Genomic DNA, 144,179 nt, shown 5'->3' with positions numbered 1-144,179 from the left:
CTCATTTCTTTTCCTTTTTCTCCGGTTTTAGTCCTTCTGTTCTTCCCAAATTTTCCACTTATTCCCCTTTTCTCCTGACTTTTGAGTGTGTGTATGTGTGTGTGTGTGTGTGTGTGTGTTGGATTGTTTGTTTGTGTGTTGCTTAGTTTTCTTTTAGGTGTATTATTATTTTTTTGCATTATTCTTACTCCTTTTTTTATTTTAAGAATATCCCACCAATTTCTATACAGGTTTTTTAGTCCTGGCTGGGTATACTGTACTACCTGACAGGTTGCCACTGCTCTTTCCTCCACAGTGTTTTGCTGATTTTCTATACTTCATGTGCTTTCCATTGTTATACTACCCAAGCTCTACAACCCCCATTTAGACAGATCACATAGACCCTATCACGTGAGTGTTGCTCTAATATTAGTGTAAATAAGAGCTGTTCTGTACAACAGTAATACTTCATAACACATCTCTCGGACCTTATAACAGCTTACAGGTGCCTGAATTCTATTACTCTATTTACTGATGCACTACAACCAGTTACTAACCTGTACTGTCACCTTACCTCAAATCTGACCACCCGCAACCACACTGCTTTCTAGATACAACTCACAAGCCCCCCTTCTTAACAAGACACTTAACTTATGCCCACCCTTTCCTAAAAGTGGTAAGCTGGGTCGAAGAGCACGGTTAGCTCTATACATAGCCTGGAGATTGTCTATTTCTTCTCTGCCCACTGTGTCTGTAGATAACATAAAATAATCTTCTCTATCATAAACCATTTTGCCTCCCCCCGCAACTGATCACACATGCACAATAAAGAAAGGAGTAGGTGGAAGTGGAGAACACCAAGATACCTGCAGGAGACTGCACCACTGAATCTCACAGGCATCTTACCACAGAAGTTCACACCATAAACCCAGGGAACCAGAGCAGATCAATTAAAGAAGCGGAGGACAACAAGAAGAGTATCACAAACAATGGGAAGACAAACAAACAATCCCCAAATGAAAGAAAAGGAGGAAGTCTCAGAAAGAATGTGAGATGAAATAGAGGCAAGTCAAATATCAGATGTGGAATTCAAAGCACTGGTTATTAGGAAATTCAAAGAGCTTACAACGAGCTACCAGAAACTACAGGGGAGCTACAATGAAATCTCTGTAAACTATACCAACATGAAAAAGGAAATAGAAACCACTAGTAAAGGCCAAGAGGAAATGAAGAATGCAATTTCTGAACTGAAGAACACAGTAGAAGGCATGAAGAATAGAATCAATATGGTGGAAGATCGCATAAGTGAAATTCAAGATAGGATAGAAAAAATCTCCCAGATGGAACAAGTAAGGGAAAAGAGAATCAGAAAAAATGAAGAGAATTTAAGAGAAACGCAAGACAACATGAAATGTAATAATATTCGAATAATAGAAATACCAGGAGGAGAGGAGGAAGAACAAGGGTTAGAAAACCTACTTGAAAGAGTAATAACGGAAAATTTTCCCGACTTAAGGAGATATAAAGTCGCATGGATCCAGGAATCGCAGAGAGTCCCTAGCAGGTGGAACCCAAAGAGGCCTACTGCAAGACACATCATCATTAAAATGGCAAACTTCCAAGACAAAGAGAGAATCCTAAACGCAGCAAGGGAGAAAAAGGAAATGACAGACAAGGGGGTCCCATTAAGGCTGACTACTGACTTCTCAATGGAAACATTCCAAGCAAGAAGAGAAGGGCAAGAAATATTCCAAGTAATGAGAAACAGAGGCCTACAACCAAGGCTACTTTACCCAGCAAGGCTCTCAATCAAGATAGAAGGACAAATAAAGAGCTTCCAAGACAAAAGAAGTCTAAAAGAGTATGCTTCACCAAACCAGCTCTACAAGAATTAATAAAAGGGCTGCTTTAAGGAAAGGAAAGAAAAGAGAGAGGCAGAGAGGAACACAGGTAGTAAATGGTAATGAGTAAATACCTTTCAATAATAACCTTAAATGTAAATGGATTAAATGCACCAATTAAAAGACACAGAATAGCTGAATGGATAAGAAAGCATGACCCACACATATGATGCCTACAAGAGACCCACCTCAGGTCAAAAGACCATCACAGATTAAAAGTGAAAGGATGGAAACAAATTTTCCAAGCAAATGGAAAAGGAAAAAAAAGCCAGGGTAACAATTCTCATATCAGACAAAATAGACTACAAAATTAGGGCCATACAGGGAGACCCAGAAGGTCACTTCATATTGCTCAAGGGAAAAATCCACCAAGAAGACATTAACATCATAAATATATATGCACCCAACATAGGAGCACCCAAATATATAAAGAAAATCCTAGAGGACCTCAAAAATGATATTGACAGCAACACAATTATAGTAGGGGATTTTAACACCCCACTGTCAAAAATGGACAGATCTTCCAAACAAAATATCAACAAAGATATTGCAGTATTAAATGACACTCTAGAAGAAAAGGACCTCATTGATGTATATTGAGCCCTTCATCCTAAAGAAGCTAAATACACATTCTTTTCAAATGCACATGGAACATTTTCAAAGATAGACCACATGATAGGACACAAAATGAGCCTCAACAAATTCAAGAAAATTGAAATCATACCAAGCATTTTCTCTGATCACAGGGTACTGAAATTGGAAACTAACCCCACAGGAAAAAACCAAAAACACCCAAAATCTTGGAGACTGAATAGGATGCTATGAAACAACGAATGGGTCAGGATAGAAATCAGGATGGAAATAAAAAAGTTTCTGGAAACAAATGAAAATGAACTCACAACAATCCAAAACGTATGGGACACTGTGAAGGCAGTCCTGAGAGGGAAGTTCATAGCAATACAGGCTTACTTAAAGAAAATAGAAACATTTCAAACAAACAACCTAACCCGATGCCTCCAAGAACTCGAGGAACAACAACAGAGACAGCCCAGAGAAAGTAGAAGGAAGGAAATAACCCAGATCAGAGCAGAATTAAATGACATAGAGACTAAAGGCACAATTCTAAGGATCAATGAATCCAGGAGTTGGTTTTTTGTAAAAATAACGAAAATAGACAAACCTTTAAGTAGCCTCATCAAGAAAAAAAGAGAGAGGACCCAAATAAAAAGAATCAGAAATGAAAGAGGAGAGATTACAACTGATGCCACAGAAATAGAAGGGATTGTAAGGAATTACTATGCAGAGCTGTATGCCAAGGAATTTGAAAACCTAGATGAAATGGATAAATTTCTAGAAAAATATAATCTTCCAAAACTCAATGAAAAAGAAGGAGAAAACCTGAACAGGCCAATAACAGTAGATGAAATTGAAGAAATAATAAAAAAAAAACTCCTGTCGCACAAAAGCCCTGGACCAGATGGTTTCACAGGAGAATTCTACAAAGCTTTTAAGGAAGAGCTAACACCGATTCTTCACAGACTATTTCAAAAAATCCAAAAGGAGGGACAACTCCCCAACTCTCTTTATGAAGCCAGCATCCTGCTAATTCCAAAACCAGATAGAGACACAACAAAGAAAGAAAACTTCAGGCCAATATTGCTGATGAACATAGACGCTAAAATCCTCAATAAAATATTGGCAAATCGCATCCAACACGCCAAAAAGCTCATACACCATGACCAAGTGGGATTCATCCCAGGGATGCAAGGATGGTTCAATATTCATAAATCAGTAAATGTAAACATCACATAAACAATAGCAAACACAAAAACCACATGATCATATCAATAGATGGGGGAAAAGCTTTTGATAAGGTACAAACCCATTTATGATAAAAGTACTCAGCAAAGTGGGAATAGAGGGAGCATTCCTCAATATAATAAAGGCCATTTATGAAAGACCTACAGCCAACATCATAATCAATGGGCAAAAACTAAACGCTTTTCCACGAAGATCGGGAACAAGACAAGGTTTTCCACTTTCACCACTTCTATTCAATATAGTATTGGAAGTTCTAGCCACAGCAATCAGACAAGAAAAGGAAATAAAAGGCATCCAAATCCGAAAGGAGGAAACAAAACTGGCATTGTTTGCAGATGACATGATAGTGTACATGGAAAATCCTATAGACTCTACCAAAAAACTGCTCGAACTAATAAATGAATTTTGCAAAACAGCAGGTTACAAAGTCAATACTCAGAAATCAAAGGCATTTTTTGGTATACTAACAATGAAACAGCAGAGGCAGAAATCAAGAAAAAAATCCCATTCGATATAGCAAAAAGAAAAAAAAATATCTGGGAATAAACCTAACCAAGGAGGTTAAAGACCTGTACGTAGAAAATTATACAACACTGAAGAAAGAAATCAAGGAAGACACAAATAAATGGAAACATATACCATGTTCCTGGATTGGAAGAATTAACATCATCAAAATGTCCATAGTACCCAAAGCAATTTACAGATTCAAAGCAATACATATTAAAGTGCCAATGGCATCTTTCACAGACATAGAACAGACACTTCAAAAATTTATATGGAACCACAAAAGACCACGAATAGCAGCTGCAGTTTTGAGAAAGAAGAACAAAGTAGGAGGGATTACAATACTTGATATCAAACTGTATTACAAGGCTACTGTAATCAAAACAGCCTGGTACTGGCATAAAAACATTGGTCTATGTAGACCAATGGAATAGAACAGAGAGTCCAGAAATAAACCGAAATTTCTACAGTCAATTAATATTAGACAAAGGGGTCAGTAACATAAAATGGGATAAAGATAGCCTCTTCAACAAATGGTGTTGGGAGAACTGGACAGCTACATGCAAAAAAATGAAACTTGAGCACCAACTTACACCATATGCCAAAATAAATTCAAGGTGGATAAAAGACTTAAATATAAGCCAGGAAACCATTAAAGCCCTAGAGGAGAGCATTGGCAGGAAAATCTCAGATATTCCACGCAGGAATATTTTTACTGACACGTCCCCTTAGAGCAAGGGACATAAAGGAAAGAATAAACAAATGGGATCTCATCAAAATTAAAAGCTTCTGCATGGCCAAGGAAAACAGTAACAAGATAGAAAGAGAAGCAACAGTTTGGGAAAACATATTTTCCAATGACACATCAGACAAAGGTTTAATCTCCAAAATATACAAAGAACTCACATGACTCTACTCAGAGAAGACAAGCAAACCAATTAAAAAATGGGCAAAGGACTTGAACAGACAATTCTCCAAGGAGGACATACAGAGGATCCAGAGACACATGAAAAGATGCTCGATATCAGTAGCTATCACAGAGATGCAAATCAAAACCACAATGAGATACCACTTAACACCAGTCAGAATGGCTACCATAAACAAAGAAACAAACAACAAGTGTTTGAGAGGTTGTGGGGAAAAGGGGACTCTAGTTCACTGTTGGTGGGATTGGAGACTGGTACAACCACTATGGAAAGCAGTATGGAATTTTCTAAGAAAACTAAAAATGGACGTGCCTTTTTACCCAGCAATTCCACTGTTAGGTGTATACGCTAAGAACCCTGAAGCACCAATCCAAAAGAACCTATGCACCCCGATGTTCATAGCAACAGAATTTAGAATAGCCAAATGTTGGAAGCAACCTAAATTCCTATCGGTTGATGACTGGATCAAAAAACTATGGTACATTTACACAATGGAATTCTATGCTGCAGAAAGGAAGAAGGAGCTCCTACCCTTTGCAACATCATGGATGGAACTGGAAAGCATTATGCTGAGCAAAATAAGCCAGGCAGTGAAAGACAAATACCATATGATATCACCGTTAACAGGAATCTAAACAACGAAACAAAGAAGCAAGCAAAATGTAACCAAAGACACTGAAATACAGAACGTGCTGACAGGGTCTAGAGGGGAGAGGGGAGAGGGGAGAGAATCACAGGGGAAAAGTGGAAGGACTCACATGAACAAGTATAAAGGACACATGGACAATAACTAAGGTGGGGGGCAGAGATGGGAGGGAGGTGGGGAGCACTGGGGAGGGGGCAGGGCTGGGAATACAAGAAATAAAACTGTACTTGAACAAGAGTTAAATTTAAAAAAGTATTCATTATAGATGTTTTTCTATGTTTTCAAAATTTATGGCCACCCGGACCATCTTTAATTTAAAAGACTGAATAATTATTACTCATTTTCATCCTGTGAAAAAAGTCAACATTAAAAGAACATATCAGTTTTTGCAAAGGATTTTTAGCATAAATTTTTTCTAACTTGGTCTAATTTTGTTCTGATCATTAAACTTATCTTCATAAGCTACATTACAAAAGAAATGTAATTCAATATGAACATCCATATATATTCCAACATTTTGCAATTCAATCACATTGTAAGGTGCTAAAGTAGAAAAATAGTTATAAATCTGTAAATTATGAAACAGAGAAGGAAATTTCATGTTGAAGTAAATAATATTGAAGGCTCTGAAGAGCCTTCATGTTGAAGGCTCTGAAAGAGCCTTTTGTCAGCTCTGCTGCTCTAAGACAAAGGACTGTGAGACTTTTATTCTTATGGGTAAGCTGTGAGATTTAACTGGTGACACAAGCTTGGCAGCTCTCATCAAACAGATTTTAACAAGGCAAGGACAATGAGTTCCTTTGAGCAACAAGAAATATGTGTTCTCACTAGGGTGCATCATTCAGGAAGTGAGAATTTTGATGATTAGCATACACTTCATTTCAATTCAAATATTATGATGGCCCTTCTAGCATTTTGTTATGCCATGTGTGTTTATCAAGATAGATTTAGTGATAGATTTTGTAAGAGTCTTAAGTATTTGAAGTAATGTGTCTATTTTAGCCCTACAATGAATATGCTATCCAGCCTGACTGTCTGAGTCTGGGAAAATGTGCATGTTTAAATAATTATTTGAGAGATAAATCCTCCAAAATAGTCCATTACCTTAAGCTGTTAGCTTAACATTAGAACTTTTTCATATACTGGAAATGTGTGCAATATCGCTTGAGGACATTATCATATTTTAAGAAAAAATAATTAAGAAGTATAATTTTGCCAAATAATAAAATAGGGATATTACCAGATATTGTACTCATTTATAAAAGTCTTCACAAAGTGTTAGCCTGCTTCATTTAAGAGTAAAACAAAACCCACACACCTGACACAAACTGTTATATGCAAAATAATGTATTAGCTGCTTAGCACTGGAAGGTGAGGGAGAATCCAGAGATTGTTTTGCTGATTATTTTTTTCTAGAGCCCATTTGTTTCAGGCCTTTACCATATTTCCAAAGTAAAGAAGTCAATCCTATGTTAATTGCAGCATTATTTACAATAGACAAGATTTGGAAGCCACCCAAGTGTCCACCTACAGATGAGTAGATGAAACAGTCATGGTACATGTATATGATGGAATACTACTAAGCTGTAAATAAAAGAGGAAAAGTTTACCTTTTGCATGGATAAACACTATGATAAGTGAAATAAGCCAGTCAGAGAAAGACAGGTACCATGCCATTTTACTAATATGTGGGATCTAATGAACAATCTGAACTACACAAAATACAGACAGACTCATAGAGAACAGATGACAGGTCTGGGGAGTCTTGTGAGATGAAGGGATTGAGCAAAAATGAAAAAAAGAGAAGGAACTCAGATATGGACAGTACTGTGGTAACTGTTGGGGGGAGGGGTGGATTGAAGTAGAAAAGGGTATGGGGGATAAATGGTGATGGAAAAAATAAATAAAAAGAAAATAAACAAACAAATAAATTACAACAACAACAAAAAATTCAGACTTTGTACCAATGATATAAAATATGTGACACAGAGGGACTTCTGGCCAAGATGGAGACATAGGTAGACACACTATGCTTCCTCGCACAACCGAAAGAAGGACAACAAAAAATTAAAAAATGAAAACCAACCAGAACTGACAGAAAGTTGAACTGCATGGAAGTCCAACAACAAAGAAGTTAAAGAAGAAACATTCATCTAGACTGGTAGGAGGGATGGAGACTGGCAGCCTGGTGGAGAGGACTCACAGCAAGGTAGCAGCTGGTGGTCCAGATGAAGTGGTGGCTTTTGGACCAGGTGGTCCCACATTCCCACACAGATAAACCAGGAGGAAGAACTGGAGAGTGAGATAGACTACACAACCCAGGGTTCCAGTACCAGGAACTAAAGCCTCAAAGCCTCTGACTGAAAACTCCTGTGGGAGTTGAGGTGGCAGTGGAAGAAATGCCCAGCCTCACAGGAGAGTTCATTGGAGAGACCCACAGGGTCCTAGAATGTACATGAACCCACCCACCTGGGAATAAACCCCTGAAGGGCCCAATTTGCTTGTGGGTAGCTGGGGAAGTTACTGAAAACCAGTAGAGAGAAGAGCAAGCAGCATTGTTCCTTCTCAGACTCCTCTCCCACATACAGTGTCACAACACATCCATGTGGGTTGCCCCACCCTGGTGAACACCTAAGGCTCCACTGCTTACTATGTAACAGGCCCCAGTGAAAGAACAGTTCAAAGTTCCAGAAAAAATACAACTAAGTGACAAAGATATAGCCAACCTATCAGATGCACAGTTCAAAACACTGGCTATCAAGATGCTCCAGAAACTCACTGGGTACTTCAATATCATAAAAAGACCCTGGTAACAATGAAGGTTGCATGATGTGAAATAAAGAAAAATCTACAGGAAAGCAACAGTTACAGGAAGAAAACCAGGACTCAAATCAATGGTTTGGAGCAGAAGAAAGAAATAAACATTCAACCAGAAAAGAATGAAAAAACAAGAATTCAGAAAAATGAGGAGAGGCTTAGGAACTTCCAGGACATCTTTAAATTTTCCAACATCTGAATCATAGAGGTGCCAGAATGAGAAGAGGAAGAGCAAAAAATTTAAAACTTACTTGAACAAATAATGAAGGAGAACTTTCCCAATCTGGCAAAGAAAATTGACTTTCAGGAAGTCCAGGAAGCTCAGAGAGTCCCAAAGATGTTGGACCCAAGGAGGAACTTGCCAAGGCACATCATAACCACATTAGTCAAGATTAAAGCTAAGGAGACCATCTTAAAAGCAGCAAGAGATAAGGAGAGAGTTACCTACAAAAGAGTCCCCATTAGACTCTCAGCTGATTTTTCAAAAGAAACCTTACAGTCAAGAAGGAGCTGGAAAGAAGTATTCAAAGTCATGAAAGGCAAGGACCTACATCCAAGATTACTCTATCCTGCAAAGCTATTATTTAGAACGGAAGGGTAGATGAAGTGCTTCCCAGATAAGGTCAGATTAAAGGAGTTTGTCATCACCAAGCCCATAGTATATGAAATGTTAAAGGGACTTATCTAAGAAAAAGAAGATCTAAAATATGAACAGTAAAATAACAACAAATTCACAGCTTTTAACAACTAAACCTAAACAAAAACAAAAACAAACTAAGCAAACTAGAACAGGAACAGAGTCACAGAACTGGAGATCACATGAAGGGTTATCAGTGGGAGGGGGAGGGGGAAAGATACAGGGAATAAGAAGCATAAATAGTAGGTAGAAAATAGACAGGGGGAGGTCAAGAATAGTGTAGGAAATGTAGAAGCCAAAGAACTTATATGTGCAATTTATGGACATGAACTAAAGGGGAGGAATGTGGGTAGGGGTGGGGGTGCAGGGTGGAAGGAAATAAAGAGGAGAGATAAATGGGACAACTGTAATAGCATAAGCAATAAAATATATTTTAAAAAATATGTGACACTGATACCTGAATAACTAAATATCAACAACTAAAAATGGCCAAATAACATATTATTCTTCATTGGGAGATGGCAGAATTTTATTTTTAAAATTTGTAATTATCTAAAAGGGTTCAAACCTTTGGATGAAAGAGTCTTGGAGGTCTACCTACAACTGTAATTTTTCCGTTCAGAGGCAATGAATTCACAAAAGGACAAAAATTCACCAACATTTCTCCAAGTAGAGAGCCCCATTTGCCCATGCTGGCAATTTCTGAGTATCTCAGGATTCTCAGTGGGGCAGTCATTGATTCTCCTCTTATGCTTTCAGTTTGATAAGTGTCTTTGTTGCCAGTGGAAATATGGTTCTTCCATGAAGTCATAAAAAGGCATTTTGGGACCCACACACTGGAGGATGAGATGTAGTAGTAAGATTTTTTGGAGTGAAAGTGAAGGACTGTCCACAGGTGCTCAATGTCTCATTCGTAAACAGGTGGCTTAGCTTCATCTGGCCAAGTTCTTGGCCTGGTAAGCATAAGTGCCCAGCAGGAGGATCAGGATCCAGAATTGAAATGCCATCACCTTGGGCTCCAGTAGCCCAGCATACAAGGGAGGAACAAAAGAACCCCGGAATTATCTTTTAAAGGGCAGGATCTCTTGTAGTACAGGTTTTCCCTACTAGGTGAGTGTTCTAGGAAGACTGTATAAAACTGTGTTTATACGCTGTCTCTGTATAAAACAGCTTTCAATGACCCCGCTCCATGTGTCCCATTCCCCAGCTCAGACTTGTCCAGGTGAAGACATCCTATATGTTTTTTCTAATATTTCTGGACACGTTGAATTCTGGACCTCATTACACATTCCTATTCGTGGCCCCCCTCTTGGCTGTACCTTGTTACAGTCTATATCATTGTGTGAGGTCCCTCTGTGAGGTCTCTTAGTGGGGAGTCTCTGTGCATCCTCTCTGTCACAGGTCCCTGTGAGCAGTATCTCTGTGTCATCTCTGTGTCATCTCTGTGTAGGGCTCTCAGTGTGGGGCTCTCCATGGCTAGCTCTACTTCACTTTATGGCAGGGGAGGGGCAAAGTAACTTGCTCCTTCCTGTTTCTTGATGTTCCATCAGCATACCCATCTGTCTTTGGCATTTGTCCTGACAAGATCATGGAGTTCACTCAGTTCTGCCCACTCCCAGAACTCACTTCACTATCCCCTATGAGGACGAAGCATCAGCCAGGCTCAGGGTCCCCACCCTGTGCCACACCCTCCTGAGCTCCTGAGAGCCCACAGCACTCTCTGCTCTGGTTTCCACTTCTCCCACAAGTCCTGGCTGCATTGTCACTGATGTGTCCACCTTGGAGGCAGCTCTGGATCAGGGCCCAAAGGCAGAACCTGGCTCTGGAGAGAACTCAAAGTATGAGGAGTCCTGTGCCCACTCTGTCCCTTCACCCCAGTGCGGGTCCCCCAAGGGCCATACCTGTAAGTTAAGGTCACAAATTGTGTCCCATGGTCCCCAGTCCTATACAAGCTGGTGAAATATATTGTGGAGAGGCCAACCTTCCTTGCTTGAATAATCTGCTACCTCTGTGAGCCTGGCCTTCTGAGTGGCAACCATAGGTGGTTTCTCTCACCTTGACTCTGGGAGGTCAAAGGGGGTGGACACCTGAGTCAATAGACCCCTGAGTTCTTCTCCCCTCTGGGTTTGTAGATGACAGTGGGATGCCAAGGGCTCCTTGGTCACTGAATAGTTTATGGACATGCTATGGCACTTTACTTCCTTCCCCCTAATATCATATCCTGGGTGCACAGAGTTCCATTGTCACATGGTGACTGCATATACAATCACACCCTGCTCCCCTCCCTAAAAGGGAACTATGGGTGCCCTTGGGCAGGCCATCCTTTCTCCCTGGTGGGCAGGTGTGGGGCCCTTAGCAGCCTCTGTGCCCCCCACCTGCATACCCTCAGAGCTTAGAGTGTTGCCCTAGCCCTTGTTGCTGCTCCTGAGAGTGAGAAAGGCAGAGGGAGGGGACACTGAGCACAGAGTTTACAGGGGTTGGCTGGTCCATGTCCATCTCAGCTTCATGAGGGAGAGAAGGGCTCTCAGGGCAGGTGCCAGCCATTCCCACAAAAAGATCCAGGGCAAGATCTCTCCTACCTCTGGATTCTGGGCCAGTACAGCTGCCAAGGTCCCCTCCCCGCTCTGTGAAACTTCCTATAAACTGAGGGATTCAGCCTCTGCAAACACCTCCACTACAGCCCACAAATTCGAGGTAGGGAGAAAGCAGGAGAGGACAGGCCAGATCTTACAGTTTTGCTCATGTTGAAATTTCCTAAATGCTTTTGTCTGAGTAATTATGAATTATGAAAAAAGGTACATTGAGAAGATGGCAGTGAAGGTGGGTGTGCCTCACTGTGGTAAACCTACCTTCATGGCACCATTTCTTCTGGAAGTCAAAGAAGGCTCTTGGGACTTTGAACCCAAATCCCTTCTTTTCTACCTGGAGGGCACAGAGAGAGGCCACCAACTCTCATGAGAAAAAAATTGTATATTTTGTGAAACAATAAACTTTGTAATAGGAAGAACCTTGGGGATGCTGGTTTTCTGGGTGGAAAGGCCCATTTCCACCTCCGTCAAAGGCCCATTGCCATCCCTGTCTCTGGTCTATCTGCTCTTATTAGAGCAGATGTGGCCCTTGGGGGTAGCTTGGTGACTGTAGGCCATATCTTCCTTTTCTCACTCTCTGTTTTGAAGAGGAGAGAGCCTTGAGGTAGCAGGAACACTCACCTACTGGGGCCTGAGATTGTTGTTTGTGTTGATTTAACTCCTTGGCATGAAGTCCTTGGTAAAGTCCTAGTTTCTCCAGCAGGATTTGTCCAACTGCTCTCATGATCACCCAAGCTTCAACAAATGCGTTGTCCAGAACTGATCTACTTTTAACTGGTTCTTGATTCTGGGTGATGGTTGAGACAGGTTTGCCTTTTTGAAGAGATTCTTTTGGTCCTTTGCTTTTTTCATTCTTTTGGTCCTTAACCTTGGGGTTAAGATACTTTGAAGAGTACCTTTTTCTGAAGTGGCTTTCCAGAAAAACCTGTGTCTTCTCTGGCAGGAGTTGGAGGTATTTGCCCCCAAGGGTGTCTCCTGCCCCCCTGACCTGGGGAAGGTTCCTCATCCCACTGACTTGTGAGTTCCTCAGTTCTTCCAACCCTCAATTTTGCTCTCCTTGGTTGGGTCTCCTATCATTCTCCCTCCCATCAGTGGGGACAAACATTTTGCTTTGGCTTAGAAATGGGTCCTTAAGTTTTGGTATCCTGGGCCCTTCCTGCCCCTGGCTGCTCTGTTCACTCAATATGAGGTCATATGGCACCTGTGCAACCAGCATGTCCCCACTAGTATTTTTCCTCAGTGACCTGTGAGAAGCCACAATGTCTGCAGCTAGGAGTACATCATTGTGAGGGTCTTGGAGGAGCACATTGGTGGCATTATCTTGCAGGCACACATCAATTGCATTGTCTTGAAAGATGGCATCAGTGTGACAGTCTTGAAGGAGTAAGCTGGTGGCAAGGACTTGAAGCTGGTTCTCTGACTCTACCTTTCCTTGAGGATCAAACTTACTAGCAATGTTTTTTTTAAGGCTTGGCTCTTCTAGATCTTCAGCCACTGACTTTGTAGGTAGTGATGAACTTTTATCAGGCATTAGAGACTCTAATCTCCTCATACCCATATTAATGGTTTGGGAATTGGCCAGCACACTGGATCCCACAATGACTTCCCAAGCAGGGGTCTCCTCAGCCTCCACTGCTTCCCTGGCCTCTTCAGCCCTTGAAGATTGGGACCCTAAGTTCATCTCCAGTATTGCCCTTCTCACCTCTCTTGGCTCATTCCTGGCTACTGCTGAACTTGGATTTGGTATCAGGCTTCTTTTTTCAATGCCCATGACAGTGCCAATTTGCTAGATTTTTCCCATGAGGCTGAATGTGAGGGAGTGAGGAGGTGGCCTGCTTTCCTGGCTATTCAGAGGGGCCTCTGACAGCCCATGGCCATAACCAGAGGGCATTTCTTCCAGGGTCTTCTGAATTTCCTCAGACACAAGTGAAGTGGTGGAAAGGGGACCTACTGGGGTGAGCAATGACTTTTTTGTTATCACCTTTTCTCCTAAAAAGGGCTGAGGAGGTTTTCCCAAGACCTTGGTGTATTTGTCTTCCGAGTGGACCCCAAATGCATAGACAGCTGAAGTGGGGGAGCAGGCTTGTGGAAGGGGTAAATATTGTGTCTCATGTAGCTTTAGATTTATGAATTCAAATCCCTGGTGCGGCTTGTCCCACCTATGTCTTTCCTGAAACCTTATCATATGTGCTTCCAGCACCTGTCAAGTGAGTAGACTGAGGAAGGAAAGCTCACAAGAGGTGTTTAGGTAATGTTCCTGACCCTTCAAGGATACTTGATTTCTGGTTTCCATGTGAGTGTGGCACTTGGGAAAAACATGGTTGGCAGCAAGCCATGATTGACCCACACTTACAGGCATCAAACCTTTGATGATCTGTTCTAACTTCCTTTCCAAACGTGCTTTTAAGATGTTTTCTACATGTGTTTTTTCTGGGCCTGAGTATAAGCAAGTTCCTAAGTCACTCTTTTGTGGCTTCAAGTTCCCTTCTGATTTCTTCTTAGAATTTACCTTCAGAACCTTCACTGTGATGGTGTTTGAGTCTCTGGAGAGAACTTCTGGGATCCTCATCATACATTGCCATAGATCCCTGCGAAAGTCCTTCCCAAGTTGGTCCTTCCTATGGGACCGACTATGGTACCTAAACTTTATCTTCTGTGAGTCCTCCAAGGGCCCCTTTTTGTCTTGCACATGACACATCCCTGGGAATTGGCTCTGAGCCTGCATCATTTCCAGAGACACCTGGACCCGGAAGTGTAGGCCACTCTGCTGTTTTTTTTGTGTGTGTGTGGTGAGCCTCTTTTGAAGATACTGCTTCTGGAGACTTTTGCTGATAAAGTCCCTGTGAGGAATGAAAACTCTCCTGTGGCCATAGGAGGCCCTACTATTCTGGGGAAGGTTGGGCCTAGATTTAGCCCTAGATTGGCTAAAGACTTCCTGAGATCTTTTGGTCAGAGAGAGTAAAGTTCTCTCCCTTTTCAATTCCAGATATTGAATGTCAGGTGGGATGAAATATTGTACCTTATTCTGGGCTGTAGGGCAAGATACCCCAGAAGTGCTCATCTGGATCAGAGAAGAAGGTGATCTGGTTGAGAGGGAGGGCATGAGATGGGACTGTATTTGAGCCAGAGGTGGGGTTTGAGACTGGGGCAAGTTTCTAGTCAAACGTTGCAGTTGGGCCCCAGAGAGAGGCACAAGTACAGCCTGTGAAAGCCCTGAAGATGTTGTAGGCTGAATTGGAGCTGGATAGTGGTTACACATGCCATTGAATAAAAATGAAAAAGTCTGTGGGTAAGAAGAGCTTCTCGCAACCCAAGCAGTAGCCACCAGGGACTCGCTATGCAGGGAGGGGAGACCCCAGAAGAGCTGGCTGCATTTCTGCTGTTGATGGTCCTACAAGAGCTGGTGATGTGAGAATCGCTGAGGACTGGGCACCTGCTCTTTTATATCTTCCATGCTCCAGAAGTGTTGGGGGGTTGTGGAGTCCTGCTTTGCACCCAATGATGTCCATATATTCCCCAAAGACTTTAGGTGGTAGGCTAAGCCCTTTCGTTTTGACAATGACACATCCCTTTCCCTCTCCTTTAACACCTTCAGTTTTACCTTCTTGGTGATCACTATTTCCAGCAGCTTCTGGACATCAGGGTTGATAAATGAGGGGCTACCACTCTCTACATGTTTGTCTGTGTGGTCTCCCCAGAACAAGGCCTCAGGTGGGTGGTGGAACAGGTGTTCTTGCTGAGACTCATCCTGTGATGAGGTGGGAAAGAACAAGGCCTTGGTAGTTACCCACCATCAGGACAATAACTTCATGGGATAGCTTGAGCAGCCAAGGCCTGAAGTGGCTGAGATGGAAGATGCTATAAAAGGGTTACTTGTAGGTGAGCTCTTTACAATGATACTCAGAGGGATTTTCATCAAGTCAGGTTGACCTTGACGTTCTGCTTACAAGGGGGAGGCCAGAGGTAGAGTACATATGGTCAGGAGAGATGGGGAAGTTGACATGGCAGGAGCAGCATTTTCCACAGGCACACAGTAGGGTTGGTGGGCTCCAGTGGGTGCTGCTTTGCACACCTCTCCAGGAGGGTTTTGACAAGAATACTGATTGTCTGAAAGCTTCCCCAGGAGGCTGTAGAATATGAAGGCACAAGCTGCAGCCAGGAGCTGATGGGTAGGCCGAAGATGGGGGGTTAGGCACCTAAGTTTAAGGTTCTCCATGACCCTTATGCTGACCTCCCAGTGCTCTTGCTGTCCCTCATTTCAGGGCTATAGCTACACCCTGACTCCCCATCAGCAATACCCAGGCCAGTCCAAGGTGGCCTGCAGCTCTGGGGTCACATCATAGGTTTGGGAAGGAAGAGTGCCAGGAAAAAAGGGGAAGATTGTCTACCTTTGCAGGAGAGAAATCATATGCCGAGCCTCTTCTATTACTTGCAGGCAATCTCTGCAGGCTGGAAATCAGGAGATGGGGTCACATGATGAAGCAGTATCTGGGGGCCTTACAGTAGGTTGAATGCAATGGCTCTGTAGGGGAGATGCCTGGGAGAGTGGACTCTGGAGTCCAAGCACCAAAGTCAAGATCACATGATCCCTGACAATAATGGCAAAACTGGTGACAGGCAGCACTCTGTCATTTACAACGTGCTTCTACGTCCACTACCTACTGTGGCCCTCACAACTTCCCTGTCAGGGGGAAAGGAAAGGGGGCACTTCACAGAGGAATCTGAGAGAAGGTAAACAATGTGCCCACAGTTGGACATGTAGGTCTCACTCCCCAGTCAGGCACTATCGGTTGAGGACAGCCAAAATCCTCCTTCTGGGACACCCCCCCCCGCCCCCCACCAGGGAAAAACCCATTTCCAGAACTCAGAGGCTTCATCCCAAGCATATTCTAAGACGTATCCTTAGAATCTTCCCAAGAGCCTCCTGAGAGCTCTGTTTCCTGACAGATAGGCTCTGAGCTGGCATCCTTGGGAAATAGGCCCTGAGCTCTCAGAAACAAGACTGATGGAGGCAAACTCTCAGGTGCAGGACTGTGGGGCAGAAGCTTACCTTTCAAAGCTCCACTTTTCTTCCTGCTCCTCTGCCTTGGCTCCACTGGATGCTGAGAGATAAGACAAAACTCTCCTTAAACAAGCTGCAGATGCACAGTATTTGTACACAGTATGACTCTACATTTAACTAATGGGGCTCTCTGGTTCTTCCCCTTTTATTTTTGCAGTTGATAAAAATTATTTCTATTTTTTCTTCTTTGGAAAATGTAAAAACAGTTTTTCTATGACACTGACCTTGGATTTCTTGTCACATTTTATCTGCTCTAGACAGACACAGATTCTTTTTCTTTTTTTTTAGGGTGATATTTTTTAATTTAATGGTACTTTCTTACATATGAATTAAATGGAATAATCACAATTTGAAATATTTATTTCTATTAAATATCCAATTACTAGAAGGTAATTTTAGATTTCTACTAAGTGATTCAAACAAATTTTATTTTTTTATTTATATTAATTTTTATTTTTATTTAATTCTTTTTTAAAATTTTTATTTATAGATTTATTTAAATCATTTTTTAATTTAATTCTTGTTAAAGTACAGTTTTCTGTCTTATATTATCAGTCCTGCCCACCCCCTGCCCAGTGCTCCCGACCTCCCTCCCATTTCCGCCCCCCACCCTTAGTTATTGTCCATTTGTCCTTTATACTTGTTCATGTGAGTCCATCCATTTTCCCCTATGATTCTCTCCCCTGTGGACCCTGCCAGTCTGTTCCGTATTTGAGTTTTCACTGGTCATATTTTGCTTGCTTGTTTGCTTTGTTCTTTAGGTTCCTGTTCACGGTGACATCAATTGGTATTTGTCTTTCCCCCCACCTGGCTTATTTCGCTCGGCATAATGCTTTCCAGTTCCATCCATGATATTGCAAAAGGTAGGAGCTCCTTCCTCCTTTCTGCAGCACAAAATTCCATTGTGTAAATATACCATAGTTTTTTGATCCAGTCATTTACCGATGGGCATCTAGGTTGCTTCCAACTCTTGGCTATCGTAAATTGTGCTGCTCTTAACATTGGGGTGCATAGGTTCTTTTGGATTGGTGCTTCACGGTTCTCAGGATATACTCCTAATAGTGGAATTGCTGGGTCAAAAGGCACATTCATTTTTAGTTTTCTTAGAAAGTTCCATACTGTTGTCCATAGTGGTTGTACCAGTCTGCAATCCCACCAACCGGGAACTAGGGTCCCCTTTCCCCACAACCTCTCCAACACTTATTGTTTGTTTCTTTGTTTATCATAGCCATTCTGGCTGGTGTTAAGTGGTATCTCATTGTGGTTTTGATTTGCATCTCTCTGATAGTGATATTGAGCATCGTTTCATGTGTCTCTGTATCCTCTGTATGTCCTCCTTGGAGAAGCGTCTGTTCAAGTCCTTTGCCCATTTTTTAATTGGGTTGCTCGTCTTCTCTGAGTGGAGTCATGTGAGTTCTTTGTATATTTTGGAGATTAAACCTTTGTCTGAGGTGTCATTGGAAAATATGTTTTCCCAAACTATTGCTTCTCTTTTTATCTTGATACTGTTTTCCTTGGCCATGCAGAAGCTTTTAAGTTTGATGAGATCCCATTTGTTTATTCTTTCCTTTATGTCCCTTGTTCTGGGGGATGTATCAGGAAAAATATTACTGGGTGGAATATCTGAGATTTTCCTGCCAATGCTCTCCTCTAGTGCTTTAATGGTTTCCCTGCTTATATTTAAGTCTTTTATCCACCTTGAATTTATTTTGGTGTGTGGTGTAAGTTGGTGCTTGAGTTTCATTTTTTTCTTTTTTGCATGTAGCTGTCCAGTTCTCCCAACACCATTTGTTGAAGAGGCTATCTTTATCCCATTTTATGTTACTGCCCCCTTCGTCGAATATTAATTGACTGTAGAGACTTGGGTTTATTTCTGGACTCTCTGTTCTATTCCATTGGTCTATGTGCCTGTTTTTATGCCAGTAACAGGCTGTTTTGATTACAGTTGCCTTGTAATACAGTTTGATATCAGGTATTGTGATCCCTTCTACTTTGTTCTTCTTTCTCAAAATTGTGGCTGCTATTCGGTGTCTTTTATGGTTCCATATAAATTTTTGAAGTGTTTGTTCTATGTCTGTGAAATATGCCATTGGTACTTTAATAGGTATTGCATTGAATCTATAAATTGCTTTGGGTAGTATGGATATTTTGATGATGTTAATTCTTCCAATCCATGAGCATGGTATATGTTTGCATTTGTTCGTGTTTTCCTTGATTTCTTTCTTCAGTGTTGTGTAGTTTTCTGCATACAGGTCTTTTACCTCCTTGGTCAGGTTTATTCCCAGATATTTTATTTTTGTTTTTGCTATATGAAATGGGATTTTTTTCTTCATTTCTGCTTCTGCTGTTTCATTGTTGGCATACAAAAATGCCTTTGATTTCTGGATATTGACTTTGTATCCCGCTGTTTTGCCAAATTCATTTATTAGTTTGAGCAGTTTTTTGGTAGAGGCTATAGGCTTCTCCATGTACACTATCATGTCATCTGCAAACAATGCCAGTTTTGTTTCCTCCTGTCCGATTTGGATGCCTTTTATTTCCTTTTCTTGCCTGATCGCTGTGGCTAGAACTTCTAATACTATATTGAATAGAGGTGTTGAAAGTGGGCAACCTTGTCTTGTTCCTGATCTTAGTGGGAAAGCTTTTAGTTTTTGCCCATTGAGTATGATGTTGGCTGTAGGTCTTTCATATATGGCCTTTATTATATTGGGGAATGTTCCCTCTATTCCCACTTTGCTGAGTACCTTTATCATAAATGGGTGTTGTACCTTATCAAAAGCTTTTTCCGCATCTATTGATATGATCATGTGGTTTTTGTCTTTGCTTTTGTTTATATGGTGTATTACATTTACTGATTTATGAATATTGAACCATCCTTGCATCCCTGGGATGAATCCCACTTGGTCGTGGTGTATGAGCTTTTTGATGTATTGTTGGATGCGATTTGCCAATATTTTGTTGAGGATTTTAGCGTCTGTGTTCATCAGTGATATTGGCCTGAAGTTTTCTTTCTTTGTTGTGTATGTACCTGGCTTTGGAATTAGGATGATGCTGGTTTCATAAAAAGAGTTGGGAAGTTGTCCTTCCTTTTGGATTTTTTGGAATAGTCTGTAAAGAATAGGTGTTAGCTCTTCCTTAAAAGCTTTGTAGAATTCTCCTGTGAAACCATCAAGCCCAGGGCTTTTGTGGGATGGGAGTTTTTTGATTACTTCTTCAATTTCATCTGCTTTTATTGGCCTATTCAAGTTTTCTGATTCTTCTTCATTGAGTTTTGGAAGATTATATTTTTCTAGAAATGTGTCCATTTCACCTAGGATTTCAAATTTCTTGACATACAGTTCTTCATAGTAATTTCTTACAACCTCTTCTGTTTCTGTGGCATCAGTTGTAATCTCCCCTCTTTCATTTTTGGTTGTATTTATTTGGGTCCTCTCTCTTCTTTTCTTGATGAGCCTACTTAGAGGTTTGTCTATTTTGTTTATCTACTCAAAAAAACAGCTCCTAGATTCAATGATCCTTAGAATTGTGCTTTTAGTCTCTATGTCATTTAGTTCTGCTCTGATCTTCGTTATTTCCTTCGTTCTACTTTCTCTGGGCTGTCTTTGTTGTTGTTCTTCAAGTTCTTGGAGGCATTGGGTTGGGTTATTTTTTTGAAATGTTTCTATCTTCTTAGGTGAGCCTGTATTGCTATGAACTTCCCTCTCAGGACTACGTTGGCCGTGTCCCATAAGTTTTGAATTGTTGTGATTTCATTTTCATTAGTTTCAAGAAGTGTTTTGGTTTCTTCCCTAATTTCAATCTTGACCCATTCGTTGTTTAATAGCATACGATTCAGTCTCCATGATTTTGGGTGTTTTGGGTTTTTCCTGTGGGGTTGGTTTCAAATTTCAGTCCCTTGTGATCAGAGAATATGCTTGGTATGATTTCTATTTTCCTGAAGTTGTTGAGACTTGTATTGTGTCCTATCATGTGGTCTATACTTGAAAATGTTCCATGTGCACTTGAAAAGAATGTGTATTTAGCTTCTTTGGGATGGAGGGCTCTATATATATCAATTAGATCCATTTCTTCTAGAGTGTTGTAATGCTGCTATATCTTTGTTGATATTTTGTTTGGAAGATGTGTCCATTTTTGACAGTGGATTGTTAAAATCCCCTACCATAATTGTGTTGCTGTCAATGTCTTTCTTGAGTTCCTCTAGGATTTTCTTTGTATATTTGGGTGCTCCTATGTTGGGTGCATATATGTTTACGATGTTGATGTCTTCTTGGTGGATTCTTCCCTTGAGTATTATGAAATGACCTTCTGGGTCTCTCTTTATGGCCCGTTTTTTGAAGTCTCTTTTGTCTGATATGAGAATTGGTACCCTGGCTTTTTTTTTCTTGTCCATTTGCTTGGAGCATTTGTTTCCATTCTTTCACTTTTAGTCTGTGATGGTCTTTTGACCTCAGGTGGGTCTCTTGTAGGCAGCATATGTGTGGGTCATGCTTTCTTAACCATTCAGCTATTCTATGTCTTTTGATTGGTGAATTTAATCCATTTACGTTTAAGGTTATTATTGAAAGGTACTTTTTCATTGCCATTTGTGTACCTGTGTTCCTCTCCATCTCACTCTTTTCCTTCCTTTCCTTAAAGCAGCCCTTTTAGTAATTCTTGTAGAACTGGCTTGGTGGAGGTGTAATCTTTTAGACTTCTTTTGTCTTGGAAGCTCTTTATTTGGCCTTCTATCTTGATTGAGAGCCTTGATGGATAAAGTAGCCTTGGTTGTAGGCCTCTGTTTCTCATTACTTGGAATATTTCCTGCCCTGCTCTTCCTGCTTGGAATGTTTCCATTGAGAAGTCAGTAGCCAGCCTTATTGGGACCCCCTTGTATGTCACTTCCTTTTTCTCTCTTGCTGCCTTTAGGATTCTCTCTTTGTCTTGGAGTTTTGCCATTTTAATGATGATGTGTCTTGCAGTAGGCCTCTTTGGGTCCCACCTACCTGGGACTATGTGATTCCTGCATTCATATGACTTTATCTCTCCTCAACTTAGGAAAATTTTCCATTGTTACTCTTTCAAGTAGGTTTTCTATCCCTTGTTCTTCTTCTTCTCCTTCTGGTATTCCTATTATTTGGATGTTATTACCTTTCATATTGTCTTGGATTTCTCTTAAACCCTCCTCATTCTTTCTGATTCTCTTTTTTATTACTTGGTCCATCTGGAAGATTCTGCTCTTTCCTCTAGCTCACTTATGCAGTCTTCCGCCTCATCGATCCTACTTTTCATATCTTCTACTGTGTTCTTCAGTTCAGAAATTGTATTTTTCATTTCCTCTTGGCCTTTGCTGATGGTTTCTATTTCCTTTTTCATGTTGATATTGTTTGCGGAGAGTTCATTTTAGCTCCTCTCTAGTTTCTGGTAGCTTGTTGTAAGCTCCTTGAATTTCCTGATAACCAGTGCTTTGAATTCAATATCTGATAGCTAACTTACCTCTATTTCGTCTTACATTATTTCTGAGACTTCTGCCTTTTCTTTCATTTGGGGATTGTTTTTTTGTCTTCCCATTGTTTGTGGTGCTCTTCTTGTTGGTCTCAGCTTCTTAAATTGATCTGTTCTGTTACCCTGAGATTATAGTGTGAACTTCTGTAGTAGTATACCTGTGAAATTCAGTATTGCAGTCTCCTGTAGGTATCTTGGTGTTCTCCACTTCCACTACTCCTCTGGTTTTTTTCCAGCTAGTCAAACCTTTTCTTCTGGTCTCACTAGCTGCAGCAGCCTGAGGGGCTGTTAAGTGTGGCTTTTCTCACTTCTCGGTAAGCTCAACTGGTCTTGCCAGTACCCCCCAAGATCCAGACTGGCACTGGTCTCCCGCACCCTACTGAGAGCGGATTTTCTCCCAGGCTTTCCAGTCCTGGTCTGGCATGAGAGCACGCGCTCCCAGCCAGACTTTCCTGCTCTCGTAGACTTGGGTGCAGATCTTTCCCTCTGTTGTGGCTGAACAAACACATAGGGCAATGCACAATTCTCCCAAGCCAACAGCAACAGCCTGACTCTCTGTGTTTCCCTGTCTGCGCCGGCTGAGTAGGGATGGAGCTGGTGACTGGCTCTCTTCCAGGGGCCCAGCCAGCACCCCGAGACTCCCAAGACTGTTCAAGAGACGGTGCAGGTCCCGTGCCACAGAGATCGCCCAGGCAACTCTCAATTCCCCAAGCCAAGAGCCGGTGCAGACCCCGTGCCACCAGGAAAGCAAGGCGAGTGGTGGTTGGTCAAGCGGAAGGCTGGCGCGGGCCCTGCGAGGGCCGGGAAGGCACAGGCGCCCGGCGGTTGTTCAGGTGGAGGGCCAGCGTGGGCCTGCCAGGCCCAGGAGGCACGGGTGAGCAGCAGCCATCCAAGCCAAAGGCCACGGCTGGACTTCCGGTGCCTCCCAGTCTGTGCCAGCAGAGCAGGGATGGAGCTGGTCTGTGCCGGGTGAGTAGGGATGGAGCTCACAACTGACTCACTTCTAGAAGTCCTGCTAGCAGCCAGAGACGCCCTGAGACTGTTCGAGGGTCAGCACAGGCCCTGTGAATCAAGGAATGCTTGGGCAAGGGAGTGCTCTGGCAACTCTCAGGTCTCCCAAGCGGGCAACCTGTCTCCATGGGTTATCAGAGCTCTCTAGTTTGCTTCCGAATGCTCACTCCTCTCTCTCCCACTACTGGCAGACCGATCTCTTATGGTGGTTTCCAATCTCCTCTCTGCCAGATGGGGGTGGGGGCACCAGTGACCAGTTGTCTCCCAGAGTCGGTGTTGCCCACCCTCGAATCTCAGAGACCGAGGCGGCCAGCCAGGGCCCTGGCGAGGCCTGGCAGAGGGCCTGCCGCTGCCTCTGCACTGCTCTCTCATACCTTGTCGATCCGCAGTCATCTCCTCTCCTCAACCTCTGGTCATTCAGTGTCCGCTACACTCTCTGGAGTCCTGCCTTCTTATATGCTAGGTCCCCATTGGGCATCTGCTGCGCTCCTCTGCAGATCAGCCAGATCCTTCTCTGGTGTGTGGAGAGAAGCGAAATCCTTTGTCCTACTCCGCTGCCATCTTCCTCATAGATTCTTTTGGGTTGGTGTTTCAGGGTTCTTAGGATATACTCCTAATAGTGGAATTGCTGGATCAAAAGGCATGTCCATTTTTAGTTTTCTTAGAAAATTCCATACTGTTTTCCATAGTGGTTGTGGGATTCCCAGTCTGCAATCCCACCAACAGTGAACTAGGGTCCCATTTTCCCCACACCCTCTCCAGCACTTGTTGTTTGTTTCTTTGTTTATGATAGCCATTTTGACTGGTGTAAAGTGGTATCTCATTGTGGTTTTAATTTGCATCTCTCTGATAGCTAGTGATATTGAGCATCTTTTCATGTGTCTCTGGATCCTCTGTATGTCCTCCTTGGAGAAATGTAGACAGACACACTTTCTTAGACCTACAGACCCATCTGAGCTCCGTCAAGTAGGAGTCTGCTTTCCTGAGGCCATAGCTCCACCTCAGCTCAGAGGCTCTCAGGGTCTCCTCACTGCCCTGGATAAGTCTCAAAAGAGGAGAGGCTCACCTGAGACACCTCCCATGGGAAGGTGGCTGATGAACCAGGGTTCTGGGCTTGTTCCCACACAGAAATCCAGCTCTTAGTGTCCAGTGCTTGGCCACTGCTCACTGAATTTGGGGCTACGACCTAGAGCCCCCACCACAACCAGCAAATTGGAGATCTTTATATGGAAATCCTCCTGTCTGCTCTAACACTTGCCCAGCTTGGCTTGTTCCTGAAAGGGTAATGTTCTATTCTTCCATGAGAATCGTTGTCCTACTGTTTCCCATCTCAGGAGTCTCTCTAGATGATTCAGAAAAGTGGAAATAAGAATATAAGACAGATCATCTTTTTTGGGTCTGAGCCTAGGCTTCCTTACCTTCCTGATGTTTATGTGTTTCCTAGGTGGTGGTAAGGGTGGATCACTCTCCAAGCAGGTGAGTAATAGGAGAAAGAGCAACAGTCCACACAAGGTATTGAAGATGATATTGATCACCAAGGAAGGGCTGGAGCTCTGCCATGTAGCAAGAATGCTTTTCAGAGAAAAGAAAGGTTTCTCCATCACATGAATCACACAGCTGCCTTCAGGCAACTGAGCACTGGGCATGGCTTGTAGACCAGAGGCCCAGAACAACATCACAGATTGTTGTTTTGTCACAAGGGGCTTCTGAGGGCAGAGAGGGGCAATAGAGGATGAAAGACTACCCCCTCACACCCAGCCTAGTAGTCTCTACCCCCCCCCCCACTCTCTTTGGACCTTGTGTACCTTCATTAATTTTCTGTTTATTCTACTTGGAAGCCAGGTATTACCTGATTCCTGTATCTTTCAGAGATCATTGCTCGGATCCACCAACTTCCAATTGTGTAGCTTTCAATAGTGTAGTTCTCTCAGGAATATTAGCCATTTCACAAGGATTGGTACTCTCAGAATACCTTCTGTCTTCAACTGCATTTTTTAACCTCACATTATTGACTTTCATTTATTTTTGTGAGAATATTTAAGTTCTACTCTCAGAAAATTTCACATACCATAAGTCACCATGATATACATTAGATCCGCAGGGCTTTATCTTGTAACTGAAGATTGTACCCTGTTACCAGTTTCTCTCCACTACTTCCACCAATCTCAGCCCCTGGAAGCCACTTTTAACTCTATTAGTTCACTTTTATTTTAGATTTCCCATATAAGTGAAAATATGCAGTATTTGTCTTTTTCTGTCTGGTTTATTTACCTTAGTATAATGCCCTCCAGATTCATCCATGTTGTTGCAAATCTCAACTTACTTTTCCCCACATACTAAGTTTTTTATTTTCATCAATGAAGAGATAGAACTTTGTTTTATACTTACTAAATTTTGACTCTTTAACTTGTACTGTTTTCACTAACCTTTGCCATCTTCATTCAGAATGACTGACACAAAAGTTTAAATTAATGATTTATTATTTAAAATTCCCCCAAATATGTATAATAAAAGATATATTATAAAATATGTATAATAAAAATATACAAACAAAACCTCTGAATGATGTTTTATGTTATTAGCACTTACTTTTCTGAGGTTAGAAAAAGCTTCATGAAAACTTATGGGACATGCTCTACATGCACACACACGCACACACATGGTCATATGCACATTCTGACAGACCATATTTTCAAATCCAAGAATTAAGCATTTCATCGCTTTCTTTAAATCTTTTGTTTTTTCTTGATCCTATCTTTTCTTACTCTGCCCCTAACAGACATTCTCCATTCTTCAGAGATTAGAAACCTGTGTGCTACTTCCAGAAGCCAGGAATGTGTTAGTGGAGCTAAGGTTCTGATCTTTGGAGTGGCCATTGGGACTGGGCCACTAGGGCTTGGGTTTGAGTCTAGTCAAGCAGTCTTTTTTGTTATTCCTAGTGCACTCTGCCTATTCACTTTTTCAAAGTACACTGTGCTTTCCCTCTCCTGCCCAAGGCAAACCTGGAACCTCCAGTCTTGCCTGTACCTTACACAGAGAGATTTTTAAGTTCTATAGGTAATTCCCTTGTGGCATCACTGAATATCCCTTTGGACAGCAGGAACAGGAGTTTACTTAGGAATTGTACTTTTTAATCACTACATGGTTAATTTTCCTTAATAATTAGAATATAGGCTTGAAAGTAATATATATTCTCTGTTGGTCATAAATGTTTATACAACTTTAAGGAGAAAGAGAGAATTTATTTGGCTGACTATTGTGAATGTGCAGTTCAAGAGCACATCTTCAGCATCAATTGCTGTTTTTATCTGTCTGGAGTCTCTTCACCTTTTATGAAATTGTCAATGAGGCAATGACAACCCCTATTCAGGACAATATAGGTACCTAGGGAACATGGAGGGTCCCAATCTGGCCAACTAGGATCAATAGGGAGCAGGGCAGGCCCTGATTTCTGCTTCATTTTCAGACCGCCTTATGACTGGAATGTGGGTCTCATCTTTACCTAGAAAATCAAGCTTGGGTATGTAAGGAATTACCTTCCAATATGATCTGTGAGATAAATAAAATATATATGTCCTTGGTTCTTGGCACAGAGCTCCTGAAACCCTTATAATTTTTTAAGTGATAAGAGCACTGGGAACATCTTTAGTTCTAATATTTTGTCTTGGACACCAGATCCTGACACAGAGCTCCTAAAACTCATGTAATTTCTTGGGTGACAGGAGCGTCTTTTCTTTCTTTTTTTTTTTGAAAGTGTAACTTCCTTTTCTTTTTTTTTTAGATTTATTTAATTTTTGTTCAAGTACAGTTTTCTGTCTTATACTCCCAACCCAGCCCACCCCCCCATGCTCCCCACCTCCCTCCCATTTTTGTCCATGTGTCATTTATACTTGTTCCTGTGAATCCTTCCCCTTTCCCCCTGAAAATGTCTCCCCTATCCCCTCTGGTCCCTGTCAGCCTGTTCTGTATTTCAGTGTCTTTGGCCATATTTTGCTTGCTTGTTTGTTTTGTTGTTTAGGTTCCTATTAAAGATGAGATCATATGGTATTTGTCTTTCACTGCCTGGCTTATTTCACTCAGCATAATGCTTTCCAGTTCCACCCATGCTGTTGCAAAGGGTAGGAGCTCCTTCTTTCTTTCTGTTACATAGAATTCTATTGTGTAAATATACCATAGTTTTTTGATCCGTTCATTTACTGATGGGCATCTAGGTTGCTTCCAACTCTTGGCTATTTTAAATTGTGCTGCTAGGAACATTGATGTGCATAGGTTCATTTGGATTGGTGTTTCAGGGTTCTTAGGGTATGGAGTGTCTTTTCTTTTAATCAGGTGATTCTGTGGGCTCCTGGAGGGCGCTGGTCTCCTGAAAGACCAAGCCATGAAAACCTGAAATTTTCAGCCCTGTCCCCATCCTTCTGAGAATGGAGAAGTGCTAAAATTATCACTAATGATCATTCATGCCTTCCTGATTAAATCCCCAAAGTATGGGGTTTTGGGGGTTCTCAGGTTGGTGGAGTAACACACATACTGGGAGGATGAGCACCCCAACTCCACAGGACAGATGCTCCTGCTCACACTACCCCCCCAGTCCTCCTATGTGTATGTCTTCATCTGACTGTTTATCTGTATCCTTTAATAAATGTGTTTCTCCAAGTTCCATGAGCTTCTCTAGCAAATTAATTGAACACAAAGTGGGGATCGTGGAAAATTTGGGTTTTAGCCAAGTTGGAGAGAAGTTGTGGGTACTGGAGACCTTATACTTGCCACTAATGTCTGAAGTGGGGCAGAAGCAATGTTGTAGGATTGAGCCTTCAACCTGTAGGATCTGAGACTAACTCCCAGCAGATAGTATCAGAATTGAATTAAATTGTAGGACATTCAGCTGGTGTTGTAGAGAATTGCTTGGTGTGGGAAAAATATCACACACATTTGGTGACTTAGTAGTGTCAGAAATGAAGTGTTCTATGTAAAAGTAAAGGATAAACACAGAAAAGAGAGAGAGAACTACTTTTTCCCTACTTGGGAGGGAAATACCTTTTTTTTTTTTTTTGTAACATAAACAGGCTCCTATCAGGCCACGGCTATGTCAGTGGGTAAGCTCTGTGTGAGAGAACAAAAACTGCGTAACAACAACAAAAAAGTGCATAACAGAGGGAGCTGGCCAGCCACATTAGCGACATATTTAGATTAAAGATTTACTTTGGGATCTGTTCTTCCTCAAAACCTATGCTCCCTTTACTGGGTAAACAAGAGAATTGTGTGGTTCTAGTGGAGTTCTCTGAGACACTGGTTTTCTGTGTGTATGTTTTCATTAATATGTCTTCTTCACAGACTTCGCAGACATAAATGTTTGCTGGGGTCTATCCAGCTGCTCACCCAGTATGCCTACTACAAAGACCGTAAGTCTTCCCTGCTTTAGCTTTTCCTGTATTGCTACTACAGATGCAGTGTACCCAAGGAACCTTCTGATCACCCACACTTCCCCACACTATTATGCCACAATAGATCTCTGGGGGTTGTTAAAGGCTGTTCCCACTCTTTGGGAGAACTCTGCATCTCACCCTAGGTTGTCAGATGTGGGTGGTTTCTTTTGGCTACCTTCCTTTTCTTCAGTCCAGATTTCCAGATAAAGTTGCTAACTATCATAGTGCCTATAAAAGCCTTCTTCCTGAATTGAACAGGCTTCTGGGCATCTCTGTGGTCTTAGGAATTTTCCTGGACTCTGGTGTTGGCTTCAGTCACAGCTTTGCTCTCCCACATATTTTTATTGCTGGCGACTAGTGGCCTCAAAAAAGAAGAGTGAATTTTTATTTGGCTGTATCACTTTTTAAAATTCTTTGACCATCCTTTAGTACATACAACAAGTGTGCTCACACAGATATTTCAAATTATGAAGTTTAAGTTCTTGCAAATAAACCTCACATTGCATACATAAGAAATTCATAGAACCTCAGTAGCACAGCTTCTCATAGTGCATGTGTGTCTGTCCCATAAGAGACCCTTAGTTACATTTCATAGCACACATTGCTTACAGCCTTTATGAACCCCATGCCCACCCACCTTTTCTAACCTCATTGTAAGGAAGGGAAGTGGGGGGTGGCGCTGGGGTCTACTAGGAGACTGCTGGGAGCATGAGTTCAGTGGGCAAGAAAAGAGCCATTAACACATGGCTCCTCCTTTGGACTTACCAACCTAGAGAGCCACTGGAAAAGCAGAGACATAATTTCCTGGCTGCAAATGATTGACTCTACAAACTCTTTGGTACATGAGAGTGCTTAGATAGGTGATTTTATCATTATTACAAAATTGTACATACACACAATTAGAGCTTATAAGAAGAATATCTTTTACTTGATAAAAAGATAATCCTGGTTATACCATAAGAGGTCTGGTTAAGTTGTTTTTATTACACTAAGTTGGTAAATTTATTTCCAACTAGTATGTTTTTGATCTCAGAATAATTTGATGCATTGTTACCTCTCTTGGTAATCACTAAAGTAATGTTTAATGTCTTCCTCAATGGATGAAATAATTTTATACTTAATACATCAAACAGAGGTATTTTTCTGGAGCTGGGACTAAAATTCAAGTCTGCTACTTTACTGACTCATATCACCTAATGCTGTAGGGACAAATTAAGAAATACATAGAAGCATAACAAGAAAGGTGGTGGATACTGAGAAGTTATTTTATTTACTTTATATTTAAAAACCCTTTCATGGCTGTTATGAAGCATGAGAAATGGTTCCAAATACTCTGTTCAATATTGTAATAGTTCCAGTGTGGCAAAAACTATGTATGTCTGTGAGACCTGAAGCAAAAGGGAGCACCTGAAGCATAAGCACGTCCAGAGTTCCTACCAGCAATGAATCAAATCAGAGCTATGCATTTTGTCTGCGTACCTTACTAGCACATTCCCAGGGCATCACTTTTCACCAAAAAGGTCCATGTACTCACCACTTCTTGAAGGTGCAATGCATTTCAACTCTGTTTTGCTATTTTGATGAACTCTTTCCTGTTCTCTGCATCTTTCCCATAGTTCTATGACATCTTAAGCATAATTCAAAGTCCAGTTCCATAAAAATATTTTTAAGAGAATTTCACATAACCATGCAAAGTAAGATTTCTCACATGCCTCATTCCTCTTCTATTAAACCACTTTATAGCATTTACTAGGTAGGAGAATCCTCTATGGTGATGTCTAATTTTTTTCATAGATAGCAAATTTCTGCAGAGCAGGAACTATTTTGGACAAGCTCAAGCAACATGGAGAAACCTTGAATTCTGTGGGCCTAGGCATACCTCTTCCAGGTATAGTTTGAGCCTATCACACAGTCTCTTGACTGTGAGACTTGCATTCTTTGCACCACACACAGCTCAACATAATTTTCAATGGACTGTCCTGAGATAATAAGAATTGCCTTAAAATAATAAGCCAATAAGTTAGCTGTTGGGACCTAAAATATGTCTAGCATAACAACATGGGACTAAGGAGAAAATAAGAAAGAGCTTAAAAATAATATTTTTCCAAATAAAATATTTTAATCTTTTTTGAAAATTATTTAACTCTTGTTCAAGTACACTTTTCTTTCTTGTATTCCCTGCCCTGGCCCCCCGCAGTGCTCCCCACACCTCCCTCCCATCTCCTCCCCCCAACTTAGTTATTGTTCATGTGTCCTTTATACTTGTTCATGTGAGTCCTTCCCCTTTTCCCCTGTAGTTCTCTCCCTTCTCCCTTCTGGACCCTGTCAGTACCTTTTGTATTACAGTGCCTTTGGTTACATTTTGCTTGCTTGTTTGTTTTGTTGTTTAGAATCCTGTTAATGGTGATATCATATGGTATTAGTCTTTCACTGCGTCGCTTTTTTCACTCAGCATAATGCTTTCCAGTTCCATCCATGATGATGCAAAGGGTAGGAGCTCCTTCTTCCTTTCTTTAGCATAGAATTCCATTGTGTAAAGGTACCATAGCTTTTTGATCCAGTCATTGACCGATGGGCATCTAGGTTGCTTCCAACTCTTGGCTATCGTAAATTGTGCTGCTCTGAACATTGGGGTGCATAGGTTCTTTTGGATTGGTGCTTCACGGTTCTCAGGATATACTCCTAATAGTGGAATTGCTGGGTCAAAAGGCACATTCATTTTTAGTTTTCTTAGAAAGTTCCATACTGTTTTCCATAGTGGTTGTACCAGTCTGCAATCCCACCAACAGGGAACTAGGGTCCCCTTTCCCCACAACCTCTCCAACACTTATTGTTTGTTTCTTTGTTTATCATAGCCATTCTGGCTGGTGTTAAGTGGTATCTCATTGTGGTTTTGATTTGCATCTCTCTGATAGTGATATTGAGCATCGTTTCATGTGTCTCTGTATCCTCTGTATGTCCTCCTTGGAGAAGCGTCTGTTCAAGTCCTTTGCCCATTTTTTAATTGGGTTGCTCGTCTTCTCTGAGTGGAGTCATGTGAGTTCTTTGTATATTTTGGAGATTAAACCTTTGTCTGAGGTGTCATTGGAAAATATGTTTTCCCAAACTATTGCTTCTCTTTTTATCTTGATACTGTTTTCCTTGGCCATGCAGAAGCTTTTAAGTTTGATGAGATCCCATTTGTTTATTCTTTCCTTTATGTCCCTTGTTCTGGGGGATGTATCAGGAAAAATATTACTGGGTGGAATATCTGAGATTTTCCTGCCAATGCTCTCCTCTAGTGCTTTAATGGTTTCCCTGCTTATATTTAAGTCTTTTATCCACCTTGAATTTATTTTGGTGTGTGGTGTAAGTTGGTGCTTGAGTTTCATTTTTTTCTTTTTTGCATGTAGCTGTCCAGTTCTCCCAACACCATTTGTTGAAGAGGCTATCTTTATCCCATTTTATGTTACTGCCCCCTTCGTCGAATATTAATTGACTGTAGAGACTTGGGTTTATTTCTGGACTCTCTGTTCTATTCCATTGGTCTATGTGCCTGTTTTTATGCCAGTAACAGGCTGTTTTGATTACAGTTGCCTTGTAATACAGTTTGATATCAGGTATTGTGATCCCTTCTACTTTGTTCTTCTTTCTCAAAATTGTGGCTGCTATTCGGTGTCTTTTATGGTTCCATATAAATTTTTGAAGTGTTTGTTCTATGTCTGTGAAATATGCCATTGGTACTTTAATAGGTATTGCATTGAATCTATAAATTGCTTTGGGTAGTATGGATATTTTGATGATGTTAATTCTTCCAATCCATGAGCATGGTATATGTTTGCATTTGTTCGTGTTTTCCTTGATTTCTTTCTTCAGTGTTGTGTAGTTTTCTGCATACAGGTCTTTTACCTCCTTGGTCAGGTTTATTCCCAGATATTTTATTTTTGTTTTTGCTATATGAAATGGGATTTTTTTCTTCATTTCTGCTTCTGCTGTTTCATTGTTGGCATACAAAAATGCCTTTGATTTCTGGATATTGACTTTGTATCCCGCTGTTTTGCCAAATTCATTTATTAGTTTGAGCAGTTTTTTGGTAGAGGCTATAGGCTTCTCCATGTACACTATCATGTCATCTGCAAACAATGCCAGTTTTGTTTCCTCCTGTCCGATTTGGATGCCTTTTATTTCCTTTTCTTGCCTGATCGCTGTGGCTAGAACTTCTAATACTATATTGAATAGAGGTGTTGAAAGTGGGCAACCTTGTCTTGTTCCTGATCTTAGTGGGAAAGCTTTTAGTTTTTGCCCATTGAGTAGGATGTTGGCTGTAGGTCTTTCATATATGGCCTTTATTATATTGGGGAATGTTCCCTCTATTCCCACTTTGCTGAGTACCTTTATCATAAATGGGTGTTGTACCTTATCAAAAGCTTTTTCCGCATCTATTGATATGATCATGTGGTTTTTGTCTTTGCTTTTGTTTATATGGTGTATTACATTTACTGATTTATGAATATTGAACCATCCTTGCATCCCTGGGATGAATCCCACTTGGTCGTGGTGTATGAGCTTTTTGATGTATTGTTGGATGCGATTTGCCAATATTTTGTTGAGGATTTTAGCGTCTGTGTTCATCAGTGATATTGGCCTGAAGTTTTCTTTCTTTGTTGTGTATGTACCTGGCTTTGGAATTAGGATGATGCTGGCTTCATAAAAAGAGTTGGGGAGTTTTCCTTCCTTTTGGATTTTTTGGAATAGTCTGTAAAGAATAGGTGTTAGCTCTTCCTTAAAAGCTTTGTAGAATTCTCCTGTGAAACCATCAAGTCCAGGGCTTTTGTGTGATGGGAGTTTTTTGATTACTTCTTCAATTTCATCTACTGTTATTGGCCTGTTCAGGTTTTCTGTTTCTTCTTCATTGAGTTTTGGAAGATTAATTTTTCTAGAAATTTGTCCATCTCACCCTGGTTTTCAAATTTCTTGGCATACAGTTCTTCATAGTAATTTCTTACAATCTCTTCTATTTCTGTGGTATCAGTTGTAATCTCTCCTCTTTCATTTCTGATTGTGTTTATTTGGCTCTTCTCTCTTCTTTTCTTGATGAGCCTACTTAAAGATTTGTCTATGTTGTTTATCTTTTCAAAAAACCAACTCCTAGATTCATTGATACTTAGAATTGTGCTTTTAGTCTCCTGTCATTTAGTTCTGCTCTGATCTTGGTTATTTCCTTTTTCCTACTTTCTCTGGGCTGTCTTTGTTGTTGTTCCTCGAGTTCTTGCATGCTTTGGGTTAGGTGGTTTGTTTGAAATGTTTCTATCTTCTTTAGGTGAGCCTGTATTAATCTTTATTCTTAAAACAAATTACCCCTGAAAGGAAATTTATAGTACCTTTATTCATTTTTGAACTGAAAGTGATATACAGTGTTATTGGACCTCAAAACAATGTATGTATTCACTTTAGTAACACAAATATTTTAATCTTCTATGTGCTATATTTTGTATTTTGCTCATGATTTGTTTATGAATTGCACATGTATGTTCATGAAAACGATTTTGGTTTTTCTTGAAACGGGAGGTCCCCCATCTCAATAGCTATACCATGAACTCCACATTCTGCCAGTGAGTCCTTTTTTTCTGGTCTCAGCATTCTCTGCTGTGAAGTATAGTGCTTGGGTTCTAATGCATGGTGAATTCCAGCAAGTGGAAAGAGTGAAAGAGAATTGTAGATACCTTCCACTACTACAGAAAAGAAATGAGAAATCTCAGGGAAACACAAATGGACACAAAAATCATTACAGAATTTTATATGTTGTTGTCATATCAAAAATGTTACATATCACATGAACAGATTAAAGGAGAAAAATCCAATGATTACCTTAGATGCAGAAAAAGAATTTTGTACCATTCAATATCTTAAGTGACTTATTTTCCCATTATATCATATTCTTCAAAATCCTAATTTAACTTTCTCATGAAAAACAAACCCTATCTAAAACCTAATCCCATTCAGTGCTTGTTCTAGAGTTACGAGTTCATTTCTTATGAAGCTCTTAGGACTCTTTTTATTTTTTTAAATTTTGAAAAATATATATTTTATTGATTATTCTACTACAGTTGTCCCATTTTTTTTCTTTTTTATTCCCTTTCACCCTGCATCGCCCCCCCGCCCCCTGCATCCCCACCCTACTTAGTTCATGTCCATCAGGCATACATATAATTTCTTTGGCTTATACATTTCCTATACTGCTCTTAACCTCCCCCTGTCTATTTTCTACCTATCATTTATGCTTCATATTCCCTGTGCCTTTTCCCTCATTAACCCCCTTCCCCTCCCTTCTGATAAACCTCCATGTGATCTCCATTTCTGTGATTCTGATCCTGTTCTAGTTGTTTGCTTAATTTATTTTCATTTTTGTTTTAGGTTCAGTTGTTGAGAGTTATGAGTTTGTTATCATTTTACTGTTCATAGTTTTGATTTTCTTCCTTTTCTTAGACAAGTCCCTTTAACATTTTATATAATAAGGGTTTGGTGATGATGAACTCCTTGAATCTGACCTTATCTGGGAGGCACTTTATCTCCCCTTCCATTCTAAATGAGAGCTCTGCTGTATAGAGCAATCTTGGATGTAGGTCCTTGCCTTTCATGACTTTGAATAGTTCTTTCCAGCCTCTTCTTGCCTGTAAGATTTCTTTTGAGAAATCAGCTGAGAGTCTTATGGGAACTCTTTTGTAGGTAACTATCTCCTTACCTCTTACTGGTTTTAAGATTCTCTCCTTGTCTTTAATCTTGGGTAACTTAATTATGATATGCCTTGGTGTGTGCTTCCTTGGGTCCAACTTCTCTGGGACTCTCTGAGTTTCCTGGAAGTCTATGTGCTTTGCCAGATTGGAAATGTTATCCTTTATTATTTGTTCAAATAAGTTTTCTATTTCTTGCTCTTCTTCTCCTCCTTCTGGCACCCCTGTGCTTAGGATATTGGAACTTTAAAGTTGTCCCTGGGGCCCCCAAGCCTCTCATTTTTTAAAATTCTTGTTTCTTCATTCTGTTATTCTTTCTGGTCCAAATTGTTCATTTGAATCCTGGTTTCCTTCCCTTCACTGTTGGCTCCCTATATATTTTCCTTTATTTCACTTTGCCTAGCCTTCCCTTTTTCCTCTGTTTTGATACCATAATCAGCCATTTCTGTGAGAATCTTGATCACCAGTATTTTGAACTCTATATCTGATAGATTCGCTTTCTCCTCATCGCTTAGTTCTATTTTTGGAGCTTTGATCTGTTCTTTCATTTGGGCCATCTTTTTTTGTCTCAACACTCCTGTTATGTTGTAATGGGCAGAGCTGTAGGTGTTCGCCTGTGTGGGGCAACCCACTTTGCTGCATTGTGGTGCTGTATGTGGGGGATGGGTGCAAGAGGCAACAATGCAGCTTGCTCACCTCTTGGCCAGCTTTCAGTCACTTTCCCTGCTACCCACAAGCAATTGAACCATTCTGGTGCTGATTCCTAGGTAGTGGGTTTATGTACATTCTAGGACCCTGTGGTTCTCTCCAATGATCTCTCCTTTGAGGCTGGGAGTTTCTCCTGATGTTGTGACCACCACAGATTTTTATAGCCAGAGTTTTTGAGGCTTTATTTCACCACACTAGAACCCTGAGTTGTGTGGTCTGTCTTCCTCCCCAGTTGTTCCTCCCTGTTTATCTGCAGATGAATGTGGGTTTGCTCATCATCACCTTGCCCTCCCAGACCTGCAGCCACTGCCTTTCCAGGGATCCTCCCCACCCTGACTGCCTGTGTCTACCCCTCTTTCCAGTCTGAATGAATGTCTCTTCTTTAACTCCTTTGGACTTCCATGCAGCTTGATTTTCTGGCAGTTCTAGTTATTTTTTGTTTTTAAATTTGTTATTGTCCTTCTTTCAGTTGTGCAAGGATGCAAAGTGTATCTACCTATGCGTCCATCTTGGCTGGAAGTTTCAGAATAACTTACTTTCAATCCTTGTCCTTCAAAATTGCATTTCTATGTCTATGCCTTCTATTACTAAAACTGTACACTTTCTTTCAAACTTAATCTGAACTTCTAACTCTTAAAAACCTTAATTTCCAATGATAAATAAAAAGTAAGCAGCCAGCATTCCTTAGGTTCACTTTTATGAACACATTTCATGACCAATTAAAAACATGGGTTCCTCTATTGGTGAACACACTTTCACTTTAATTGAAAGTCTTTTCCAAGTAGTGGGGTCAGGCACTCTGGGATTCATGAGAAAAGAATGAATGAAATAAGTTTGGGTGAAGCTTTTAGTGGTGGACTTTTCTGCCATATCTAGGACAGTACAAGTTTCAGAGAAAAGGTGTCCAGAGAAGGAGATAAGGACAGAGTAGGCAGCCGAGTATCTGACAAGATGGTTATTGTCTTAACTGCCATATCCATGCATACCATAGGCTCCAGTTCAGTAATGATGACCTCTTGAGGTGGGGATGACTGGGGCAGGCAGCTTCAGTCCTGAGAATCATCTTAGGGCAGTGGCAGCCTCAGGCTTGAGGGCCCTTTGGCCCAATGGACAGAGAGCTACCAAATGGCTTGCAGCCTTGCGTTGGTAGCAGGACACTTGAGCAGACTTATTATGATTAGGACCCTTCTTTGCCCAATGCCCCACATTTAGGCACACATCAGTCACACTTAGTGTCTTTTGTAGCAAGCCATTCAGGGCCTCCAAGATGTGACTGTGAATGTTCTACAAGCACACTAAAACTTGGGTGTGCCTAGTCTCCTTCTGTTTTTCCCACTCCTGAGCCCTGGCCTTCCATTCCTGGATGTAATTATAAAAGACTGCATTGGCTGTGGTCACCATTTCATCCGAGAAAACATCAGATCCCTGCAAAAGCTTTTGCAATTTTTCCCTGATGTTAGAAGCTGATTGGGTTAAAAATTTATTCTTCATTATAACTTGTCTCTCATAAGACTCTAGATCTAGATTAGTGTGTTTAGTGAGAGCTTTCATCAGCCTTTTTAGGAAAGTAGGCCTTAGCTTTCATCAGTCTTTTTAGGAATTAGACACCTTGGAGTAATCAATCGCTTTTTGGTGGCTCACCTTGAGTCCCTAAGAAATGGTGTCTCTCCCACTTTTATGAATTGCTATTATAACCCCACTCAGGGTCTATGGGTGGGACAGCTATTTTTTCTAATGGGTATTTGTTGTCAAACAGTTATAAATTGTTAGCATACTTTCTGGCCTCTGTAATTATTTATTCTCATTCAATATCTGATAAAGTTTTTCCCAGGACTACCACCACATCTTTCCAGGGAAGTTCATATACTAAAGTATATGTGCTGGAGAGCATCTGTATATCCGTCCAGCTTGTCTGAATAGTTCCCAAGGTCAGCTTTGATTTGCCTGAATTCAATGAGTGAGAAAGATTGGTATATTACATGGGGACCAAATTCTCTGGCTGTTTCTATCATGGACAGGAGCATAGTTGTTGGAGCAGTTTTAGGGACTGGAGAAGCAGAGACCTGGTTGTGCTGGTCCCCCCAGGTATGGGGTAGTGAAGAAGGCAGTGAAAGGGATCTCTGGAGCTGTGGTTGATTCCATGAGTGTTTGGGAATTGGAGGATGAATCAGTAAGCACTACACTAATCAGGCTAAGTTTTCACTTTTTACATAAATTTCCCAGGCCTCTCAAATTAAAAAATGCTTGTGTCTAAGGAATTTTTGACCATTTTCTAAGACATTTACAAAAAAGTTTTGGTTGTAAAAGTGTGTTATAATTTAGGGTTATGTTAAGTGGCCAAACCTCCCCATTACCTAATTGATATTGGGACTAAGCTGTGTTATAAAAGGAGATTAGTTGGTTTTCTTTGAATTTTAAGCATCAAACTGTGACCAATTAGAAAAGATACTTCTTAAGAGGGTATCAGCAGAAATGGACTCTAGAGTTCCCATCTAGAAAAGGGAAAAACACCATAAGACCAGAGAGCTCATTGTCCTGGGGTCTAATCCTGCCAGTTCTCATGTCCCCAAACCTGGAGTACAGGGGTAAAGGCAAGTCTTCCTCTGGAGGTGGGGGATGGGTAGTGGCAAGACTGGTCCTCTAGGGAGTTATCAGAAACAGTGGCAACACTACTCCTCTCTCGTTCTGGGGTTGCTTGCCAGTAGTAGGAAGAATCTTGGTAGTTCCCACATTCTTCTGGAAGCCAAAAAGTCTTGACCAGAAGAAGGAGCCAAAAAGGCTCATCCAGGAGCTGGGAGGAAATTATAGAAGGCTAAAAGGGAAAATAGGAAGAGTGGGGTGATACACAGCCTAGGTACAAACATAGCATAGCAGAGGCAAAAACTCCAGTCCCATTGAATCCAGACTGGAAGGAGTTCTATGGGCTGGATTCCTGCTAGGATCATTAACCACATGTCCTGATAAGACTTTGAGCCTAGATTAAATCGACTAATCCAGTAACAGTGAGTGAAGAACCAGAGGGGCAGGTTGCAAACCTGACTGTCCCTTCTGTTTCTCAAAGGCAACCAAAGGATAACTTGTCTGCCCTTTCAAGACACTTTAGTAAGTGGATATGATTTGAAAAAGTGTGCTGGAGGCCCCTGAGGAAAACAACTTTATGAGATTTTTGAAGTTCATTACTACCATTTTATTGACAGATTTTGTAATAAACATCAATAAATGAAACTATTCCTATTACAGAATGGACCCATGGGAGGATCTCTCTGCACTGATTCTTTGCCTGCCACCCTTAGGAATTGTGGCTCTCAATGCCAAAGTTGGGTGATAAAGAAAGGAACTATTTATTCAAAAGTTATACAGGTTTAGGGCAATGACAGAATGCCGCCATTAATTCCCAAAGTCCCTTGAAACACCTACAAACACACAGTCCCTCCTTCCCAGCTTTGCCTTAGCAGGTCAGTCTCAGAACATGCCAATCAGAAGTACCACCCTCCAGAAGAACAAGAACAGAAGGCTGCACACAGCTCACTTCTCCAGGTTCCTGTCAGTCATCCATGCTTTACTGAGCTGGTTTTCTGTTGTCCCCAGCACTATCAGCTGTGTCACCGCAATTTCCAGTTCTTAATCTAAAATCACATGGCACTTTTTCAGGGCTCACCAGTGTGAGTCTTTTCATTCCTTTCCTTCCCTGCATGGTCTCACATTGTCCTCTCTCATTGTCCTGCATTGCCCCTCCTCCCTTGTGGGGCCCCACCTTTAGTTTAAATCCCAGCCTCTGTAACCCCATTTCTAAGTCCTCCCACAATTAGCTACACCCACCAGTATTTCCACAGTTTTCAGCCTTTCTGGGCTGCCATTGTAAGTCTGGGCAGGAGTGGAGGTGTGGATTGAACCATCTCCAAGCTCTCATGCAGGTGTTGTAAGCAGGGGGACCTGCCACCCAGTTATATCATGAGTCAAAGTTATGCATACCTTCTGGCTCCATTTTGGCTGGAAGACTAGTCTGCTGTTATTGATGTACAAAATAACAGTTTTTGTATATTAGGTATGAATTTGGCCTGCAAAATATCTCTCAATGGTCCTGCTCCTTATGTCCCTTCGCCCCAGCTATAAAAATATCCTATATTTCTATATTTCCTGGACACCCTGAGTTCTGGACCCCACTACAAACCCTCTTTGGGGGTTCCTGGCTGTACTCCATTACATTCTTACAAATCCAGGCCCCAGGCAAAACAAACATAGTCTATGTTAATAACTTTAAAAGATTATAGGGAACCAGTCCACATGGCAATGGTGAATGTAGCTCAGCCCTGGTTTGCAAAACCAACAGGTGCGAGGCAGCACACAGGAGCCAGGCCCACAGATTGGCTTTCCCATGGGCGACCAGGCCTGCATTATATCTAGGCTGCTTTGAGGCTTGCTTTTGCTTTGACTCCCTCACTCTGAGTTAAGACAGCAGATACTTAATGTATATCTTTGAAGTAACTCCTTAAAGTCTGTGCTAAGCCATTCCAAGGAAGAAATGTAACCAGATCAATCACTTTTATCTTTCCCTTGCATTTGCAATATTCTTTTCTTTGTTACATGTAAGAAGTAATCACTTAAAGCAAACCTGAACATAATGAATGAAGACCTTCCTTGATGTAATGTTCCTGAACAAAGCAATAAAAACTTGTCCAGGCAAGGGTCAGCACATGCTCTCACTTAAAGTGGCCATGCCGTCCCTTTTCTCCACAGTACTTCTGCAGTCCGTGTGAATTTGTTCATTGCATCCATAACACTACAAACACTGCTAGCCAGAATCTGCATCAAAAGATATTAAACCAGCTTTAATTAATATCAAATATTTTTCCAGACCACATGATCCTAAAAAACATTTGAGATCATTATTATTTTTGCCCTTGACAACTTTAAGGAGGCTAGAGGACAGGCAGCAGAGGTAACAGGTTTGGGAGGAAAAGCAGCTTGGGTTTCAAAGTGCCCCTTTCCCCCCCTCCACTTTGAGGAGAGGCAGAAACCCCTGCTGCTTCCACAATCTGCAGAGTTTTGGAGTCACCTTAATTGGCCTATCACTCCCAGGACTTCAGTGGCTCCCAGGCCTCCAGGAGGTAATAGTTATCTCCTAACTTAGTTTTTAGTTTTACAGTCAGGGAGGAGAGTGAGATCTCCTTTTTTTTACATGCAAAAGGTCTCTTGTTCCCACTTAACTTTCACACAGCAGGGTGAGTCCAATTCAAACCGGGAGTTGAATGCAGGGCTTGGATCAGGCAGGTAAAGAATCTTAGAACCTTAGATTCAATATGATGAAACAACATTAGGTGGGGCCATAACTAGCCACAGAGTATGAGGAGTCATCTATTGATAGCTTCTGGTCAATAGTGATGCAAGTAATGTTTGTAGAAACAGGAGGGGAGAAATAATGGCACACATTGCTGGGTAATTGTGGTTAAAAGAGCAATATTGTAGGGGAGTAGAGTGCTGCCCAGCTGGAAAACAAACACAATTACCCTTTCTGCAGGATAAAGGACCCTTAATACAGGATAGACTTCAGTGGATGGGGGGACAGTGAAGAGATGTAAATTAAGCAGACAGAAAACTGTTTGAGAATCTATATGTAAAAAGGAAAGTTGAAGGCATAAGCAAGGCAATTTGAAAAAGTATGGTTAGAATAAAGACCCTAGAAAGGCTAGGATTTTCTGCTGAAGCCAGGTTAAAAACTTGCCTCCTTTTCTCAAGGAATAAACCTAAGTTGGGGATGCATGTGGTGGTGACTGGTTTTACAATGTGCCTCACTGCATAAATTTTTGCTTGTGGCTGGCAGGGGATCTAGTGTCTTTTCCCCTGGTCCTCCATGACCAGCTTATCCTGTCACAGGTTTTATTCTAGTGGTGAGAGCCTAGTGGCTTTTAAATGCTTGAACCATGCCTGCAGAGAGCAAGATATTCACCTGGTATATACAACATTGCCCCTTTTTGCAGCGTCTACAGCTAGGGGTATTTAGATGCAGAGTAAGTTTTCAGAAGCCACCTGGGGTGGAGAGGTGCAGAAGACTTACGACAGGACAATGACTTAAACTTATTGCTCCATTTGCCATGTTTTACAAGCAGAAAAACAAAAAACCTAGGGAATTTGTGTAGTGGGTCTAATTATGACACTTGCGAATGGGGCTCCCAAAGGCTGTTACACCTTTGGTCATTCCCAACTTTCTTACATGTTTTGGTTTCTCCCCTGACTGTCTAAAACAGTCAGGGGGGCTCAAAGTGCTGGGTGACCAACCCTTATGTTGCAAGTACCTGGACAAGCCAAATTTATACTACAGTGATGGGAGTTACCTAAGAGGCCCTTATGTGTCTTAGAGATTAAACCACAGACACCTCTGCGAGTCCCCACACACAAAGGGAGGCCATAGAACTTAACCAGAGGGAAAAAATACCATTTCAATCTTTAGAGCCCCAGGGAACCCAAGCACTTATTTTAGAGTTTATCCTTTTTTTGGCCTCCAAACACAGGCCTAGCATGCTTTAATAAACCTTGCCCACAGTGCTGCATCTCCCATTTAACCCCAAAGATGAAAAAGGCAAGAAAACATTGCCAATTGAGACCATAGTCACTGTGTTCCAAATGGCTGGAGACAAAGGGTTCAATCTGGGTCACGGCACCAGAAAGGTTGTCAGAAAACTTGATTCTTCTTGATGATGCAGTAAAGATTTGCAGTTCAGGAAGTTGATTAATACATAAGCAGAATTTATTGGTAATATGTTTTCAAGGAAGAGAACCAGTCTTGCCGGCCTTGCTAGCCTTGCTAGGGTGACAAGAGAGGCATAGACATACACAAAGGTAAAGGCATCAGGTCCCCTGTCCTGAGGATTAAAGATAGTTTGTGGGATGGGGTGAGTATGATATTAGGAAATGGGAGCTACATACTGATTGGCAGATAAAGGTGGTGCTGACTAAGCATGCTTTCCCACAGAGGACATGACCACCTAAACAAAGGCACATATAGGAGTGTGTTCCCAGGGCCATTTTGCTCCAGACCACACCTGGTTATCTGTTGCAAAACAGCTATGTGACTAGAGCAGTTAATTAACGTTACTAATGGGCTTTTTCTTTAAGTACTATGGACCTTCTCCTACCCCTCTTTCACATTTTCTAACTTCTACCTAACAATACCAATGTAATTTCTTAGTATTAAGAGATGTACCATAATTACATAAGATGGTAAGATTAAGGGAAGAGTCTTCCAGAAGTCATCACTCCTATACTTACAATAAGATAGGTCAGGGCAATTTGAACATCAACGACTTTTCCTGGACACATCATAGAACTAAGGTTGCAAGGCTGTTACTCTGAAATTTAGAGAGACAGGCACATCCAGAGACATATAGAACATATAGCAACTAGATCTGCTTACCTGTCATAGGAGCAATAGGAGAGTACAAAGATTTAAATGGTAATTTTGACAAATTGCTGGAGGCTGAGTGTGACTAGTTGAGTGAGGACATCCTAGAGGCCACAGACTTATAAGCTTTCCCTCCAGGAACCACAGAAAGTTCTCATGTGAGGATGAAGAAAGGTACCCTGGTGGCTAGAAGGATTGGGAAAGGGGCCATTGGCAGATATGAACCATTTTGAAACATGTTCAGAGTTTTCTAGTGATAGAAGGTTACTCTCTAGGGAAAAAAAACTGAGCTAGAGTGCAATCCTGAAATCATATCCCAGCTAAGAGAGTAAGCCTCCTACATCCTTGGTTTCTTACATAAGAGGGTGAGTGTGGGAACATATATATCAACAAAGAATAGGGCTTCAAGGAACTGTGTTGGCAATGCTGCATCCAGGGAAAGGAGTATGAAGAGCTGAGAGAAGCATATCCCTGGAGGAAAGTTAGAAACATTTGTGAAGGCCACAGCCCTGAGGCCCATTAAAGATTAAGACTTCCTGAGAGATTAAAGAATGTAATCTGTAATATTCCACATTTTACCATCACATCAACACTTATGGTCTAGTACCACAAGTATGGGTCACAGTCCAAAGAAATGCAAGACACAGACTCTCTCTGAGGAATGCTTAGAAAAAGCCGAAAGTGAAGAGGAGACTAAGAACACTAAAGATATTTGAAGTTGATAGCATTTTTGATACCACAAACATTAAATAGGGCCCTATTGATAAAGATCAGAAAGTTGGGTCTACATAAAAGAGGGGCTTCCAATAAGAAATGAATGATAAAACCACTTGCTGGGCTCTAAATCACACATTAAAACAATAAAAGGAGAGGGCAGAGAAACTTTTCATTATGCAGTCCTTAGAAGACTATCATAAGAACTATTAGTTATACCAGCCAGGCCTTCAGGAGGCAGGAGAACATTTAGCCTAGAAACTAGATGAATTTTGATTCAACTATTGTTTGATTTTGTTTTCCTGTATTAATTACCTAATATCACCTAATAGTTACTGTGAAATAAAGAGAGAGAATGTTTGAATAAATAATTCACATTTATAATCAGAAAGGCTGATGAAAGAGCTAAAAGAATATTTCCATCTTTGAAAACTTGAGTGTGTGACTTTTATAAAAAAAGAAAAGACAAAATTAAAGGCAATATTTTGGGAATCCAGGAAAAGAAATCCCTAGACCTCACAAATACACAAGCACTACAAAGAAAAGGAAAGAGGTCACCAAGTTTGCTTTATTAGTCAGTGCAAAGGGCAAATATACCCTAAATATTCAGGATAAGTTAATTGTATAAGGTTTTTAGACTTTTAAAACTTACCTTTCCTGACCTCAAGTAGCTTCTCTGATCTAATCTAACACTGAAATTTCAAGACAATTTAACACAACTACAATAATTTAAGTGATTACTTTTAAAACAAGAAAGATATAGAAACTACCCTGTTGGAAAACAAAAAATGGATAAATATAGCAAATGAGCATCTCAAGAAAGAAAAAAGATGACAAGCAAACATGGGTGCCTATTAAGGAACAACTCCCGTTTATTGAAAAACATTACATATTACTCCAAGCTATAAGTTTAGGGTCTTGTCACAAAAAAAACCAATGCAAATTAATCAGAACCTCCGGCCAAATGATGTTGGGAACCACCCTGCCTGGTTTCAGGAGTTGTAACCCTACTGATGGGTGAAAAGGCCCCACACCCAGGGAACCTTGGGACCATAAGCTACTAAGGAGACAAAACTTATCCTCCCAGCAGGAGTACAGCCCCTGCTGCCTCTACTTCATTCACCCTGCTTGGTCCATGAAGAATGGCTGGATAGTCAATGATGGGTAAGATTCCTCAAAGAAGGAATAACCTAAGACAGGCACAGTTGTGAAGGGGCCATCAGGGAAGGTCTTAGGGGATTATGGAGAAGGAACAAAAGACCCTCACCCCTCAGCTTTATCATACCCTGGGTCCTCATTCTGTCCACAAAAATTCTCCTAATCTCTTGGCTGCCTTGCTTCCTTTGCCTGATTCAAGCCTGAAATGATGCCAAAGGGTGGTGCAGCCCTGTGTCAGAACTGGCAGTCCACAGTGGTTTCTTAGGTGATCAGGCCTAGGAAAAATGCATTAAGTCCTGTGAAACCTGCTTTGGATTAAAATGTCATCAATTTTAAATGCTAGTGTCCAAGCATGAAGTAAGTTTGCTTCCCAAGGTTTTACAGCTGACTGGCATCACCCCATCTACCAGACCCTGACCCAAAGGACCCACATCATCCCAGAAATGTTATCTGTAAACCATACCTCCTTTCTTTGATATGCATCCCTATGCAAGCTAAGCCCAATAAAAGCCCACTGAGAGACAGGCTTGACCCCTTTCTCCTTTGAGAGACTGGTCAGCCTTTCCTGCCCAAGCAGACAATGTCTTGGTAGACTTATTCTCATCTGTGGAATCTGGGAGAATTCTGCAGGACGAAGCTCCCCCACAAGATGACACAGTCTGTTTGAAGCTTCAGCTACACTTAGGATAAAGGTGACTCTGTGACAGAGGAGATGAAACACAATGTGTTAAGTATGCTCGTACTGACACTGATGGCACATTCACACACACCTGGAAAATCAAATGCAATTTAAAACACTCCAACAGCAAGGTCAAGACCATGTGTGTGGTATGCTACCAGTTTTGCAAAAATGGGGGAAATATATGTGTATGGGAGTGGTTTATGAATATTAAAAATAGTGTCTGGAAGAAGTGACAAGGAAGTACTGATAGAAGCTGTCTTTTGGGGGGAGGTGGGATGGCAATGGGAAAGGGAAGACTTTTCACTTTCTATGTCTAGAAATCTACTGAAGTGCATACCATGGACTGAATTATTCAGTCAAGAGAATTAATTTAAAAGCCATTCATCTAAAGACCCCCTGTTTAGAAGCACATAATAACTTACTGTGCACATTCAATTTTAGGTGACCCAAATGGCAAGGTGACTGGGCTGTTATAACAATATATTTCTATAGCTTTGGGAAAACTCGTCTTGAATATTTAAAACATTTGTTTTTCCTGACTTGATTTAGCACCTCAGCTCAACTCCCAAGCAGGGGCCAAGGCCACACATGCAAATAAAATCCACTAGACAGCGAGGCTTTTAGGAAAGCAACTGCTCTACCCCAATAGGTAGCTCATGGAAAGAAAGTCTTGTTGATCAGATTACAACAAACAACCCCATGAAAAATGCCTTTCCAGTTTTCTAATACTTACCAAGGACATCATTCCCAACCCAACCAATCAGAACCAACCAAACGACAGTAGGCTTAGATCAAGGAGGGAGTCTGACTGGAGCTCACTGAACTGTTTGATCCTGCCATTAACACTGAAGTCAGCACTAGTCAGGATGGCAGAGTAGACAAACCTCCTCCCACTACCACATCGAAATTATAACTAAACTGCTGATCATCCATCATTGAGAACTGCCTGAAGACTAGGTGAACAGAAGTCCTGTAACTATGAAATATACAGAAGAAGCCATTGTTGAGAATAGCAGGAGAGGCAGAGACCCAAACAAGCCAGTCCCATACCCTTCCATGGTGGGTAAAAATGAGGACAGTTATCTCAGCTGCAGAGATCCCCACTGAGGAGTGCACGGTCCCAGCCCAACACCAGGCTCCCCATCTCAGGACTCCAGTGCTGGAAAGAGAAGTCCCCATAACTTCTGGCTGTGAAAACCAGTGAAGACTGTGGCTGAGATAAAGGGCTTCTGGAGTCCCAGGCACTCCTCTTCAAGAGCCAGAGCATGGACATACTCTGATGGACTCTCTCTGAGCCCCAGCTCAAAAAGCACCAGGGAGGAATTGAATTGTCTGGCTTTGGGTGAGGGAAGGAGGGGAAGCTTTTTCCCACACACAAGTGCTGGCAGAGGCCATTGTTCCTTTGCTGAACCCTCTCTCCACAGAGCCAGCAGGTACCATATCTGAGGCTCCATCAACTGTCTAACACTGTAATTCCCTGAGACCCCACCCCACCAAATTTGCTGTCCACCCCAGTTGCTTCTAGTGGCCTTTCTGTACAAATGGGAGGTCTTGGCTCATGCTAGGGACTTTCCTAAAATCTCTCAAGGGTTTACGAATGCCTAACAAGCAGCATCCAGGCTCAGTGACCCGCATACCTCTTGCTAAGCAGCTCTAAGTCAGGCATTAACTTCAGCCAGCCTCATTTAGAAGTTTAGACTCTTGGAGCTGCCTCCAAGGCCAGCACTAGTGGCAACCGTCTGCAGATCAGTTTGTAGCCTTTGTCTGGTGGCCCACAGCAGGGAATGGGCAATGACCGACCTTGCCATGCACCAGAGTGCTTTCCGAGAGGCTCCATAACCAACACACAAGGTGGCCAGCTTCAGACCACACCACAGCACTGCCCCCCGCCCCTCCACAAACAGCACACAAAAAGGGCAAACTTGGCAGGCACCAGAGCTCTGCCAAAGCAAATCCTGCAGTGTAGGGTCAGCCCTTGCAAAACAGCTCCTTCACTGGAGTCAAGCCATTCCTTACAGGCAATCAGCCTGAGGGTCAATCCTTCCAGCTGACCTGATAACAAAAATCAAAGCTCAACTACAACAGGGGGTCACACAGATCCCATACAAGAGGCAAACCAGGAGCACCTGGCTCAGGTTACCAAAAAGATAGAACCAATGAGCCCCACAGGACACCTACTACATAATGCCAAGGCATACTAAGGCATACCAAGGCATACTAAGACCAAGGCACATAGAAACAAACACAGAAAGGCGGCCAAAATGAGCAGACAAAGAAACATGACCCCCCCCCCAAAAAAAAAGAACAGAACAGAATTCCAGGGTAAGAACTAAACATAATGGAGACAATTTACCAGATGCAGAGTTCAAAACAATGGTTATAGAGATGCTCAGTGAACTGCATGAAAACTTTAACCAAAAGACAGAAACCATAGAAATGGAGGGAGAAAACATAAAAAACAATCCATCAGAAATGAAGACTACAATAATTGAAATGAAGAACACATAAGAGAAAATCAAGAGAGATTAGATGGAGCAGAGGAGCAAATCAGCAATTTGTAGGAGAAAGTAGCACAAAACACCCAATCAAAACTGCAGAAAGAAAAAAGAATCCCCCCCTACCAAAAAAATGAGGATGGTTTAAGGGGCCTCTGGGACAGCATCAAGCATACCTACATTCACATCATAGGAGTATGGGAAGAAGAAGGCAGACAACAAGAGACTGAAAACCAATTTGAAGAAATAACGATGGAAAACTTCTCTAACCTGGTGAAGGAGACAGACATACAAGTCCAGGAAATACAGAGTCCCAAACAAGAGGAACCCAAAGAAGCCCACACTAAGACACAGCATAATTAAAATGCCAAAGAGAGAATCTTAAAAGCAGCAAGAGAAAAGCTCCTACTTAACCTACAAAGAAAGCTCCCATAAGACTGTCACTGATTTTTCAATGGAAACTTTGCAGGCAGAGAGGATTAACACGAAATATTCAAAGCAATGAAAAGCAAAACCCCATAATCAAGATTACTCTACCCAGCAAGGCTCTCTTTTAGAATCAATGGACAGATAAAGAGCTCCCCAGACAAAAAATAAGCTAAATGAGTTATCACCACCACACCATTATTACAAGAAATGTTAAAGAAATAAGAAGAAAAAGAGGAGAAGAGAAAAAGGAGGAGGAGGAGGAGGAAAGGAAGGAGAAGGAGAAAACAAAGAAGAGAAAGGTAGGAGGAAGAGGAAGAAGAAAGAAGGAAAAAGGAAAAATATAATGAAATGGCAATAATTCGTACATATTAATAACTACTTTAAAGGTAAATACATTAAATGCACCAATCAAATGACTTAGGGTGGCTGAATAGACTTACAGAAGTCATTTACATCTGATGTCTGCAAGAGACCAACTTCGGATTGAAAGACACACAGATTGAATATAAAGGAATGGAAAAACACATTTAATGCAACTGAAAATGTGAACAAAAAGTTGGGCTCTCAATGCTTGTATCAGACAAAAACAGACTTTATTTTATTTTACTTTAATTTTTTTTTAGTCCTCACCCAAAGATGTATTTGGAGAGAGAGAGGGAGGCAGGAAGAGAGAGAAACATCAATGTGTGAGAGAAACATCCATCAGTTGCCTTCTGTAAATGCCTAGACTGGGGACTGAACCCACAACCTAGGTATTTGCACTAACTGGGAATCGAAAGTGCGACGTTTCAGTGTATGAGATGACTCTCAAACCAACTGAGCCACACCAGACAGGGCCAGAAAAAATGGACTGTAATACAAAGGCTATAACAAAACACAGAGAAGGACCCAACAATTCTTCTTCTGGGTATATTTATCCAATGAAACAGAAAACACAAATTCAAAAACATATACATCTCTATGTTCCTGGCAGCATTATTTACAATAGCCAAGATATGGAGGCAACCTCAGTGCCCATCGATAGACAAATGGCTAAAGAAGAAGTGGTACTTACATGCAACAGAATATAACTTAACCATAAAAAAGAATGAATCTTGCCAGTTGCACAGCCTGAATGGACTTAAGAGTATATAAAGCTAAGTGAAGTAAGTCAGATAAAGAAAAGCAAGTACCATATTTCCCTTATACATGAAATGTAAAAACAAAACAAAAACAAAATAAGTGAGCAAATAAAACAAAAGGAAACTCATAGCTATAGAGAACAAGTTGATGGTTGCCAGATGGAAGGAGGTTTGGGGGAGAATGGTGAAAAAGGTGAAGGGATTAGGAACTATAAATTGGCAGTTATAAAGTAAGTCCCAGGGACGTAAAGTACAGAATAGGGAATACATTCAATAATATTATAATAAGTATGTATGGAGTCAGATGAGCACTAGACTTGCCAGGGTGACACTAAGTTATACAAACCAATGCTGTAAACCTAAAACTAGTACGATATTGTATGACAACTATAAATGAAAAATAAAAAAAATATTTAAGAAAAGAATTGTTCAATGAAAAAAAATAAGACCATGAGTCAGCACACTAGGTTTCTAGTTTTAGCATTGAAGTCAATGAGCTGTGTGACTGTGAGGAACTCACATAACTTCTCTGGTCTTTCTATTCACCTTATGAATACTTGGGATGCTGGAACACAAGACTTTTAAAATCCTTTCCAGCTATAGATAGGATTCTTAAACACTAACCCTCATCACCTGTTTCCAATATAAACAATTCAAGTGCTAAACATGCTAAGGAACAAAGATGCTTTGTTAAATAAAAACATCTTAACTGAAAGGGGGGGGGGGAACAAAGAAAGAAAAACTAAAACCACGCAAAGACCCAGAAGTGGGAATGAGGGCAGAAGAGATTTCCCTAGCTCTACTTACCCCACACTCTGACATTTTAGAAGCCAGAATGTTATTTCCAGGAATATATTCAGTGGAACAACCATTTAACATTTTCAAAAATTTCAGAAGAAAAAACCACCAATATATATTCAATAAATACAACCAGAAAATGCCACGGTTCTCTTTGAAAAGTCTCAGTTAGGGAGTTCATGATGTTTGAAATCACACACGGTCATCCTAATATTTCGTTAGTCTTTCTCAGAGTCACCCACACTCACAACCATGACCCTTCATCTTCATTCCAGAAGGAAAAGAGCTACAGAGTCTATCACGCCCCCATCTGTTCTTGCCTTTCTCCCTGTAATGTGCTAGCTGTCCAGCTACAGCTACTTCCCTGTCCCCTTTGCAGTGAGGCAGGACTGGGGTTATGGTCTCACCAAGGAAATGTGGACAAAGTGATGTGCAGCACTACCTGCCCGCCTAAAAGTGTACTGCTGCCCTGCCCTCCCCTAAATTTGCCACCTGAATGCATGCAGAAAAGGACAGTACTCTCCACACTGGAGAAACAAACAGGAGATCCCGGTTCTTGCACAACTTCGAAAAGAGCAGAGCCACTCACCCAGGACCCTTCCCTTTACAACTGTCACATCTCACAGACACAAACTGTCTCCTCACATCACTGCCTCTAGGGGGATGTGGAACAGCAGCTCAGGCTTTGAACTAAGACCTCTACACAGGTAATGTAACTATGGGTCTTCTCTGCAAATGACAGCCAATGCCCCATCACACATTCCCAACACACAATGTTCTAGAAAGTAAGGTAAGCAATGGCACCAGCCTAATGCTACAACTAATTAAGGACATCATTTCCAAGGAATTTGTAAGTCCAATGGCATCTTAATTCTTGAAATCAGTAGTCTGAGAAATGCAACAGAAACATACCAAATGTGCCATAAAATCCTCTAGGTCCGCATGTCCCCACACCATACTTCTTTAGAGATGCCAAAGCTGCTGCCTTTCGGGAAGAAAAGAAAGCAGGAGTTAAAAACTGTCAATTCCTATTCTTTAACCCACATAACTCCTCCCTCCATTTTCTTTCCTTTCTTGGAACTGTGACATCCTAACAACAGAATATAAAGAAAAGACTGACATGGAGATTTAGGGATATAACTTAAAACATGGAGATGTTCTACTAACTCAATTATCAAATCCTGGTTAATGTAATGCTTTTATACTTTTTGGCATTTGTGGACATAAGTCTGTTCTCAAAAACATTTACTAGCCAACAATCCCAATAGGAAATGAAGCAATTTCCCACACACATCTCTGACGGTCACCAGGTCTGGCTCCTACAACACTAAGCCACAGCAGACACTCCTGCCACTCTTTGTGGAAATCCAGGTCACAGCTCTTCCAGAAAGGAGTAATGGCAGACACTCGCAGAGCCCTTTCTCATGTTCTGCATTTGTCTTTGATTTTATGCCTTGTTTCTTAAGTCAGTCATACTATCTTTCCACTTCAGCATAGGTGCTACTTACCTTGACCCTAGGGTTATCCAACAAACCAAGAAAATTAAATGAGGCAAAGTTGATACATTCTTTTCCATTCACCACGATGCTGTGACTCGGAGGGCTGGGGAAAAGAGATGAGAATGGTTTACTTCAGCTGACATTTACGTTTCAGCACACATGCTAACCACATTACCCCCTGGCAGCAGACAGGACATGGAAGTGTGCTTATTCTGCCCTATTTGCAAACTGGTCTCCTAACTTTTACCTCTTATTTTTAAAAGTTAAAATCAGACAAGTAAAAGTAAAATCATGGCATATTAAAAATCAAATACTCAGCCAGTAATTTTATTCCTAATAGGCTACCCTGTACACTTAAATTAAGAAGTTGGGTAGAATTCCAAAATGGATAGAGGGCAAATCTTTGTTTTGATTTTAAAATTCACTTAAGAAAGAATAGCTAAATAAAGTATCTCAGAAAAACTCTGGGATAAGATAACTATGGAGAAAATACAAAAAGACCAACATCAAAGGCAGGAGTAGGCAGAGCAAGTTACAATCTTACAGTGTTGTGGTTTAAAAAGAAATGTTATCTGTAGGGAGCCACTAAAAGAATAAGGGGGACGCGTACTCAATTGCTAAAGTTCATGGCAAAATACTATTCACCAGAAACCTCCTCACTGCACCCCCAAACATTTTTTTTACAGGAAATAGAGTGGCCAACTCCACAGGCGTGTGCGCCCAAGTATGGCTGGGACAGGAAGTGGCGTCCCCACAGACAGCCCATATCCTTGGCTGATGAACACTAGCTATGGCCACGCTTCAGAAACACAAGGCCAAGTTACATGTCACGAGCAATGACAGCGTTGTAAGACCAGTTGACTCCGACACAACCAGGCTATTTTAACTAAAGGCAACCATAAGAATAGGATGGACTGAGCTTGCCAGAAAGCACAGACCAGCTCAAGGAAAAGGACTGTGCCCGCAACCTATTCCAGTTACACATTTGCACTGGTCTGGAAGCTGGACTGTTCTCGAAAATGCACTGTGGCCAGAAAAGACTGAGGAACTGCTCTCATCGGTATGTTTAAAAAGAACTCGTTTTCTATGGGGAAAAAAAAAACAGATGCTGGAAAACCAGAGAAGGAAATGAATGACAAGTTCAAGTAAAGTCAGAAAAGCAAATACAAATTCACAGAAGGCAAGATGACTCAGTGAAAAGAACACGGGTTGTAGAATCAGTCAGATATCCCATTGGCATTGAGGCTACTGATGGCTTCAGAAACTTGTGTATGTTACCTGAGCTTTGTGAGCTTCAGTTTCCTCACCTATAAAGTGGGGAGAGAACTTTTTCTCAAGGCAATTGTCATTATAAATGGGCCTGGCCCAAAGAGAAGCTCTCTAGATATTTTCTTCCTTCTCCCCTATGGCTTCAAGGGCTTCTTCTCTTTTTCACCTACTGTGATTCATCCTTCTCAGGGCTTCTTAAAGTTTCCCCAGTCCTCTCTGGTGTGGAGGTTCTGGCACTCACAAGAAGATTAAGAAGCAAAACACCTGCCCCGGCCGGCATCCTACACCAGCCGGTATAGCTCAGTGGATTGAGCGCAGGCTGCGAACCAACCAAAGGGTCGCTGGCCCAAGTCCTGGTCAGGGCACAGGCCTGGGTTGTGGGCCAGGTCCCCAGTAAGGGGTGAGTGAGAGAGGCAACCACAAAATTGATGTTTCGCTCCCTCTCTTCCTCCTTCCCTTCCCCTCTAAAAGTAAATAATAAAATCTTTTTTAAAAAAAGAAACAAAACACCTATATAGACAAACCTGTAGTAACGGTTGCTGCTGTGCAAGTTGAGGCCATTCACCAAAAACTGCCACACAGAGAGAAGTCAAACTATTGTGAATATGCACACTCAGAAGTCCCTGACCTGGGGACTTCAAGAGGCAGCACGTCACAGGGATGCCGGGATCTGATTTTTGCCCAGCACTTGGGACAAGGAAGAAAAGCAGTTTCCAGTGAGAGATGGAAGGCTCAGACCTGTGCTCCACGTGGGTATGTGACCTGACACAGCACTGGATCATAACACCCTTCAAGGTCACCTTGCACAAGCAAATAAAACCAATCCAGATACACACCTCCACAATCAAGGCCTCAGAGAATGGGAAGGAGCAAAAATATTGTAAAACCCTTCCCAACCAACACAACAACCTCACTAGTGACAGACAGAAATTACATGGATGAATAAAGCTTCCCAAATGGCTATGTGACCTTAGACAGAATGGTGCTTGTACCAGAAAGAAACAAATATTGCGACCCCATTAATATCATTTGGTGCTGGTATGAGAATAGACAACTAGACCAAAGAAAGAATCTAGAACTCAAGACAATGGTGTATATACATAAGGAACTGGCAGATAACAGCGTCTGTCCCACAAACAAGTAAGTTACACAGATATTTCTCCATGGAGAAAAATTAAGTTGTATAACCACGAACAAAGATAAATTCCAGACACGTTACAAACCCAAAAGGCATTTTTGGAAAAGGCAATAAAACAAAATGTAGGAAAAATGTTTTTGTGACCTGGGAGTAGGAAATGTTCTCTTAAACAAGTCTGGAAACCCACCAACCACGAGGCCAAGATGAATGAATATAATCACGTCAAAATTAAAAACTTTGGTTTAATGAAGACACCAAAGACATTGTAGACAGATGGGTAATAAAGAGATTGGATTGTATTTCACCGAATCTAAGAAAGCACCAACTGTATTATTACATACCATTAAGGAAGAAAACACTATCGACTAAAAGGTCACAATGTTTTCTTGTCATCTAGAATTTCATAGATTATATTGAATGAAAAGACCCACTGGGCATTCTTAGAGAGAGGTTTTTGCTATAATCTTTTGTACTTATAAAGAGAAGGATACAAAGCAATTAAATCAGCCAAGACATTCCTAACCTCTTTACCCAAGTTCCAACAGTGTGCTCTCCTCTGCTGAGTCACAGACACCATGGACAGTCACACAACGTTTTGCTCCCTGCCACCTAACACCCAGGCCTGGCTCAGCAGGATGCTCCCCTGCCAGCTCTGAGATCACCTGATAAGGCAGTGTCACCCGGTCTCTACGTTTTAATGCTGGAACTTTGCTATTGGACTAAACTCCTAGTTTCATCTTTTGCCATTTGAGCCACATTTGTTACAAAATAGGCTGGTATTATCCCAAGGCAGCAGAAGTCTGACAAAGGGATGTTCAAAGCCTCTGTCACAGCAGCCTCTGTTCATCTGCCAGAGTGGCTTGGCCACGTCTCCTGCCATCAGCTGATTTCCTTACCAGCAGCGCACATAACTCAGTTGAAGTGCTGGCAGTGAACATAAGTCATGACCAGGTTCACTGGTACACAGGTGAGGAAAACTCCCAACCACCGTGCCCCCTGGCTGACAATGATTTACAGCAGCTGTAAGATTCACCTCCATTCCAGAGATCTTAAAACAGAGGGGAAAAGTACATCGGGGAATAAATGCATTAAATCAAAGGCTGACCAAGGATTAGAATCTACACAGTTTCTTGCTAATCAATAGACAAGCTGGTGACAAGAGAAGAATATAAAAGACATGAAGAGGCATTCACAGAAAGGCAAAACCCCACTGGCTAATAAGGAGATGAAATAATATTCACAGGCTCACATAATCATAGAAATGCAAACTAAATGTAACCAACTCAGGCAGTGAGGGGACTGGAACCCCAATAAACAAACTCAGGGGAACACCCGCAGGGCAATCATGATGAAGGAAAAATCCCACAGGAAAATCAGATGGCCATATAATACCCCACTGCTGGCTGTATGAGCCCAGAAGGACTCAAACAGCTGTGCAAAGGGCTATTAACTGCAGGAGTAGTTATAGCATCTTTCTCCTCAAGATGGCATTTTTCCATCTGGAGGAAAATAGCTAGGTAAAACTCAGTGACTACATACAAGAAAATAGGCAGCAGTGAGAAGAAATGACAAGAAGTCCATCTAGCATTCCCACCCCTCTGTATGCCTTGCTCAGTATTTCCTCGTACCACCCAACACCAGCTAACGTCATATTTATTTCACTGTTGGTCTGTCTGCCCCAAGGAAAGTAAGATTTTTATTTATTGCTACGAAAGCCAATGTACGTCCCTTAAACATAGTAGGTGCTCAAATATTTGTTGAGAAAAATGTGTTGAGTAAAAATCACGAATGTAGTCTAGAGCACAAAATTCAAAATATCCATTCATAAAACACTGAAATTGTGTGGTTTCAATCATACAATATAAAAATGAAATATATCATTTTAATAACACAAAATATATTAGCACACAAAATGATGATGGAAAGCATAAAGAAACATTACAGTGAGACAAGAGTGGATGTGGGCACCAGGGGCAAAGAAAACAAAGAACAAAAGCGAACGAGCGCTGCCTCGGCGTGGGTGCTGACGAGAGTGAAGCTGAGTAGAGGGTTAATGCCTGTGTCTCCCTCCAAAGGCTCAAAACGGACAAAATAAACTAGAAAATCAACTAAACCGGAAGTCAAGCCTCTGGAGAATCTGAGTGAGAAAGGAGGAGACACAAATGACTCTCGCAAAGGGGACACAAACCCCACTGATGTGGCATTATATCCACCTGTATAACAAAGTTTTATGCATGTATTTAAAAAATGCATTCTCAGGATAAACCTATACATTACTCACACCAGTACATTTGAAAACAGAAGAAATGGACAATGCTTAAATAATGGTAAGAAAACCTTAAGAAGGAAAACTGATTAGCTTTACAAACTCATTGAAGGCAATGAATTCATGAATAAAAATCTATGCTCAATGGAGTACCACAGGAAATACACACTGTAGCTAAGAAAATGGTAAGACTAATATATCTTTGTTACCAAAACTGGACTAGCACAGAAAGTGGAAAGAAAAGACTAAAGTCCATTTTCTACACAGGTGTTAAACCCCCAAATATTAGCAAAATAAACCCCGCAATGTATAAAAACCAAATAGTCATCCTTAAGCAGGGTTTATTCTAGGAATGTAAGGATTATTTACTGATAGGAAAACGTACCAGTGACTCCTGGTAAACAAGACAGAATGAAATAAAATAATTGAAAAACAACAACAACAAAAAAACCCACTTCAATCTCTGGTCCCTTCNGGTAACATTTTGCGCAACCATAGTACAATATCACAACCAGGAAACTGAAGTTGTATGTTCTGATGGACTTGTCCCTAGGTTCCAGAGTTTTACTTTCTGTCGTGAGAAGCGTCTTTTCCTTCTGTTCCTCTGTTATTTCACTGACCAGGGCACTTCCCGTGCAGTGTTGAATAAGAGAGGTAACAAGCACCTCGGTGTCCCTGGCGGCTTGTGAGAGATAACCTGCATTAAGTTATGGGCCTGCCATTCATTCTCTTCCTGGTTTGCAAAGGGAATGTTTTGGTTTTCAAATCAGAATATTAAAATTTATCAAATTTGTTTCTGTGTCTATTGAAATGCTCATGACTCTTCTCCTCCAGCCAGTTGCCATGTTAAATTATACTGATTGGTTTTTACATTGGTTATGCCTTGGTTTACACCATTGGTTTACATCATTTTTATCACTCTCTTAGACACACTCTAAATTCTTATTAGAGAAACTGCAGTCCCTGGTGCCTCCCATCCTCACCCCCGATTCCCAGTCTCTGGAAGTAATTCCTTTCTGTTTCTTTAGCTTCCCACCTCCCACCCCCTCTGGTATTTGCTTCTGTTTTTCTCAGGAACTTGCTTATGCTGTTGCTTGAATTTTTTTTCTTTCTTTCCCAGCTGTAACTATACTCATTAGTGCTAGGACAGAAAGATTGGCTGTCTGAAAACACATGCACACTTGCTGTCTCCAGGGCCATGGTAGCCCCACTAGTGCCCTAGTGTGGACTAGAAAAGCCAGCCCCTCTTCCTCTGGCAAACACAGCAGCCTGCTGTGGACCTCAGCTGCATACCACCTGCAGCCGTCCTGTTCATCCCTTCTCCCAACAGAGTTCTGTTTTTGCATTATGTTTTCTTAGATTATTTCAGGCTTACATTTTTATAGCTGCATTAATAGTATTCATTAGTTAAGGTTAGCATCCATTTTTTTCAATATGCAGAATATTTTAATTACATTTTTCTTTCTTGTTTTCATATCTGTTTGCCCACTTGCTTCTTGGTTTTACGTATTTGTCTTCCTCCAGAGTTATTTCTTTGGTCCATTTTCATTTTTCTTCCTGGAGCCATTGTCTTCTTGCTCCAGTCCTGATTGGTTGCTAAATAGAGCTGCTGCCCAGGGTGGCCCTGGGATCTCAACCTCTGCTTTAGCTCAGGAGTCTCTTTGTCTCTTTCCCACGTTGGCAGTGTCCTCTGTTTGAGTTTACTCCCATGTATGAGTGGAGTAAAGGTGGACTCCCGAGGAAAGCTGTGGAAGGTAAGTTTTTTGAAGCCTTATACATCTTAAAATTGCTTTTCATTTAATCTTTTACACTAGAGTGATTGCTTTATCTGTTTTTATCACTCTCTTAGACACACTCTAAATGCCTGGTGAACTTCCATACATTTTCCCAATATGCAGAATAGTTTCATTGTAATCAACAGCATAATGTAAATAGTGTGCAAAAAAAAAAACAGAAAAAAATGATGTTTTGTTGATATTGATAAACTTAGAGTTACTCTTCAATTTATGAAGTACCTCTTTACATTCAATACTGAGTTAACACAAGAGTAAGTGAATTTACTTAGCTTGGATGGATTTTTTCCCTTTAAATAACAGCCTTGTTGAAATATAACCCATATACCATAATACTGACCCTGTTAAGGCACCCAGTTAAGTGACTTTTAGTATATTCACAGAGCTGTACAGCCATGGCCACCATCCAATTTTCAACAACCCCCAAAGAAAGCACACACCCATTAGCAGTCACTCTCCCTTCCGCCCACTCCCCAGCCCTTAGCAGCTATTCATTTACTTCCGCTGTGGATTTGTCTGTTTTGGATGTTTCATATAAAAGGAGTCATATATGCAGTACTTGGCCGTTTGTGTCTGCCTTCTTTCCCTTAGCCTAATATTTTCAAGGTCCATCCATGTTGGACCTTGTGTCCCACATGTGTCAGTGTTTCATTCATCCTGATGGATGAATGATAACTCCACTCTGTGGGTAGATCACACACATTCATCAGCTGATGGACGTTTGTGTTGTTTCCAATTGGGAATACATGAAAAAGGAAAAAATACATTTGTGTGTGTGTGTGTGTGTGTGTGTGTGTGTGTGTGTGTGTCCTATGAATATTTGTGTTCACATTATTGTGTGGTCACATGTTTTCATTTCTCTTGGGAATGTACCTAAGAGTAGTGGAATTGTGAGTCATACAGTAACTCACTTTGAGGGATCACCAGACTGTTTTCCAAACTAGCTGAGTCATTTTACACCCTACAGGCCATGAATGAGAACTCTAATATCTCCACGTCCTGGACAGCACGTTTTGATTACAGCCATCCTAGTAGGTGGGAAGTGGCATCTCATTGTGGTTTTGATTTCACTTCCCAAATGGCTAGTGAATTGAGCATCTTTTTATGTGCTTGTTGGCTGTTTGTGTATCTTCTTTGGTGAACAGTCAGTACTTCAGGATTTTGCCTGTTTTTTTGATTTGGTTGTCTTTTAATTGAGTGGTAAGATTTCTTTATATATTTTGGATAGTAGGCCCTTATCAAATATTTGACTTGTAAATATTTTCTCCTGTTGCGTGAGTTTTTGTATCTTTTTTTCTCACCGTGTACTTTGAAACATAAATGCTTTAAATTTATTTAAGATGTAATTTTTTTTAATTGATTGATTTGAGAGAGAAAAGAAGAAAGGGAGAGAAACATCAATTTGTCGTTCCACTTATTTTGCGTTCATTGGTTAATTCTTATATGTGCCCTGTGACCGGGTTTTGAACCTGCAACTTTCACGTGTTGGGATGATGCTCTAACCGACTGAGCAACCTGGCCAGGGCCAAATCTTTTTAATTTTAATGAAGCCCAATTTATCTATTATTACATTTGTTGCTGTGTTTTTGTGTTATATCTAAAATCTTTGCCTCATCCAAGCTTATGAAGATTCACTCTTTTGTTTTCTTTTAAGAGTTTATCATTTTTGCTCTCAAATTTAACTCTGATTCACTTTAATTTTTATAATGCTGCGAGGCATAGTAATGAAGATTCATCTTCATTCTTTTACATGGGTATACCCAGTCCAGCACCAGTTATTGAAAGGACTATGCTTTCCCTGTTGAATTGTCTCGGCTCTCTGTTGAAAATCTGTTTTTAAGAATGAGACACTGAAATGCTAGTTGGAAGCCCTGTGTAAATGGGCTGGGCTTCCTGACTGGTAGTGGCATCACTAGACAAGGATCTGTCCATTTGTTTGAGGGGCCCCCAACTCAGTATTTTCTGCTTTTCTTCTCTTGATTTTGAGTTTTACCTAAAGAAATCCTTCAGAATGTTGGGGTAGGGGTAGGGCATTCTTGGGGGGGGGGACCTTAATAAACCTGGTTTCCAGCCTTTGGGAGCTGAGTTGGAAGACAGACAAGGGCTCAGTGTCCCCCATTTTTATTATGCAGATTTATACTTGATTTCTGTTTCCAGGGTGGCACAGGTCCCATCACTGGCCCTTAGGACCTTCAGTTCACATCCAGCCTTTCCAGAGTGAATCTCCCACCTTTCTGCGGGGCCGGACGGGGATCTGAGGAAGTGACTCCTGTTGAAGATTTTGAAGCCATCCTCTTGAGCCCACCCTGCCTGCTCCCTACTTTCACAGGGAGCTTTGCCCCAGCCTAAGAGCATTTTCGGGTTTACTGCCAGGCTTTTCCCTGCCAGCCTACATTCAGCTTTCTTGCTGATCTCTTTGCCTTACAAAATACAGCTTCTTCATTTACTTTCCAGTTTCCAACTTTTTGTTACTGTCATCTCCTTCTGTGTCCTGCTTCTGATAAAGTTAGATGTTTTAGACTTTGTAGGTCTTTTTGTGAGTTATCAGAAGGGACCAGAGATTGAAGTGGGTTTTTTTGTTGTTGTTGTTTTTCAATTATTTTATTTCATTCTGTCTTGTTTACCAGGAGTCACTGGTACGTTTTCCTATCAGTAAATAATCCTTACATTCCTAGAATAAACCCTGCTTAAGGATGACTATTTGGTTTTTATACATTGCGGGGTTTATTTTGCTAATATTTGGGGGTTTAACACCTGTGTAGAAAATGGACTTTAGTCTTTTCTTTCCACTTTCTGTGCTAGTCCAGTTTTGGTAACAAAGATATATTAGTCTTACCATTTTCTTAGCTACAGTGTGTATTTCCTGTGGTACTCCATTGAGCATAGATTTTTATTCATGAATTCATTGCCTTCAATGAGTTTGTAAAGCTAATCAGTTTTCCTTCTTAAGGTTTTCTTACCATTATTTAAGCATTGTCCATTTCTTCTGTTTTCAAATGTACTGGTGTGAGTAATGTATAGGTTTATCCTGAGAATGCATTTTTTAAATACATGCATAAAACTTTGTTATACAGGTGGATATAATGCCACATCAGTGGGGTTTGTGTCCCCTTTGCGAGAGTCATTTGTGTCTCCTCCTTTCTCACTCAGATTCTCCAGAGGCTTGACTTCCGGTTTAGTTGATTTTCTAGTTTATTTTGTCCGTTTTGAGCCTTTGGAGGGAGACACAGGCATTAACCCTCTACTCAGCTTCACTCTCGTCAGCACCCACGCCGAGGCAGCGCTCGTTCGCTTTTGTTCTTTGTTTTCTTTGCCCCTGGTGCCCACATCCACTCTTGTCTCACTGTAATGTTTCTTTATGCTTTCCATCATCATTTTGTGTGCTAATATATTTTGTGTTATTAAAATGGTATATTTCATTTTTATATTGTATGATTGAAACCACACAATTTCAGTGTTTTATGAATGGATATTTTGAATTTTGTGCTCTAGACTACATTCGTGATTTTTACTCAACACATTTTTCTCAACAAATATTTGAGCACCTACTATGTTTAAGGGACGTACATTGGCTTTCGTAGCAATAAATAAAAATCTTACTTTCCTTGGGGCAGACAGACCAACAGTGAAATAAATATGACGTTAGCTGGTGTTGGGTGGTACGAGGAAATACTGAGCAAGGCATACAGAGGGGTGGGAATGCTAGATGGACTTCTTGTCATTTCTTCTCACTGCTGCCTATTTTCTTGTATGTAGTCACTGAGTTTTACCTAGCTATTTTCCTCCAGATGGAAAAATGCCATCTTGAGGAGAAAGATGCTATAACTACTCCTGCAGTTAATAGCCCTTTGCACAGCTGTTTGAGTCCTTCTGGGCTCATACAGCCAGCAGTGGGGTATTATATGGCCATCTGATTTTCCTGTGGGATTTTTCCTTCATCATGATTGCCCTGCGGGTGTTCCCCTGAGTTTGTTTATTGGGGTTCCAGTCCCCTCACTGCCTGAGTTGGTTACATTTAGTTTGCATTTCTATGATTATGTGAGCCTGTGAATATTATTTCATCTCCTTATTAGCCAGTGGGGTTTTGCCTTTCTGTGAATGCCTCTTCATGTCTTTTATATTCTTCTCTTGTCACCAGCTTGTCTATTGATTAGCAAGAAACTGTGTAGATTCTAATCCTTGGTCAGCCTTTGATTTAATGCATTTATTCCCCGATGTACTTTTCCCCTCTGTTTTAAGATCTCTGGAATGGAGGTGAATCTTACAGCTGCTGTAAATCATTGTCAGCCAGGGGGCACGGTGGTTGGGAGTTTTCCTCACCTGTGTACCAGTGAACCTGGTCATGACTTATGTTCACTGCCAGCACTTCAACTGAGTTATGTGCGCTGCTGGTAAGGAAATCAGCTGATGGCAGGAGACGTGGCCAAGCCACTCTGGCAGATGAACAGAGGCTGCTGTGACAGAGGCTTTGAACATCCCTTTGTCAGACTTCTGCTGCCTTGGGATAATACCAGCCTATTTTGTAACAAATGTGGCTCAAATGGCAAAAGATGAAACTAGGAGTTTAGTCCAATAGCAAAGTTCCAGCATTAAAACGTAGAGACCGGGTGACACTGCCTTATCAGGTGATCTCAGAGCTGGCAGGGGAGCATCCTGCTGAGCCAGGCCTGGGTGTTAGGTGGCAGGGAGCAAAACGTTGTGTGACTGTCCATGGTGTCTGTGACTCAGCAGAGGAGAGCACACTGTTGGAACTTGGGTAAAGAGGTTAGGAATGTCTTGGCTGATTTAATTGCTTTGTATCCTTCTCTTTATAAGCACAAAAGATTATAGCAAAAACCTCTCTCTAAGAATGCCCAGTGGGTCTTTTCATTCAATATAATCTATGAAATTCTAGATGACAAGAAAACATTGTGACCTTTTAGTCGATAGTGTTTTCTTCCTTAATGGTATGTAATAATACAGTTGGTGCTTTCTTAGATTCGGTGAAATACAATCCAATCTCTTTATTACCCATCTGTCTACAATGTCTTTGGTGTCTTCATTAAACCAAAGTTTTTAATTTTGACGTGATTATATTCATTCATCTTGGCCTCGTGGTTGGTGTGTTTCCAGACTTGTTTAAGAGAACATTTCCTACTCCCAGGTCACAAAAACATTTTTCCTACATTTTGTTTTATTGCCTTTTCCAAAAATGCCTTTTGGGTTTGTAACGTGTCTGGAATTTATCTTTGTTCGTGGTTATACAACTTAATTTTTCTCCATGGAGAAATATCTGTGTAACTTACTTGTTTGTGGGACAGACGCTGTTATCTGCCAGTTCCTTATGTATATACACCATTGTCTTGAGTTCTAGATTCTTTCTTTGGTCTAGTTGTCTATTCTCATACCAGCACCAAATGATATTAATGGGGTCGCAATATTTGTTTCTTTCTGGTACAAGCACCATTCTGTCTAAGGTCACATAGCCATTTGGGAAGCTTTATTCATCCATGTAATTTCTGTCTGTCACTAGTGAGGTTGTTGTGTTGGTTGGGAAGGGTTTTACAATATTTTTGCTCCTTCCCATTCTCTGAGGCCTTGATTGTGGAGGTGTGTATCTGGATTGGTTTTATTTGCTTGTGCAAGGTGACCTTGAAGGGTGTTATGATCCAGTGCTGTGTCAGGTCACATACCCACGTGGAGCACAGGTCTGAGCCTTCCATCTCTCACTGGAAACTGCTTTTCTTCCTTGTCCCAAGTGCTGGGCAAAAATCAGATCCCGGCATCCCTGTGACGTGCTGCCTCTTGAAGTCCCCAGGTCAGGGACTTCTGAGTGTGCATATTCACAATAGTTTGACTTCTCTCTGTGTGGCAGTTTTTGGTGAATGGCCTCAACTTGCACAGCAGCAACCGTTACTACAGGTTTGTCTATATAGGTGTTTTGTTTCTTTTTTTAAAAAAGATTTTATTATTTACTTTTAGAGGGGAAGGGAAGGAGGAAGAGAGGGAGCGAAACATCAATTTTGTGGTTGCCTCTCTCACTCACCCCTTACTGGGGACCTGGCCCACAACCCAGGCCTGTGCCCTGACCAGGACTTGGGCCAGCGACCCTTTGGTTGGTTCGCAGCCTGCGCTCAATCCACTGAGCTATACCGGCTGGTGTAGGATGCCGGCCGGGGCAGGTGTTTTGCTTCTTAATCTTCTTGTGAGTGCCAGAACCTCCACACCAGAGAGGACTGGGGAAACTTTAAGAAGCCCTGAGAAGGATGAATCACAGTAGGTGAAAAAGAGAAGAAGCCCTTGAAGCCATAGGGGAGAAGGAAGAAAATATCTAGAGAGCTTCTCTTTGGGCCAGGCCCATTTATAATGACAATTGCCTTGAGAAAAAGTTCTCTCCCCACTTTATAGGTGAGGAAACTGAAGCTCACAAAGCTCAGGTAACATACACAAGTTTCTGAAGCCATCAGTAGCCTCAATGCCAATGGGATATCTGACTGATTCTACAACCCGTGTTCTTTTCACTGAGTCATCTTGCCTTCTGTGAATTTGTATTTGCTTTTCTGACTTTACTTGAACTTGTCATTCATTTCCTTCTCTGGTTTTCCAGCATCTGTTTTTTTTTTCCCCATAGAAAACGAGTTCTTTTTAAACATACCGATGAGAGCAGTTCCTCAGTCTTTTCTGGCCACAGTGCATTTTCGAGAACAGTCCAGCTTCCAGACCAGTGCAAATGTGTAACTGGAATAGGTTGCGGGCACAGTCCTTTTCCTTGAGCTGGTCTGTGCTTTCTGGCAAGCTCAGTCCATCCTATTCTTATGGTTGCCTTTAGTTAAAATAGCCTGGTTGTGTCGGAGTCAACTGGTCTTACAACGCTGTCATTGCTCGTGACATGTAACTTGGCCTTGTGTTTCTGAAGCGTGGCCATAGCTAGTGTTCATCAGNTAGGGATGCATATCAAAGAAAGGAGGTATGGTTTACAGATAACATTTCTGGGATGACGTGGGTCCTTGGGTCAGGGTCTGGTAGATGGGGTGATGCCAGTCAGCTGTAAAACCTTGGGAACGGAGCCTTTGGTTTTCACCAGGGCAGGGCAACCCAGTTGCTGGGTTGTGGCTTTGTTTGTGAGAGCAGGGCCAGAGAGGTAACAGTGGTGCTTGCTCCGTTCTCAGATTTCAGTCCTTTCTGCCACTTCCCACAAGCAAATTGGGCCCTCTGATGTTTGTTCCCAAGTGGGTGGGCTTGTGTAAGTTCTCAAATCCTGTGGCTCTTTCTAATGAACTCTCCTGTGAGGATGGGGATCTCTCCCACCATCTCTGTTCCCACAAGTGTTTTCAGTCAGTGATTTTATGCTTTATTTGCTATTACTTTGGCCCTGGGTTGCACAGTCTGTCTCACTACCCGTTTTTGTCTGGTTTATCTGCATGCAAATGTGTGTCTGTGGTCAGGCAGCCACCTCTCGCACTTCACTGGGTCTGCTCTTTTGCTCCCCGTGCCTGGAGTCTGCTAGCCTCATGCCACCTACGCGCCCAGGTCTGCCAGCCAACACTTTTTCATGCCACGACCCCTCTTCACCAGCCGCCAACTCCGCCCCTCTTACCAGTCTGGATGAGTGGTTGTCAGATTTCTGTACCATTCAATTTTATGTCTGTTCTGGTTGTGTTTTTGTGTCTAAATCTTTTGTTGTCCTTAAATTTGGTTGTGCAAGTAGGCACATTGTCTCCACCTCTTCATCTTGGCCAGAAGTCCCATAATGTTGTTCATTAAACGTGACTCATTCCTTAATAGGTGTTCATCTTTGTTTGCCATCTTTATTCCTTCTTTTGATGTCCATTTGCTATGTTTCTCTCTTTTTTGTTTTCCAACAGGTTAGTTTCTATATCTTTCCTGTTTTAGAAGTAATCACTTAAATTATTGTAGTTGTGTTAAATTATCTTGAAATTTCAGTGTTAGATAAGATCAGAGAAGCTACTTGAGGTCAAGAAGGGTAAGTTTTAAAAGTCTAAAAACCCCATACAATTAACTTATATACTGAATATTTAGGGTACATTTTCCCTTTACACTGAGTAATAAAGCAAACTTTGTGACCTCTTTCCTTTTGTAGTTGCTTGTGTGTTTGTGAGGTCTAGAGGTATCTTTTCCTAGATCCCCAAAATGTTTCCTTTAATTTTGTCTTTTCTTTTTTCCTTAAATTCTCCCATTCAACTTTTCAAAGATGGAAATATTCTTTTAGCTCTTTCATCAGCCTTTCTGATTATGAATGTGAACTACTTATTCAAACAGTCTCCCTTTTTATTTCACAGTAACTATTAGATGATAGTAGGTAATTAATACAGGAAAACAAAATCAAACAACAGTTGAATCAAAATTCATCTAGTTTCTAGGCTAAATGTTCTCCTGCCTCCTGAAGGCCTGGCTGGTATAACTAATAGTTCTTATGATAGTCTTCTAAGGACTGCATAATGAAAAGTTTCTCTGCCCTCTCCTTTTATTGTTTTAATGTGTGGTTTAAACCCTGTAAGCGGTTTTATCAGGTTAATGTGGCCCCAATGTGCTCCATAGTTTCTCTTGCTGAGAACTTCTTTGTTTGTTTTGATTATAATACATACAGATCTCATTTACCTGTGGTTTATTGGTGATTCCCAGTATCTGCCTTGTATGCCTAATGTTTACTTGGCTCATTGGTCTGAAACTAGATCAAAAGACAATTAGTGGCAGGATTTCATGATGAGAGAGAGGGGCATTTAATTGTGTGTGTTCTAAAGCCAGCAATGAACAGTTGTTCTGTTGTTTATTTTTAAATATATTTTCTTTCTTTGTTTTATAATAGTCAACTGAACCATGACTCCATGTTTTAGTAGGAAGAGTGTAGGATCATAAAATTCCTATATCTGCCACTGTTTTCTACTAGTCATGGGAGTGCACTTTCCCAGAACAGGAGAGAAATAGTCCTTGTTTGCACAGCTAAGAACGTTTTGGTAAGAATCACATAGGATTCTTTGAAAACTTATTCTAATATTTGTTTTTTAGATTTTATTTATGTTTGGAGGGAGAAAGACAGGGAGAGAAACATCTGTGTACAAGAGAAATATTGATTGGCTGCCTCTCACACAACCCCAACTGGGGACCTGGCCTGCAACCTAGGCACTTTCCCCCCACCAAGAATCAGACTAGCAACCTTTCAGTTTGCAGGCCTGAACTCTCTCCACTGAGCCACACCAGCCAGGGCAGATTCTGTGGAAACATTCTGAGAAACATTTAGCACTTTATTTATGTTCTAATAAGTGAATAAGTAAGTTATTTTTACTTTTTAAGACAAACTGTCCAGGTCTCAGGAGATTAAAAAATGACAGTATGTAACACAGAAATACGGAGACCTAAAGAAAAAATATAGTTAGTTAATTCTATTTTAACCTGTTCTAATGTTGATATCTGCTCTTACTAGAGTAAGAGGAGATATTACATAAATGGGAAATTAAATAAGTGACTTTAATATAAAGTAGTCCTTTAGTATTCTAGATTTGGATAAATTAGAAAACTGTGTAACTTTTTACCTTTTGAATGAAAATCTTTTTTTCCCCTTAATTCTAGAAATGTTAATTTAATTGAACAAATACATAGCTCATTGCTCTTTCCATGCAAGGCATTGTTCTGAGTTTTATAAACTCCAGAGATTCCTTATAAAGCAGGATCAGCTGTTACCATTTGACAGAAGAAGGACCTGCACGACACAGAGCAGGTTCCTGCATGTCTAGGTTCCATACCTGGTGATGAAGGGAGCCCTGATCTGAACCCTTTGACACTTGCCCTGACCAGACCCTGAGCTGGGTGCAGGGCATCCTGTACTGACCCTGTTACAAAAAACAACTCAGCCGCTTTCGGGTGTACGGAGTGGAAGTTTATTTTACGCGCGTGGACCCAGAGGAGTCAGTCTCCAAATTCTGGGCACTGAGCAGCGGGGGAGCAGTTATTTTTATAGAGCAAGGGAGGGCCTGTCCTTCAGACCATTACTTCCGGCGCAAAAGTAGGAGGCAGCTTACAGAAGTAGAAAGCGGAACGTTATCTCTGGTATGTAGACGATAAACAGTCCAGAGAAGCCAAAAGAGGCTTTTGGCCTCTTTGGGCCAAAACAAGCCACAGGGCTGCAAAAACTAATCACTCTCTAGTCACTGTGTTGTGTTTTAAAATAGCTATCAATTTCCCCCAACAACCCTACCTCCCAGCTTTTCCTTTCTGGTGAGGGAGCAGGTGCAAAGGGCAGCCAGTGCTGGGAGAGACAGAGGCTTTTTGGCCACCTACCCATGTGGCCTCTTACCTACCATGTCAGTTCCTAGTAGTGAGTGAATGAGAATGTAGTGCATGCAAACCTCTGGCAGCAATCAATGAAGTGGATCATACACTCAGAAGACAGACATTAGACAGTGGCAGATAGGCCCTGGCAGTTTTCCTGTTTGCTGCCTTCTTGTCCTTGGGTCAAGAGTTCCTTTGTTGAACAGAGTAACTATCATATATCAGGAGAAATTATGTAGGTTATTCATATTTACCTATGACAAAACCCAATTCACAAGGCTGACATCAGCTAAAACCCAGTGTCTTTAGATAGGAGCAGGACAAGGCAGTTTTTTGTTTTTGTTTTTTACTTTTAGGACTGGGCAAAACCAATAGAGATTCTTCTTACCACTTTATGACAAGGACATAAAAACAGTTTTGAGTATATATAATGATGAGAGTATTCCTAACATACTATTTTCATCAACTGGGTAAAAAGTCTGAAGCTCTAAAACAAAGCCAGATTTGTTTTACTGTCTCATTGCTAATCAAGGAAAATAGTTCTTTAGAGCTAAATATATAGAATGATTTAAAGTCACTTTTGTAGTTAGCAAAAGTAGCTTGCAACCATAGCATGTTTTTTCTTTATGAAATAGTGATGGAATGAAAGCAAACCTCTTCAGGTTGCATTGTCCACCGCCTAGCTAAATTGTGATGATTTGGAGTAGGTAGACAGCATTGTAATTTGAAGGAGACCTTCCACAGGGACTCTACCTTCATGTCTGATTGGAAGACATGAAGAGGTGGCAGGTGGTGGGGACCTGCCTGTAGGGTCACATCCTTGGATTTGGTGGTGTTGGTGTTGCACAAATGATGCTTGAAGAACCAAGCACCCCTTTGGTACCATTTTGATCAAATGAGTTATATTCTTATTATAAAAATCCCAATTTTATTTAATGTTGATGTAATGAAAGTGTCAGTTCTATAAAGTGACTATAACTGATTATTAATGAAAGTTGTGGGGTTTTTTTCTGTAATAGACTGTGTTGGTATACATATTTCTTAATTTATAAATGGGATGAAGCATGCTTAGTTTTTTATCATTGCTTGATTGGAAAAAGATAAATAGTTCATTTTTACAATTTTGTAACATAATATAAAAAGTCCATAAATAAAGAGGGCAATTTCCAGCTTTCTCTATTGAATTTTCGTGTGTGTGTGAGAATATCTTGAAGTTGTCACTTAGACTTATTTTGAAGTCTAAATCTTTACAGAGTCAGCTTTATAGACTCATGATATCTGTGCTCTGTGGGTTGCTTTGGAATTCTATTCTTTCCTACTATATTTGAGAAACTAGTCATGATCCATCCTTATTTTTTAATTTTGTTTTTATTTATTGATTTTAGAGAGAAGGGAAAAGAGAAAGAGTAATAGAGAGAGAGAAACATTAAGTTATTGCTCCACTTACTTTTGCATTAATTGGTTGCTTTTTGTATGTGCCCTGACTGGGGATCAAATCCACAACCTTGGCATATCAGGACAACACTGACCAACTGAACTACTGGCCAGGGCTGCTGCTGAATTTTCTAATTCCTTGCTGTATCTCTCTTGCCATCCAATTGAAGTTTAGTTTAGACCATCTATGTCTTTCTGGTTTCCACCACCACCTTTGGTTTGCTGTTGAGTGTTCTTTGTCTTTAGTCAGAAATCACTTTGAATATACTGTATTTCTGAGTTCAGAAGAGACCCAAGTGTTTAAGACAAGTTGGTTGAAGGCATAACTTCACCCTCTGGCCCAGAGTTTGATGACAGCTGCGGATGGCTCACTTAGCTGTAGTAAAAACCCTGATCCAATGCATATCAGAGTATCTGTCTTTATGCTATATTCACTAAATGTTTGATTAGTAAATTAATTAACTGAGAAGATTGTTGGATTCCCCTCATTTGACTACTTTTTAAAATGTAGGCCTTTGTGAAGTTACAATTTTCATAATTAAAAAGCATCGCACTTGCCTCATAAATCAGAGAGTGTGTTCCCAGATTTTAGATGCTTTATTCATATGTGCTAAGTAAGTTGTTTCTTTTTGTAGCTGAACTGCCCTTACTTGTCCCTCCCTTGAAGGTGGTAAACCCCTTGACCTTGACAGTTAATCTTACCACTTAAACTGGAAATACCTACTCCACTCAAGAGTTGAGCTTTGTACTCAGCTGGATTAAGTCATCTCTTGTGTATCTCAGTTCTTCAGGTATTGTCCCTTTTTCCCTTCTCACCAAGAAGGTCTCTGAGGAGAAGGTGGCATATGTGTTCTCCTGGAGTGGGGAAGTGCAGGGCCCTAACTCCTCCCTGATGCTGACACCGGCCCGCAGTGTCCATGTTGTTATGGATGAAATGAGACATTCACACGGACTACTGAGTCCGGTGAAGGAAAAGGGACAGCATGGCTTTTTTTCTCAAGGGGTGCAAAAGCCGTGGTCCTTGCTGTGACCGGCCTTCATTGGGTTTCTCGGCATATTACAAGATGGTCCTCATTTACTATGCACAGGTTCACTTTAGGTGGTTACCTTTCACAGACAGCAAAGGAGCGGATACTGCTAATCACATCACAGAAGAGGGATATTTGCAAATGAAAAGGACAAAAATGGTTGAACTAGTTACACTTGTCCTTGGAAGTTTTAGCATGAATTTTAGGAAGTTACTTTGCAGTAAATGTTTGCTGCAAATCAGGGTGAGGGAGTTTTTACCAAAAGCAAGACTCAAAGAGGCCTAGGCATATGGCAGGCCAGATTCCCCATGGGAGAAGGGTATGGGGTATGGGTCCTGTGCATCTCCTAGTGGAAGTTGGGCCCACACCATGCAGAATGGTCTCCTATACCTCCATAGTCTCTGAGTGAGATGCCAGTGCTCTCTGGTGGAAAGGGTGATGCTAAAGGTGGTAAAGTTCACTGGTGTCCTAGAGCGATGTACCCACTCACAAGAGCCTCAGCATCTAGCCTAGAGGGCTGTAACCAGCCCATCGCCCTCCTCACCATCCCTCATTGGGGACTGTCTAGGTTCCTGCTGCTGCTGGGACTTCTGAGTACCCCTGAATGGCTGTGTTATAGCTCCCTCTTCCAGGGTCTCAAAGTCTGCCTTTACCACCTCTGACCTCTCTTTTCCCATGAAGCTCCAAGTCATCTTTCCTTATAAGCTTCTGAATTCTCCTTGCGTAAGGCATGTGGTAAAACTGTGATTCAGTTCCCTGGGCTTGGGTCCTGTCATAGTTATAAGAGCTAAAGGAAGTTTAAATTTTTTTCTTTCATGAATAATGCATATTTTAAGATCACTTTGGAGTTTTCAGGTTCAGAGCCAGTCTGTGTGCTGTTTATTCTAGACATTGCTAGTTCTTCCATCGCAGGATGTAAGGCCTCATGACTCAGCCTGGGAAGGTGAAAGGCTCTAAGGAATCATGATATGAGAGGGGAAAAACAGTTTAATAATTTCAGTTTGTTTCCATTGTTACATTCACATTCTTCTTAGGCTGTCACTATAAAAGGACCATATTTCTCTTGGTACTTTAAATTTTAATTCCCCAGTACACTTGAAAAGGGATTGAGTCCTTTTTGAGAAAGGATTGAGAAACTCAGTCCTGCAGAGCGATGGCAAGTGCTACAACTGGGTATTGACACCAGCTGCAGAGGAGTGACCACCACTGTTCAAAGTCACTGGATGTAGGCTATGGGTTTTTAATTTTTTTAAATGAACTGCTTTTCTTGGGTTTGTTTTTTTTTTTTTTTTCCATTTTAGAGCTGGTTGACAGTTATCTTGGTGCCTGGTTTGGTACCTTCTACTGAAATGCAAAAAGTCATTAATAGTCAATATTGTTCATTAGTAAAGTTGCTCTTGGTTGAGGGATATTAAGCAGGTAAAGTCACTGGGCTTTGAATTCTTAAGCTAGAGTTATCAAAGCAAACCTCAGATTAGAGCTGATGAGTAGCTGATTCACTTCACAGATTTTGGAAGTAATATTAGCTCAGAATTATCTTAATAGATCTGATGTAATTTATAACTTAAAAACAATTAGAGCTTGGCCATAAGGTGATAGTATTAATAACTAAACTTTATTTTTATTCTTTAGTTGGTAGAAAAGTTATATGACAGTTTAGCCATTTAATTTTTTATTTTTGAAATAGATGTGCACTTGGATTTGGAAGATCGTCTAGCAAAATTTATGAAGACAGAAGAAGCCATTATCTATTCATACGGATTTGCTACCATAGCCAGTGCTATTCCTGCTTACTCTAAGAGAGGGGACATTGTATTTGTGTAAGTAGCCTTTACCTAACATTTCTACTCAAAATTCCTTTGGAAATCATATTGACCCTCCTAAAGGGTCAATATCTGGAGGTTATCTGTGTAGGGGTTATCTGTGTAAAATAATAATTGATATTTTGTTTGTAAAGAAATATATATCACCCCAGTCAAGTAATTCTATGGAATATCTGAGGCTATCATTAGATTTTTTTTTATTTAATTATTTTTCAAGTACAGTTTTCTGTCTTTTACTCCCATCCCAGCCTATTCCCCCGTGCTCTCCACCTCCCTTTCATTTCCAACCCCATTAGTTTTTGTCCATGTGTCCTTTATACTAATTCCTCTAAATCCCTCCCCTTTTTCTCCTGAAATTTCCTCCCCTCTCCCCTCTGGTGGCTGTCCCCCTGTTCTATATTTCAGTGTCTTTGTTTTTATTTTGCTTGCTTGTTTGTTTTGTTGTTTAGCTTTCTGTTAAAGGTGAGATCATATGGTATTTGTCTTTCAACACCTGGCTTATTTCACTCAGCATAATGCTTTCCAGTTCCATCCATGCTGATGCAAAGGGTAGGAGCTCCTTCTTTCTTTCTGCTGCATAGAATTCCATTGTGTGTATGTACCATAATTTTTTGATCCATTCATTTACTGACGGGAATCTAGGTTGCTTCCAACTCTTGGCTATTGTAAATTGTGCTGCTATGAACATTGGGGTGCTTAGGTTCTTTGGGATTGATGCTTTAGGGTTCTTAGGATATAATCCTAGTAGTGGAATTGCTGGGTCAAAAAGCAGGTCCATTTTTAGTTTTCTGAGAAAATTCCACACTGTTTTCCATAATGGTTGTACCAGTCTGCAATTCCACCAACAATGAGGTAGGGTTCCCTTTTCCCCACAACCTCTCCAGCATTTGTTGTTTGTTGCTTTGTTTATGATAGCCATTCTGACTGGTGTAAACTGGTATTTCATTGTGGTTTTAATTTGCATCTCTGATAGCTCTCGATATTGAGCATCTCTTCGTGTGACTCTGGATCCTCTGTATGTCCTCCTTGAAGAAATGTCTGTTCAAGTCCTTTTCTCATTTTTTAATTGGGTTAGTTGTCTTCTTAGAGTGAAGTCGTGTGAGTTCTTTGTGTATTTTGGAGATTAAACCTTTGTGAGACTATCATTAAAAAGATGAGTACATAAGGTGTTGGTACTCGTTATCTTTCATTATGATTTTATTTATCGATGTTGAGAAGCCAAACCTGTACAGGGTGAGAAGCCAGCCATCTGCCTTCCATATGCTACTCTGTGACATTGTGGTATCGTTGTGAGTGTGTGGTCACAACCCACTCATACTGCCTGGCAGAATCACTCCACTTATCAGCACCCCCACCCCATTTCCTGCTTTATGGCATGTTGAAAACATAAAAGCCATGAGCTGAGGACTTCCTTCACTTCCCATAAGCAAATCCACACACTCAGGCATGTGTGCACTGGATGGGTTGTCATTTATATGGAGAGGAAGGGCAGAGAGAAGCAGTTCATGGACCAGGATAGCCCAGGCAGGTGCTTGTACTTGTCAGAAGCACCTGCCTCTAGCTCAAGCCTCTGTCATCTTTTGAGTGGTCTGTTAAATGACTTGTTTAATTTTAAAAAACAAATTTACTTTTGCTTCCTCTTTGTTTTTATCACCATAGCCAGGATAATCTTTAGGAAATACAAATCTGATTGTGTCACACTGTTTTAAGAGCTTCCATTGTTCCTAAAATAATATCCAACTTTTTATTTTGATCTTGCAAGTTCTAGACTATTCTTCAGACTCATTTCATACCGTTTCCCCTCAGGTCATCATACTGTAGCATCACCAGCCTTATATACTAGTTTCCTCTTACTGCAGGGTTTTTGCATATGCTAAGAATATTGTTTCTCATATCATTTCCTGCTTAGTTCATGTTCACACTGCATGCAATATCAACCTCTGTAGGAAAGTCTTCCTCAACCTCTTAGACTAGGTCAAGACCCCCTGCTACTTGTGTAGAAGGTCTTACAGAATGAGAAGTCTGGTGCCTTATGATCCAAGACCACATGGGCACCCACTGCCTGTCAGAGTCCCTCTGCCCCTCAGGCCTTCCTCGTGTCCACATATACATGCACCTACACACCCATTGCTCTTTGCCCATCTTGCCTTTGACTCACTGGAATCCTCTTTTATATCACTGTCAACAGTTTATAGTAGTTCATTGCCTAAAATAGCATTTGCCTTTTAATAGTGCTCAGTAAACACTAGTTCAGTTAATGAGTGAATGGAGGCTGGCTCTCCAAAGAGGGGTGGAGTGACTTGGCTTCCCAGCCCCAGTTACCTAGGCCCCTCTAGCCTCCTGCTGCTTTTCAGTCACTGTTGGAATTCCCTCAAGTGCAGCAAGGCCCAAATGGGCTGCAGCACTGGCTGCCTGGGGTTTCAGGACACATGCTGCTCGCTCTTCCCTGTCACCCTACAACAACCTGGGAGCTCTCCAGCACATGGCCTGTAACAGTGTTTTCTGTGTAACCATGGAAATGAATGTTTTTATTAACTTTTTGCACAGTTAAAAAATCAAATAAGAAAGACTCATCCCAAACTTGAGAGCTGCTTACTTAAATAACATTTCTAGTTTTTAGTAAAAACATAGTTACAACTATAATGTCATCCAGGACCACTTCATACAAACACCCCACAATACATTTTTTTTTTACTTTAAAATCCAGAAAAATTGTACAGTTACAACTGAATTTGTATTCCTCCTTTGTCAGATAATAAGCACTATATCATCTTTGGTTATAACTGCTAGGACACCTAGGCTAAATTCACATTCAGATATTATGCCCACTGTCTTTGAACTTCAGTTTTTGGTGAGTCATTAGATAATTTATTCTCTTATACAGACTTCTAAATATTCTGCTTCAAATTCAGCAGAAGCATTCTACATACAGTAGAATGGTGTTTAGTAAACTTAATTCATTAGAGATAGACAATATTCCTAGTGCTTCCTTTTCTTCCTTTTTCAGTAAACAGTTATAATGCCTTACCAGTGGTAGGTCTCAGCACCTGGTTGTTCATATACTTGTCTTTCCTGGTCATTCTAATATCACTTCATATACTTTTTTTTGACAAGGTGTTTTATATCGAGATACTTGTAGATGTGCATCCACTTCTAAGAAATACTAACAGAGATTCTCTGTGTCCTTTACCTAGTCTCCACCAGTGGTCACCTCTTGCAAAACTATACTGCAGTTTCGCATCTAGGATATTGACATTGATAAACAATGTCATTTGTTTCCATTGCCAGAGGGATCCCTCGTGTTGCCACTCCCATATCCCTCTCACCCTACTGTCTTTTTTTTGTTATGTTTTAAGGTGAAGTTTATTTTATAATATATTTGATTTAATTAAGTCTGTCAAAATAGTGTCATTTAACATATACTCAATATAAAAAGTTTTCAGTGAATTATTTTACGTTGTTTTTTAATTCTTAATTTTTCAATTATAGTTGATACACATTATTATATTAGTTTCAGGTATACACTCCACAGAGCTTACTTAGTAAGCTTATGGAGCTTACTAAGTGATCATCCCAATAAATCTTGCACCCATGTGACACTGTATGTAGTTATTAGAATATTATTGGCTATATTCTCTATGCTGTACTTTATATTCCCATGACTATTCTGTAACAACCTATTTGTACTTTTTAATCCCTTCACCTTTTTTACCCATGCCCTCAAATTTCACTCCCATCTGGCAGCTATCAAAATGTTCTACACTTGTTTATTTTGTTTTTTCAATTCAATTTTTGATAGATGTGTATTAGCATTTTTTCATTTTATTGCAGTTTTTCATTATCATTTAACCCCCTTATAGTCCTCTCTCCCCAACAATCTCCACACTATTGTCCATGTCTGTGAGCCATTTTTCCATTTATCTTTTATTTTTCTTATTACTATTCTTAAAGAAGGCCCTTTGACATTTCATATACTACTGGTGAACTCCTTTAGCTTTTTCTTGTCTGGGAAGCTCTTTACTTGTCCTTTGTTTGATTCTAAATGATAACTTTACTGGGTAGAGTAATCTTGGTTGTAGGTCCTTGTTTTTCATCACTTTGAATATTTCTTGCAAATCCCTCTGGCCTACAAAGTTTCTGTTGAGAAATTAGCTAGGAGCCTTATGGGAACTCCCTTGTAGGTAACTATTTTCCACTTGATGCTTTTAAGATTCTTTGTTTTTAACTTAGTGCATTCTGATTATGATGTGTCTTGGTGTGGGCTTCTTTGGGTTCATCTTCTTTGGGGTCTTTGAGCTTCCTGGACTTGTATACCTATTTTTTCAGCATGTTGAGGAAGCTTTCTGTCATTTTTCCAAGCAGGTTTTTGATTTCTTGCTTTTTTCTCCTTCTAGCATGCCCATGATTCAAATATCGGTATAGCTGAAGTTGTCCTAGAGGCTCCTTACACTACCCTCATTTGGAGGGATTCTTTTTTCTTTTTGTTGTTCTCATTGGGTGTTTTTTGCTTGCTTATATTCCAAATTGTTGTTTTGATTCTCAGCCTCATTTACTGTACTGTTGATTCCCTGTAAATCATTCTTCATTGCAGTTGGTATATCCTTCCTTTCTGACTGGACCTGTATTATACTGTTGAAGTTCTTACTAAGTTGAGCATCCTTATAACTAGTGTTTTGAGCTGTGCATCTACTGGATTGTTTGTCTTCATTTTGTTTAGTTGATTTTTCTGTAGTTTTGGTCTGTTCTTTCATTTGGGACATGTTTCTTTGTCTCCAGATTTTGGCATCCTCCCTGTGTTTGTTTCTTTGTATTAGGTAGAGCTGCTATGACTCCCTGGCTTGGTAGAGTGGTCTAATGTGGTTGGTAGGTGTCCTGTAGGGTCCAGTGGCACAGCCTCACTGATCACCCAAGCTGAACACTTCATGTGCACCCTCCCCCCACCCACAATGTGGACTGTGTACACCCTCCTCTTACAGTTGAGCTTTGATTGCTGTTGGCACTTCAGTGGGAGGGATTTACCACAAGGCCAATTAGCTGCACAGACTGTGACTCCCAGCCACCATGGAGAATCAGCAGTGTAGGGCCAACACCACAGAGCAGGACTTAACTTCAGCAGGGCTCTGATGCCCATTGAGTCCACCCCTTGAGTGTGTCTCTTGTGGAGGTGATTAAATGGTAGTGCTTCCACATGGTGCAAAGCTGTCTGCTCAGTGTGCTGACCCTGGGGCCTGCTGAAAGGTGCAGGCCAAAGTCAGCTACCACGTGTGTTCTGCTCAGGGCCACCTGGCATGAGCTACAAAGCACTCATGGTTGCTACTTGTGCTGGGCTAGGAGGTGCCCAGGCAAGACCAAGCTGTGACACAAGGCCAGCTGATAATCAGTGCTGGGCCTAGGGCTACTTAGCGAGACATACAAGGGCATTCTGATGCCATATGCTGCTTATTTGAAAGATTTTAGGAAAATCTGAAGGATAAGCCAAGATAGGCCATTCTGTGAAAAAGCGACTGGTAAAACAGCTTGGGGGTGGCCTGAAACTTGGGTAGGGCAGGGCCTTGGGGAGTCACCTGGCCAGGGCAAACAGTGTGAGCCAGGTTGATGGAAACTCGGATGTGGCACTTGCCGCTGGCTCTGTGGAGAGGGCTCATCAAAGTAACAGTGTCCTCTGTTAGCACTTTTGTTGGTGAGAAAGCTGTCTTCCAGCTCTTGCCCTGATGCCAAATACTTCAGTTCCTACCTATATATCCCTGGTGCCTTTTGAGCTGCTGCCCCACCACTGGAGCTCAGAGGGAATGAATCCAAGTGAATCTGTGTGTGGGCCCTTTTAAGAGGAACTGCCTGGGACTCCAGAAGCCTCTGTCTCCCTTAGCCTCAATCCCCACCGGTTTTTGTAGCCAGAAGTTACAGTGACATATCTTATTGGCACTGGAAATTAGGGCTGGGGAACCAGATGTGGAGTTGGGACCCTTTGCTCTTCAGGGGGGATCTCCAGAGCTGAGATATCCCTCTCAAATTTATCCACTACCATGTGGGTGTGGGATCAGCCCCCTGTGTCTCTGCCCCTTCTACAAATTTCAGTGTGGCTTCTTTAATTCTCTAGTTTTAGGACTTTTTTTCAGCCAGATTTCAGGTGGTTCTGAATGTTTGTCTTGTAGTTTAGTTGTAATTCTGTTATAGTATTGAGAGGAGGCAAGTTTCCTATTAACTTATGCTTGTACCGACTTTTTGATCCCGGACAAACCACCAATCTCTTCTCCATTTCTATAATTCTGTCATTTCAATTTTGTTGTATAAGTGCAGTCATGCAGTAGGAAACATTTTGGGATTGCTTTCTTCGGTCTCTGGAGATTTCAAGTTCTTGTGTGGATCAAGGGTTCATTCTTTGGAGGACAGAGTCAAAATTGCATGATATGGCTGCACCACAATTTGTTGAACCATTCTTCTCTTCTCTCTGAGTTATTTTAAGTTTAGAGCTGTTACAAATAAACATTCACATACAGGTTTTTTCTGTGAACATAAGTTCTTGTTTCTCTGGGATAAATGCCAAGAAGTGCAGTTGCTGGGTCATATGATACTGTATATTTAATGTTTTAAGAAATTGTCAAACTACTTTTCAGAGTGGCTGTACCATTCTTTATTGGCATCAACAGTGAATAAGTAATCTAGTTTGTCCACATCCACAGGAGCATTTGGTATTATCAGTATCTTTTTATTTTAGCCATTCTGATACATGTATAGAGATATCTTAATGTGGTTTTAATTTACATTTTCCTGATGGTTAATAATGTTTACTTCTTTTGGACTTTGGTCTTGGCATCAGAATAATACTTCATAAAATCAATTGGAAAGTATTCCCTTCTCTTCTATTTTCTGGGGAAATTGTATAAAATTGTTAATCCTTTAAATGTCTGGTAGAGTTCTCCTGTAAAACCAACTGAACCTGGAGATTGGAGTTTCTTAATTATAAATTCAGTTTCCTTAGTACTTATAAGGCTATTCATATTATTTATGTCATACTGGGTGAGTTTAGATAGTTTGTGTTTTTCAAGGAACTTGGTCTTAAGTTGTCAGAATTTTATGTGTAGCATTCTTTGGCCCTTGTTATCCTTGTTATCCGTCTGCAAAGCCTGAAGTGATAACCCTGTCTGCATGTCTGCTATCCTTTTTGTCAGTCTTGCTAAGGGTTTGTCAATTTTATTGATCTTTGCATGGAGACAGCTCTTTGTTTTATTGATTTTTTTCATTCTGTTTTTGTTTTCAGTTCTGTTTATTTTTTGTGTGTTATTTCCTGCCTTCTCATTACTGGTTTATTTTGCTGTTTTTCTAGGTTCTTGAGGTGAAAATGTAAATTATTGGAGACTTTTCTACTTTTCTAATGTATGAGTGCTATGAATTTCCCTCTCAGCACTGCTTTAGTTGTATCCCACAAATTTTGATGTGTTTATTTTCCTTGTAATCAATTTCCCTTCAACCTTCCCTTTGACCCCTGGGTTAGTTATATAGAAGTGCATTGTTTCCAAGTGTTTTGAGATTTTAAATTTGTTGCAATTTGTTTTGTGGGTCATGATGTGGTCTATCTTAAAATATGTTCTGTGGTCACTTTGCCAGCCAAGTGACCCACTTCAATCAATTGAGCCTGTCTTGGTTTTCTTCTCATTCCTAAGGGATATTTTTGGTGGTTGTAGGGTTTGGATTGACCTGTTTTTAATTTATTTCACCATTGAAAATAAATTATGTTTTTTTCTGGTCTCCTCAGTTTCTGATGAGATATCCACTGTCATTCATATTGTTTTTCTCTTCTATGTAAGGTGTTATTTTTCTTGGGCTGATTTCAAGATTTTTTTTTGTCATTTTCAAAGGTTTCAAATTGTCTTGCATTTATTTGTCTGGGTTTATGTGTATGAATTTTGCTCAGCTTCTTTAATCTTTAGGTTTAAGCCACTTGTAAAATTTGGGATATTTTCAGTCATTATTTCTTTGAGTACTTTTTTAGCCCCTCCTTTAAGTCCCAGAGGTTCCTGTCTCTAGTCAATTTGATTTCTGTGGTTTACATTGAATAATTTCCAGTATTACAGTCTTTTAGTACACTAATTCATTCTTCTCTTTTCCATTCTGCAGCTGAGCTCATATGCACCAAGCTTTTTTAAAGGTTATTTTGTTTTTCAGGTCTAATATCTTCATAGGGTTCTTTGTATCCTCTGATTCTTTCCTGAGGCTTTCTGATTTTTAGATGTGCTTTGACATTGTTCATAGTTGTTCATTGCAACTTTTAAATAGTTTTACTTTAGGGTAAGTATGTTACTAGTCTTTGAAACAGCAGGGAGAAAAATAAAATTTTTTAAATAAAAACTCAAAATACAATATGATCCTAATGAAAAATATAATTGCAGAATTTTGCATGGTTTCTGGGGTTTTGTTTTTGGGTTGTTTTTAAATTACATTTTACATTCAAAATTATTTTGGTTTAGTTTCAAGTGTACAACATAGTGGTTAGAAACCATATGCTTTACAAAGTGTTCACCTTGCTATTTCTAGTACCCACCTGGCACTATACATTATTACAGTATTATTGACATTTCTGTGCTGTACTTTACATCCCATAACTCTTAATTACCTTTTGTTCGTTAGATACCACATACAGGGCTGGGCAAAGGTAGGTTTACAGTTTGGGTACACAAAACACAGAGTTTATTCTTGTATTATTATTTATTATTATATTATTTGTTGTATTACAACTGTAAGCCTACTTATGCCCACCCCTGTATAAGTGAAATCATAGGTTGTTGTCTTTCTTTGAATGACTTACTTTACTTAGCATAATTCCCTTTAGATTTATCCATGCTGTTGCAAATGGTAAGATTTCATTCTTTTTATGGCTAAGTAATATTCCATTGTATATATGTACCACAGCTTTTTATCCACTTCTCTGTCAATGGACACTTGGGTTCCTTCTCTATGTTGGCTATTGTAAATAACTTTGCGATGAACACAGTGATGCATATGTTCTTTCAAATTAGTCTTTTGAGTTTCTTCATATGTGTGCCTAGAAGTGGAATCACTGCATCCTAAAGCCATTCTATTTTTAACTTTTTGAGAAACCTCCATACTGTTTTTCACAGTGGCTGCACCATTCTGCATTCCTGCCAGCAATGCACTAGGGTTCTCTTTTCCTCCACATCCTTATTAACACTTGTTTGTTGGTTTACTATTAATGGCCATTCTGGCAGGTGTGAGATGATATCGCACTGTGGTTTTAGTTTGCGTTTCTCTGATGAGCATCTTTTCATACGTCTGTTGGCCATCTGTGTGTCCTCTTTGGAGAAATGTATGTATGTCCTTTGCTCATTTTTTTAAATTGAGTTTGTTGGCATGATATTGGTCAACAAAACCATACAGGTTTCACATGTACAACTCAACAAAACATCTGCATACTGCACCCATTGCCCAAAGTAAAAAGTCTCTTTCTATCCTGGTTTATCCCCTCTTTTCCCCTTCCACCTCCCCCTCCACCTTTGTTTCCCTGTGGTTATCACCATAATGTTGTCTTTGTCTTTGTCTCTGTGGGTTTTTTAATTTAATTTGTTTTTTAACTGTCACCTGAGAATGTTTTTATTAATTTGAGAGAGAGAGAGAAAAAGAAACATCAGTGTGAAAGAGAAACATTGATCAATTGTCTTTCATATGCTCCCCAACCAGGAATCAAACCTGCAGCCTAGGTATGTGCCCTGACCAGGAATTGAACCCAGCACATTTTGGTGCATGAGACAATGCTCCAACCAACTGAGCCACCTGGCCAGGGCTGTTTTACATATATACTTATACATATATATGTGTGTGTGTATGCATATATATTTTGTTTAATCCCTTCACCTTTTTTTTTACCCAGCCCCCAAGGTCCCCCTCCCAACAGCTGTGAGTCTGGTCTCTTCTGTGTATCTACACTTCTGTTTCTAATTTGTTTGTTAAATTATTTTGTTCATTGGATTCAACATATAAATGAGATTACATGATATTTGTCTTTCCTTGACTGGCTTATTTCACTTAGCATAATATTCTCCAGGTCCTTCCATGGTGTCGCAAAAGGTAAGATTTTCTTTTTATACAGCCAAGTAGTATTCCATTGTCCAAATATGCCACAGCTTTTTTATCCACTTATCTACTAATGGGGAGTTAGGCAGTTTCCAGATTTTGGCTGTTGTAAAGAATGCTACAGTGACACATAGGGGTGTTTTGGGATTCTTTAGAAATATTCCCCGAAATTGAATTGCTGGGTCAAAAAGCAATAGACTAAATTCTCACCAAGAGTGCACAAGCATTCCCTTTTGTCTAAATCCCCACCACCACTTGTTGCTTATTGATTTATTGATGCTAGCCAATTTGACAGACATGAGGTAATATCTCATTGTGGTTTTTATTTGCATTTCTCTGATGAGTGGTAACGTTGAACATCTTTTCATATGTGTATTGGCCACCTGTATGTCCTCTTTGGAGAAGTTTCTGTTCACATCCTTTGCCCATTTTTTTTCATTTGATTGTTCATTTTGTTAATGTTGAATTATAATAAGTACTTTATATATTTTGGACTTCTAATCAAATGTATCATTGGTGAATATGTTTTCCTATTAAATGCCATATTCCATTTTTAATTGGATATTTTTATGATTTTTGATACTAACCCCTTATAGATGTATCATTGGCAGATATTCTGTCCTATTCAGTGGTTGTTTTTTTCATTTTGTTGATGGTTTCCTTTGCTGTGCAAAAAATTTAATTTAATGTGGTTCCATTTGTTTGTGTTTTCTTTTGTTTCTTTTGCCAAGGAAATGTGTCAGAAAAAATATTAAGAGAAATGTCAAGATTTTACTGCCTATGTTTCTTTCTTTTTTATAAATATTTTATTTATTTATTTTTAGAGAGAGGGGGAAGGAGGGAGAAAGAAAAAGAGAGAAACATTAATGTGTGGTTGCCTCTAGTGCACCCCCCAACTGGGGCCATGGCCTGCAACCCAGGCAGGTACCCTGACTGGGAATTGAACCAGCAACCCGTTGGTTCACAGACTGGCATTCAGTCCACTGAGCCACACCAGCCAGGGCTAATGCCTATTTTTTCTTCTAGGATTTTTATGGGATCAAGTCTTACACTTAAGTCTTTAATCCATTTTATTATATTCTTGTATATGGTGTAAGAAGGTAGTCTAGTTTATTGTTTGGAACATATGTGTTCAATTTTCTCAACACCATTTTTGAGTAGACTGTCTTTAGTCCATTGTATGTGCTTGCCTCCTTTGTCAAATATTAATTGACCATATGGAAATGGGTTTATTTCTGGACTCTATTCTGTTTCATTGATCTGTATTTTTTTATGTCTGTACCATATTGCTTTGTTTTTTAAGATTTTATTTATTTTTAAAGAGAGGAAAAGGGAGGGAGACAAAGAGGGAGAGGAACAATGTGTGGTTGCCTCTCGCATGCCCCCTACTGGGGACCTGGTCCGCAACCCAGGCATGTGCTCTGACTGGGAATTGAACCAGTGACCCTTTGCTTCGCAGTCCGGCTCTCAATCCACTAAGCCACTATAGGAGACCGTTCTGTGTGACCTGGGCCCAGCTCCCATTGGAAATTGAGGTCCATTGCACAGGGCCTACGCCCACGGGTAGTTTTTCTTGTGGGGAATCAGTCCTGCATTGTACTTAGGCTGCTTTGAGACTCGCTTTTTGCCAAAACTCCCTCACGCTGAATTGAGGCATCAGGTACTTTCTGTAACTTCCTAAAGTCTATGCTGAACCTGCCCTCTGTGGAGTGTAACCAGTTCAATCACTTTTGCCCTTGGTCTGCAACATCCTTCTCTTTGAAGTAGTTAGCGACATCCTCTCCTTTGTTTTATAAATGAGATTAAAGCAAATCTCACCTAAAGCAAACCTGTGCAGAGTAAAGGAGGACCATCATGTAATGTGCCCAGAAAAGCAATAAAAACTTGTCAAGGCAAGGGTCAAGGTGCTCTCCCCTTGAGAGAGTGGCCACACCTTCCCTTTTCCTCCATAGGACTCAGTAATCCGTGTGAATTTGTCTCATCCACAACACCATCTGTGGTGACCCCATGAATTAGGGTTCGCATCAGCTACACCAGCCAGGGCCCGTATATTGTTTTGATTACTTTGACCTTGTAGTATAACTTGATATCAGGTAGTATGATTTGTTAAATTTGTTCTTTTTTCTCAAGATTGCTGTAGCTATTTGGTTTTTTTTTTATGTTCCCATATAAGTTTTTGGATTATTTGTCCTAGTTCTGTGAAATATGTTATTGTATTTCAATAGGAATTGAGTTGAATCTATAGATTGTTTAACATATTATGGACATTTTAACTATGTTTATTCTTCTTATTCATGGGCTTGGTCATATGCTCCATTTGTTTGTATCGCCAGTATTTTTCTTCAGTGCCTTAAAATTTTACAAGTACACGTCTTTTACCTCCTTGGTTCTATCAATATTTAAGGTTCACTGTTTGCAATATCTTGTCATTTGGAAATAATAACAGTTTTTCTTCTTCCTTTACATTATGAATCCCTTTTATTTATCTCATTGGTATGGCTGGAATTTGTACTACTGTGTTGAGTAAGTGCTGGAAGTGGATTTTCTTACTTGTCCCTGATCTTAAGGGAAATGATACAATTTTTCCCCATTGACTATGATATTAGCTATGTGTTTGTCATATGTAGCCTCTATTATGTTGTTATGTTTCCTTACTTTGCTGAGAGTTTTTATCATATAGGGCTGCTGGGTTTTGTCATGCTTTTTCTGCCTCTAGTGATAATGGTCATAAGGTTTTTATCCTTCATAAAAAGGATATGTTTATATGGTATATCACATTAATTGATTTGTGGATATTGTACCAATGTTGCATCTCAGGAGTAAATCCCATTTGATCATAGTATATGATCTTTTTAACATATTGCTAGATTTGATTTGCTAATATTTTGTAGAGAATTTTTGCATCTATGTTCATCAGGCATGTTGGCCTATAATTTTTTTTCTTTGTGATTTCTTTATTTGGTTTTGGAATTAAGATAATCCTGGCCTGGTAAAGTAAGCTTCAGAGTCTTCTCTTGAGTTTTTTGGGCTTGTTTGAGAAGTATAGGTGTTAATTCTTCTTTGAACGTTTGGTAAATTCACCTATGAAGTCTCTCATCCAGGAGTTTTTTTATTGGAGGTTTCTTTGATTACTACTTGAATTTCATTAGTTGTAATTGGTCTGTTCAGATTTTCCATTTTTTCTTAATTCAGTTTTGGGAGAATGTGTGTTTCTAGAAATTTCTTTATTTTTTCCACGTTGTCCAATTTGTTGACATATAGTTCACAATGTTTTCTTACAACGTGTTCTGTTTTTGTGATGTCAGCTGTTACTTCACTTTTGCTTCTCATTTTATTAATTTGGGTCCTTCTTTTTTATTTTTATTTTTAATGAGTCTGGTTAAAAGTTTATCAGTCTTGTTTATCTTTTCAAAGAACTAGCCTTTGATTTCATTGGAAACTTTTTAAATATATTGTATTGATTATGCTATTACAGTTGTCCCAATTTTTTCACCCTTTGCCCCTGGCCACTGGGTACCCCCTTCCCTCCAGCAATCCATCCCCCTTAGTTCATGTCCATGGGTCATGCTTATAAGTTTTTTTTGCTTCTCCATTTCCTGTACTGTTCTGGACATCCTCCTGTCTATTTTGTACCTACCAATTATGCTTCTTAATCCTTGCACCATTACCCCCATCCTCCCCCCTTCCCATCCCAGCTGGTAACACTCCAAATGATCTCCATATCTCAGGTTCTATTCCTGCTCTGGTTGTTTGCTTACTTTGTTTTTTTAAACAACATTCAGTTGTTGATACTTATGCACTTTTTGCCTTTTTACGGTTCATAGTTTTTATCTTTTTCTTAAATAAGCCTATTTAATGTTTCATGTAATAATGGCTTGGTGATGATGAACTCCTTTAGCTTTACCTTGCCTGGGAAGCATTTCATCTGCCCTTCAATTCTAAGTGAAAGATTTCCTAGACAGAGTAATCTTTGATGTAGGTTCTTCCCTTTCATCACTTAGAATACTTCTTTCCAGCCCCTTCTCACCTATAAGGTTTCTTTTGAGAAATCAGGATTTCCCGCCAAGATGGAAGCATAAGTAGACACAGTGTACCTCCTCGCAACCAGAATAAGGAAAGCAACAATTTAGAAACAAAATAACACCCAGAACAGACAGAAAACTGTGTGGAAGTCCAACAACCCAGGAATTAAAATAGACACATTCCTCCAGACCAGTAGGAGGGCTGGAGTGGGGAGGCTGGGCAGAGAGGGATTGCAGCAAAAAAAGCAGTAGCATCAGGCACATGAGGCAGCAGCTGACAAACCCCAGGCACACAAGGCGGCAGCGGTGGACCGTGGGTGCGCAGGCAGTGTCTGGCCGACCCTGGGCATGGGGTTGTAGTGGGCAGACCTAGCAAGGCACACAAGGCCACTGGCTGACCGGGCAGTCCCACTTTCCCACACAGATAAACCAGGCGAAACTGGGGAGCAAGACGGACTGCGCAACCCAGGATTCCAGTGAGGGGAAATAAAACCTCAAAACACTCATTGAAAACACCTGTAGGGGTTGAGGTGCTGGAATAAACTCCCAGCCTCACAGAAGAGTTCATTGGAGAAACCCACAGGGTCCTAGAATATACACAAGCCCACCCACAAAGGAATCAGCACCAGAAAGGGCCAGGTTGCTTGCGGAAGTGGCAGAAGGGACTGAAATCAGACAGAGAGCAGAGCAAGCACCATTGTTCTCTCTTGGGCCCCCACATACAGCATCACAATACAGGGTGGGTTGCCCCACCCTGGTGAACACCCAGGGCTCTGCCCCTCATACCTAACAGGTGGGGCAGGACAAAAAAAATGGCCAAAATGGAAGAACAGGACAAAGCTCCAGAAAAAAATACAACTAAGCAACAAAGAGATAGCCAACCTATCAGATGCACAGTTCAAAGCACTGGTGATCAGGATGCTCACAGAATTGGTGGAATTTGTTCGCAAATTACATGAAAAAATGAAGGCTACACTAAGTGAAATGAAGGAAAATGCACAGGGAACCAATAGTGACGGGAAGAAAACTGGGACTCAAATCAGTGGAGTGGACCAGAAGGAAGAAAGGAACAGGCAAACAGAAAAGAATGAAGAAACAAGAATGCAAAAAAATGAAGAGAGGCTTAGGAACCTCTAGGACATCTTTAAGCTTTTCAACATCCAAATTACAGGGGAACTGGAAGAGGAAGAGCAACAAGTGGAAAACTTATTTGAACAAATAATAAAGGAGAACCTCCCCAATCTGGCAAAGGAAATACACTTTCAGGAAGTCCAGGAAGCTCAGAGTCCCAAAGAAGTTAGACTCAAGGAAGAACACAGCAAGGCACATCATAATTACATTACCCAAGATAAAAATGAAGGAGAAAATCCTAGAAGCAGCAAGAGGTAAGGAGACAGTTACCTACAAAGGAGTTCCCCTCAGACTGTCAGCTGATTTCTCAAAAGACCTTACAGGCAAGAAGGGGCTGGAAAGAAGTACTCCAAGTCATGAAAGGCAAGGACCTACATCCAAGATTAGTCTATCCAGCAAAGCGTTTATTTACAGCTTCCATTTCCACTTCTCAGATAAGGTCAAGTTCAAGGAGTCCATCATCACCAAGCGCTTATTATATGAAATGTTAAAGGGACTTATCTAAGAAAAAGAAGAAAACAAAACATGTATGGTAAAATGACAGCAAACTCACAATTATTAACAACCACATCTGAAACAAAAACAAACTAAGGAAACAACTAGAACAGGAACAGAACCACAGAAATGGAGATCACATGGAAGGTTAGCAACAGGGGAGTTGGGGGCGGGAAGGCACAGAGAATAAGTAGCGTAGATGGTAGGTAGAAAATAGATGGGGAGGGCAAGAATAGTATGGGAAATGTAGAAGCTAAAGAACTTATGACACATGGACATGAACTAAAAGGGGGAGTGAGTGGGAGAGGGTGTGCAGGATGGAGGGGAATGAAGGGAAGGAAATGGGACAATTATAATATATTTAAAAAGAAATAAAAAAGTAAAGATATGGAAGATTTGAGCAACACACACAAAAAAAGAAATCAGCTGATAGTCTTGTAGGAACTCCTTTATAGGTAACAGTCTCCTTTCCCCTTGCTGCTTTTAAGATTCTCTCTGTTTCTTTAATCCTGGGTAACTTAATTATGATATGTCTTGGTGTGGTCCTTTTTGGATCCAACTTCTTTGTGAATATCTATGCTTCCCGGACTTGTGTATCTACTTCCTTTACCAAATTAAGGAAGCGTTCCAGAATTATTTTTTCAACTAAGTTTTACATTTCTTGCTCTTCCTCTTCTCCTCTGGCATCCCTATGATTAGGATGTTGGTATGTTTAAAAGTTGTTCCAGAGGTTCCTAAGCCTATCCTTTTTTGGGGGGGGGGGGCGGTTTCCTTCTTGCTGTTCTGATTGGAAGTTCTTCCTTTTTTTTGTTCCAAATTGTTAATTTTCATTCTCAGCTTCATTATCTCCACTCTTGGTTCCCTGCATATTTTTCTTTATTTCACTTAGTGTAATCTTTATTTTTTCCCTTACATTGTTGCCAGACTCAGTGACTTCTTTAAGCGTCCTGATTACCAGTGTTTTGAACTCTGCATCTAATAGTGTGATTATCTCCATTTCATTGAATTCTTTTTCTGAGGTTTTGTTCTGTTCTTTCATTTGTATTGTATTTCTTTATCACCTCATTTTGGCAGCCCAGGGAGGGCTGTTTGTTTCTGTGTATTGGGTAGAGCTGCTTTGACTCCCTATCTTAGAAAAAACACCTATAACTTGTGATGTGTGGGACAGAACCTTAGATAATTACTAGGCTGGGAGGGAGTCAAAAACCTGTTTCACCCTTTGTGGTTCTGTGTTGGGGAGAGCTCAGAGAGGGGACAACGAGGCTTCCTGACTCCTGGAGGTTTGCCCAGCACTTGCCCCATTTCCAGTCATTTCACACATTTTCTATATGTGACTGATACCCTTCCAACTGTTGCCCTGGTGGTGAATCCCCTAGTGGGTGGGTTTGCATATGTTCTAACTCTGTGCAGGACCTTTAAATGGACTGTCCTGAAAATCCTACAGTTTCTTCTGCTGCTCCAACTCCCACTTGTTTTTACAGCAAGAAGTTACAGAGATCTGTCTTCTTGGCAATGGAACCCTGAGCTCTGTAGTCAGGCCTGGGGCTGGAATCACTCACTCCCAAGGTATTCCTCCTGATTTTTATCCACCACACATGAATGTGGGGACCAACCAATCTGCCACTGCTGCCTTTCCATGCCACACCTCTCTGCCCTACTCCATGACTCCACCCCTCCTACTCATCTGGATGAATCTGGCTTCTTTAAATCCTTAGTTGTCAGACTTCAATACAGCTTAAGTTTCTGAGTTCTGGCTGTTGTGTGTTTTGAGATATATTTGTAATTCACTCTGTCATTGCGCAAGGAGATAAAGCACATCTCCCTACACCTCTATCTTGACCAGGAGTCTCCCATTGGAAACGTTTTTTATTGTTGTGTAATTGACATGCAGTAGCCTATTTGTTTCAGGTGCACATTATAGTGACTTGATGCTTAATGTATACACATGAAATGATTCCCAGAGAAGTCTAATTACTGTATGTCACCCTACAAAGTTATTACAATATTTTATTTATTTATTTATCTTTAGAGGAGAAGGGAAGGAGAGAGGGAGAGAAATAATGTATGTTTGCCTCTCATGTGTCCCCTGCTGGGAACTGGCCCGCAACCCAGGCATGTGCCCTGACTGGGAATCGAACCGCGATCGTGTGGTTCGCAGGCCCACACTCAATCCACTGAGCTACACCAGCCAGGGCAGTTATGCTGCACATCACACCTCGTGACTCGTTTAAAATTTTATAACTGGAAATTTGTACTTCTTAATCCCCTTCACCTATCTTATCCAGCCACGGAATGCCTCCTCACTCTTGTAATCTCTAATATGTTTCCTCTGTGTATGAGTCTATTTCTACTTTTATTTGTTTGGGATTTTTAAATAATTTTTAGTTCCACATATAAGTGAAATTACATGGTACAAGGTATTTGTCTTTCTCTGTTTTATTTCGCTGAGTGTAATACCCTTTAGGTATGTACATGTTGTTGCAGCTGGCAAGATTACATTCTTTTTTATAGTGAAGTAATATTCCAATGTGTATACCACAGCGTTTTTATCCACTTGACTATAGGTGGGCACCTAGGTTGCTTCCATATTTTGGCTACTATATATAATGCTACATTGAACATAAGAACACATACTCATTTGATTTAATGTTTCATTTTCTTTGGATAAATACCCAGAAGTGGAATTGCTGGATCGTGTGGTAGTTCTGTTTTCAGTATTTTGAGGAAACATTTTTATCATGACTGATCTAAAATGATCAGAAGTCCTGACATCTCTTTCACCTCAGTATTAATAATTTGTTGGTTGTTTTCTTTTTATTGTATGTGATATCTTCTGGTTCTTGATATAATATATAATAGTTGTTTAAGCCTTGACACTTTCATATTATGCTGTTATAGTTCATGCTTTATTTCAACCTACTATTTTAATTGCCTTTTTCTGACACTCTTTCAACAGCTGTATGGGGGCATTGCTGCCTCATTACTGCCAAGTGGAGGTCCCCACTTAGCCTCTGTTGGCACCAAGGTGGGGGCGTTTTTTCCTGCCTCCTACTCTTCCTTGAGCCTCCTCTGATACAGCACACACTGAGAAAGGGAGAGTGCCCCAAACTGCAAGGTGGGTAGAAATGTAGGGGGTCTCCACATAGTGTCACTGATAGGACAATCAGGGCCACATATTGTCAGGCACAGATACAGTTGTTAGACCCTAGGTCCCTCGTTAGCCCTTGCTGGTGCAGAAGAGGTGGGCCCAGGTTTTTCTACAGTGTGGGTGCTGTAGAGCAATCAATGTTTGCTAGCCTGCCCTCTTTCCTCTCCCTTTGGGTACAGAGCAGAGACTTCTATTAGAGGTTTATGGTCTTTGTAGCATTTCAAGGTACCCAACTTTATCAGCTCCAAGTCTGGAAAATCCAGGAAACTCATTTCATGTAATTTCTCAGGTCCTTAGCTGGGCTGACTTTTATCTCCACATTTCAATCTTCTTATGTTTATTTTATATGAAGTCCAGGGGTTTTGGTTATACCTAGTAATAAAGATAGAGAATATATATCTACTCCATCTTCCCTGAAGTAGAAATCTTGCATATACTTTCATTGTACAACTTAATTTTTTAAAAAAATTAATTTATTTAATTGTTTTTCAAGTAGTTTTCTATTACTCCCACCCCACCCCTCCTGCGCCCCCCTCCCATTTCCACTCTCCTTACTTGTTGTCCATGTATGCTTTATATTTGTTCCTCTAAATCCCTCCCCAATTTCCCCTGAAATTCCCTCCCGTCTCCCCTCTGGTCACTGTCAGCCTGTTCTCTATTTCAGTGTCTCTGGTTATATTTTGCTTGCTTGTTTGTTTTGTTGTTTAGCTTTCTGTTAAAGGTGACATCATATGGTATTTGTGCTTCAACACCTGGCTTATTTCACTCAGCATAATGCTTTCCAGCTCCATCCATGATGTTGCAAAAGGTAGGAGCTCCCTCTTTCTTTCTGCTGCGTACAGTTCCATTGTGTATATGTACCATAGTTTTTTGATCCATTCATTTACTGACGGGCACCTAGGTTGCTTCCAACTCTTGGCTATTATAAATTGTGCTGCTATGAACATTGGGGTGCATAGGTTCTTTCGGATTGGTGTTTTAGGGTTCTTAGGATACAATCCCAGCTGTGGAATTCCAGGATCAAAAGGCAGATCCAATTTTAGTTTTGTGAGAAAATTCCATACTGTTTTCCATAATGGTTGTACCACTCTGTAATCCCACCAGCAGTGGACTAGAGACCCCTTTTCCCCACACCCTCTCCAACATTTGTTGTTTATTGCATTGTTTATGATAGCCATTCTCATCAGTGTCAAGTGGTATCTCATTGTGGTTTTAATTTGCATCTCTCCGATAGCTAGCAATAATGAGCAACTCTTCATGTATCTCTGGATCCTCTGTATGTCCTCCCTGCAGAAGGGTCTGTTAAGTCCTTTTCTCATTTTTTAATTGGGTTAGTTGTCTTAGAGTGAAGTCATGTGAGTTCTTTGTGTATTTTGGAGATTAAAGCTTTGTCTGAGGTATCATTGGCAAATATGTTTTCCCATACAGTTGGTTGTCTTTTTATTTTAATGCTGTTTTCTTTAGCTGTGCAGAAGCTTTTTATTTTGATGAGATCCCATTTGTTTATTCTTTCCTTTATGTCCCTTGCTCTAGGGAACATATCAGTAAAAATGTTGCTGCATGAAATATCTGAGATTTTCCTGCCAATCTTCTCCTCAAAGATTTTAATGGTGTCATGGCTTAAAATTAACTCTTTTGTCCACCTTGAATTTATTTTGGTGTGTGGTATAAGTTGGTGCTCAAGTTTCCTTTTTTTGCACGTAGCTGTTCAGTTCTCCCAACACCATTTGTTGAAGAGGCTATCTTTACTCCATTTTATGTTACTGCCTCCTTTGTCAAATATTAATTGACTATAGAGAGTTGGGTTTATTTCTGCTTTCTCTGTTCTGTTCCATTGGCCTATGTGCCTCTGTTTTTATCAAAACAGTACCAGGCTGTTTTGATTACAGTAGCCTTGTAATACAGTTTGATATCAGGTATTGTGATCCCTCCTACTTCGTTCTTCTTTCTCAAAATTGCAGCTGCTATTTGGGGTCTTTCATGGTTCCATACAAATTTTTGAAGGGTATGTTCTATGTCTGTGAAATATGCCATTGCTACTTTAATAGGTATTGCATTAAATCTGTAAATTGCTTTAGGTAGTATGGACATTTTGATGATGTTAATTCTTCCAATCCATGAACATGGTATATGTTTCCATTTGTTTGTGTCTTCCTTGATTTCTTTCTTCAATGTTGCATAGTTTTCTGCATACAGGTCTTTTACCTCCTTGGTTAGGTTTATTCCCAGATATTTTATTTTTGTTTTTGCTATATTGAATGGGATTTTTTTTCTTCATTTCCTCCTTCTTCTGTTTCATTGTTGGTATACAAAAATGCCTTTGATTTCTGGATATTGACTTTGTAACCCGCTGTTTTACCAGATTTGTTTATTAGGTTGAGAAGTTTTTTGATAGAGTCTATCGGATTTTCCATGTATACTATCATGTCATCTGCAAACAATGCCAGTTTTGTTTCCTCCTTTCCGATTTGAATGCCTTTTATTTCCTTTTCTTGTCTGATCGCTGTGGCTAGATCTGCTAATACTATATTGAATAGAGTGGTGAAAGTGGACAACCTTGTCTTGTTCCTGATCTTAGTGGAAAAGCTTTTAGTTTTTGTCCATTGAGTATGATGTTGGCTGTAGGTCTTTCATATATGGCCTTTATTATATTGAGGAATGCTCCCTCTATTCCCACTTTCCTGAGTACCTTTATCATAAATGGGTGTTGTACCTTATCAAAAGTTTTTTCTGCATCTATTGATATGATCATGTGTTTTTTGTCTTTGCTTTTGTTTATGTGATGTATTATATTTACTGATTTGTGGATATTGAACCATGCTTACATCCCTTAGATGAATCCCACTTAATTTTAAAATATTTGAGATCTGTCTAGAAAGTGTCCAACCATGTAATATGAAAAATAGAGACATTTAACAAGGTACAGAAAACATTGTACCTAGGACAATGATGCTTCAATCCCCTTCAAAGTAGGCACCTTGAGACCTGACACAGTTCTCCCAGTTGCCATCACCTGCCGTGTCATATTTTTCTGTATTTCATCTATGGTCTGAAATCTCTTCCTCTTCAAAGGTGATTTTAGTTTGGGGAAAGGCCAGTAGTTGCAGGTCACCAAATCTGGGCTGTAGCAGGGTTGAGTCACCTGGGTGATTTGATGTTTCACTACATCAAATCACAATCTCTACCCAAGATATGATACATGAGTGGGTGTATTGTCATGATGAAGTTGCCAATCACCAGTTGCCCATAGCTGTGGCCTTCTGAATCATCTGAATAGTCTCCATAGAAGAATGTTCAAGGTTAAACACAAAATTTAATGCAGATTCATTGCTCTACTTGCTAAGTCATTTTTAATGTAATGGCCACACAATACACATGCTCACTCAATGGCATCTACTGCCCCCACTGACTAGTATAGTGAGTGGTCATTGGTCACATGGGTGCATTCCAGCCCATTCTCCTTGGCTGCCAGATTACATCCATGCCACGCATACTGTTCTTGTTATATTAGCAACGGTTAGACTTTTCTGAGCTGGCCTTATATTTTCTTCTGACTAACCCAGTTTAGAGGATCTTCTGGAAGTTTAAGCTGCAAGATTCAGTGTTCTGCCCTGTGTTATACAGATAAACTGTCCAGTGTTGCTTCTCGTGACCGAGTGTTAACAGAACAGGAGTAGGGCCTTCAAATCAGAGATGCTACCGATGGTGAAATGCACAGCATTTTTTGTATTTCTCAGAAAGAAAATTACTGTGAGTAAACTAAGATGCCGTCCATAGTAAATGCATGCTAACTTCTGAGATGTGAAAATATGGCATGAGGGTGCTGCTTAGAGTACAATCAGTATGCTAGTTTTGTGAAAAGAACTTGCAGAGAGAGTGCAAATAATTATATATAAATGTTTAGCTCTGGATGATATGGTTCAGTGGATTGATCGCCGGCCTGCAAACCAAAAGTTTGCCAGTTTGATTCCCGGTTCAGGGCACATGCCTGAATGAACAGGTCCCCAGTTGGAGGCATGTAAGAGGCAGCTGATCACACATTAATATTTCTCTTCCTCTCTTTCTCCCTCCCTCCTCACCTCTAAAAAATTAATTAAGTAAGTAAGTAAATAAATAAATACTTAGATCTGCTTTATTTATTTGTCATCATTCTAAAGCAAGCATTCCTTTTTTAAGAATGTCAACAAGGCCCTTTAAACCCCAATTTGGTTGTTTTCTCTTCCTTACAGAGATCGAGCTGCCTGCTTTGCTATTCAGAAAGGATTACAGGCATCACGTAGTGACATAAAGTTATTTGAGCATAATGATATGGCTGACCTGGAGCAACTGCTAAAAGAACAAGAGATTGAAGATCAAAAGGTATAATTCTTTTGAAGAAAATTATGTAGTTCTTTTGTGCTTTCTAACCAGATAAATTATATATGAAATGGTAATTATTCATGAACACTTGCCTGCAGATCACATTTGGATATTAAGGACATTCCTGCTTATTAGATGTATTTCATGTTACAGAGACCCAAGTCTGATTGTAATTGCCTTGTCACTGCCAGTTACATATGGCAAATTTGGAGGAAGTTAATCAGGCAGATATCTGAAAGAGAGAGAGAAAAACAGCCTGTACTTTGTGGGTAGGGGATATATACTTTCAACTGTACAGAAATAGCGCCAGCACTCATTAGCATGATAATGAACTATACCTGTTGAATTTGAAATAGATTAATTTATATCAGACTAAATCATGTAGCAAGTAAGTGGATAGCAGATCTTAATTTATGGATTTCTGAATGAAGTGACACTCATTTCTCCCCACCCCACCTTCATGCTGCAGCTCTGAGTGGCTGCTACCTGTGAGAAGCAACACCCAGACTTGGTTTCCTGCGATCTTGCAGCCATTTACACTTTTTCTTCCCACTGGGGAGTGGCGCTCGTTCCTCCATGTTCAATTAGAGTATAGCAGAGGAAATGTGTTGAGAGCATCGTTGTTAGAATTATCGGTGGTTTTCTTGTGATGACATGGATGAAAAATGTTGTTCTAGCCTATGCTTCTGCAAGAAAAATATTGTGGTGACTGTACTAGAAAGCTGGTGAGCACAGCCTTCCTCTCAATACCACTTTGAAGCAGGCTTTTTCAGTACATAGGGGCAGTGATAAAAGTGTATGTTCCTTAATTTTGTGCCAGTTTTTGTTTTTCCGGATAATTTGCATTATTCCTTTAAGATTTTGTTATCTTTGGTGATAGTCTAAAAGCAGCTCTTAATGAATATATACATTCTGTGATAAATTTTAGTGTGTGATGGATATGCATGGACTCTCACTATTTAATGCTAGATGTGCTCCAGGCCACTGTTTATAGTTACACAGTTGAGGAAAGTCTTAACATTGAAATTGTCCCATTGATGACTTCTTTCTACATGTTATAAAAAGATGTCCTTTATACTGACATAGTAATAGAATGATAACAGAAAACTGCCTTGGGTAGTGTTACCAATGGCCAGGCTGCTATAGAGTTTATTTTGTCAAGTTATTATTGTACAGATTTGGAAAACATGATATTCAATTTTCTCATGTGTGTTTTACCAGACTTATTATTCATGGAACTTTTTAAATGAATAACAACAAGAAATAAAATTAAATTCAAATGTATTTCCATTTTATAGTTTTTACTTTTTTACTAATCAGTTTATAATACGTTTTTCTACTAAGAGTAGGCTTTCTAAATAACTCTATACTTTGGATTTTAAAAAATATTTTTTCCGTTTTTCACAGAAATATAAATGTTAAATTTTTAAAAATATTTTATTTATTCATTTGTCGAGACAGGGGAAGGCAAGGAGAAAGAGTGGGAGAGAAACATCAGTGTGTGGTTGCCTCTCATGTGTCTCCTACTGGGGACCTGGCCTGCAACCCAGACATGTGCCCTTACTGGGAATTGAACCCGGCAACCCTTTGCTTCACAGGCCTGTGCTCAATCCACTGAGCTACACCAGCCAGGGCTAAATGTTAAATATATGAATATTTTCTACTGAGATACTTATCTTTCCTTTGAAACTGAATTAAAATGTTGCAGCTTAATCCAGGTTTGGATCAATATTATGTTGTTAATTTCTCAAGATGTTTCTCATTCCTTTTCCTACAGGGTTCTCTTGTCCCATATTCTTCTAAAAATAAAGGACAGTAGATTTTTTTTAAAAAAAACAGCATTTTATAGTAAGAATAAAATAACTGAGCAAATGAAACATAGAATGGCTTCACGAACAATTGGAGAAATTAGAAGTTTTTGTCTATGCAGTGGGGGAACTAATAGTATTAATCAGTGTCAACACTGATATGTGTGATGAGAAAGAGAGCCCTCCTATAATTCTGGGAAGAGTTTCAATTGAAACAGCCTTTCTGGAGTGTAAGTGAGCAGTTATATTCCAGTATTCTTAAATATCCATATCTTTCAAACTTGTATCTAAGAATGCTATCTTTAGAAGTTAATCCGAAGTGTTGTCAGACTTCTGGCCAAGATGGAGACACACTATGCCTTCTTGCACAATCAAAAGAAGGACAACAAATTTAAAAACAGAAAACAATCAGAACTGATAGAAAATCAAACTGTATGGAAGGGTAGCAATCAAGGAGTTGAAGAAACATTCATCCAGACCAGTAGGAGGGGCAGAGATGGGCAACTGGCTGGAGAGGACTCATGGCAAGGTCGCAGCTGGCAGACTAGGTGAGGCGGTGGCTGACAGACTGAGGGTCCCACATTCAAGTGCAGATAAAATGGGAAGAATAACTGGGGAGCAAGATAGACCTTGCAATACAGGTGCCAGTACAGGGAAATAAAGCCTCAAAGCCTCTGACTGGAAAATCCTGTGGAGGTTGAGGCAGCAGTGGGAGAAACTCCCAGCCTCACAAGAGAGTTCCCTGGAGAGACCCATAGGGTCCTAGAACATACACAAACCCGCCCACCCGGGAATCGGGCCCAGAAGGGCCTAATTTGATTGTGGGTAGTAGAGGAAGTGACTCAAAACCAGCAGAGACTGGAGCAAGCACCATTGTTCCCTCTCAGATCCCTTCCCCACATACAGTGTCACAACGCAGCAACGTGGGTTGCCCAGCCCTGATGAACACCTAAGGCTCCGCCCACAACTATGTAAGTGAGACAATACTTATAGTATTGCAATAAGCTTCCAATACTGTATTAAATAGAAGTGGTGAAAGTGGACAACCTTGTCTTGTTCCTCCACCCTCAACTGTGTAACTATAAACAGTGGCCTGGAGCACATCTAGCATTAAATAGTGAGAGTCCATGCATATCCATCACACACTAAAATTTATCACAGAATGTATATATTCATTAAGAGCTGCTTTTAGACTATCACCAAAGATAACAAAATCTTAAAGGAATAATGCAAATTATCCGGAAAAACAAAAACTGGCACAAAATTAAGGAACATACACTTTTATCACTGCCCCTATGTACTGAAAAAGCCTGCTTCAAAGTGGTATTGAGAGGAAGGCTGTGCTCACCAGCTTTCTAGTACAGTCACCACAATATTTTTCTTGCAGAAGCATAGGCTAGAACAACATTTTTCATCCATGTCATCACAAGAAAACCACCGATAATTCTAACAACGATGCTCTCAACACATTTCCTCTGCTATACTCTAATTGAACATGGAGGAACGAGCGCCACTCCCCAGTGGGAAGAAAAAGTGTAAATGGCTGCAAGATCGCAGGAAACCAAGTCTGGGTGTTGCTTCTCACAGGTAGCAGCCACTCAGAGCTGCAGCATGAAGGTGGGGTGGGGAGAAATGAGTGTCACTTCATTCAGAAATCCATAAATTAAGATCTGCTGTCCACTTACTTGCTACATGATTTAGTCTGATATAAATTAATCTATTTTGAATGATAGCCATTTGCAATAACCTTTGTCTCATTTGCACTGAGACAAAAAAAATGGCCCAAATGAAAGCACACATCAAAGCTCAAAAAAAAAAAAACCAACTAAATGACAAAGAGGTAGCCAACGTATCAGATGCACAGTTCAAAACACAGGTAATCAGGATGCTCATAGAATTGATTGAATGTGGTTACAAATAAGAGGAAAAAATGAAGGCTATGAAAAGTGAAATAAAGGAAAACGTACAGGGAACCTAAGTGACAGGAAGGAAACCAACAATTTCCTGACAGGACTGAAATTAATGGTTCGGAGCAGAATGAGGAAAGAAACATTCAACCAGAACAGAATGAAGAAACAAAAATTCAAAAAAATGAGGAGAGGCTGAGGATCCTCCAGGACATCTTTAAATGTTCCAACATCCAAATCGTAGGGGTACCAGAAGGAGAACAGCAGCAGCAAGAAATTGAAAACTTATTTGAAAATTTAATAAAGGAGAACTTTCCCAATCTGGCAAAGGAAGTAGATTTCCAGGAAGTCCAGGAAGCTCAGAGAGTCCCAAAGAAGTTAGACCCAAGGAGGAACACACCAAGGCACATCATAATTACATTAACCAAGATTAAAAATGGGAGAATCTTAAAAGAAGCAAGAAAAAAGGAGAGAGTTACCTACAGAGGAGTTCCTATTAGGCAATCAACTGATTTCTCAAAAGAAACCTTGCAGGCAAGAAGGGAAAGAAGTATTCCAAGTCATAAAAGGCAAGAACCTTCATCCAACATGACTATCCAGCAAAGCTATCCTTTAGAATGGAAGAGCAAATAAAGTGCTTCCCAGATAAGATCAAGTTAAAGGATTCATCATCCCCCAGCCCTTATTTTATGAAATGTTAATGGGACTTATCTAAGAAAAAGAAGATAAAAAAACAGGTACAGTAAAATGACAACAAGCTCACAGCTATTAACAGCCAAATCTAAAAACTAAACAACTAGAACAGGAACAGAATCACAGAAATGGAGATCACATGGAAGGTTTATCAGTGGTGAGATGGGGTGGGGGGGGAGAATGGAGGGAAAGGTACAGGGAATAAGAAGCATAAATGGTAGGTACAGGATGGACAAGGGGAGGTTAAGGATAGTATGGGAAATGGAGTAGCTAAATAACTTATAGGTACAACCCATGGACATGAACTAAAGCGGGGAAATGCAGGTTGGATGGGGAGTTCAGGGCTGAGGGGAATAAAGGGGGAAAATGGGACAACTGTGATAGCATAATCAATAAAATATATATTTTTAAAAGTGCTGTCAAAGATTGAAAGATATTTATTTACAATACAATGTAAGAAAGCAAAATGAGGGGAACAACCTAAATGGAACATTGGGAGAATCATTAATTTGTGGTAAACCCACAAGATGGAATATTATTTCTCCTCTCAGGTGTTTTAAATAATATAGAAAAGTTTGTAATATAATATTTTTAAAGTCTATTACTGAAACTTTGCAGTAAAATTCTGATTTTAACAAAGTAATTTTTAAGGATGTTTTTTACTAAGAAGGACAAAAGTTATCCATGTGTAGTGTGACAAGCTAATTTATTTTTGTACTTTTCCATTTCTCAAGAATTCTACATTGAGTGTTTTAAAATCCTCAATAAAATACTTCATTTTTTAAAAAGATTTTATTTATTTATCTTTACAGGGGATGGGAAGGAGAGAGGGAGAGAAATATCAATGTATGGTCTCCTCTCTTGTGTCCCCTGCTGGGAACTGGCCTGCAACCCAGGCATGTGCCCTGACTGGGAATCGAACCACGGTTGTTTGGTTCCCAGGCCCGTCCTCAATCCACTGAGCTCCACCAGCCAGGGCCAAAATACTTCATTTTTAAATGGCAGAGAGGGACTGGATGCCCCATTTCTTGGACCCCCAGCAGATCCCTGGTCTTTGGGTATGTGTGCAGAGTGGAGATGATCAAGCACACTCAGTGGGGGATACTTTTGCATGCTTAAACAGACAAATTTCTGAGTGTTCTAGCCATGGATTTTAAAATACCCCTTAAAGCATAGCTCTTATATTGAGTTTCTAGTTGTCCATCAGACAGAAGCTTAGAGGCAAGAAACCTTAGGAAGGAGGGGTGGTAAACTGTGTGCAGATCTCAGTTTTTTACAGCCCAGGACACCTGAAACATCCACACAGTCAGCAGTGGGACTTGGAATCACTGGGGTGTGGGGAAGGTGTGTGTTGTCTGAAAAAGTCCCTCTATACCACTGACTTCCAATATTACCAGTTAAGGTCATTGTCAAGTTTTACATGGCCCCATAGTCAGGAGTAAGGAAGGAGAAGGTTTTATCTCTTTTTTTGTAAACAAAGTAAATAAAGCAGGGTTCGTCTGTTTTGAAACTTTTTATTATAGAAAATTCCAGGCACATTCAAAGGAAACGTAGTACAATGAAGTCCCTGTACTCTTCTCCTAGCTTGTTATCAACATTCTGCCATTCTTGTATTATCTGAACCTCCACCTAACTCAGCATTACATCTCAATGATGATGATGATGGTGATTGATTTTAGGTACAATAAATTACAGACACTAAAATGCATAAATCCTAACCATACAATTTGTACCAATGATTAGACTCATGTAACCCAGGTATCATGGCCCCAAGCATTCTCTCATCCCTGAAAGTTCCGTGGGTCCTTTCCCACTCATTCTAGGTTCAAAGGGTTTTTTTATACATGTGATAATAGTCTTAGAATGCCTAAGCTGTGTGTGTGTGTGTGTGTGTGTGTGTGTGTGGTCTCCTAGTTGATGAGTGAACTGAAAAACATGCATTCGAGGAGAAAGCACAACTCTTTCTTTCATAATAGCATGATCTCAAACCTGGGCTTGAAATTCATCTATACAATCTAGTTATTTAGTTATTCATTTGATGAATAAATCTTTGGAGTCCCTAAATGATCAGGGTTTGTTTATTTTTTTCTTTTAAAGAATCCTCGCAAGGCTCGTGTAACTCGGCGTTTCATTATAGTCGAAGGGTTGTATATGAATACTGGAACTATTTGTCCTCTTCCGGAACTGGTAAGCAACCACGATTGTTTATTATTTTAGTATTCAGATTATTTGGCAGTTTGCCTTTTGTTTGTGAACACTTTTAATGTATATCATCTAAATTGCTTTGCACACTAGGTATCATGTGCACATTCTAATCATACCAGGGAAGTAGATTAACATTAAATGCCTACTCTGATCTTTAAAGAGTAATCAAAACTCAACTTTTTAAAACCAACTTCATTGAGACAGAGTTCCTTCTTGCCCCTTTGTGGTCAGTACCCCAAAACCTGGCCCAAGGCCACCACTGATCTACTTTTTGTTCCAATAGTTTTGCTTTTGTACAATTTTATATAATAAAATTATACAATAGGTATTTTGTGAAACTTAGCTTTTTTTTTTTTAGATTTTATTTATTTATTTATCTTTAGAGGGGAAGGAGAGAGGGAGAGAAATATCAATGTATGGTTGCCTTTTGTGCGTCCCCTGCTGGGAGTTGGCCTGCAGAGAACTGGACTACAACCCAGGCATGTGCCCTGACTGGGAATTCGAACCGTGATCCTCTGGTTCGCAGGCCCGCGCTCAATCCACTGAGCTACACCAGCCAGGGCCTGAAACTTAGCTTTTTAACAGAGAAAAGCAACATACACTATTTAGAAACCATGACATGAATTTTTTTTTAATTGAGGTGAAATTTACATAACAAAATTACCTATTTTAAAGTATATAGTTTAGTGGCATTTAGTACATGCTCATTGTTGTACAACCATCAACTGTTTCTAAAGTCTTTTCATCACTTCAAAGAATACCCCTGAACGCAGTAAGCAGTCACTCCCCATTTTCCCTTTCCCTTAGTCCTGAACAACACCAGTCTGCTTTCTCTCTATGTGGATTTACCTATTCTGGTTATTTCTGTAAAGGGAATCATGCTAATAAGTATCATATACAATAGTTTCCCCTTATCCATGGGAGACACATTCCAACATCCCAGTGGATGCTCGAAACTGCAGGTAGTTTCAAAACCTATTATTATACAATGTTCTCCCTATAAATATATACGTAAAATAAAAAATAAAGTGTACATTAGGTACAGTGAAAGATTAACAATAACTAAAATAGAACCTTTACAGCAATACACTGTAATAAAAGATAGATGATAGTGATCCCTTGTTTCACGGGATCCCTTGCTGAAGTCTTCATATATGTTGAGTGCTTTCTGGTGCAGCGTGTTGGCATTAACTGGAACAAATTTTCTGTTTATGTCTTCTACTCACAAACTTAATGTCTTTTCCATCTTTTTTTTCTTTTTTTCTTTTTACTTTTATTTAATTCTTGTTCAAGTACAGTTTTCTGTCTTATATTCCAAGCCCTGCCCCACCACAGTGCTCCCCACCTCCCTCCCATTTCCACCCCCCACCCTTAGTTATTGTCCATGTGTCCTTTATACTTGTTCATGTGAGTCCATCCCCTTTTCCCCTGTGATATTCTCCCCTATCCCATCTGGACCCTGTCAGCCTGTTCCATATTTGAGTGTCTTTGGTCATATTTTGCTTGCCTGTTTGTTTTGTTGTTTAGATTCCTGTTAACGGTGATATCATATGGTATTTGTCTTTCACCGCCTGGCTTACTTCGCTCAGCATAATGCTTTCCAGTTCCATCCATGATGTTGCAAAGGGTAGTACTTCCTTCTTCCTTTCTGCAGCATAGAATTCCACTGTGTAAATGTTCCATAGCTTTTTGATCCAGTCATTTACCGATGGGCATCTCGGTTGCTTCCACCTCTTGGCTATCATGAATTGTGCTGCTGTGAACATCGGGGTGCATAGGTTCTTTTGGATTGGTGTTTCAGGGTTCTTAGGATATACTCCTAACAGTGAAATTGCTGGGTCAAAGGGCACGTTCATGTTTAGTTTTCTGAGAAAATTCCATACTGTTTCCATACTGGTGGTACCAGTCTGCAGTCCCACCAACAGTGAACTAGGGTCCCCTTTCCCCCACAACCTCTCCAGGACTTGTTGTTTGTTTCTTTGTTTATGATAGCCATTCTGACTGGTGTAAAGTGGTATCTCGTTGTGGTTTTAATTTGCATCTCTCTGATAGCTAGCAATATTGAGCATCTTTTCATGTGTCTCTGGATTCTCTGCATGTCCTCCTTGGAGAAGTGTCTGTTCAAGTCCTTTGCCCATTTTTTAATTGGGTTGCTTGGCTTCTTTAAGTGGAGTCGAGTGAGTTCTTTGTATATTTTGGAGATTAAACCTTTGTCTGAGGTATCATTGGCAAATATGTTTTCCCAAACACTTGCTTCTCTTTTTATCTTGGTACTGTTTTCCGTACCCATGCAGAAACTTTTAAGTTTCATGAGCTCCCATTTGTTTATTCTTTCCTTTATGTCCCTTGCTTTAGGGACATAAAGGGACATATCAGTAAAAATATCGCTGCGTGGAGTATTGAGATTTCCCTGCCAATATTCTCCTCTAGGGCTTTCATGGTTTCACAGCTTATATTTAAGTCTTTTATCCACCCTGAATTTATTTTGGTGTATGGTGTAAGTTGTTGCTCGAGTTTCTTTTTTTTTTCCATGTAGCTGTCCAGTTCTCCCAACACCATTTGTTGAAAAGGCTATCTTTACTCCATTTTATGTTACTGCCCCCTTTGTGGAATATTAATTGACTGTAGAGAGTTGCGTTTATTTTTGGGCTCTCTGTACTATTCCATTGGCCTATGTGCCTGTTTTTATGCCAGTACCAGGCTGTTTTGATTACAGTGGCCTTGTACTACAGTTTGATATCAGGAATTGTGATATCGCCTACTTTGTTCTTCTTTCTCAAAATTGCAGCTGTTATTTGGGGTCTTTTATGGTTCCATATACATTTTTGAAGTGTTTGTTCTATATCTGTGAAATACGCCATTGGTACTTCAATAGGTATTGCATTGTATCTGTAAATTGCTTTAGGTAGTATGGACATTTTGATGATGTTAATTCTTCCAGTCCATGAGCATGGTATATGTTTCCATTTATTTGTGTCTTCCTTGATTTCTTTTTTCAGTGTTGTGTAGTTTTCTGCATACAGGTCTTTTACCTCCTTGATTAGGTTTATTCCCAGATATTTTATTTTTGTTTTTCCTATATCGAATGAGAATTTTTTCTTGATTTCTCCTTCTGGTGTTTCATTATTGGTATGCAAAAAGGCCTTTGATTTCTGGATATTGACTTTGTAACCCACTGTATTGCCAAATTCATTTATTAGTTGGAGCAGATTTTTGGTAGAGGCTATAGGATTTTCCATGTACACTATCATGTCATCTGCAAACAATGCCAGTTTTGTTTCCTCCTTTCCGATTTGGATGTCTTTTATTTCCTTTTCTTGTCTGATCGCTGTGGCTAGATCTGCTAATACTATATTGAATAGAAGTGGTGAAAGTGGACAACCTTGTCTTGTTCCTGATCTTAGTGAAAAGATTTTAATTTTTGCCTATTGAGTATATTGTTGGCTGTAGGTCTTTCATATATGGCCTTTATTATATTGGGGAATGCTCCCTCTATTCCCATTTTTCTGAGTACCTTTATCACAAATGGGTGTTGTACCTTATCAAAAGCTTTTCCCATGTCTATTGATATGATCATATGGTTTTTGTCTTTGCTTTTGTTTATGTGCTGTATTACATTTACTGATTAACGAATATTGAACCATCCTTGCATCCCTGGAATGAATCCCACTTGGTCGAGGTGTATGATCTTTTTGATGTATTGTTGGATGCGATTTACCAATATTTTATTGAGGATTTTAGCATCTATGTTCATCAGTGATATTGGCCTGAAGTTTTCTTTCTTTGTTGTGTCTTTATCTGGTTTTGGAATTAGGATGATGCTGGCTTCATAAAGAGTTTGGGAGTCTTCCATCATTTTGAATTTTTTGGAATAGTCTGTGAAGAATAGGGATTAGCTCTTCCTTAAATGCTTTGCAGAATTCTCCTGTGAAACCATCTGGACCAGGGCTTTTGTGTGATGGGAGTTTTTTGATTACTGCTTCAATTTCATCTGCTCTTATTGGCTTGTTTAGGTTTTCTGCTTCTTTTTCATAGACTTTTGGAAGATTATATTTTTCTAGAAATTTTTCCATTTCACCTAGGTTTTCAAATTTCTTGTCATACTGTTCTGCATAGTAATTTCTTACAATCCCTTCTGTTTCCCTGGTATCAGTTGTAATCTCCCTTTTTTCATTTCTGATTGTGTTTATTTGGGTCCTCTCTCTTCTTGATCAGCCTAACTTAAAGGTTTGTCTGTTTTGTTTATCTTTTCAAAAAAACAGATCTTAGATTCATTGATCCTTAGAATTGTGCTTTTAGTGTCTATGTCATTTAATTCTGCTCTGATCTTGATTATTTCGTTCCTTCTACTTGCTCTGGGCTGACTTTGTTGTTGTTCCTCGACTTCTTGCAGGCATCGGGCTAGGCTGTTTGTTTGAAATGTTTCTATCTTCTTTAGATAGGCCTGTATTGCTATGAACTTCCCTCTCAGGAGTGCCTTCACTGTGTCTCATAAATTTTGGGTTGTTGTGAGATCATTTTCATTTGTTTCCAGAAGCTTTTTGATTTCTTCCCTAATTTCAATCTTGATCTATTCGTTCTTTAATAGCTTACCAGTCAGTCTCGATGCTTTTGGGTGTTTTGGGTTTTTTCCTGTGGGGTTGGTTTCTAATTTCAGTCCCCTGTGGTCAGAGAAAATGCTTGGTATGATTTCTATTTTCCTAAATTTGTTGAGACTCATTTTGTGTCCTATCATGTAGTCTTTGAAAATGTTCCATGTGCAGTTGAAAAGAATGTATATTTAGCTTCTTTGGGATGGAGGGCTATATATATATATCAGTTAGGTCCATTTCATCTGGGGTGTCGTTTATTGTTGCAATGCCTTTGTTGATACTTTGTTTGGAAGATCTGTCCATTTTTGACAGTGGGGTGTTAAAATCCCCTATTATATTTGTGTTGCTGTCAATATCTTTCTTGAGGTCCTCTAGGATTTTCTTTGTATATTTGGGTGCTCCCATGTTGGGTGCATATATATTTATGATGTTAATGTCTTCTTGGTGGATTCTTCCCTTGAGTATTATGAAGTGACCTTCTGGGTCTCTCTTTATAGCCCTTTTTTTTGAAGTCTATTTTGTCTGATATGAGGATTGATACCCTGGCTTTTTTTTCTTGTCTATTTTCTTGGAAAATTTGTTTCCATCCTTTCACTTTCAGTCTGTGGTGGTCTTTTGACCTGAGGTGGGTCTCTTGTAGGTAGCATAGGTGTGGGTCATGCTTTCTTATCCATTCAGCTATGCTATGTCTTTTAATTGGTGCATTTAGTCCATTTACATTTAAGGTTATTATTGAAAGGTACTTATTCATTGCCATTTATGTACCTTTGTTCCTCTCCGTCTCTCTCTTTTCCTTCCTTTCCTTAAAGCACCCCTTTGGGTTATTCTTGTAGGGCTGGTTTGGTGGAGGCCTATTCTTTTAGACTTCCTTTGTCTCGGAAGATCTTTATTTGGCCTTCTATCTTGATTGAGAGCCTTGCTAGGTAAAGTAGCCTTGGTTGTAGGCCTCTGTTTCTCGTTACTTGGAATATTTCTTGCCATTCTCTTCTTGCTTGGAATGTTTCCATTTAGAAGTCATTAGCCAGCCTGATTTGGACTCCCTTGTATGTACTTCCTTTTTCTCCCTCGCTACCTTTATAATTCTCTCTTTGTCTTGGAGTTTTGCCATTTTAATGATGATGTGTCTTGCAGTAGGCCTCTTTGGCTTCCACTTGATTGGGACTCTGTGATTCCTGGATTTGTGTGACTTCATCTCTCCTCTACTTAGGAAAATTTTTCGTTATTAATCTTTCAAGTAGATTTTCTGTCCTTTGTTCTTCTTCTCCTTCTGGTATTCCTGTTATTCAGATATTATTACATTTGATATTGTCTTGCATTTCTCTTAAACTATCCTCATTCTTTCTGATTCTCTTTTCCATTATTTGCTCTACCTGGAAGATTCTTTCTACCGTGTCCTCTAGGTCACTTATGCGGTCTTCTACCTCTTTGATGCTACTTTTCATACCTTCTACTGTGTTCTTCAGTTCAGAAATTGTATTCTTCATTTCCTCTTGGCCTTTGCTGATGGTTTCTATTTCCTTTTTCATTTTGGTATAGTTTGCAGAGAGTTCATTATAGCTCCCCTGTAGTTTCTGGTAGCTTGTTGTAAGCTCTTTGAATTTCCTGATAACCAGTGCTTTGAATTCAGTATCTGATAGTTGACTTACCTCTATTTCATCTAACATTCTTTCTGATACTTTCTCCTTTTTTTTCATTTGGGGATTGTTTCTTTGTCTTTCCATTGTTCGTGATGCTCTTCTTGTTGGCCTCAGCTTCTTAAATTGATCTCTTCTGGTTCCCTGGGTTTATGGTGTGAACCTCTGTGGTAGGGTACCTGTGAAATTCAGTGGTGCAGGCTCCTGCAGGTATCTTGGTGTTCTCCGCTTCCAGCTATTCCTCTTGTTGGTTTCTAGCTGGTCAAACCTTTTATTCTGATCTCACTAGCTGCAGCAGCCTTTGGGGCTATTAGTGTGGCCTTTCTTGCTTCTTGTTTAACTCAACTGGTCTCACCAGTGCCCTCTCAAGATCCAGACTGGCGCCACTCTCCAGCACCCAACTGAGAGCAGATTTTTCCCCAGGCTTCCCAGTCCTGGCCTGGCGTGAGGGCGCGTGCTCCCAGCCAGGCTTTCCTGGTCTCGCAGGCTTGGTCTTTGACCTTTCCCAGTGCTGTGGCAGAACATACAGGGCAAGTCACAATTCTCCCTAGCCGGCAACTCCGGCCTGATTCTAGGTGCTTCTCAGTCTGCACCCGGCTGGGTAGGGAGGTAGCTGATGACTGGCTTTCTTCCAGGGGCTTTGCTAGCATCCTGAACCTCCCAGAGTGTGTGGCAGACCAGGCTCTGATCCCGCGCTACAGGGATCGCAGGGGCGACTCTCAGTTCTCCCAAACCGGCAACTGCAGCCTGGCTCCACGGGTCATCAGAGCTCTCTGGTTTGCTTCCCAATGCCCACTCCTGTCTCTGCCACTACAGGCAAACCGATCTCTCCTGGTGTTTTCCAATCTGCGCCCTTCCAGATAGGGAGGGTGCTGGAGACTACTTCTCTCCCAGGGTCATTGTGCCCACCCTCAGCTCTCAGAGACCAAGGTGACTCGGCCAGGGCTCTGGCCCGGTCTGGCGGAGGGCCTGATGCCTCCTCGCTTTTCCCTCATACATTGTTGATCTGCGTTTGTCTCCTCCCCCCAACCTCTGGTCATTCAGTGTCCGCTACACTTTCTGGAGTCCTACCTTCCTATATGCTGGGTCCCAGTTGGCTATCTGCTGCGCTCCTCAGAAGAGCAGCCTGGTTTTTCTCCAGCGCATGGAGGGAAACGAAATCCTTTGTCCTACTCCGCCGCCATCTGCCCACAATCCCCCCCGTGTTTTCCATCTTGCAGTGCACTCATGTACTGTGACCATAATGTTTGTAGTTTGAGGTAAAACAGCAGAGCTAGCACAACTTTTTTTTTCCTTCACAGTTTCACTGATAAAAGATTCATTCTTACCATAGAACTTAGCAACCTAGGCACTATTTTGTTTTTTTTCTCAACTCAAGAACTTTCACCTTTTGTTTTAAAGGAAGCACTCAGTGGCTTCTCTTTGGCTTATCTAAATTCTACATCGCCACTCTTGCACTTTGGGGTCATTACTAACTAAAATAATGGTTAGTTGAGCACAGTCACTTGCAATACCTCAACAGTACATATGATAACCGAGACAGCTACTAAGTGTTTGTATACTGCATGGATGCACTAGAGGAAGGATGGGTCACGTCCTGGGCAGGGAGGAGGGGGAAGAACACACTATTATATATCACGCTATTCAGAAAAGCACATTGTTTAAAGCTAATAAATTGCTTATTGAGTATTTCTGGAATTTTCCAGTTAACATACTGAGACCAAATTTGTGAATAAGGAAAACTGCAGAATGTGAACTAAAGCTAAGGGGAAACTACTACAATACATAACCTTTTGCGCCTGGCTTCACTCACTTAGCTTATAGTTCTAGCTTATAACATGAATCAGTACTTTATTCCCTTTGAATGTTAAAGTAAGATTATATTTTTTTTCATGTGCTGATGAATATTTGGGTTGTTTTTACCTTTTGGCTATTATGAATAGTGCTGCTCTGAACATTTGTGTACGAATATTTGTTTGAATCCCTGTTTTCAGTTTCTCTGTGTATATATCTAGCAGTGTAATTGCTAGCTCATATTGTAGTTTTATGTTTAACTTACTGAGGAACACCATACTGTTTTCCACAGTTTTTGTGCCTTTCTGTTAGTATGTTATATTATATTGGTTGCTTTTCCTCTTGAACCATCCTTGCATTTGACCATTGAAATCTGAATCTACGAGTCCATCCATCAAGTAAGGATTTAAAATAAGGGTTTTATATTTTATTTTAAAAGTTTTTCACTGTGTTTTGAGAAATTACATATACATTCTAAATATCTGTGGAAAAGATATATGTGTTTTTCTCCCCCTGTTTTCATGAGTGTCAAAGGCTGATAGAAAAACAAGGGCAGGTAGTGAGTGGGTCAGAAGATGGTAGAACAGCATTTTATAGGGGTACAACAGTAGGGCAGTACCATTGGACAAGTATACCATCAAGCAATGAAACAGCACCTTAAGTGTAGGGACAGGTCAGGTATATGGAAGTATTGAGTATGGAGGGTACAAAATAGGGTTTGGTTGTGTGGGGGGTTTCTCTTTTCTTTCATTGATCTGTCTATTTACATACCAGTTTGTCATATTATTATTAAATATATTCTAAAACATAATTTTTAGAAACTATTTCATTCATATTAATGAATGGAAAAGAGTCAGTGTTGAAAGGTGTGATTCTCCCTAAATAAGTTTATTCATTTTTAATTAAAACCCAGCAAAAAGCTCTGTGCCACTGTGCCAGATTTGATGCTGATTAGCAAGATTAGCCCATAAAATCTTGATGATTAAAAGATAAATTACCTGAGACTTGTGCTACTGGACATCAAACTACCTGAAACGTTTTGTGCACTATTTCTATAATTTCAGTGGGAAAAGATCTTAAAATTAAACCTTTAGTAATTAAGATGCTTGACACAAGAAAAGATACATGAGTCATGGGAATATTTGCGAGATCAACTTCTTGTATCATATGTATAAAATTTAGAGGTTGATAATCATTGTGTTTTAAGTCCGTTGTGAAACTGATCACATGCGTATCATATGGCATAATTCAACATTAGGGGAAAAACCTATACACAATCACATGTATGTTCAACCTCCCAGTGTGTAAACAAAAATATAAATTACATGGAGTACTTAGAAAAACATATAGATAAATATGCATCTGAATTTATCTTTAATGGGAAAGGACTTTCTTATAAACCTAAAAAGGTAAAGGGAAAAACAGTGAAAATGTTTTCTGCATTAAAAAAATGCCACAGAGCCAAATTAAAATACAGTGCCACTGAGGAAAGAGCATGCACATTTCCCAGGAGTCTTATATGACCAGTATTTAACAGGTAGATTACATGTCTGTGCTCATAATGTCTTACCACTTACTTAAAAATTGGCATTGTGCTATATGTATTACTGAGTTAGATTGGACACTTTAGAGCTTCTGAAGTACCATCAATTTTTGTTATTCATGGTACTTACATTTTATGAACATACTAAAAATACAGAATTACAGAATTTTGAACTACTACTCCTGGACAGTTAGTTTTCTGCAAGCCTCTAGTTGCAACATTTTTACCATTCAGTACATGACCTCATTTTATATGTGTTTCTCTCTAAAGACACCCTATTTAATTGATATTGTTGATTCATTCACATTGAACTCACAGCCAAAAGTGCTGTAATTCCTGCCTGAATGAAGCTTATCTAACACACATTTTCTCTGTGAGGCACCACACAGTCTTCTCATGTGTAAGAACACCAGACAGCACTTCAGCACTATGCTTGAAATCATTTTAAACAAGATCACCAACAAAAACTACAAAATGCAAAAAAAGTAGCAATAAATAGACTGTGAGAAGGACACTGCTTTTAAGTATGAGCTGAAGCAGTCTTGTTCAACCCAGCTGGAATGTGCAGATCAGGAACTCAGAGTTTTCGTTCCTCTGCCCTTGTGCCCTGAGTGTTGTTGATTCAGGGGCCACAGATAAATTTCAGCAAGTGGACAGATTCACATTTAAGAATCCACCTATACTGAGGAGCAACTGGGCATGGTGTTTTGCCCTTTTCATTTAAGGTTAATTTTGTTCTTACTGGGGTGTTCTGTTTGCTGTCACTAATCATTAGAATTGTAAAGTTATGTTTTATTAACATGTAGGTTAAATTAAAATACAAATATAAAGCCAGGATCTTTCTGGAAGAAAGCCTTTCATTTGGAGTCCTGGGGGAGCATGGCCGAGGAGTCACTGAACACTTTGGAATCAATGTAAGTTCTCCTTTTTTTGAAACATTCTCTTATATAAGAAGTATGCTATTCCATCCTGCTGAGCAGGTTCATGGGCACATACAGCACCCCTCACGGATGTGCAGGGCTGTGCCACTCTGGTGTCTATCACTTCATAAACCCAAGGAGGCCATACCAGCTCAGCCAAACCAGCAGGCCTACTTCCCTCAGAACTGTCAAATCAGAGTGGCTCATCATAGAATTTGTGTTGTTTTTACACAGTAGAATTGGACCCTGGATTTCAGTGTTTCTTCTTTAGAAACAGTAACAATTCCCTAAGTGGTCCTTTAGAAAGTGTTGCCCTGGCTGGTGTAGCCCAGTTGATTGAGCATGGGCCTATAAGCCAAAGGGTTGCCGGTTCAATTCCCAGTCAGGGCACATTCATGGGTTATAGGCCAGGCCCCCAATAGGGGGGGTGAGCAAGAGGCAACTACACATTGATGTTTCTCTCCCTCTCTTTCTCCTTCCTTTCCCCCTCTCTAAAAACAAAAAAAATTAACAAAAAATCTTTTTAAAAAAAGTATGTGTCATAGCAGTGAAACAAAGTTCTTTTAATATTTAAAGTTCTGACACATAAACATACATATATATATATTTGTTAGAAACACCACTGGCACAGATTCAGCAAAGCCCTTCAAAGTCCCAGACAACTAAAGTCAGTTTATCATGTTTTCTTTTGCCAATGGAAAGTGAGCCCCAGCTACCACTAGTCTTAGTGGCTTGTGCTCCTGGAACCTTGGGGAGGAACTAGTCAGCCCACCTGCAGAACCTATCTTCATCCCCATGTGTATAGTCAAGTTAAAGGAAGCTTTTCTCCAAATCTTGTGTGTAAAGGTTTTGCAGCCTGTGTTAACAAGTTGAACTATAAAACATAAAATCACCTTCGATTAGAGAAGTTAGATTGACATAGGCTCCTCAAAGGCAAACCAACATTTAACAGTTATGTGCACTGAGGAATCAAGGATAAAATGGAAACATAATTCAAGTAAACCTTAAGAAATGAAAATTTTAAAGAAGGGGAAAAAAGCACTTTCTAATGTCAGGGCTTGAGTAACAGTATAGATTATATGGGTCTTATTTGGATCCTTAGTCAAATAGTGTTTTTAAAAAAGCTTTATGAGACAAATATTTAAACACTGAATACTTGATCTGAAGGAATTTTTTGTTTTTTAGGTGTGATAATAGTTTTATGATTATATTTTTGAAAAAAAATTTATATCTTTGAGAAATGTACACTGAAATATTTAAAGATGAAACCATATGAAGTCTAAGATTTACTCCAAAGAAATGAGGAGGGTAGTAGGGGCTATATGTGGAATGAGGTTGTCCATGAGTTGCTAAATGAATCTGGGTGATAGGATACTTTCTCCTATTCTTCTTTTGTTTATGTTAAAAATTTTTTACAATAAAAGAGTAGTTTTTTAAAAATGAGAGTATATAGATTTTCTTGTTAGATCTGTGGAACATCTTTAAAAAACAACAGATGTGATCTGACCAGTAATTATCATGGCCACTGCTGAGTAATTATTGAATGATTACTGGGTAGCCAGAATAAAACTTGATTCTGGGGGCTGGAACAGAAGGTGAGGATCAAAAGAATACTTAAATTATTGAGAAGGTCTGAAGCCCATGAGATACCTTAGGTTCATCCACTGCACAGTTCATCCAGTTTGGTCACAGAGTCAGTTACCATGTATGATTTCTCTTTTGGAAAGATGAAAGTTAAATGGACTGTAGGAACAAAATACATAAAACTCCAGTTTTTATTTACCTCAATAACCTTTTATGGGGAAAGCCAGGAAATTATTTTATTTTGTACTCATGAATATTTTTAGTTTCAAACAACTTTGGGTTTCATATTCTTTTAATTTATCTCTCTCTTCCCCATTGTGTATAAGTTGTTAATGCATGATGAAATGAGGAAAAGGTGGGCTTTGAAACATCAGTCCTTTAAACAATAGATTTTGTGTTTTTCATCCTCTGTTTTCATGTAAATAGTTCATAGAACCCAGATGTTGACATGATTAATACAGAAATTTTGTCTCCAGACTTGACATTGGTTTGTTTTTAATTGAGGAATAATTGATACCCTCTGTCTTTTCTGACAGATCGATGATATTGATCTTATCAGTGCCAACATGGAGAATTCACTTGCTTCTATTGGGGGTTTCTGCTGTGGCAGGTCTTTCGTAATTGACCATCAGGTACGTTCTTTTTATTTATTTATTTTTAAGATTTTATTTATTTATCTTTAGAGGGGAAGGGAAGGAGAGAGGGAGAGAAATATCAATGTATGGTTGCTTCTTGTGCGTCCCCTGCTGGGAACTGGCCTGCAACCCAGGCATGTGCCCTGACTGGGAATCGAACCGAACCGAAATCGTGTGGTTCGCAGCCCCGCGCTCAATCCACTGAGCTACACCAGCCAGAGCAGGTACGTTCTTTTTAAAAGCAAAAGTAGCAGCTGAAACTCATTGCTCCATTTGTCATCTCAAAATATAACTTAAAATTAACAAAATTTCATTCACGGTTACACAATTTTTTAAAGACTATTTTTATTGATTGATTTGAAAGAGGAACAGAGAAAAAGAGAGAGAAGTATTCATTTGTTATTCCACTTATTTATGTATCCACTGATTGTGTGTGCCCTGAACATGGGTCAAACACAAGCTTGGTGCATCAGGACAGTGCTGTAATCAACTGAGCTACCTGGCCAGAGACTAATCACCAATTTTTATTTAAAGGGATCACTCAAAATACTTACATTTAGAAATTATCTCCCTTTAAATTTTTTTTAAATTCTCACCCAAGGATGTGTTTATTGATTTGGAGAGTGGGGAAGTGGGGGTGGGGGGAGAGAGATAATGATGTGAGAAACATTGAACAGTTGCCTCCCATACACACTGTGACCAGGGGCAGAACCTGCCTCCGAGGAATTAAGCCCGCAACCTTTTGGCATATGGGATGACACTCTAACCAACAGAGCCACCTGGCCAGGACAAAATTATCTCCCTTTTTTAAAAAACATCTTGTATTACATGCCTGGATCTTACTACCTCACTATTTGTACGTACTGTTAGGTAGGTGATGGCAGAAATTTGGTGCCTTTAGACTTTTTAGTCAAAAAAATACGTTTTTAAATTGTTTGTTTCTTCTCAGAGACTTTCTGGCCAGGGGTACTGCTTTTCAGCTTCGTTGCCTCCCCTTTTAGCTGCTGCTGCAATTGAGGCCCTCAACATCATGGAAGAGAATCCAGGTATAACCTTCAGACCCAGGAAGTCAGACTTTGCAAGTTATGTGAGCCATGCTTCTGGTATAGTTTTTGGAGCAATTAGCTAGAGGAAATGATTTGTCATACAGAGCTCTTGCTCTGAATTCATTGCCAGGTATTTATAGGAAGAACAGCAGTGAAGCAGTTGTTGCTGCATCAGGGATTGCATGTACAGCTTCTCTCCTGTTCCCAGATCTAAAGCCAAAGCACTTGTTCCTTTGGTGGGTAGAGGTGCCAAGAGGAGGAAGGATCAGCGCTGGGCCAGTTGTCCTTTGTTTTATCATTTTTGGAGAAATTAGTTGAAGTGTGCTACTAATTTTTGTTACGTAGTTTTATAACTGTTCTCTAGTTTCTCCTTCAGCCTTTGAATTATCAGTTGGTATGCAGTTTACCAACCATTAAAGCTTACTTAACTGACGAGGTTGACTAAATTTCAGATGTGGCTTTGGCTGTGATCATGCCTCCTCACCAAAGCGTAGAACAGAATTTGAAAAACAGGCATTACCTGACATCTGAATTTTAAATCTAAATTTCTAAATTTTCAACTCTGGTTTTAACTCAGAGAACTGGAACATGTATTTCTCTGTGTCTCTTTGAGTACATTTATATGCCTGCTCAGCAGATGGCCTGGCCCTTCCACCTCCTGCTCCTGCAAAAATTTTAGTTTTTGAGTTTTCCTGGAGAAAAGGGAAAATATATGTGAAAAGATCAGAAACATTACTTTATTACATACAGTCTCTATTTTTACACAATCGTTCAGGGTCCAGGAATAAAATATAGTTGTGCCCTTTTATTCTTATCCAGGTTATTTAATAGAATTTTGATAAGAACAGTCATTGTCTTGCTGTAGAAAATGTCATCCCACATTTTGCTGAAAGTGGAGTGAAAGGTATCAGTACAAACTAAAGATGAAAGCTTGGGCCTCCAGAGGAGTTTCTGGCTGTGTGCTATTAGCATGTAGAAGGATTTGTAGCATTTTAAATTGATGAAATGGAACTGGATCTTTGAAAAGATTTTTAGATTAGTCACATCAAATTTTCCAAATATGTAGTTGATCCTTGGACAACGCAGGTTTGAATTCCACAGGTCCATTTATATATACAGTTTTCAATCTGTGGTTGGGAGTTCACTGAGCTATGTCATTTTGTATAGGTGACTTGAAAATCTGCAGATTTTGCTATTCCCGCCAAAGACCAAGGGACAACTTAAGTTTCTGAGAAGTCAAAAGTTATATGTGGATTCTCCATGCACAAAAGTTACATGGGTGTGGAGAGGGGGTTAGCACTCTTAACCCCAGCATTATTCAAGGGTCATCTGTACTCTTCACTCTATTTTTTTCACTCAGGTATTTTTGCAGTGTTGAAGGAAAAGTGCAAACGAATTCATAAAGCTTTACAAGGGTAAGTTTTATATGTTTTCAACCAACTTAATGTTCATCTGCACCACATTTAAGCAGTTAATGAAAATTTTGAATGTCATCTCTTTGATACTGGGTACATTTGATAGGCTTGGGTCAGTTTTACGATTGCAACTAAGAAATCAAAAACACAGTTCATTCAAATTTGTCTGTATGAAACCCCAGTATCCATTGTGTTGTTTTAAAGAATCAAGATTGTTTTCCTAAAAATGATACAAGCTCATTAATAAAATATTATAGCAGTATACAAGATAAAATAAATACGTCTATAACAAATAAAATTAAAAATAAAAAAACAATAAAAATTTTAAAAGTTCTTGCCCTGGCTGGTGTAGCTCAGTGGATTGAGCGCGGGCCTATGAACCAGAGGATCGCGGTTCGATTCCCAGTCAGGGCACATGCCTGGGTTGCAGGCCAGTTCCCAGCAGGGGCCAGTTCCCAGCACCGGACGCATGAGAAGCAACCATACATTGATATTTCTCTTCCTTTCTCCTTCCCTTCCCTTCCCTTCTGAAGATAAATAAATAAAATATTTTTAAAAAATAAATAAAAAGTTCTTGAACAGCAATTAAAATTTAAAAAAGAAAAAATAATAATAACTCAACATGCTACTACCAGAAATAACCAGCATTAACATTAGAGAATCTCTCCACATATGTAAAAATAAAATGATATAACTATGCTACAACTATATAATTAGATTACAGTGAGTTTATACTATCCATATTCCTTTTTAGAAAATTACTAAGCTTTATTTGAAGTGAAGAAAAAGAAACAGGTGAAATTGAAAAGAATCTTATGAGTGGTGTATTTGTTTTAACAACACAAGAGTACTTTAACATTCTTCTAGAGTTGAGACAAGTAGTTTGGTGCAATATTTAGTCAGATTTTCATTCTCATAGAAAATATCTCACATTGCCCAGGGTGTTTCTTTTTGCCTTTTTTAAGGTGAAACATGCCTTTTTGGTGATGATAGGTCTCTCTCTGTTGCCAGATATGGAAACTAGAAACTTTTCTAAAAGACAAGGACAGTTAAAAAATGAGCAGACCACAGCTGTTCCCAATAAAGTAGGGGCAGAAATAATTAAAGTTCTGGGTGTGTCCACCTTAAAGTAACAAAAGTTCTTGCATGATTTATTATGGAGAGATATTATTTATATTGGTTCTGGTTACATTGGTTGGTGAAATAGTAACACCAACACAGGCCAGCACATTGGGGTCACTGTAAATTCAGGAACAGATACCCTTCATTCTGTCTGGCAGTGTGATGGGGTTTATTTTGTAAGTCTGATCTTCTACTTTTCCCAGCTCTTTCATGCCATTTCATCTCTCCAATACCCTTAATCTTCTGTCTTACTCCAACTATTTTTAGCTGACAACCACGCCTCATACTGTCACTTGGAAACGCCCTCATTTTTCCTAACAAATTGTACACTTAACGGGTATCTGAACCTGTCTGGTATTGTGTTACAACCAAAGAAATATTCCTCCAACCATCACACTTCTTCTTTCAAAAGACCAAGTGCCTTTGCTGTCCCTTTTCTTTTTCATTGGTCTTTCCCCTTCCTGAGTCATGTGATTAGCATTCAGGTACACTCTGCCTGTACATTCGTTTCCCTGACCCCACCTTTACCTCTAGCACTAGCTTGTATTCTGCTTCTCTTGTAGCTCATCTTCCCCAAAGTTGTTAGAGCTTTCTCCACATCTTTACCTCTCACTTGAAACTCCTGAATCTGCCTCTGCTCTTTCACTTTACCCAGACTGTTCTGTGAAGGTTACCAGTGACAGCCTTGTTGTTAACTCCAGCAGACCGTTTTCACAACTTGTCTTACTTAGTAGCCTTCAGCACAGTTGATCACTGTCCTTCTTGCAGCACTCTCCTTCCTTGGATTCTCTTACTCCATACTGTGGTTTTCTTCTGCCTTTTTGCATCGCTTCATCTTGGTCTCCTTCAAAGCCTTTTTTTTAAGCACCGTCCTCTTCAGGGCTTAGTCCATGGCCCTGTTCTCTGTTACCATCTTGGAGAATTGCACTCTTCCTCCTCTGGAGCTTCAGATCGTGGCATCTGCATGTGGGCAACTCGCAAATTTGTATCTCCAGTGTATCCCTCTCTGTAGGGTTCCAGTTCTCACATCCAAAGGCTTACTTTTAGCATCTCTACATAAAGGACTCTGCAGGCACCTCATACCAAACACACAGGCAAGTGTGGGAGCACATCACACAAATATCTAGATATTTAGAGGAAATAGGAAACAAAACATCAAGAATGCCAGTGTGGCAAGAAGGGAGAATGGGCCAGGGCATGCCTTGAAGGCCGTGACAAGAACCTCACTCAAGTAGGAAGCCATGGGCTGGTTCCGAGTAACAGTGGCATGACATGATTGAACTTACCTCTTAGCAAAATCACTCTAATGTTGTGTGAAAAAATACATAATACACCTGGTGGCAAGTGCAGAAGCAGGGAGACCAGGGAGGATATTGTGCGGAGCTGCCTGTGAAAGTTGAAGATGACTTCAGCCTTCATAGTAGCAGAAGGTTTTAGATATATTTTGAAGGTGGTATTGCCAGAAATTCATATTCAGGGTGAGTGAAAAAGAGAAGACTCATGTTTGATCTTAAGGTTTTTGGTCTGAGTAACTAGAGTTGCTAGTAAGTGAAATGGTTAGAACTGTTTGGGGAAGTTTGTTGGAGAAGTTCAGTGTTGAATATGTTAAGCTTGAAATGCCATCAGACGCCCAGGAGAATGTAGCAGTTGGACATACAGTTTGAAGTTTAAGGGAGAAGACTGAGCTAGAGATAAATTCGGGGGTCCATTGCATATAAATAGTATTTCAAACATTTTAATGTGAAAGGGTCAGGGACCAGCCAACAAGACTGAGAGACGAAAAGACAAACCAGAAGAGTCTAGTGCCAAGTGTGTGTAAGTAGGTCCGTGTGTTGCTGATAGGTCAGATAAGAGCACTGAGAGTGGTTCCTTTGGTTTCATAATGTGAGGTTATCGTACTTAATTAGCAGTTGTAGGGAAGTAGTGGGTCCAAAAAGCCCGATAGAAGCAGGTTCAGGAGAAACCAGGAAGGGAGGCAATCAACACAGTTACGTAGCTATTTTGAAGAGTTTTGCTGTTAAGAGGAACAGAGAAATAGGATGCTGGCTGGAGAAATAAATGAGGTCAAGAGAGGGAGGTCTCGTTTATTTTAATACTAGTGCCATCAGTTTCTAAATATCCAAACACCACACCCTTTCTTCACTGGTTGGTCTCTGTCATACACCAGTTTCCTTCTTATTCCTGATTGTGGTTTTTAGCTCCTTTCTCCTTCATTGGTTATTTGCTCAGTCCTCTGACTGTGTTTATTACTATCTCTGTTTTTATCACTATATAACCTTGGGCACATGTGCTGCCAAAATGAGCCCAGTCAACTGTGTAAGTTTTGGAGTAAGTTCAAGTTCCACCAAAAATATTACTAGAATGTTCATTGTAATTGCATTTAAGTTTCTAATTAGTGTGGAGGGGATTTGTGTTCATGTATTTGAATTTTCCTTTGTGTCCATTTATTCCTCCAGCCAGCATCCCATTTCTCTGTTCCTCTTAACAGCAGAACTCTTCAAAAACAGTTACATAACTGTGTCCAGTCTTTCTCTCCCTGGTTTCTCCTGAACCTGCTCCTCAGCAGCGCAATTTAAATTTTTCCCTAAGCTCTTATGGCACCTTTAAAGGTAGTTTGTTGCTATCCTCTAGATGCCGTTGCTATTATGAATGGGGTTGTCTTTTTCTCTTATATTTCTAATCATTGCTGATTTCTAGGAATGTCATTGTTTTCTCTAAACTGATCCTACATTCAGGAGTCTGAGATCTTATTAATTCTAGTAGTTTGTTTCATTCTGTTACGATGATATACATAGAAATCCTGTAATCTGCAATAATATTTTTCTCTTCTTAATTCTTAAACATTTTAGTAGTTCTTTTTCTTCTTTTATTACATTGGTCTGGGTCTGTAATACTCTATTGAACGGTGGTAATGATACCAGACATCCTTCTCTCATTCTCAATATAAAAGTGTTTATTAAGTGTAAAACATGAGCCCTGGCCCTTGTGGCTGAGTGGTTTGAACAGCGGCCTGTGAACCAAAGGATTGCCGGTTCAGTTCGGTCAGGGCACGTGCCTGGGTTGCCAGCCAGGTCCCTGGATGTGGATGTGTGAAAGGCAACCAGTCGATGTATCTCTCATATATCAATGTTTCTCTCCTTCCCTTCCCATCTCTCTAAAAATAAATAAATAACAGCCTTTTTTTTTTTTAGTGTAAAACATGATACAATAGGTTTTGGGTGGGTGGCCTTTATCAAATGATTCCTAGATTGGGAGACTTTTTTTTAATTACAGATTTGTCTCATGCTGAATTGCATTGGTATATTTCCTGATGTTAAACCATCTTTGCGTTTCTGACTAAACTCCTACTTGATTACAGTATAATTTTCTACACTATTAAATGCAGCTTACATTTTTATTTGAGTTTTTTAAATATTTTATTTATTTATCTTTAGAGGAGAAGGGAAGGAGAGAGGAAGAGAAACATCAATGTATGGTTGCTTCTCATGTATCCCCTGCTGGGAACTGGCCCCTGCCGGGAACTGGCCTGCAACCCAGGCATGTGCCCAGATTGGGAATTGAACCGCGATTGTGTGGCTCGCAGGCCCGTGCTCATCCACTGAGCTACACCAGCCAGGGCCTTATTTAAATTTTTATAGCTGTACTTACAATTTATTTTTTTCTAAAATTATTTTTTATTTGTTTTTAGAGAGAGGGGAAGGTAGGAAGAAAGAAGGGGAGAGAAACATCAGTGTGTGGCTGACTCCCACATGCCCCCTACTGGGGACCTGGCCCACAACCCAGGCATGTGCCCTGACTGGGAATGGAACTAGTGACCCTTTGGTTTGCAGGCCAGTACTCAATGCACTGAGCCATACCAGCCAGGGCTCCATACTTATAATTTAAGTGGTCCTATAATCCTTTTTATACCAACCTTATGTAACCTAGGAATCAGTGTTTTGATAGCCTCAGTCAGTGATTGAGCAGTTTTGCCACACTTCCTGTTTGCTTTCTGGAGCCATTGTGTATGACAAGGCTTAGTAACGCATTGTCTCTTCAGAATTGGGTAGGATGCCCAGCCCTTTAAGTTTCTCTAGGTTCAGGTGCTTCCATTGGGTATAGTTTGTGATTATCTCTCCTTGTCTATATTATTTCCCTTTTAAATTTTGTGTTCCTTTCTTTTGCATTTTTATGATAATCTTCTCAGAATTTTTCCAAGCTCATTATTATTTTTTTAAATTTATTTATTTATCTTTAGAGGGGAAGGAGAGAGGGAGAGAAACATCAATGTATGGTTGCCTTTAGTGTGTCCCCTGATGGGAGTTGGCCTGCAGGGAACCGGCATGCAACCCAGGCATGTGCCGTGACTGAGAATTGAACCGTGATCCTCTGGTTCGCAGGCCCGCGCTCAATCCACTGAGCTACACCAGCCAGGGCTCCAAGCTCATTATTTTTTAATTTAATTTTGTTGTTTTAATCATACTTCTTTCATTTATTTCTCTCTCATTTTTCTACTTTGATTGAAATTATTCCTACTCTTTTTAAGAGTCCATTTGGTTTTAATTACACTTTTATCTGACATTCAGTCATGGCAGCCAGAGAAAGGGTGTTTTGTTTCCTTCCTTCTCCCACCAGCCTGCCTCACCCACTGTGTGAGATCAGCCCATTTGATTGAAGCACAGGTTCAGTTGGGCTATAGGTGCCTTGTATGTGTTAAGAAAAATCCAGGCCATTTAATTGATATGAAATGCTATTTGAAAAGCAATTTTTTAAATTCTCCCCTGAGAGTACATGACATAAAGATAATTGGTACTTTTTTGTGTACAAGTTTAGTACATTCAAAGTTCATGTAGGATATGGGTTTTTAAAAAGCATGTTGTTTTGCTTCTACATTAGTAAAGAAAACTAATCTAGAAGGTTCTCCCACTTTTCAGAAGCCCTGATTCTAAGATTCCATGATTCAAATTTGCAGTCTAATTTATTGAGAGATCACAGCATGGCGTGTGGCATTTAAAGAAAGGAGACGACACACCCTAACCACTGTGGCTCAGTTTGTTGGATGTTGTTCCACAAAGCAAGGGGTGGCAGGTTCAGTTCCCCATCAGGGTACATGTCCACACCTCAGTTCTGTCCTGGTCAGGGCATGGTTGGGGCACATGCGAGAAGCAACCAGTCTATGTTTCTTGCTTTGCCATTTCTCTCCCTCTTTTTCTCCCTCCCTTCCCTTCTCTCTAAAATCAAATAAATAAAAATTTTTAAAAGAAAGAAAGGAAACACAATTTAATAATGTGCAAGGGTTGCTTGAAAGCCAGGTGATGTTTGCTTCCAGCACCTCCCATGCTACTTGGCACGTGGTATATTCAGTAAAAGCTTCTGGAGCCCTAAATAATATGTGAGGAATCATGTGTGATCCCACATACTTTATTTTGAGGGAAGAACAGATTTTTCCAGGAGAAACAGCCTAAATGAAAGCAATCCAAAATGTTTAGCCTAATTTCAAGAAACATGTATTACCTTTTGCGTTCTAGGTCAAACATCCTTAAATATCTTTCTCCCTGAGAAGCAGCAGATTACTGTGCTATTAATTCTAAGAAAGAAGTGTGTTCACTCAAGTAAAATTTAAAGTTAAACATACAAATGAGAAGTAAACTTTTCTATCTAAACATACTGCTGCTGGTAGTTGAATTATAACATTCTCAATGTCAGATTACTTATATAATTTATAAAACAAGGTACAGACCAAAGCTTAGATAACAAGCAAGGAAACAGTTGTGATAAGTAGTCTCTGAAGTGAAGGAAACAAACAGCAAGTACAGAAAATGATGATGCAGACCCTTCCCTAGAGTGGGTGATGAGGGAACCCCTGGGAATGACACTGGAGCTGAGACCAGATGTGTCTGGTGCTAGCAGCAACAGGAGGGAGCAGATGGGGAGAGGAAACAAGGTGGAGGCCTAGACACTGATAGCCTGCAAGAAGCCCCAGGAGAAGAGGCTTCCTGAGCCCAGGTAGGTGAAGGAGCAGGGCCTGCAGACTTGGAGGGAGACTGGAGGTGATTCCTGTGCTTTCTGTGACATGTGATCCAGAGGTATCCACAGGATGGGCACCTTCCTCCCAGCACTGCTGAGAACATGCATCTTTTATCAGAATTGGAATCCTACCACAGAGAGTTTCCCATAAAAGCCAAAGGTTTCTATCACATTCTTTAATGCAGACTGTGTAAAAGTATTTGTGTGGAAGTACCTGAGCCTGGAAAGTAGCTGGGTTGTGATATGTGTGTTTTCCCTTCTCCAGTATTTCTGGGTTAAAAGTGGTCGGGGAGGCACTGTCTCCAGCTTTTCACCTGCAGCTACAAGAGAGCACTGGGTCACGAGAAAGGGATGTTAAACTACTTCAGGAAATTGTAAATCAAGTAAGTATCCAGTCACTGGAGTGATTCTCGTTTACCACCCCTCTCCTGAATTCAGGCAGTTTTTTTTTATGTCATTTGGAAGAAAGCCATCTTTGCCCCAGGGGTGGTATACAGTGGAAGTTGCTGGTCACCCCTCTCATGGAATTGCTTCAGTGCCCAGTTGAATCTGTACCACATGTTGACAGAAACAGTTCACTCTGTTGGGTCCATTTTCAACTTGCATTGAAGGTGTAGTGTTCCGTAGCACATTTTATTAAAATATAGAGTATGCTTTGCTTCTACTCTGAATAACCTTCCAGAAAGCCTTTTTGCTTACCATTTACAACGCCAAGATTTCTTACATGTGCATAGGGACAGCATTGTGTGTCATGACAACACACAACACTGGACAGCTACCGGTCAGGGTAAACCCTGACACAGCCCAGAAACAGGCCATAATAATCTTACAACCAAAAAGGAAGGAAGGATAACCATGTTGCAGTCATGTCTAATTTGGGAGGTTGATTTTAGTATCTTTATCATCTGAAAGTCAGTTTACTACCGATTGTAACTCATTTCTAAGCCAAGAAAGTCTCACTGGGGAAGACCACTTGCCCTCTTCTGTTCAGCAGAGCTGTTTCCTGGAGTCCTCCCTCCTCATTTTTCATCATGCTGCTGCTCCTCCTTCTAAGAAATGTCCAGTGGCCCTGCAGCTCCATCAGAGTTCTTGCCTCGTACTTAAATCTGAAATACATCTTGTGTGTATTTGAGAATGAAAATAGGCTACACTCTACTTCCTTGACCTAATTGTTCCTGTTGATGTTTTCTTCTGGAGGTTCCTCTTCGAGTGCCTGCTGGTCAGCAGCAGGGTAATTGTGAGGGCTGCTGTCTTTTGTTCCTTTGCCCAGCTGTGGCTCATGGAGATCAAGTCCTCACCTTCAGTCACATGGCTGCTTCAGTCACATGAAGCCAGCCTCTGGCTTCACAGCTTGTTTTAAGTGTCCGATGTTCTACAATGTGTGAACCACATAGTCTGGACTAACAGATTCCTGACATATTCATATAATTCATGGCCTTCTGGAGTCAGTCCTCTTAAAATATATATATATATTACCAAACCCAGAATGTGAAATTCCTAATTAAGGAAACATGTCAGATTATGAATGATTAGGCTGGAGTGACTTTCACCTTGCTGAGTGAGGAAATATCACAGATGTCCCCGCAGGTCCAGCTTTGCAAATGTGAAAAAAGACTAGCTCTTTTAAAGGAACAAACATCCCACCAGCCACATTTACTGCCTTGGTGTTTTCACTGTAATGTGTCTTAAATGTATATAGACAAAAGGTAGTACATCATCCTTGAGATTAGAGTTCTTACAAACATGTGATACTGAAACAAGTTTATAAATGAAACATGAGCTGAAGGGACAAGTCACTTTAATCACATTGCCTTTCTGGACAGTGAGTTTGTTTCCTGGGTGGCCTGGTGGTATGCCCAATGTGGCTGCTGCAGAGCAGGCCCCTGAAGCTGTGTTTTGTATGTTGGAATTCACATTGACCCTGTCATTCTCTGAGTCTCCCCAAACCCCCTCAGATGGTCCTCTGCACCTGTTTGCATGCAGGACATGGGCCTCTCTAGATGTTGGGGTGTCAGATCCTTGTTAAATCCACCCTTGTGCTTTGCTTACTGGACAGCAGCACTTTAAGTCTCACCACTACTTTTGTGCAGAAGAGAAACACAGAACAGGACAAGTGAGTGAGGTGACTTGATACTAGTAATTATTCACTTGGCCCCAGCTCAGCATGGGTTGTGTTCAGGAAATCACCTTGAGAGCTCAGTGAGAAGAGAACAAGTCCTTTGGGGAGAGAACAGAACCCTGTCTGCAAAGTGCATTGTGGGAAGGAAAAAGGAAGCTCTTAGTACTTCTGTGTAGTGTCACAGCTTCCATCCTCAAAGTCTTCTGTGCAGTCCTCTCCACTTTTCCTTTTCAGTATTTGAAGGAAATAAAAGATCATAGAACTACAAATCTTGTCTAAGCTTTGTAGAACTGAGAGGTTTTGTCAGCTTGTTGAGTTGCTTGACAAAACACTGTTTTTACAAACTGAGTGAAGGTTAATAATGTTCCTTAACTAGCCAGGACTAGAGACAGGCAGTGCATGTGTCTTCAGGAGGAGTGAGCTCTTGTGGGCATACCTCCAGGCTGAGACACAGCACAAACCTGGCCTCACTGCCCAGCTTCTACCCTTTCCAGTGGAAACCCTGCCTGGCAGCTTACACAGGGTCCCACTCCCAGCATAGGGAATGACTGTCCTCTTCTTTTGTAAATTGGTTCTTTTGTAAAAATATGATTCATATACCACAGAAGTCACCCTTTTAAATTATACAATTGAGTGATTTTCACAAGGTTGTACAACCATCACTAACTCCAAAATGTTTTCATCACCCCCGAAAGAAACCACTATAACTACCTTGATCTGATTTTTATACTTTCTTTGATAGAGAATGTTTTAAGTTTTTAAAAATGTCAGCAGGTGATTAAGGCATGGGAAAGCTGTGCACAAATGTGTGGCAGCAGACTCTTCTGTGCCTGGTTGCACCTGGCCAAATATAGCAGACAGGGATCCGAGGCATTGCTGGTGTTTGGAGTAGGAACAGTGTCTGTTTGAAGCATTCTGCTGCCATTATTCTTAAGTCCAGCTCTTGGTTAGTATGCAGGGCTTTGGTGGTACTGTTCCCTTGTGTCTTAACTCAGCTTTGTCTAAAATAAGTACTAGCTACCTGTGGCTATTTAAATTACATTCAACTAAAGCTCAGTCTCCTAGTGGCACTAGCCATATCTTAAACCATCTGATAGGCACATGGGCTCATGGCTGCTATAGTGGACAGTTCAACAGCACTGCCCACAGTTGCATTATGCTGTGTGAATTACATCTTCCAGCAGTTGTTATTGGACAAATGAATTAAAATTACTGTTTATAATAGCATTTAAGGGTACCTTCCTGTTTTAATTTCCAGTGTCCATAGTCCTGGTTTGAGTGTATTCCCTTTCTTCCTGCAGTGCATGAACAGAAGCATTGCATTAACTCAGGCACGCTACTTGGAGAAAGAAGAGAAGTGCCTCCCACCTCCCAGGTTGGTTCTTAAAGTATGAACTTTTGTTTTCCTACCCTAAAATCCTGTATGAAGTGTATCATGTCTTGAAGTTTTTTAAAAGGCTATTACAGGGCAAGGAAGAATGTTTATCATTAAAATATCAGCTCTTGTCTGTTCTTAAACTAGATGTTTTCTAATTTTAACTGAAAAGCCCCAAAAGACTCATAGTACCCTCTTACTTGATTGAAAGAAGTATCTGAGAGTCTAAGAACAAACTGAGACAGTGGAAGTTTCCATCAGAGCATACACTGTGCCAGCAGTTTCTACCATGAGGACACTGCCTCTGGCTGGAGTACCATGGTGCACTTGATCCCACAAACCCTTACATAACATCCAGGGAAAACAGCAGTGGCAGGAAATCACAAGAATCAGGAAACCCTGCATGGGGATGCACCTGGACTCATGATTTAACAGAACATCTGATCCTGCCCTCCGTGTACTGACAGTGTAGTTTAAGGAGGGAGACACAAGAAGCATGTCGTGGCAGGGGTCAGTGAGGTCACAGAGAAAGAAGTAGGCCATAGTTTGTCTGGCCAGGGAGGGACTCAGATTTCTGAGAGAGACTGATGAGTAAGCTGAGCCCAGGAAATTGAATACGTAAGGCACCCGGTAGGCATTGGGGCCTTCCAGTAGGGGGTAGGGTATGCCATGGCATGGCCACCAATAGGCGCATGTGGGAGCCAGAGTACAAGCTTGAGAGGCAGCAGTGAGAGAGAGCCTGGAGAAGGCCCAGGACAACCTGGGAGTGAATGGGAGTCAGTGCTGTGCAGACACAGGGGCCGGGTTGGGGTTCTGGAAGACTGCTCTGGCATCACTTCAGAAGCACTGTACAGATCCTGCCCTCTCATTTCTCACTGTACCCAGGCAAGATGTGATTTAGTGTGTTGAGGACAGGGGCCATCTTGGCTTTATGCCCTGGGCTCCATGCCCAGTACTGCAGCTCAATAGATGTGTCCAGAGGATGAAGCAGACGTTTGCAAACAGGTAGAATTTACTTGAGGAGCTGGTATTTGTCTTCACTTTTCTGCAGACTTGAAAATGTCTCCCTAGCCTCAAAGTATTATAGAACTTCCACATGACTTACTAAGTTACAAATGTGAGCAAGCAGATACTTTACTAATTGGAGAAATTGAAACTCTCACCTCAGGCCTGGTGCTGCTTGAGGCAGTAGGTTATTTGAAGAGCCAATTTGCTGGTGTACCTGGGCAGAGCCCTACTGCAGGTGACTTCGAGTAGACACACACACAGGCAAGGCAACAAGCTTCTGTGAATGGCCTGATAGGAAATGTCTTCATTCTGCAGGACATAGGACCCTGTTCCCACCCCTTACTCTGAATCATAGCAAGAAGGCAGCTGTGAGAACAGGTCAGCTGCTGGGTGGGCTGTGTTCCAAGAGCTCTTTCATAATAACATGTCTGTTATTATCTCTCAGCATTAGGGTTGTGGTCACAGTGGAACAAACAGAAGAGGAACTGGAGAAAGCAGCCTCCACAATCAAGGAGGTAGCCCAGGCTGTCCTGCTGTAGTCTGTCTCAGGGCTTGGTGGCCACCACACAACACACAGAGGTCCTGGTGCTGCTGGAAGGGAACGTCAAAAGGTCCTTCCCATACCTGACACTGCTATTGCAGCTGCAGTCGGTGTGAGATTGGTGCCTGACCATGAGCCAGACGCTGGTTATTTCTATAAAGAAAACATCTTGAAGCCCAGGAACTATCTTTTTTAAAGAACTATCAACTGCATATAACTGGTATTCAAATTGTACTGTGTATTTAGTACTATGTAAATGTTTTATTGTAGTAGTAGTTTGTATTCTTTTTTGTTGTCATTGTTTAAAAATGGAGCTTCAGTTTATCTTCTCCCCCTTCTCTTGGTGAACTAAGTACTCTTTAAGACTTCATAGAAAAATGTCTGCAACACGTATGTATTCTTGAAGATCTAATTCACCTCTGTCTTTTCCAGTCTTCACACCATGAAGCTCAGTGGTGGCTAACATATAAAGGAACACTTCTTGTGCAGTTATAAATTTTTCATTCTATTTGAATCCTAGGATTTTTATAGACAGTTAATACTGCTGTTATACCATTTTGGACAGCTAATTTGAACATCTCTAACCACGAAATAGTCATAATACTTCCTAAGTGGACAATAACTTAAATCAGATATTATTTTATTTTAATAGAATATACCTTTCCATTTATTATATGTAGACCTAATCTGTTTTAGAAAGAGGGTTATTATGATCATGCTAAAATATAAATTATGTCCTCAACTATTTTAGAAAACCTTGCATGTATTCCTTTTTTGTATAGTGGGTTTGCCGAGGGACATGTAACTACAAGCTTTTTATAAGCTAAGGAAAATAAGAAGTTTTTATCTTTTCAGCTTATAAATTCCAAATATTCAAAAATGATGCAGAGTACTAAATATAAAATATAAGCTATACTTCAGCTGTTATTTTCCTTAATAAACCAAGTTAGGTGGTGTAAATGTTTGTGATGTTCCACATGTGTTGCATAAATATTACGCCATTAATTTTTTCTCTTATTAAAAGTAAAGGAACGATATTGTAAAAATATCATTTTTACAATTTATGTTCACAATATTTTTAAATAACACATTTTTTAATACTTGGTTTTGGTTTTGCTTGAGGTATTACATACATATGTGCCTTGTGATTGCTGCTACTGTTTAAAGGATGAATCTGTTTTGTTTGTTTTTAATGAAAATAAATCTACATTCCTGATAATGAGTCTGTTTGCATGTGTAATGTATTCAACAGACTAGCCCCTTGATTTTTTTAAAGATTTATTTATTTATTTTTAGAGAGAGGGGAACTCTCTCTCTAAAAATGAATAGGAAGGAGAAAGAGGAAGAGAAACATCAATGTGTGGTTGCCTCTACTGTTCCCCCTACTGGGTACCTGGCCCACAACTCAGGCATGTGCCCTGACTGGGAACCAAGCTGGTAACCCTTTGGTTTGCAGCCCTGTGTGCATTCCACTGAACCATACCAGCCAGGGATTGATTTTACTTTTTTTGCAAATCTAGAATGGTATTTTTGTGGGGGTTGGGAGGGTTAGAAAATACTAATTTCTGAATACTTTATTTCACTGTATAGTACAATATCTGAAATTCCCTAGGTTCTTACTAATTTAAGCCTTGGCCACATAGAACTACAGAAATACCAGAACTATGATTTTATAAAGGATGAGGATTATAACTTTTCCACTACTTTATACGTTCTAAGTCAAAGTTGCCGCATCTAGATTTTATTGCTACTTTTGAAAAGTGATTGTAAATTCCTTTTACAATCATTTTTCAAAAGGTAGAACACACGTTATTTAACTTCAGTCTTTGAAAAACATCAACATTTTAAACAAAAATAACATCTGTTAAAACTGTAGCGTGACCACAATCCAATAATGGACAACACCAAAAATATGAGCTAAGCAAAATGCTAAGAAGAAATAGTCCTCTCAGATCTGATACAGATTACAAATTTCTCTTAGAAACATAAGGTTTTGCAGTGCTCTGTAATGATCCTCTGTTGAGAAATGCAATGGCTACGGCAAACAGCAGTTGTAACATTGGAGGCCCATTTCCACTCTGTACAGTTTCCCACAGAAGATGAAGGAGCCATGTGACTGCTCCCTTTTTGTTGTCTGCAGTGAGAGTACAGTCCAATTCAGGAAAAGTCAGCTTTGAGGCAAGTTAGGACACTAACTAGACCATGCATTTTTCTTTTATGTACTCTATCTGTAATATGCCATCAGTTGTAAAATGCATTTCAATATCACAGAGGTAATGTGGGTAGGAAAAGTACATCCTAAAATCTGTGAATCAAGACAATAATGATCTGGTATGTAGGCCTGATGCCATCTTTCCTTATGGACATAAAACCTTAGTCCCAGAAATAACCTTAGTCCCAGAGATATTGAGGATATTTCCATCTGATACTATGATGCTATTAAATAAAACTATCCATTAACCTACACCTACAGTATGGATTATGTTGTACAGAATACATAAAACTTTATCCCCCTACTTACGGTCTGATAAAGAGAATGGGCTGGAAGGCTTAAGGATGATGGAGCAGGAAAAATACAAAATAATTCATTTCAACAGCAATATACAAAGCAAAACAAAAGTGAAGCAGCATTTTTAAAAAATACAAGGCAAAAATGAGTGTAAGTCAAGGTCTTTATAACCAGAAAAGCTGTCTCTTAAGTTACAATTTTAGAAAAACAATTTAAAATTGGAGCTCAGTACTGTGTCCATGAGCAGTTCCATCATATCAAGAAATAACGGGAAACTTCAAAAGGACAAATATGAGTGATGAATATATTTAATTAGATGTGAGACTAAAGAAGAGATGAGACAACTGGAAGAATAATATATAAATGTTAACATACTCTGACAAGTGATACTAATAAAATGTTGGAGGAAAGGGAAGAGGGAAAACAGAATAAGCTCGCTGTGTAGGTATGAGAGACAAACATATACTCAGTGGCTCAAAAAGGCTAAACATGAAAGTGGAAACAGAAAGCCAAGACAATATTCCTGATCACAAGGTAGAATTCAAGCCAATACACATTAAGCATGTAGTGCTAAAGGGCACAGTTTAAAATGATAGAACAATTACAAATAATCTTGCACTAAATATCACAACCCAAACTCAGCATATACTATATACTATAAAGAGATTCAAGGGAAATAAAGAATATGCTAAAGAGTAGGAGGTTTGAACTTTTAGTCCAAAAAGTCATATGCTGACCCAAACTCAGCATATACTATATACTATAAAGAGATTCAAGGGAAATAAAGAATATGCTAAAGAGTAGGAGGTTTGAACTTTTAGTCCAAGAAAAGTCAAAAAGTCAAAAGTTTCTTTAGTCAGAAACTAAAGACTGTAGATGACCTAAGCAATATAATAATGTAAATTATATAGCAATGTCAAACTTTATATCGATGCTAGAGAATAAGCTTATTCCCAAACACACATGGAATTTCAGATACTGATCACACACATTAGAAATCCATGAATTAATTTCATGGATTACAAGGTTTGCAGAGAAATGAAGTGTGACTCACACTCTTGTGGAGTGTGGAACAAGAAGCAGCCAATAGAAACTATCTTGTTCATCCCCACATGATGCATTTAGTAAAGATTTTAAGGCAGTTGCTACCATGTTTATAAAATTAAACTATGACAATAATGAATCAATAGGTAACTTCAAAGAGAAATTATTTTAAAAGAGTAACATGGAAATTCTGGAGTTGAAAAATAAGAAAACTGAAAATCACTAAGAGGGCCACCACAGAGGATCAGTAACTTTAAGATGGGTGAGTAGCTAACAACCAGCCTGAAAAAGAATATAATGATTGAAGAAAAGTGACTAGAGAGAGCCTCAGACTCCTGTGCGGCAATATCAAGCATCCCAGCACATTTGTGTAGGAGGGGCAAAAAATATATTGGAAGAAATAATGTTCAAAAACTTACCTAATTTTAGCCCTGGCTGGTGTAGCTCAGTGGATTGAGCACAGGCCTGTAAACCACATAATCACGGTTCAATTTCCAGTCAAGGTGTATGCCTGGGTTACAGGCCAGTTCCCAGCAGGGGGCGCACGAGAGGCAACCATACATTGATGTTTCTCTCCCTCTCTCCTTCCCTTCCCCTCTAAAGATAAATAAATAAAATCTTTTTTAACAACTTACCTAATTTTATTTAAAAAAGAATTTACACATTCAAAAATTTTACAGTTTTTAAAGATTGCAGTTAAGGTAAGTGGGAGTGGAGCCCACTTCTCCTGGCTGGAGTGCCTAGCCTGTCTTCTGAGGAACATAGTGAACAGCCAATGGAATCTCAGCTAATACGAAGTTTGGAGGCCAAAAATTGTAGAGGACATTGAAGAATAGATGATAAGGAGTTTGCATTGGGATGGTAAGTTCCCTGGAATCTGCGCAGGGACCAAGACTGCTGTGACACCCAGCCCAGTGCCTGCCACAGGATCCTTGGAGGAGGGCCCCTGATGCCTGAAGTTGCTGAGGGGAATAAAGACAAAGTGGAAAGCACGCAGACGTGGTGTTCACCTGTTGGGACTGTGGGGCAAGGTCATTGCCAGAGAAATTGGAGAGCCAGGTGACACCTGGAGAAAGGAGACGAGTAGGGCCATATCGGGCCCTGACCTGTATAGTCTCCAGTCTGGTTGGAAAGTTAGACTGTTTGAAAAGCCTTGCGCTTGTTAAGAACAGCAGGCTTAAACAACAGGATTTTACTCAAAAAAAAGCTTCTCAGCTGCTGTTTAGAGAACTCTCAAGCACTTCGGCTGGCTTGTGCCACTCCCCTGGAGGCTGACTGTTGCTCTTTTCCAGGTAGTGGGCTGCAGCCACAGTGGGCTGGTAAAGAGCAAGGAGGATATACACCGCCCAGACCACAGCATAAGTGGTGAAATAAAGGCACCAGCCTGGCCAGATGGACAGTGTGGGACAGTGGGGGAAAGGCACCCGCCTGGCCAGATGAACTGACAGAGGAACTGGGCTAGAGGATGGACAACCATGAATATTGCAGCCCAGCCCTGGCCTCCATCTTCAAAAAACCGTAGAAAGGGAGAAAAGTGAAGCTCAGACCCCTCTGCCTGTGGCATCCAGGAAAACCAGATGAACTTGGTGTGTTTAAAGTCAGCAGCAGGCTTTATTTCCCTCTCTTTTTTTCTCTTTCCCCACCTCATCCCCACCCCACCCCCCACCCCTCGCAAGTGAAACAGTAAGACCTGGAGCTATGAAAGTTCCAGAGACAGATCCAAACAGGGATCACAAGGCTAACCTCACAACTGAGAAACAGACAAATTTCACTTTGCTATCCTACAGAACTTGCATTTTATTATTTATTTGTATTATTTTTTTATTATTTTCCCTTTTATTAGTATTTTTTATTTCTCTTCTTTCTGTTTAGTTTTCTTCATTTAATTCCTTTGTTCATTGCATTGTTTGGCTGGTTTTTCTTATTCTCTCTTTCATATTGTATTTTAATTTTCCTTCTTTCACTCATGTTCCAATAACACTACTCTTGATTGTGTACTTTCTCTTCTTGTTATTCAAATCATATATTTCTTGTCATATTATTGTTGTTCCAGTACTATTGTGAATAATTGTCATTCCATATAATTGTAAATACTACACAGCACCCTTCCTGATCTTAGCCCATTTCAGTATCTCCCTGAGCTTTATTACTGTTGTGGTTAATTCTATTCTCTCTCACACTAAACCTTCTTTCTATCCTTTACTCTCACTATAGCTCATCATCTAACCTTGCAAAGCCCACTGTTTTCTGGATTCAGTTCACAATCCTTCTCCCCTCTAACAAAAGTCTTTCTATTTTTCATATTTTACAAAAAGTGGCTAGTTCAGTAAAATATCATGGTTAACACTACACTTATATAAAGTATCTCTTTTGTCTCCTTATTGGTACTTCGAATCCCATAGAATACTCTCCCACTGTCCTAATCCATTTTGCCTTCCCCCTGCCACTGATCACATACAAGATTAGGTGGGAGCTATAAACATCAGTATATTTGCTGGAGGAGAGAACCCACCAACAAAAGAACCACCAACAGGTAAAAACACAAGTACAATGAAAGAGCCCACATAAACAGAAGAAAGGGCAAAACTAGAACATCCAGACAAGGAGATCAAAGAAACCACTCTACTAAATCCCATAAAATTCCTACCATACAAATCCACCCCACAAAGACATCTAGCAAAGCAGAACATCAGGAATTGCAGAAATAAAAGAGTCACCTAAAATGGGGAGACAAAAAAAGAATCTTCAATAAAGGGAATGGAAGACTCCCCACTAAAAGGGCTAAATGAAATGGAGGTAAGCAAACTATCAGAAATAGAATTCAAAATAATCGTTATAGGCAGCTCAAGGTACTCACAGACAACTACAAGGAACTGCGTGAGAACTACACCAGTATGAAAAAGAAAATAGAAACTATAAACAAAAACCAGGGAGAAATGAACAATAAAATTTTGGAAATAAACACACTAGAAGGAATTACAAGCAGGCTGGATGAGCAGAGGACCAAATTAGTGAGCTGTAAGACAAGATGGAAAGAAACACCCAGGTGGAGCAGCTGCATGAAAAAAGAAAAAATATGAAGATAACTTAAGGGAACTCCAAGATAACATGAAATGCAACAACATTCGAATCATAGGAATACCAAAAGGAGAAGAAAAGGAACAAGGAATGGAAACACTGCTTGAAAAAAATGACAGAAAACTTTCTGAGCCTCAAGATGGAAAAAAAAGCATGCAAGTTCAGGAAGCACAGAGAGTCCCAACTGAGATAAACCCAAAGAGGCCTACTCCAAAACACATCATAATTTAAATGCCAAGTTTTAAAAACAGAGAATCTTAAAAGAAGCAAGGGAGAAACAAAAAGTAGCATACAGAAGAACTCTGGTAAGGCTAACAGCTTATTTCACAGCACAAACACTCCAATTCAGGCAAGAGATATTCTAAGTAATAAAAAACAAAGCCCTGCAACCAAGACTACTCTGCCCATCAAAGCTCTCGATTAAAATGTTAGGCAAAAGAAGGAATTTCCCAGACAGAAAAAGGCTGAAAGAATATACCTCCACCAAACCAGCACTACAGGATATACTTAAGAAGAGAAAGGAAAAGAGTGAGAGAGGAACACAGGTACAAAGGAGGGGGGGATGAATAAATTTCTATCAATAGTAACCTTAAATGTTAGTGGATCAAATACTCCAATCCAAAGACATAGGGTAGCTGAATGGATAAGAAAATATGACCCAAGATTTCCTGACAAGATGGAGGAATAGGTAGAAATCCTTTGCTTCCTCCCAGAACCAAAAGGAGGATAACAACCAATCTAAAATCAATAAACAACCAGAAATGCCAGAAAATCACATGGCATGAAACTCTAACAGCCAAGGAATTATAGAAACAGTCAATCAGACCAACCAGACTAGTAGTACCATGCAGGTGAGGCTGACTGAAAGAACCCTCAGCATGGCAGCAGACCACAAGGGTGGGGCCACCTGAGAGAAACTGAGGTGAGGTGATGGACCGTGAGAGGGGCCTGACTGAGCAGGTAACAGACTCAGAGTTGACTATGGACTATAGTGGTTGCCACAATGTGAGAAACTCCTGGTCTCACCAGAGAGTTCATTGAAAATTGGGCTAGAGCCGAGCATGCGAGCTGCAATGTTCCCTCTCTGACCCCTCCCCCACAGGCAGTGCCACAGTGCAGCAAGGAGGGTTGCTCTGCCCTGGTGAATACCTAAGGCCCGGCCCTCATACAACTTAACAGGTGTCCTGTGACAAAGAAATAGGGCCCAAATGAAAGAACAGAGAAAAACTTCAGAAAGAAATCTAATCGATGAGGAAATAACCAACCTACCTGACAGAGATTTTAAACTCCTGGTAATTGAAATGCTCACAGAACTGATTGAGCTTGGTCAAAAAATGAAACAACAAATGAAAGATACCCAAAATGAAATAAAGCAAAATATTCAGGGAACCAACAGTGACAGGAAGGAAACCCAGGACTCAAATCAACAATTTGGAACAAAAAGAAGAAATGAACATCCAACCAGAACAATAAAGAAACAAGAATTTCTAAAAATGAGGAGAGATTTAGGAACCTCTGGGACAACTTGAAACATTCCAATATCTGAATTATAGGAGTGCCAGCAGGAGAAGAACAACAGCAAGAAATTGAAAACTTATTGGAACAAATAATGAAGGAAAACTTCCCCAATCTGGTGAAGGAAATAGACTTTCAGGAAGTCCAGGGAGTTCAGAGAGTCCCAAAGAAATTGGACGCAAAGAGGAACACATCAAGGCACATCATCATTAAGTTACCAAGATTAAAGGTGAAGAGAGAATCCTAAAAGCAGTGAGAGGAAAGAAGAGAGTTATCTGCCAAGGAGTGCCCATAAGGCTATAAACTGATTTCTCAAAAGAAACCCTGCAGACAAGAAGGGGCTGGAAAGGAGTATTCCAAGTCATGAAAGGCAAGAACCTACATCCAAGGTGTCTCTATCCAGCAAAGCTTTCATTTAGAATGGAAGGGCAGATAAAGAGCTTCTCAGATAAGGTCAAGTTAAAAGAGTTTGCCCTGGCTGGTGTAGCTCAGTGGATTGAGCACAGGCCTGCGAACCACACGATCGTGGTTCGATTCCCAGTCAGGGCACATGCCTGGGTTGCAGACCAGTTCCTGGTTCCTGGCAGGGGACTCGTGAGAGGCAACCATACATTTATATTTCTCTCCCTCTCTCCTTCCCTTCCCCTCTAAAGATAAATAAATAAAATCTTTAAAAAAAAGTTCATCATCACCAAGCCATTATATCAAATGTTAAAGGGACTTATCTAAGAAATAGAATATCGAAACTGTGAACAGTAAAATGACAACAAATTCACAACTATCAACAAATGAACCTAAAAAAAAGAAAAACAATGAAAACAAAAGCTAAGCAAACAACTAGAACAGGAACAGAATCAGAGAAATGAACACACAGAGGGATTTCAGTAGGCAGGGGGAAGGGAAGAATAGGGAGAAAAGGTACAGGGAAGAAGAAGCATAATTGGTAGGCATAAAATAGATGGGGAGAGGTCAAAAATGGTATAGGAAACAGAGAACTCAAAGAACTTACGTGTATAACCCTTGGACATGACTAAGGGGGTGGGGAAATGCTGGGAGGTTGGGGGGTGCAGGGAGGAGAGAGGATGGGGGAGATTGGGAAAAGTGTAATAGCATAATCAATAAAGTATACTTTTAAAAAGAAAACATGACCCACACATATGCTGCCTACAAGAGACACACCTCAGAACAAAAGACCTACACAGACTGAAAGTGAAAGTTTGGAAAATCTATTTCAAGCAAATGGACAGGAAAAAAACTCAGGGTAGCACTACCCATCTCAGACAAAATATACTTCAAAACAAGGTCCATAAACACAGACTCAGAAGGACACTTCATAATACTCAAGGGAAGAATCCACCAAGAAGACATAAACGTTATAAACAAATATGCACACAACATAGGAGCACCCAAATACCTAAGGAAATTTTTGGAGGACTTCAAGAAAGATATTAACAGGAGCACTATTATAGTAGGGAATTTTAATGCTCCACTGTAAAAAAAAATGGAAAGATCTTCCAAATAAAATATTAACAAAGATATTGCAGCATTAAAAAGTGCTCTAGATAAAACCTTTCATCCCAAAAAGGAAAATACACATTCTTTTCAAATGCACATGGAACATTTTCAAAGATAAACCACATGATAGGGCACGAAACAAGCCTCAACAAATTTAAGAAAATTGAAATCATATCAAGCATTTTCTCCAACCACAGGGACTGAAACTGAAAACCAACACCAAGGAAAAAACTCAAAAACACTCAAACTCATGGAGATTGAATAGCATGCTATTAAACAACTAACGGGTTAAGAATGGGATCAAGGGAGAAATCAAAATGTTTCTGGAAACAAACGAAAATGAACTCATGACAACCTAAAACTTATGGGACACAGTGAAGACAGTCCTGAGAGAGAAGTTCATAACAATATAGGCCTACCTAAAAAAGAAACATTTCAAATAAACAACCTAACCCTACGTCTAACCCTACATTGAGTCAATAGAGCAAACAAGAAAATAACTCACAAAGTATAATACAAACTAGAGGAATTAAAATAGTGAACTAAAAAGTATTTAACAAAAACCAGTAAAAGAACAATGGAGGTATAAAAATGATACAATCCTTCCAAAATAAAAGTGAATAAAGACATTCCTAGGAGAACTAAGACAGAGAATTCATTGCTAGCACAGATGCCTCACAAGAACTACTAAAAGAAGTTCTTCAGGCCATAAAGAAGTGACACCAAACAGAAACTCAGACCTGCAGGTAGAAATGAAGATGTCCAAATATGGTAAATATGTGGGTAAATTTTTTTAAGTATATTTCCCATTTCTTCCCTTTTTTAAAAGATATGATTGTGTAGAGCAATATCTATAATACTGTTTTGGGGAGTTTATAACATACACATGTAGTATATATGGTGATAATAGCAGAAAGAAATAGACAATAAAAAGAGAAAAGCTATATATTTTACCAGAATTAGATAACTGTTATTCTGAAGTAGATTATGATAATCTAAAATGCACATTGAATCAGTAGAGCAAATAAGAAAATAACTCATAAAACATAATACAAACTAGAGGAATTAAAATAGTGAACTAAAAAATATTTAACAAAAAGCAGTAAAGGAACAATGAAGGTACAAAAATGATATAAAAGAAATAGTGAAAACCCAAGTATATCAATAATTCTATTACAATATGAATGGGCTAAACATTTCATTCAAAAGACTGAGTTTGGCAGGCTGAATTTTAAAAAAACCTGATGTTTATAGAAGGTACACTTTACATTCAAAGACACAAGTGAGTAGTGGGTAGAAAGTAAAAAGATGAAAAGTAATGTGCCAATGCAAACAGAAACCATAAGAGAGCAGGAATGGTCTAATGTTAGAAAAATAATGGACTTCAAGAATGGAGAAGAATTGATACTACAAATGGAGATATTCCAGAATGATAAAAGGGTCTACACATAAAGAAACTGTAACAATTATAACTATACATGTTCCTAAAGACAGAATCCTAAAATATATGAAGCAAAACTAACATAATACAAAGGAGAAGTAGAAAATTTAACAATAATCATTGGAGATTTGAATAACCCACCCTAAGTAATGATATAACAACCAGAAAGAAAATTAGTAAGGGTATAGAAGATTTGAACAATACCTTCAACCAACTTGAACAAACATATTTATTGGACATTCCATAGAGTTCACAATAGTATTTTCAACTGGACATGAAACAACCTCCAGGATAAACCACATGCTGGGCCATAAAACAAGTCTCAATAAATTCAAAAAGACTGAAATCACCAGATACACCTGGCTGGTGTAGCTCAGTGGATTGAGTGTGGGTCTGCGAACCCAGTCGAGGTTCGATTCCCAGTCAGGGCACAAGCCTGGGTTGCAGGCCAGTTTTCGGTTCCTGGCAGGGGACGCATGAGAGGCAACCATACATTGATATTTCTCTCTCTCTCCTTCCCTTCCCCTCTAAGATAAATAAATGCAATCTTTTAAAAAATAAAATAAAATGAAAATACTTAACCTATGTTAAAAAAAAAGACTGAAATCATAAAAAATATGTTCTCTGTCCAAAACATAAATAAGAGATCCACAATAGAAAGAAAACTGGAAAAAAACCAAATATCTGTTAATTAACCAGCAGAGTGGTAAATAATTAGTTGATTAAAGAAGAATTACAAAGGAAAATTTTTAAATATTCTGAACTGAATGAATTAAATATAACACATCAAAATTTATGTGACACAGCTAAAGCAGTGCCAAGCAGGATTGTAGCTTGAAATGCCTATATCAGGAAAAAAAAAAGAAAGATTTCCAACCAATATCCTAAGTTTCTACCTTAAAAACTAGAAAAAGAACAAGCTAACCCCAAAACAAGCCAGAGAAAGGCAATAATGATTAGAGAGAAAATCAATGAAGTAGAAAACAAAACAACAGGAAAAAATGAATGAAACAAAAGCTTCGTTCTTTGAAAAGATCAACTAGTTTAGCAAATTCTTAGCTAGAGGGGCAAGGAAAATAAAGGAGAAAACACAAATACCAATATCAGAACCTAGAGAGGCAGCATCTCTACCAATTCTACAGATATTAAGAGGATTATAATGGGCTATCACAAACGAATTTGTGGTAACAAACTAGACAATTTAAATGGCAGATTCCAAGAAAAACAAAAATCAAAACAAACTAAAAGAAGCAGAAAATCTTAATAGAATTACATAACAAGTAAGGAAATTGGATAATTTTAAATCTTCCCATAAAAATCTCCAAATCACAATGACTTCACTAGTAAATTCTACCAAATATTTGAAGACAGAGTAATACAAATCACAGTTTTCTTTCAGAAAAACAGAGAACATAGGACCATCTCTCAATTATTTCTATGAGGCTAATATTACTATAATACCAAAGCTAGACTATTACAAGAAAAGTACATAGTAAACTAAAAATGGAACTGCCTTTTTTTCCCTCATGATCAGGGACACAAGAGCCTTAAAACTTTCCTGGAGAATCTAGTCTGTGCAGTAGGCAAAAAAAAAAAAAAAAAAAAAAAAAGGCGGGGTGGGGAGAGAAGAGAAAAAAACAAAGAAAATTAAAGGTATCCAAATTAGAAAAAAATAAGTAAAAAGTACACTTATTTGTAGATGACATGACACTATTTAGAAAATCCTAGGGAAATAAATGTGTCTAGCAAGATCAGAAGGTAATAAATGAACTGTATTTCTATATATTTCCAACAAATAATCTGAAATCAAATTTAAAAGATAATTCTAATCATAGTAGCATTTAAAAGAATAAAATAATAAGAAGTAAATTTACCAAATGTAAGACTTGTACACTGAAAACTATAAAATATTGCTATGAGAAATTAAGATTCAAATAAGTAGAGAGACATTCCATGTCTATAGATTGGCAAAATTCCCCAAATTGATTTATACGTTCAGTGCAATTCTTATCAAAATTCTAGCAGATTTTATGCAGAAATCAATAAGCAGATCCTAACATACATATGAAAATACAAAGGCCTATAGTAGCCAAAGCAATTTTTAAATATATTTTATTGATTATGCCATTACAGGTGTCCCATGCTCCCCTTCATTCCCCTCCACCCTGCACACCCTCTCCCCAACATTCCTCCCCTGTAGTTCATGTCCATGTGTCACAGTTCTTTAGCTTCTACATTTCCCATACTATGCTTGCCCTCCCCCTGTCTATTTTCTACCTACCACCTATGCTACTTATTATCTGTACCTTCTCCCCCCTTCTCCTCCTCCCACTCCCCTGTTGCTAACCCTCCACATGATCTCC

The 144,179-nt window shown here is 40.0% G+C and overlaps 2 protein-coding genes and 1 long non-coding RNA gene across 3 annotated transcripts; 1 reads left to right on the top strand and 2 right to left on the bottom strand.

The window, feature by feature from the left end:
* Positions 1–12,330: 12,330 nt before the first annotated feature.
* Positions 12,331–25,019, bottom strand: LOC118983818 (spermatogenesis-associated protein 31E1-like). The gene is given in 4 exon segments (XM_037041428.1): positions 12,331–15,946; positions 16,208–16,268; positions 16,870–16,921; positions 24,792–25,019. Coding segments are annotated over 4 exon segments (3,957 nt in total).
* A 15,087-nt stretch (positions 25,020–40,106) lies between these two features.
* LOC118983808 (uncharacterized) lies at positions 40,107–51,998 on the bottom strand. The gene is made up of 3 exons (XR_005065802.1): positions 51,923–51,998; positions 51,622–51,629; positions 40,107–40,117 (listed from the first exon to the last, which is right to left on the bottom strand). It is a non-coding gene; the product is annotated as an uncharacterized LOC118983808 (long non-coding RNA).
* A 21,392-nt stretch (positions 51,999–73,390) lies between these two features.
* On the top strand, positions 73,391–131,931 carry SPTLC1 (serine palmitoyltransferase long chain base subunit 1). The gene is made up of 10 exons (XM_037041317.1): positions 73,391–73,523; positions 96,638–96,767; positions 103,273–103,362; positions 113,750–113,857; positions 115,984–116,079; positions 117,032–117,128; positions 118,489–118,543; positions 125,937–126,054; positions 129,092–129,165; positions 130,619–131,931. Exons 1-10 carry the CDS (start codon positions 73,429–73,431, stop codon positions 130,710–130,712), a joined length of 957 nt encoding a protein of 318 aa, XP_036897212.1. The 5' UTR covers positions 73,391–73,428; the 3' UTR covers positions 130,713–131,931.
* Positions 131,932–144,179: the final 12,248 nt, after the last annotated feature.

The sequence above is a fragment of the Sturnira hondurensis genome, unplaced genomic scaffold (assembly GCF_014824575.4).
Source record: "Sturnira hondurensis isolate 20B ecotype Veracruz unplaced genomic scaffold, ASM1482457v3 Scaffold0000460, whole genome shotgun sequence".
In the NCBI taxonomy this organism is placed as follows: Eukaryota; Metazoa; Chordata; class Mammalia; order Chiroptera; family Phyllostomidae; genus Sturnira; species Sturnira hondurensis.
The sequence above is the reverse complement of the archived record's forward strand: the minus strand, read 5'-3'. Positions and strand labels throughout refer to the sequence as shown.

Coding starts and splice junctions, on each gene's coding strand:
- SPTLC1 (XM_037041317.1), top strand. CDS start 73,429: ATGAAGACAGAAGAAGCCATTATCTATTCATACGGATTTGCTACCATA. Junction 116,080..117,031: donor CTTTCGTAATTGACCATCAG/GTACGTTCTTTT, acceptor GTTTCTTCTCAG/AGACTTTCTGGCCAGGGGTA. Junction 117,129..118,488: donor CATCATGGAAGAGAATCCAG/GTATAACCTTCA, acceptor TTTTTCACTCAG/GTATTTTTGCAGTGTTGAAG.